Raw genomic sequence first — 114,413 nt, 5'->3', positions numbered from 1 at the left:
AAAAAAAATAGATCCTCCGATACGCTATAAGAATTAGTCGACGTCTAAGTCTCCTAAAAATAGATCCTCCAGGCTCCAATGCACGATCAGAATTAGTCGGCAATCAACATGAGTTGCGGTGTAGTGATGAAGCTGCTCTATCCTTCACTAGAGGTCTCAAATTCGAATCCTAGATATAAAGAAAATCTCGTTGGGAGCGTCACCTTCAAAATAGGTCCTCCAATGTGCGATCTGAATAAGTCGACATCTAAGTCGCCCAAAATATATCTTCCAATGCACGATTAGAATTAGTATGCATCTAAGTCGCCCAAAATAAGTTCTCTAATGCGCGATCCGAATTAATCGACGTCTAAGTCGCCCAAAATAGGTACTTCAATGCGCGATCAGAATTAGTCGGCGTTTAAGTCGGCAGTCGGCCATGAAACAATAATAATAATTATGGATTAATTGGCCCACCTAATACTCAATTATGTTTCCCACTTTTAAAAGAAAACATAATAAGAAAAAGACACTTAATAGATATCTTATCACAATCAAAACTATTAATTAGAGTACATAATCCTTCACATCAATATCAAATTAGGTTTAAACTTAATAAAATCTTAACGATTAGACAAATTGCTTTTCAGTTAAATGATTAATTGTTTAAACTATTTTTTTTTTTATAAAAAAAATGCATTTGTATTGAAAGCCAAAATGGGAATTAAAAGAGTATTTCATTACAATAAAGGTATTAATTAAGTAATGATCATCTTAAACCAGAGGTAGCAGATTCGAGTTCAGGGAATGGAGAAAATCGTACTGAGAGTATTCTCCTCAAATGAACCATGCAACACGCGATTCAGATATCGTTGGATTTCAGTGCGGATACTGAACACTGAATCAAAGACCCAAAAAAAGTAATGTTTAGTCCTTAGGTATTAGGTAATTATGTCTTTTCTTCCTTTTCCTTCGACGATTCATAGTAAAGAAAGCCTAAATTTTTTCGATTTACTAACACAAGGATCTCCTCATAACAATCTTTACTACGATAGAGATTGAAAATAAATTTATAAAGGCTTTGAATAGTGAGAATAGGCTAATCACCACACTGATATGGAATAGGTTATATCGCTGAAGACAAGAATAAGTGAATCTAATTCCGAGAAATTTCACATGCTGAGACTTACTATTTTATCGAATTCCAAGCTTGTGATTCTTCTTTCAGTGTGGGTTCAATTAGTAAATTTCGAGTTGAGTTTATGCAATCGACGATTTATAATTATTTTTATCATCCGATTAAATATATGCAATAATATTAATGTAGCTATTTAGAACAAACATGATTTCAAAACGTGAAACATATAACAAGTCGTACTACACCAGTTGTACGTGACAAATCGCGTGAGATATGCATGCATGGTACGTGTCCAATCGTGTGTAATTTGCTATGTAGAATATGTATATCTATTTATTCAATCTTTTGAAAGTTTAAATATGACAAATTAAAGTACGTATTTATGTAATTTATTATGCAATTTTTACTTATTAACACTTTAGGACTTTAATAAAGTATAGTTGAAAAAGTAGTCTTCTAGCTTGAGTACGTGCAATCATCAAAATTTAGGTAGACATTATACAAAAAGCATAGTTTAAAAAATAATAATTCAAAATAAGACTAAAAAACATATTGAAAAATGCAAGTAGGTTGACATAAGTTGAAATATTAGGAGCAAAAAGAAGTCAATATGAAAAGTTATTACCTAATAAATTAATTTTACTAAAGTTCTACTTTGACAAATGAAAAATATTTTCAAAAAGTTAGTGTGAAAGAAAAATATTCCAATATAAGTGGCATGTAAAATACTCAAACGTTCACATTTTCACATTCATTACATCAAGAAAGTACATCCTATGCTTATTCTTGAATGCATTATTTCCGACTATAAACGAAATTGCTGACGTACACTCGAATTTAAGGAAGGTCCTATTATTCATATGGACTAATTAAAATCATATTTTAGCAATTTTAGTGCCTATGTTGCACATACGTGGCACATCAGTGAATCAACACACTGAAGGTCCATGTAGACACCCGTATGTGCCACGTAGTCACTAAGGTTGCCAAAAATATGATTTTAATTAATCCAGAGGGGGAAGGGGGTAATAGGATCCTCCTAAAGTTCGGGTGTGTCGCAGCAATTTCGTTTATAGTTTAGGGTGAAAACAGTACATTTTCTCTTTATTATTTAATACATCTTATAAATCTAATCTATTTCAAATAATCAAGTAATTAAATATATTGATTCGCTCAAATTCAACTGACCAAAGTATATTAGTCAAGTAAAATTTTGACTCACGCATACGTACTGTTGTATATTATTGTCAACTTACGTAGTCATATCGACTAATAATAAGACGACTACTTTTTGTACGACGTTAAACAATGCTGGTTATTTAATTTTGTAAAAATACAATCGTGCTGATAGAAATATGGTGGGATATTATACTCATTTAATTTTACCATAAGGTGGTTATTAATGCATTCATTTAATTAAAGTAAAGTCAATTGCGTACTAAGACAAATAAATTGAGAAAAGTTACCATAAAATATAGTGTTCAGATTTAGCAGTCAAAATTTTATTTGTACTGTGTACGAATTAGTCAAATAAATTAAATAAATACTTTGTCAATTTTCTTCATAGGTGGATTATTAGGTTGTTTTAATATATGTTGACGAGTGGTTGTTGGATTCTCGAATTTTTAAAAAATAGTGTATTTTTGAAGGATTCGATACAGCTGCAACAACATTTTTAAAGAGTCCGAACAACATAGGTTCTAATGTTTATGTGTTTACATTCTAGTGGTAATTCGGTGCACTGAGTCAGCGGCGGATTCGGAATCTAAAAATCGTGAATACTCGGTATATTCAAATGCATATATTGATGTTAAGGTTCCCGTCTGAAAACTAAAGCATCCAGTTATCTTTTTTATTTATCGGGTACTTTTCTTAATCTTATATTAATTTTTGTACATTTTTTTTATATAAATGTACTTAATTTGTATCGAATTTAATGGGTGCATGAGTTCTAAAAAAATTAGCTATTAAATAAAACAAAGAGGAATTTAATAGTTATTAATCCTCTATAAAGAATTTCATAATTAATTTTTCAATCAATTCAGCTACAAATAAATAATCAGATTCGAATCTTCACAACTAATTGATTTAATAATTAAATAAGAAAAAAGATTCCTTCTTTCAATAGACAAATTCAAAATTTAATTTTGATAAATTAAATTTTTTAAAACTCATACGTATTTATTATACTTTTAAAATAATAAACTTAGAGTATATATTTATTAATATATATTTTAGTATTTTAATATAAAGAATTCAAAATACTGAATTCGGTTGAGCTAGGATTGATGAAACTAACAAAACTTTTTTTGAAACTAATAATTGTTTTTTTTTTTTTTTAAATTTCAATAACTTATATAGTTTTCCAAGATCTTCAAAACTTTTTTTTTTTTTAAAAGTGATCATTTAAAAAAAAAAAAATGGCGTGAACAAAAGTTTGAATGTGAATGTCGAAATTTAGATATATGATCACTCAATTCCCTATCACAATGTTTTTTTAGCTATTCGATATTTACCGCTAATTATTTTGACCAATTTAAATTTACGCGGGATAAGTTAAGTATTTTCTATAATTTTTGTATTATCACGACTCGAACACGTAACCTAATTAGGGCCATGCATCTTATATAAGAAGAAAAAACAGAAAATAATACATAGTAAGTATATATAGAACGAAAACCACAATATTTCAACTAAAAAGACCTAAAATTGACACATAATTATTCATCTAATCATATACTTAATTACCATTTACCAAAAGTCCAACAATTCAAAATTAGAAAAATTAATTTCAAGATGTGGAATTCAATTGGACCAATATATAACAATGTTTCTTTAATTATTTCATCATTCTGATCGAAATTTTTTTATATATATATATTTAGCTAGGAAATTTTTTCCCATTATTATTTGGGAAAATAACAGAAACATACACTTTAACTTATCATATTTACACAAATTCTCACCCCTACAAAGTAATTACAAAAAATCCAACTAATTATGTATCTTCATTAGATGTATCGAAAGCTAATTATGTATCTCGACAGACCCAAAATCAAAATAAAATAAAATATCAAAAGCTAATTAATTATGTATCTCGACAGACCCAAAATCAAAATAAATGTATCGAGAGCTAATCATGTATCTTTACAGAGGAAAAAATATATCTTCGTTGAATGTATTAAGAGCTAATTATGAATCTCGACAAATCCAAAATCAGAATTATCAGTAATTATACAAAACATCGGAATTTTCTATTATTAAGTTTCAAACTGTTGAGATTTATGTTGTTTGCCCTTGTTTTTTTTGTTTCCGATGTCCAGTACCTGTGTTGCATCGATTAATTCAAATTCAGGTCGTGTAAGTTTCATTTGAGAAGAAAGTATTTCCTAACAAGACTTTTTGTAAGAATACTATCTATCCATCACAACTCTTATTAGTGAAATTCTTTATTATTGACTTAAATTGTGACATTATGTTTTTATTATTTCCTAACAACTAGGATTAATTATTCTTTTTAGTTCATTTAATAATCTTGTTTAATATTTTTGATAGATATATCCTAACAATTATTTTCTTAAAGAAAAAAAAAATCTCAACAAACACAAGAGAGTCAAGATAGTTAATTATTTGGAATAATATATTTTCCAATAGCATCTTTGAATTTGTAATCTAACCATATTCTTAGTTGGAAGATATGATTAAGTTATCTAATTATCAATTTAAATATCAAATAATTTGACAATAACAATTGACATGTTCTCGGTCGAGTTCGTTGCACTGGGCTTGTCTAGTGTTATTTATCTCTCTCGTATAGTTTGTTTTTTATTACGTTGTAATTAACATGGTTCGCCTAATTATGCGCGTTTGAAAGATAGAGCTCGACTAACGCAGGATCGTCTTTGGGTGGCGTTTACAACAGAACAAAATTTGTTTTAATACCTAGCTTTCGACGAGACCTATGATTAAGAGTACCGAGATCCCAATCATTCCACCGTAATTCATAATTGATTTTTAGTTATATATCCTCCAATTCTTGGAACAATTTTTATTTTCTAGATTATCATAGACCAAAGTAACCTTTAATTATATATGAATTAATAATTATAATTATATATTCTGTTTATTTTAATTAGCAATATATATGTTCGTCTAATTGTGCTAGGATTACTTCTACTCTTCTAAGTTTGCATTTTGTCAATGATTAATTTTTTTGTATAATTTTTGTTTTTTTAGTTAGCTATTTAATTTTTAAAGATGTGATAGGGGAAGCTTGTAATTTAATTTCCACTTAAAATACGACTTAATTTATAAAAATTAGTAGGAAATGCTCTTGATGATTATTTGACTTTCTTAATTTATATATATATATATATATATATATATATATATATATATATATATATATATATAATTTGTCAATTTCCCATATATAAACTCAAGTTATAATTTGACATTTGAGAAAGTTCATATAGTAACGTGACATCTTTATCAGTTAGGTATAATTATTTCTTTAAAGAAAATAATACGGGATGCCTTGTGCACTGACCGACATATTAGTTCAATATTTTTAATATCGAAAAACAACATTTTAGCTAAATTAATGAAATTTAACATGCACGATGATATTACTAAGCAATTCTATCCACCATAAATTATGAGTAAAATGATTTTTTGAAATATAGTCCATAAAAGATCAAACAACATAAAAGGCAAATAAAACTCACATAACATATCGAGAAATAATATTATCCAGCTTGTAATATCGCGATGCAATTGATATAAAATCAATAAAATAAAGTTTAGAAAAGAGGTGTACACTTTTGTATTAACATCCAAAACATAAAAATGTTTAATGAGGCTTTTTATGTAATTTGTCCCCCCCATAAACATATTTCTCCTTTTATTTTTATAGTCCATAAATTATATCGTAACCAACTCTAACATCTAAACTTTCTATAGCCAAATGAAAAGAAAGAGCTTAATTTTGCTCCCCTTTGAAAAATTAATCACAACAGATATCACTACTAAAAATACGTGAATTTTAACTGTCGACAAACTTTCGTAAAAAATATCATAGTTCCAACGAAATGTTCATAAAAATTCACATTTTTTCAGCAGTGTCTCCCCAAAATGCGTTGAGGCGCAGCAATTGACTGGACATCTAGTTGCTCAAACTTCCAACACTTGTGACCAATCTTGGGAAATGGTGGTGTTGTTCATGTCACTAATATCATCATCATTGAGTAAATAATCCAAAGTGCTACTAAAATCATCATTTGTCCAATTAATTTCCATGTTGAAATCACTTTGCCAATTATCAAAATTTGGCAAAAATTTCAAGTCTTCAAGGATCATATTGGATGATTGTGAGGAAAATGAAGATGTTGATGAAGTTGTTGATTCATAAGGGATTAAAATTTCAGTTGGTGGAATTAAAGGGACTTTTTGACGATCCCAATTTGTCTCAGACTGAGGCATAACTACTGTTGTTGTTGTTGTCGTCGTCTTGATATGTCTTGGACATGTTCCAACGTTCTTATTTTCTTGACGATCCAAATTTGTCTCAGACGAAGGCATAGCTACTGTTGTTGTTGTTGCTATTGTTGTCGTCTTGATATTTTTTGGACATATCCCAGTGTTCTCGTTCCCTTGACGATTCAAATCTGTTTGAGACGGAGGCGTAATTAATATTTGTTTTTCTTGTTGAATGATTGGTTGATCATATGTTGGTTGGTCACTAGTAATTGGCTTGTGAGTGATTGGATCAATCCCCATTTTCTTGAGCTTCTTCTTAATATGTGTATTCCAGTGATTCTTGATTTCATTATCAGTTCTTCCCGGCAGATGAGACGCGATCTTAGACCATCTGAAAATAATTTAAACAGGCAAATGAGCACGTATAAAATAAGAATTTAACTTTTATATATCAATCTCGTACTAAGATTCTTGCAAGGTATATCGATGTAAATTAACATGTTATAGCAAGGTAATGCACGTATTAGGGTAAATAACAACCTATATAACATTCTCTTTGAGCACGATCCTTTCTCAAACTCCACGTAAATGAAAAATACTTTATACATCAAATTATTATTTTTTTTCACTAACCTTTTTCCCAATTGTAATTAATGAGTAACCAAAAAGAAAATTAATTATAAAAAAAATATGAAAGTGAAAGAAAATATAAAGTGGGGAATGGGTGTCCAAAATTGAGTTGAAGTTGTTGTCTCCCACTTTCAACTATCATTTGAAAGTGCTTTATATAAGCTCCACATGTAACAAATATCGAGGCGAATACAGAATTTAAACGTTGCAATTTTACTAAAAATATATATATATATATATTTGTAACTATTTATTTACACACGCACACATACATATCTAGTTCAACACAAAAAAAAAAATTAGATTATGATAATCCGACGGACCTATGACCATTAAACATGTAAAACTGGGAGGCAAGTTATATCAGGAAAGTCAATTGACATTACTTCGTCAGAAAATGACACTCATAAATAAGTCAATTTGAATTCTGTTAGTAAAAAATACTGACTCCGACACTATACGAATAAAAAAAATTACCTATTGCCAAGTTGAGCATGAAGATCAATAACCATTTTTTCTTCATATTCTGATAAAAGTCCCCTTTTTACATCTGGTCTTAGATAATTTGTCCATCTCAATCTACAACTCTTTCCACATCTCAATAAACCTACACCAAATATGAAAACCACCATAATTATTATTAAAAAAAAAATCACCAAAATTAATTATAAAGTAATATATAAATAAATTAAAACAAGATTCCAAGAATCATAGTATATCAAAGTCAATAAATTTAATATAAGTCATTTCAAATTTAATTTTTTTATTTTAAAAAACAATTTTATCAAACAAAATCATATGGTTTCTCCCATGTTTGGATTTCTTTATGAGAATTGGACCAATGGGGTTGGTACAATCATTGAAATTCACAACCCCTTTACTCTGAATTCCTTTTTATAAAAAAAATTATACTGTTTAAATAAAAACACAAAAAAATATTCTCTTTTTGTCGTATATAAACTGTTGAATTCTTCTGACATAACAAAAGATTCTAATACAGAAAATTTTTGACTTTTTCGATACATTGAAATTAACAACCCTTTTACTCTAAATTCCTTTTATCGAAAAATTATACTGTATAAATAGAACAAAAAAGAGTATTCTCTTTTGTCGTATATAAACTGTTGAATTCTTCTAACATAACGAAAGATTCTAATATAGAAAATTTCTGTCTTTTTCGATACATTGGAATTAACAACCCTTTTACTCTAAATTCCTTTTATCAAAAAATAATACTGTTTAAATAGAACAAAAAAGAGTATTCTCTTTTGTCGTATATAAACTGTTGAATTCTTCTGACATAACGAAAGATTCTAATACAAAAAATTTCTGACTCTTTCGATATAAATTTCTGACTCTGACACTGCTCTGTTACAAGTAAAAGAATAAAAACCTGCAAGTTTTGGGAGAGATCTCCAACAACATTGGCCATTGTTAAGGATGAAATTAATGAGTTTCTTGTCTTCTTCACTTGACCATGGACCTTTTTTCACACCATTTTTGTCACAACAAGGTTGTCTTCCCATGTTTTTCAACAAAAAAAATATATATATATATAAAACTTTGGTATAAAATTTTTAACCTATAGTTTTATAAATGATTATATTTTTGAGAGAGAAATAATAAAGAGCTGTTTGTAGAAGGAGAAATGAAAAGAGAAGAGAGGTTGTTATAGAAAAATATTAAGACTAGCACCAAAGGCCACCTACATATATATAAAGCAAGAAAAGTAACCCCTAATATTTTTTTTTTGGTAAAATATTTATGAGTTATAAATGTTTATTGTTTAGAATAGAAATTTAGTTATGGTTATCTAGATTCTAATAAGAAATTATGGAGTATTTATGAGGTAGTTTAATAAATTAATCTATTATGGTAAGTTAAATTACTACTACTTACTATCATGATTATGATGTTTTTGTTTTTTGGTAAAATGTTTATGAGGTTACTTATAAATGTCTATTGTTTTTAATAGAAATTTATTTATGATTATCTAAATTTTTATAAGCAATTATGGAGTTGATTTCAGCAGAATTTAGTATATTTGATGATGAATGTATAAAATTCTGAACGTTATCAGACCAACTGACTATATTTGTACATATCTAATAACTTTTTTAATGAGTGACTAATAGTGACAATATTTTTCAAATTCTCTTCGATTTTTTTTAATTTTTTTTTTTTTGCTTTTTTAGAAATTATTTGATCTATTTACTTAAAAATTATTTAGACTTTCTCGACACGTGTCGATTGTTCATTGCTTACCTTTCGAAAGCTCCACCTCAACATATCCTTTCCTCTCATTACTTTAGCCTTCGGTTTGAAGAAATAGTTTTTTAAAAAATAATTTTTGTGTACATAAAATGTAAGATAATATTTAAAATATTCTTAATTGAAGATAGTATATAAAATATCTAAATACTTAAGTCGCTTATTAGGTAATTACGAATAACTTTATGAAATTTTTACGCAAATAATCAACTGAATTCACTATTTACTTTTCTTAGTCGATATACATAGATTATACACAATTATAAACATATACTTTAGTATATGATATGAAAAATATATTAAGTTAATATAAACCTTAAATCCTATTGCCATTGAGTTCTCATAAAAATTAATATTTTTATTCCTTTTCATTTTTACCTTATTGATGAAGTTGAAAGAAACTGCAAACTTAACTTTATTTCTTGAAGTAAAATTCATCATAAAAGGTAAAATTGAATATATTATTATTTCTTTCCTTAGACATAAATTCAGGAGATATAAAATATTAATAAAATTAAGACTTTTTAAAATATGTATATACAAGAATGATGTACATAATTTATACTCCAAAGTTGGACCCACATTATGACGTAACAACAACAATAATAACACATTGAATGTAATTCTATAAATAAGGTCTGCAAAGATAAAGCGTACGCAGATTTCACCTCTTTCTTTATGAGATAGACCCTCGACTTAACGGGAAAAAAATTCAAAGCTGGTAATAAAAAAATATATAACAAAATAGCACGATACACTTTCTTCTGTTGGTCAAAATTTGTGAATTATACCTTTTTCCACCAAATTCATAAAATACTAATTTAGAATTGAAGATTAATAATAGTAGTAAAAAATACCCAACTTTTGGATATAGAAATTAATTCTTATTTTATACAAATTTTATTCTACAAGTAGGTACTAATTAAAAATATTGTAGACAACCAAATGTTGTTGAATAAATTAAACTACTTTCATAGTGCAAGAAGAAGGATTAAATTAACTTACAAAATTATGATTTGTCCAATTCATTTCAATTTTTTAAATTAGTGATTTGCCTACTTATTAGTTCAATCAATTTTGACCTCTCAAATTCATTCATTAAAAAGGGATTAAAGTGATTGAGTTTTAAATGTTACACGTGTAACTCCATAGTATTTCTTATTAAACTTAACACTATAAAATATATACTCCCTCACTCGTCCAAATTGGGATGACACAGCTATTAAGAAAAATAATAAATAACATGACTAATTTACCATAGTACCCCTATTAAATGATGTTTATATTTTAATTTACAGAAAAAGTAATTAATGCAAAGGGTAAAATATGGGGAAAAAAATTGTCTTGTCATGATAAGTAAAAAAAGACAAGTAAAATGGGACACCAGATTAGGAAATTTGAGACGGATAAAATGGGACGGAGGGAGTATTAAAAAATCATATTTTTATATGCCAAACCTAATGGATGTTTTCTTTTTTTATCTACTAATTAACTGCTTTGAGTTAACATAGAACAGAATTAGTTAAAGACCTTGTATTTTTATTGTTCTTTTGCTGAAAATAATATGAATTACTATATTAATTAAGACAAATTAGGTAAGTTAAACAGCTTCATTAGTCACCTCCATCACCAAATTTGTTTGATTTTATTACTCTCTCTTCCATATGTAATGGTGATCACACTGATGACACGTAGCATGCTCAGACTTAGTGAAATCGATAAGCAAATATCTCATCGTCTTGGAGATTTCTTGGGAGGAATACATAGTATATTCAGATCTAGTGGAATTGATATAGACAAATATTTCATTTTTCTTGAGACCCTTTTGGATGATGACGCACATAGCATGCTCAGATTTTATGGGATCGACAAATATTTCATCTTTCCGGAAACCTTTTAGGACGATGACGAGTAGCATGCTCAGAGCTAGTAAAATCGATAAGCAAATATCTCATCTTCCTGGAATTTCTTGGGAGGAATACGTAGTATGTTCAGATCTAGTGGAATCGATAAAAACAAATATTTTATTTTTTTGAAGACCCTTTGGGATGATGATACACATAGCATGCTCAGATTTTATTGGATCGACAAATATTTCATCTTTCCGGAGACCTCTTAGGACGATGACACGTAGCATGCTCAGATCTAGTGGAATTGATAAGCAAATATCTCATCTTCCTGGAATTTCTTGGGAAGAATACGCAGTATATTCAGATCTAGTGAAATCGATAAAAACAAATATTTAATTTTTTTTGGAGACCCTTTGGGATGATGATACACATAGCATGCTCAGATTTTATTTGATCGACAAATATTTCATCTTCCTGGAGACCTCTTAGGACGACGACACGTAGCATGCTCAGATCTAGTGAAATCGATTAAAACAAATATTTAATTTTTTTGGAGACCCTTTGGGAAGATGATAAATATAGCATGCTCAAATTTTATTGGATCGACAACTATTTCATCTTCCTGGAGACCTCTTAGGACGATAACATGTAGTATGCTCAGATCTAGTGGAATCAATAAAGACAAATATTTCAACTTTGAATATTGTCTGTTTTAGGCCTAAAATGTAAGACATGATCTAGTAAAGTCCAAACAACAGACTTTGGATCTGGGCTTAAGGCCCACAAAAAAATTTGGACATCTCTTTTAGATATGGGCCCATGCTAGATGGCCCAACTATTTATTATGTGACCTTACGTAGGGCGAAGTGCATAAATACCCGCTTATGAGACTTGTCATTTAATTTATATCCAGCGTTAAAATTTTCCGCTTTAGTCACAACTTCAGACATACGCAATTGAAGTTTGGAAATTTACATCTAACTTCGGATATTTTTATCTGAAGTGTCACACTGTGAAGGTCAAATATCGAATATTCTGGCTTGAAGTTTTGAATGGCTTGCCGAGACCAATTTCATAAGGCCATACTTCAAACATAAGACTCGTAATGTATAATTATACTATGTATCATTCTAAACCTCACTTGTGTGATTATTGTTGTTCGTAAATTCCGACCCCTACAAAATAACATGGGATATACATCCTTTGTTTTTCAGCCCAACAAATCCATATGGACCATCACTAATTCAAAGTCCAAGCCCAAACTTTCACAAATTAAAGCCCAATCCAAATTTCAAACTCAAGACCACAATAATTACCATAGGGATCTCCACATATAATCATCACTTACATCATCTTTCAATAATACCAAAATGATAATAAACCTTACAGAACCCTCTAGACCTTCTAGATTTATTTTTTTCTAGAAAAATCATTAAATCTCCATATCTCTTTATATATAAATTAAACAACTCTCCTCCAAAATTTCACAACAAATAAATAAAAATTAGAAAAAGGGAAAAAATTATGTCTATTTTTGGTGATCCATTTAGAAGATTTTTATTGAGTCCAACAATTTATAGAACATCATATGGTTCTAATGCTCTTCTTGATTGGATTGAATCTCCTAATGCTCACATTTTCAAAATTAATGTTCCAGGTTTAATTCTCTTTACTTTCATTTTCTTATTTTTCGTAATCACAGGCGAATTTAGAATTTAAAAGTTAAATTTAACAAAATATTAAAAGGAATAGTTATCATTACTTATTTTGATCCATTGTGTATATACTTTCTCTTGATTTCCGTGCCATCCGTGGCAAAGTCAGAAATTTAGTTATGTATCATTTAAATATGTGTAAATAGAATTAAAGAACGTTATCATGACCAATTGTGATAAATAGATGTTGTGTTTTATATATATATATATATATATATATTTAATTCGATGAAATTGTTTGATTTTTATTGATGTTTGTTCATAGATTTTATCATTCTATGCAAGCAAAAACTAAATAATTAATGAAAGATGTGTTAAAATCTTGAATTTTTTGCCATTTATATTAAGTAAATAAAATGCATTTGAATATAAATATATTGCAAGGTTTATATAATCGATTTTAACTTTTTTGAAATTTGGGATAGAGGAATAATTAAAGTTGCGAGTTCAGCTGAATTCAGTAATCTTGTATCAAAACCATGTAATATATATATATATATATACGCACACTAGCATCTCTTTTTACAAAATTATGTGCAAATATTAAAAGTTGGAACCTAGTACTAATTTACATAAGGAGTGAGTTTAATGGCATACGAAACACATAAAGTTTAAATTCTGAATCCACACGCACTCAAGGTCGAGGTATAATAGGAGTTGGATTACATACAAGGTTTTCTCTTTAAGATATTTTCGGAGGTTTAGCGGAAACAGACTCTCTACTTCACTATAAGGTAGTGGTATGGACTGTGTATATTTACATTTCCGAGGCCCCACTTTGTGGGAATATACTGAGTATGTCGTTGTTGTGGTTGTTGATGTTGATGATGTTTATGCAAAGTTTTGGAATGAATTTGACGGAGACATTAACCTCTCTACTTCATTCTAAGGTAGTGGTATGGATCGTGTATATTTACCTTCCCTTGTACTCACTTTGTGAGAATATATTGCGTATGTTCTTGTTATGGTTGTGGTTGTTGATGATGTTTATGCGAAGTTTTGGAATGAATTTGACGGAAACAACCTCTCCACTTCGTTTTAAGGTAGTGGTATGGACTGCGTGCATTTACCTTTCCAAACTCGCTTTGTGGGAATATATTGAGTATGTTGTTGTTGTTGTGGTTGTTGATGATGTTTATGCGAAGTTTGGGAATGAATTTGTCGGAAACAACCTCTCTACTTCATTCTAAGGTAGTCGTATGGACTGCGTACATTCACCCTCCCCAGACCCCAGTTTGTGTTGTTGTTGTTGTTGTTGTGATTGTTGATGATGTTTATGCAAAGTTTTGAAATAAATTTGATGGAAACAACCTCTGTACTTCATTCTAAGTTAGTGATGTGGACTGCGTACGTTTATCCTCCCCAACTCACTTTGTCAGAATATACTGGGTATGTTATCGTTGTTGATGTTGATGATGTTTATGCAAAGTTTTGGAATGAACTTGACAGGGTACAGCAAGGAGGACATAAAGGTGCAAGTTGAAGATGGCAATGTGTTGGTGGTGAAGGCGGAGGATCGAGGTGGCAAGAAGGACGAATACCACGGTAAGGACAAGGAGATAGTGTGGCACGTGGCGGAGAGAAGCGGAGGAGGAAAAGGCGGCGGGGATTTCTCGAGGGAAATCGAGTTGCCGGAAGATGTGAAGGTTGATCAAATCAAAGCTCAAGTTGAGAATGGTGTTCTTACTATTGTTGTACCAAAAGATGCAACTCCAAAACCATCTAAAGTTAGGAACATAAATATCACTAGCAAGCTATAAAATCTTTTCCGGATCTCGCACGCAGCAGCAAGAACTTTAGTGCACCGAGCTGTCCTTTTGGTTTTTGGAATAGTAAAAGTTAAGGATAGTTTGTTTATGTTGTCACAAAAAATGTGGGATTGGATGGATGTAACAAAAGTACTTGTAGAATAAATTTAAGTGTTTGTATCTGAAACTTTATTACCTGTGCGGATTCTTCTCTGTGTTGGATTCTTCAGAAATACACTAATTTTGGCGAATCTGACACGCACTTATTGACATTTTTGACGAATTCGAACAACATAGTAATCTCAACTAGAGTTCTCTTATTGCCCAGCTGCCACATACCTTCTTCACTCACGCACACACAGAACTAGAGCTGTTGGGGTTCTAGTTTTAATGTATTTTTGTCATCCTTTTAACTGACGTGACGTCTTTTGCCAACTTTTTTAGCTAACGTAGTACCTTTGACGTGTAGTTTATGTAATAAAGGTGTCACGTCATCACAATAGGGTGATAAAAATACGATAAAATTGAGTTCAGGAGGGTAATAGGACCCCTGCGAAGTTGGAGTGTTGTAGCGACTTTAACCATAGTTCGAGGGGATATTGGATGTTTATCTGTATTTTTTTTTTTTAAGGGGTATGTTTAGGTTGAGAATATCACTTATTTTAAAATCGAGAGAGGATAATTTTACAAAGAATAAATACATACGTTTAGCACGTAGCCACTTTTATTTACTTATGGATATTTAATTTATGCACATTAAGTTTTATTTAAATGTTTAAGCACCTTTCTTAATTCTTAAGTATAGACAAAAGATTCTTTTAATTGTCCATGTGTTCACATAGTCAAAGAAGAAGGCTTTATTAGTTAGTTAATTAAACAAATTTGAATGCAAAGGTTGGTGCTTTGCATTTTTCTTCATCTAACTAAAGAATTAAATACCCATAGCCACCACCAATCAGTGGCGGAGCCAGAATATTTATTAAGGGGTTTAAAATTGAAAAAAGTAAGTACACGAACTAGCCAAAAGGGATTCAACATCAATTATATATACATAAAAAATAATTGTTACCACATATAAATAACATAATTTTCCATTGAAGGGGTTCAGACGAACCTCTAACTACAAGGTGACTCCGCCACTGCCACCAACATGGAGTCCATCCTTAATCAGAGATCTCGAGTTCGAGCCTGGGATATGGAGTGCTACCCCCATAATGAGCCCTGCAACGCATGATCCGAATTAATCGAGGTTTAAATGCGGATACCAAACACTGGGTGGAAAGAAAAAAATACCCATAGCCTTGTTCCTAAATTTTTTGATAAGAAGAAGGCTTATGGATTCAAATTTGTTTATCCAATGGATACAAGATACATATGATCATAAGGCATATCAAATACTTATAGAAAATATACAAGACATTAAATATATATACATTTACTAATTTAATTTAAACCTTAGATGCAAATGATAGTCTTTTTCAAACTTTAACTGCGAATTATCTAGAAATGTTTTCTACGTAACATAACATAACACGTAAATAAAGGCAAACAATATAAATTTCGATATTTTTAAGCTTAATTACAGAAAATTTTAATATTCAGCATAATTACTGAAAATCTCAATTTTGAGTATGTTAGATACATAATTAACTTCCAATACATCCAAGTGAGATACGTTTTCTCCTTTGTAAAGATATATAATTAGTTTTGGATACGTTTTTTTAGATTTTGAGTCTGTCGAAATACATAATACATCCAATGAAGATACATTACATAATTAGCTTCTGATAATTTTTTTTCGATTTTGTCTCTGTAGAGATATATAATTAACTCCCAATACATCCAATGAAAATATATAATTAGTTTAATTTTTTGTAATTACTTTGTAAGGGTGAGGATTTGTGTAAATATGATAAATTAAGGTGTATATATATGCTATTTTTTCAGGATTAATTGGAAAACTTACAATATGGGCTTTAATCAACCCGGCCCAAAACAAATCTTCAGCCCAAACCCAATTTCTCCATATTTCCTATTTATACCTTTCTTCTCAATTAATCAATCACTTTTTTCAACTTCACAAATCTCCAAATTCCCCCAAAAAATCCCCATAATTTCAAATCCCTAATTTTACAAATTCACAAAATCATCAATCAATGGCATTAGAATGGGTAGTACTCGGCTACGCTGCAGGTGCAGAAGCAATCATGCTCCTTCTCTTAACTATTCCGGGTCTTAACCCGCTTCGTAACGGGTTAATCACTGTGACCCGGAATCTACTCAAACCGTTTCTCTCAATTATCCCCTTTTGTCTCTTTTTACTTATGGATATTTACTGGAAGTACGAGACCCGACCCGTTTGTGAATCGCCCGAATCTTGTTCCCCATCGGAGCATCTACGTCATCAGAAATCGATCATGAAATCTCAGCGTAACGCGCTGTTGATCGCTTGTGCGATTGTGTTTTACTGGCTGTTGTATTCGGTTACTGGACTGGTTGTGAAAGTGGAGCAGTTGAACAAGCGCGTGGAGAAATTGAAGCAGCAGGATTGAGGAATTGGAAGATTTTGGATCGGGTCGGGTCGGATTGACCCGGTTTTTCTGGCATTCGTATGGTATGGATGTTTAGTGAACTGGGTCTTTTTAATCTTTAATTAATAATGTTGTATGAGTTTTTCGTGAACTGATTAATGAATTAGCTTGTGTTGCTTTTCGGGTTTTCGGATAATTTATATTAGTTAACATTTGTTTTGATGTGATTTTGAACTGCTGGATGCTGGAGTTTGATCGTATTGAAGGATATGTTAAATTTTGTTACTTTCAGCTGAGGGTTTATCAGAAAGTTGTATTTTGTTACTTTGAGCTAAGGATCTATTGGAAACGGTCTCTCTACCTTCACAAGGTAGGGGTAAGGTAAACCCTGTGGGATTATACCGGGTATGATGTTAATGGGCTATGCGTCTTATGTTTTGTTACATTGAGCTGAGGATCTATTGGAAACGGTCTCTCTACCTTCACAAGGTAGGGGAAAGGCAAACCCCGTGGGATTATACCGGGTATGTTGTTAATGGACTATGCGTCTTATGTTTTGTTACATTGAGGTGGGGGTCTATTGGAGCTAGTCTCTCTACCTTCACAAGGTAGGGTTAAGGCTGTGTACAGTGACACGCCACCCTTCCCCGGACCCCGTGGGATTATATGGGGTATGTTGTTAATGGGCAATGCGTCTTATTTGTTACTTTGAGCTGAGGGTCTATTGAAATCAGTCTCTCTACCTTCACAAGGTTGGAGGTAGCGCTGTTTGCATGGCACGCACATCAGACCCCACTTGTGGGGTTACACTAGGTATATTATTGTTGTTGCATCTTATATTTTTATGCATTCTTCATTTTTTTAGGTGTTATACCCATCTTTGGGAACTTAGGATTGTTTGGTAGCTAGTTAGAATTATGTAGATATTAGTTATGTAGTATTAGTTATTTAGGTATTAGCTATTTTATCTTGTACCCCGCATAAGATAATACACCAATTCGTAAACCAAAAGCTACCAAATTTAATACATGGATTAGCTGCCTCTTTACTAGCTACCAAGTGAATTAGATAGTGCAAGGTTTTTAGAAAAAAATACACAAGAATTAGCAAAACCAAAAAAATTATATGTGCCCATAGCAGATACACACACATCATATACTAGGCTTCTTTTGGTGGTCAATTATGCAGTCTTCAACTTTGGGGGTTAAAATTAAACCATTATACATGGTTATTATTATTATTATTATCTTTTAGGCGTATATAGTAGATGTTGAACTCCCTTTCGATAGTTCGTGTGTTTACTTCTTCATATTTTGAACCCCGTTCGTGAAAATCTTGGTTCCGCCACGAGTAGCAGGCGCTACCAGGTGGTTAGCTGATGTGCGTGTAAGTTTGTTTAGATACCATAAGTTGTTGGTACTGAAATTGGAATATCTTCTTGGCTTGTGCACTGCCTTTTAGAATGATGAGGTGTGTCTGGCGACTTGTTCGTCTTGGTTGTTCTCTTGTATTTCTAAATTTTTCTCATGAGTCTTTTCTTTTATTACAAAATAATGAAAGCCTAAGCGGTCACAACATCTTGTTGATATTGATTGAGTTGGACGAACTTTCGCTTACGGAATCCATCCATAAACCTAGACCCCGGTAACCTTAGTAACCAAAGCGTCACGATAACATCCAAAGGTGACCTTTCGGTTCTTAAGTAGGGGAGCAAGGAGGAGCATGTAGGAATGCCGACTTGTCCTGTGTGTCGGCAGATTTAACCAGTTGCCTATTATGTTGAACTTTGTTCTCTTTGGTTTTCGTTGAAGCTTCTTTTGCCCGTGCTTGATCTCTGATTGGGCGTGATGTCTGATATTGAGTATGAAACTATAGTTTACTTCTTATTCTCCCGTCAAGCATAACACGCTAACTAGTGTGTTTTTCATATCTTGCGAGTTGGCCTTTTTCGGTGGAGTTAACCTAGTTAACCAGGAAGTTAAGACAGCCTCACTATAACTTCCCATACATAGCTTTGCCCACCCCCGCATAATCTTACCCAACCTAACTTCCATTCCAATTAGCTGGTCCACCTCTCCGCTCTTTGAGGGAGGCTCTCCGCAATGTCTACTGTGTTCTTTATACAGGCAACGTCGACGCTTTGAAAATCCACTGTATGTAACCTTATGCGAACCACTAGAGTGATCATGACATGGTGTTATTATTTTAGAAATCAGGCTGTAAGACCATGGTGGTTGTCTCTAGCCGATTGCTGAAAATGGCATCTTTCTCTCTGTGTGTGTGTGTGAGTGCAGAATGGTTTGAGATGGAAGTGGCTGATAGTTGGGCAATAAGAGGAAGGTTAGTTGAGTAGAGTTGATGATTGATTATGATAGTCAATAGACATGATATTGAATTCATCAGTTCTTTTTTAACATAGCTTACTTTGTGTTTCTCAAACCTGTTTGAAAATGCTTCTCTCTAGCCGAGGGTCTTGTCAGAAATAACCGCTAGTAGGGGTAAGGTCTGCGACTCCGCATATTATGGGGTCACACTGGGTATGTTGTTGTCGTAGACATGATGAATCTTGATGCCCTTATATTACTAACACACTAATCAAATATTTCAAAATTCATTTTTTTTTCTATATTTTTGCGTATAGTTTGCAACTAGATTCAATGTTATTCTTTCAATTCGTAAAAAGTTCAACAAAGAAACTTATGGGTAAGGCGTTTTCGAGGTCTAAAAACGTGTGTATTTACTCATTTTCGCTCGAAAAGCAAACATATATTTTCATGTGTTTGACTCATGCTTAGAAATCTAACACGCTCGCTACGGAGCATATTGAAACATAATATAATTAAGTAAATAAAAATGTGCTCGACGCAAGAGGAGAATAAAGAGCAGCCATCATAACATACAAAGGTAACATCACTATCCTCAGGCAGTTACTATAACTTAGACCTGTAGAAGAGTAAAGTTCCTAAAAAAGACTGCATCCTACTTAAACAACACTGATTCAACATCCATCTATACAACTCCAATTCTAAGATAACCAAAACAACAAGAAAAAAAGACTTGAAGAGTTCTACGGATATCTTTCTGTTTCTAATTTTCTTGAAAACTGGAGTTGGACAGATTGCTAGATGCTAGTTGTACGACCCCGTCTGCAGTTGCTACGACACTCTTACATCCGGATATAGTGAACCGTACTCCACCAGCCATCATCGACCCTACTTTTGATGACCGAGACAATCCCCGAGGACTAGAAGTGCTTGGTCCGAAACTCAGTGAAGGATCAGCAGCCCACAGTAAACCATGTTTTTGTCTGCAGTGTGCGCCGAATCCACACATCATGTGCTATGCTAGTTTCCTATTTACAAGCTACTTTTACGTTGGCTGATGGAGGAGACTAGGCCTCTTCTGCCGGAGTAGGTGGTGGTGGAGGAGCGAGTACTTGAGCCCTGCATCCTAACCGCAAAATAGTTCCATGGCCAACTGAGCTACGGTTGATTCTTGAAAACAGGTCCATTTTAGTCCGCCTACATTGTGACGTGAGGCGACTAACTAACAACTCCAACGCTTCTTTCATCCACCCCTGTTGGCAGAGCTTTCTTGCTTCTCGCACGCTCATCTGCAATTGAATGTATAGAAATACCAGTAAGCAAAGACGGACATGTAACGTTGTTTATAGCCACATTTACAGAGATCGGAGAGATGCATACCCAAGATCTTTCGCGGATGTCTTTCTCCGGCCACAAATTTAGTTCCTCCCTTACAAATAAGGGAAACATATGCCCTTCGTACGCAGTGTCACCACTTTTGTTCTCGAAGTACCATGTTCCGAGTTTTCCCTGCAATACGGTTTTCAATCCCTCGTTAGAACTACCCTCTAACGACCTATACAAAGAGCGAAAAGTTGTATTCGGCCATAACTAACCTCAATATCACCACAAACACCAGCTTCTTCAATTGTCTCGCGCCTTGCTGCAACTTCAATTGTTTCATCCTTTTCCCAACCTCCCTGATACAACAAAAGCGAGATTTGTAAGCAAAACAGACGAGTCAAATCAAAAACTGGCATTGAGTTCGAAAACCATAGATCTGCCCGCGGCTAGCCACCTTTGGGAACAACAATCCTTTTCCTTTTCTCTGAGGACTTATGAGAAGAACTTCAAATGCATCTTCGTCCCCCATGGATAGGTCGATATTATCTTTATATCTGTAAGGTATACATCTGCAAAAGACACCGCAGAATAAGATATCGTTAGTTAATGTTTAAGCGTAAAGATCAACAACAACAACAACGATATACACCCAGTGTAAGGGGTAAAGTGCATGCAGTCCATATCACTACCTCAACCTCAGATGAAGTAGAGAGGGTGTTTTCGATCGAGACCATCGGCTCATAATAGTAATAACCAACAACAAACAGAAACCATAAAAGCACACAACACAAAATGGGATAACACACCGCTAGATAATAATGAAACAGATCGACTTGGTAAACACTAGTAATGATCAGATCGATATTGTTAAGACAACCGTGAATATACAACAGCTACTTCATTTTAGTTAATGTCCAAGAACAGTACATATCTCTACGAGGTAGGGATAAGGTCTGCGTACACTCTACTGTCCCCTAACCCAACTTCTGAGATTACACGGGGTATATTGTTGTTGTCGTTGTCCAAGAACAGTATATCATGTTTGCACTGTTACAATTTGAAAAGCAATAATGCACCAAGAAAGGGACATTTGAATGAATGTCTCACCTATCCATTCATTTAACAATAAAATAGATTAAATGACGAGAAAAATTGGACCTTTTCAAAGAGAAAAACAAAACATGTGATGAGATGAACACTATGTGCCACAAGCTCATGACAGTATTGACTATGTCAAGCTAATAGAAAAATCCAAAAGAAAAACACTCAAAAATACACAAGAGGGCATCGAAAATGACATAACAAGGTCAGTTGATAAGATAAAAGAAGGGAAAAAATAACCTAACATGTTGTTTATTTCTTTATGAGTGAAGCATCCAATATCCCCTGAATTATGGCCAAATTTGCCACGACACACTCTAACTTCACGAGGGTCCTATTACTCCTTTGAACTCAATTTTAGCGTATCTTTGTCAGTCTTTTGTGCTGACGTGACACCTTTGACGTGAGCATCATTTTATGTAATAAAAGCGTTATGTCAGCACAAAATGGTGCCAAAAGTGCGCTAAAATTGAGTTTAGGGGGGTAATTGGACCCCTGTGAAGTTGGAGTGTGTCGTAGCAACTTTGGTAATAGTTCGAGGTAGTACTGAATGCTTATCTCTCTCTTTATCAATCTTTGGAAAATGTCAAATCTGAAACAGTTCACCTCAAGTTCATTTTCGAAAAATACAGAAACTTTGTTATCGAAAACCAATTGATTGAGAAGCTGCAAGCAAGTAGTGGTTACTCCAAACACTCCACTTGGTAAATCATCCCATTTTCCACACACATAGAAGAACATCAAGACGGAGCCCGTGCAAAATGATCCCAGCATGATGGGCTCGGGTAATTTTCACGCGAATGAACCCGCCCTCCACCCCCGAGATCGGGGAAAACTAGTCCTGATTCCTCATCCAAGTAGTTCTCATTAGAGAGGCTAGTTCCAAATTTGAGTATATTAGGAGAGGCTAGTTCCATATTCACACCGATAACGGATAGTGGACAGCCCGGTGCACTAAAGCTCCCGCTATGGACAAGATCCGAGGAAGGGTCCCACCACAAGGGTTTATTGTACGCAGCCTTATACTGTTTCCAAGGCTTGAACACGTGACCTACTGGTCACATGACGACAACTTTACCAGTTACTCCAAGGCTCCCCTTCTACACAATACATAAGTTAACTTGTCCTAAGTGGTGTACGGAGAGGGCAGTGTGTACACACGCAACCTTTACCTCTGCCTTGAGAAAAGGTAGAGAGGTTGTTTCCCACAAACCCTCAGCTCAAGTAAAGCATAACACAAATCAAATATGTAAACCAAATACAGTAATGAAAAAGCCATACTAAAAACAACGGAGAAGAGAAGAACCATGTCAACAACAAATAATATGATAACTGAAGCCAAGCAGACAACATACAACAACAACATGCCCAGTGTTCCCGCAAAGTGGAGTTTGGGGGTAAAGTGTATGTAGTCCATACCTCAACCTCAGATGAAGTAGAGAGGCTGTTTTCAATAGACCCCTGGTTTAAGACAGATAACAATATAATAAATAAAAAACATAAAAGCAAACAATAAAAAGAAATATCACAACGCTAGATAATAATGAAACAGATCGACTTGGTAAACACTAGTAATGATCAGATCGATATTGTTAAGACAACCGTGAATATACAACAGCTACTTCATTTTAGTTAATGTCCAAGAACAGTACATATCTCTACGAGGTAGGGATAAGGTCTGCGTACACTCTACTGTCCCCTAACCCAACTTCTGAGATTACACGGGGTATATTGTTGTTGTCGTTGTCCAAGAACAGTATATCATGTTTGCACTGTTACAATTTGAAAAGCAATAATGCACCAAGAAAGGGACATTTGAATGAATGTCTCACCTATCCATTCATTTAACAATAAAATAGATTAAATGACGAGAAAAATTGGACCTTTTCAAAGAGAAAAACAAAACATGTGATGAGATGAACACTATGTGCCACAAGCTCATGACAGTATTGACTATGTCAAGCTAATAGAAAAATCCAAAAGAAAAACACTCAAAAATACACAAGAGGGCATCGAAAATGACATAACAAGGTCAGTTGATAAGATAAAAGAAGGGAAAAAATAACCTAACATGTTGTTTATTTCTTTATGAGTGAAGCATCCAATATCCCCTGAATTATGGCCAAATTTGCCACGACACACTCTAACTTCACGAGGGTCCTATTACTCCTTTGAACTCAATTTTAGCGTATCTTTGTCAGTCTTTTGTGCTGACGTGACACCTTTGACGTGAGCATCATTTTATGTAATAAAAGCGTTATGTCAGCACAAAATGGTGCCAAAAGTGCGCTAAAATTGAGTTTAGGGGGGTAATTGGACCCCTGTGAAGTTGGAGTGTGTCGTAGCAACTTTGGTAATAGTTCGAGGTAGTACTGAATGCTTATCTCTCTCTTTATCAATCTTTGGAAAATGTCAAATCTGAAACAGTTCACCTCAAGTTCATTTTCGAAAAATACAGAAACTTTGTTATCGAAAACCAATTGATTGAGAAGCTGCAAGCAAGTAGTGGTTACTCCAAACACTCCACTTGGTAAATCATCCCATTTTCCACACACATAGAAGAACATCAAGACGGAGCCCGTGCAAAATGATCCCAGCATGATGGGCTCGGGTAATTTTCACGCGAATGAACCCGCCCTCCACCCCCGAGATCGGGGAAAACTAGTCCTGATTCCTCATCCAAGTAGTTCTCATTAGAGAGGCTAGTTCCAAATTTGAGTATATTAGGAGAGGCTAGTTCCATATTCACACCGATAACGGATAGTGGACAGCCCGGTGCACTAAAGCTCCCGCTATGGACAAGATCCGAGGAAGGGTCCCACCACAAGGGTTTATTGTACGCAGCCTTATACTGTTTCCAAGGCTTGAACACGTGACCTACTGGTCACATGACGACAACTTTACCAGTTACTCCAAGGCTCCCCTTCTACACAATACATAAGTTAACTTGTCCTAAGTGGTGTACGGAGAGGGCAGTGTGTACACACGCAACCTTTACCTCTGCCTTGAGAAAAGGTAGAGAGGTTGTTTCCCACAAACCCTCAGCTCAAGTAAAGCATAACACAAATCAAATATGTAAACCAAATACAGTAATGAAAAAGCCATACTAAAAACAACGGAGAAGAGAAGAACCATGTCAACAACAAATAATATGATAACTGAAGCCAAGCAGACAACATACAACAACAACATGCCCAGTGTTCCCGCAAAGTGGAGTTTGGGGGTAAAGTGTATGTAGTCCATACCTCAACCTCAGATGAAGTAGAGAGGCTGTTTTCAATAGACCCCTGGTTTAAGACAGATAACAATATAATAAATAAAAAACATAAAAGCAAACAATAAAAAGAAATATCACAACGCTAGATAATAAAGGAAACAAGACACCCACAAGCTAATACTATAAACTAGCTATTCGAAATCACAGACATCACCAAAACACCACGAACAAAAGACTATAACAAACTACAAACACAAATACAAACAAAACACTTTTCCCTACTATTACGGACGTACTTCTGCCTACTAACCCTCTACCCTAATTCACGTCCTTCACAACTTCCTATCAATGGCCATGTCCATAAGCTGTAACTGCTCCATGTCAAGCACACATGATGTAATACTAAAATGAAAGAACAAGCTATTAACCTGCTATAACAAACTAAATCACTACTGTATTTTATTTTTCCTGTCAGTGTATACAAACTTAAACCTGAAATCTACAATGCATACACAAATTTAATAACTCTACAACAACATACTCAGTATACTCGCACAAAGTGGGGTCTGGAGGGAAAAGTATACACAGTCTATACCACTACCTCAGATGAAGTAGAGAGACTGCTTCCGATAGATCCCAGCTCAAGACGTATAACAGTATAACAAACAAAAAAAACATAAAAACAAACATCGCCAAAACACCACGAACAAACAAAGAGACTAAAAGAAATCACAGGCACAGATACAAACATAACACTCCTCCCTACTATTACAAATTTACTAACTCAAAATCTTGAATTTGTTTGTATTAAATATCAACAAACATACCCTACAACTTGTCGACGACCCTTGTTATACCTCTGCAAATGTCTACCAGTACGTGCAACCACAACTTGAACCACCATGCTTTTCAATTCAAGTAAATCTATATAATAAAATAAAAACACTTGAATTGCAAATTATATAAGTTTCAAGAACTCAAAATAAGAAAAACCCAAAAAGGGAAACACCAAAAAAAGGGTGAAACAATGGTGAATTCCAATTTTGAGCAAAAAAATGGAATCTTTATAACTAACAAGAACAAAAAAAAAAAACACTAGAAATGAAACTTATATAAGCTTCAAGAACTGAAAACGAAAAAAAAAAAAATCAGCAAAAGAAGGAGAAAATGGTGAATTACGAAGGATCGGACTACAAGAATCTATTAAACACAAATTACCGCAAATAAAAATGGAGTCTTTATATGAAAATTAGAAAAAAGAAAGTTGAAAATGTGATTTATAAAGGATTCAAGAACTGAAAATGAGAAAAACCCACAAAGGGAAACAGCAAAAAAATGGAGAGTTCTCCAAATTTGGAGTGAAAAATATTTGATTTGTAAGTTTTGTAATAATTTTTTTTCGTGTATAATGCAAAGTGGAAGAAACGTTACTTAATATATACGTATTTTAATAGGTGTGATTTTGAGTCATACGTGTGTGTGACTCAGCACTTGTGACAGTTTCTTTTTCTTTTTTTTTATTTGGGAAAAATGTTATGTTTTCATCCTGAACTATATATGAAATTGCTGAGACACGCCCGAACTTTAGGAGGATTCTATTACCCTTGGATTAATTAAAATCGTATTTTTAACAAAACACCTATTGTCTATGCAGTCACACGTATGTGCCACGTAGGCACTGAGGTTGTCAAAAATTTGATTTTAATTAGTCCAGGGGTAATAGGACCCTTCTAAAGTTCGGGTGTGTCTCAGTAATTTCGTGTATAGTTTAGGGTGAAAACAGTGCATTTTCTCTCTCTCTTTTTTTTTTAGATGTAATTAAAACTGACGTAAAGAACGTAGTGAAATGAGATACTTAAGAGTGAATTACAAAAGGTATAATAGATAAACGTGTTTTTTTTAATTTGGTCTCAATTGATATATACTTTCTTCGTTCAATTTGACTGGTCATTATTTTTTCTAATTGAATTTTCATTTTTACGTGTCACTTTTGACCTATTAAGAAAAGACGAAATATTTTTCTTATTTTACCCTTAGCATTATTCTGAACATTAATGAATAGGGATAGTCGGATAAAATAGTTGTATATCAATAGTTGTTTTCTTAATGGGTGCATCGTGTCAAAAAACGACAAGTAAAAGCGAACAAAGGAAGTATGTTTTCTAATTTTGGATGTATATAAGTAGACGCATCAGTTCCGAGGGCATAAATGTGCTATCCTATGTGACACGTGCATTCGGAAGGCAATATATGTGGTAATTCGCACCCTACGTGATGTTTTGTGTGTATTACGTTATTTAGAACACAGTATCTCCGCTTGTCGAATTTTAAACAAATTTAAGTGTCTGTTTATGCACGTCTAAAGCTGGAGGACATTGATTTCAGCTAAATCCAGGTTAAAGGATATCTTGATGTATGATGCCATTATATTTAATTTTTCATGTGAAATCGAATACAACTTTTTCAAGCATTTCGGAATAAATTTTATATATTTACTTTTTGTTATTTCTTTTATTTTTTTAATTGTTGATGTAACTAAAATTGATAAGAAGAACGCAGCGAAATGTGATACTTAGAGTGAATTATAAAAGATATAATTGATAAACATGTTTTTTAACATAGTCTCAATTGATATATACGTATGTCTTTCAACTTTGAATGTTCAGAGGGCATATATGTGTCATCCCATGCATGCGACACATGCACTCGGAAAGCATTGTGCGGTAATTCACACTCTACGTGGCGTTTTATGTGTATTATTTCATTTAGAACGCATGTATCTATTTGTTTAGTTTTATATAAGTTTAACTGTCTGGTTATGCACACCTATGTAAAAATTATTATAAATTCTAATTATTCACGATTTAAAATACTTAAAAAGTATGGCTTTTTTTTTTTGTTTATATATATGTGCATATACTTTCGACTAATTCTTTACTTTAGTTATTATATTGAATTTTTTTAAAATATCTCCTAATATATGGTATTAAATAATTTTCTATCTCATACTTTTTGAATTAAATTAAATTAAGTAGATACAATGTCTGATTTTTTGTTAAAGATACAATGTCTCCCATGTCATATTAAAGTTATTCACATGCAGGCTGGTTAAATTTCCAATTCTTTTATTAAAGTCCCTAGTTTTTATATTAAGATTTTGGGTTATAATTTCGGAATAAAGTTTTAGAGCAACGATAAAATAAATGCATGCGTTTCTTTGAAGTAATAATGCAAGATGTTTTGTCTATCGGACTATATTTTTGTTATTTGTTTGTTATTGTTCTTAGTATTTGCAATCCACCAATCCAATTAATTCGAATTTATACGGCAAAGGGCTTAAAAACGTAAAAAACACTTCTTATTAGAAATTTCATTATTCTCATAATTTGAATTCGATAAGAGAAATTGTGCCACGCATATGACACATTGAAAAGGAAAAATCTTTTTATTATGAATTTCTTCATTAATTATCGAATTTATAAATCTGAAGCTTCTAATTAAAAATACGATAAGAATATAAAGTAAGTAGAGGGCCAAAGAGAGTGACATAATTGGATTATTGCATCACTAGGAAATTTCCTTCGTCTAAATCAACAATAAAGGTTTATGTCATCAACACAAACCAATAATTCTTGTGGTATATATCAAGTGTAATAACAACAATTTCATGTACTTTCTCGAAGATGTGTTGGCACAGGTCGCGAGGAATCCAGGTGCATTTTGGCGAACGAAGCCAAATATTAGGTATTTCAAAACATAAGGGATGATCGAAATCAATATTTAGGGATAATCTATTTGAGAATTCAGGCTCGTAATAATTTCATGTACTTTCTCGAAGATGGTTGGCATGGGTCCCGAGGAATTCAGGTGCATTTTGGCGAAGAAAGCCAAACATTAGGTATTTCAAAATATAAGGGATGATCTAATTCAATATTTAGGGATAATCTATTTAAGAATTTAGGCTCCTAATTCGAACAATAATTTCATGTACTTTCTCGAAGATGATTGGCACGGATCTCGAGGAACTCAGGTGCATTTTGGCGAACGAAGTCAAATATTAGGTATTTCAAAACATAAGAGATGATCAAAATCAATATTTTAGGGATAAGCTATTTGAAAATTTAAGCTCCTAGTAATTTCATGTACTTTCTCGAAGATGGGTGGCGTGGGTCCCGAGGAACTCAGGTGCATTTTGGCGAAGAAAACCCAATATTAGGTATTTCAAAACATAAGGGATGATCAAAATCAATATTTAGAGATAATCTATTCAAGAACTTAGGCTCCTAATTCGAACAACAATTTCATGTACTTTCTCGAAGATGGGTGGCACGGGTCCCGAGAAACTCAGGTGCATGTGGCGAAGAGAGCGAAATATTAGGTATTTCAAAACGTAAGAGATAATCAAACTCAATATATAGGGACAATGTAATTAAGAATTTAGGCTCCTAATTCGAACAACAATTTCATGTACTTTCTTGAAGATGGGTGGCACGGATTCCGAGAAACTCAGGTGTATTTTGGCGAAGAAAGCCAAATATTAGGTATTTCAAAACATAAGAAATGATCAAACTCAATATTTAATAACGTATTGTAATTATTTTAGGGTAATTAATTAAGATATCTATTCTCAAAATTTAAACTCGGAATTTAGGTTGAGATTGATACTGTCAAACTATAATTTTAATAAATATTTATAATATTTTGATAAATAAAAAGGAATGGAAATAAACAAAACAAGTGAAGAAAATTGGAAGGAGTTGAAATAAATATTAGAGATGAGCTTTGGAGTAACGGTAAAATTGTCTTCGTGTGATTCACAGGTTATGATTAAAAACGTTAAAGTAGTACTTAACATTTATAAAGAGTAGATTATCTAGATCGTACTTCTTAAGGTATTGATAATTTCGGAGAAATTTCGTAGACCCTGTGTGAATGTAAAATATTTCGTACACCAATTTTGTTATTTCTGTAAGTAAATACAAATAAAGTATAAAGTATGAGATCATTTCTTCGAGTATAACATTTAAAAAAGAAATTCATAGAAACTTACTAAATATTTAATAACTCCAAAAAATTGTCACATCATACTGGTATCATCCTCAAGAGAGTCAATTTTTTTCACTAATTTAATTAAAGTTGGACAGAAAAAGAAGCTGTTACTTTTGCTTTTTATATATAATATTTTTTTTTTTGGAAAATGGAAAAAAAGAAAAGAAAGATAAAGTAATATTTTAGGATCAATTTTTAGGATATAGTCAATAATGATACCTAATAGTACTAATTAAAATGGAGAAAATACTTTGTTATCATCCTGAACTATACACGAAATTGCTGAGACGCACCTGAACTTTAGGAGGGTCTTATTACTCCTGGACTAACTAAAACCGTATTTTTAGCAACCTTAGTGCCTACGTGACACATTAGTGAATCAACACACTGAAGGTCTACGTAGGCACACGTACGTGTCACGTATGTGCCACGCAGGCACTAAGGTTATCAAAAATACGTTTTTAATTAGTTCAGGCGGCAATAGGACCCCTCCTAAATCTCAGGTGTGTCTCAGCAATTTCGTGTATAGTTCAGGGTGGAAACAGAATATTTACTCTTTAAAATGTGAGAGTTTAGAAGACCTAATATTTTGATTTCTCACTCGGTGTCAAGTAAACATATTGAAACTCGATAACATTTGAATTCGTATATTGCGGGATAAATTTTTGAAGGCAGGACTTTCAACGAGATTTTGGATCTCAAATCGAAGCTGCAATCACGTTATATCCTGCCTAATCACCTCTCTCTAATATTTCTTTCAAAAATAATTAATGAGGGACAACTTATGCTTCTCAATAACACTTTTGTCACTAATTTTATTTAAGAGTAAAGCATTTGGTATCCCTTTAACTATGACCAAATTTGTTACGACACACTCCAACTTCATGGGAGGCCCTATTACCTTTCCGAACTAAATTTTAGCGTATTTTTATCATTCTTTTTAGTTGACATGACACCTTTTATCAATTTTTTTAGTTGACATGACACCTTTGACGTGGACCCCATTTTATGTAATAAAAGCACTACGCCAACACAAAAAGGTGACAAAAATATGCTAAAATTGAGTTCAGGAGGATAATAAAACTCACATGAAATTGAAGTGTATCGTAGCAAATTTGAATATTTATCTCTTTATTTAACGACGTATAAGTAATGAATTACCTAAAAAATTATGTTAACCACAAGCACCTTAATGATAGCTTAACGATTAATTTCATAACTAATTTCCATTTTTGTCTATTAATATGAGGATAATAATAAAGTTGAAAATGAATTACAAGAGCATCTTTCCTGTTTAATAAAAGGACAATATTAAAGATCCAATTTTATAAAATTTCTTTTCTAAGTAAGTGGGACGTAAATCACTAGAAATTTAGGTTTGTAACATAACAAGTCTAAATAAACAAATTCTTATTAATCTTATATACCTTTCTCAAAATAAATAAATAAATAAATAAATTGAAGTATATGAGAACACATATCACTATAGAACAAAAATTAAACAATCAGAAGTAAGTCATCTTTAATAGAAAGCGCTTGCAATTTCCAATGTAAATGAGTTAGTTAAACCCTAAAGAGGAAATCGAATACCGCGTGAGAAGTCAAAAAAAAAAAAAACTGCGACATAAAAGATATAAGGTTGGATTTTCACCAAACATCTAAAAGTTTCGAACGTGATTATGTCTGGTTTCACATTTATTTATTATTTTCACTTTTTTCGTACTTTATTAGTCTCATCCAACCCTATCCCAATCCTCCCACCCCACCCCCACAAAGAAAAAAAAAAGAAAAATAAACTATATATAACAAAAAGGAGAACATAGAATCTCGTTATATCGTCGAGAAATCTGATGAAATGGTTGAGATCTTACTACTCTAAACATCAAATTTCATGTTCGAGTTTTGTAAATGAAAACTTTTTCAATACAGACCGTTCTACTTTCTTAGTAAATCTAGCATTATTAAACCAGATTAACGTGACTAGAATTCTGAATATCAGGTGATTAAATCAAAATTAAAAAAAAAAGAGAAGTAAAATAAAAGAAGTCCTAATAAAGTTGCCCACCCCCACGTCACCCCCCACAAAGAAGAAATAAAAAATAAACTGTATATAACAAAAAAAAGAACACGAAATCTCGTTATATCGCCAACAGACCTGATGAAACGGTTGAGATCTTACTACTCTAAACATCAGATTTCAAGTTCGAGTTTTACAAATCAAAACCTTTTCAATTCAAATCGCAAATCGCTCTACTTTCTTAATAAACCTAGCATTACACAACCAGATTAACGTGAATAGAATTTTGAATACCAGATCATTAAACCAAATTGAAAAAAGAAAAGTAAAATACAAGAAGTCCTTATAAAGTTGGCCCAATGTTTATTTTTGTGATGACATGACATTACATTACTCCAGTGACGGAATCATCTTTACTCTAGGGATTCATCTGAATTCCTTTAATAAAAATTAATAGTATTTTTATACTATTTTTATATCGTTAAAAATATTTTTTATGCATCTATAGTAAATATTAAATCCTCTTTGATTAGTTCGTATAAATACTTTTAAATCTCTTTAATAAAAATTCTGACTCCGCTACTGATTATCCATGAATGAAAATCATCCACAATTGACTTGCCAAAGTCTTTCATCTTACAATTTGTACAAAAATCAGAAATTCCATGTGAAAACTGAAAAATGTCATAACTATATTATACATCAATTATTGAATTAGCCACTTTTTCCAATTGAAGTGGTCCAAAAAATAACAAACAATTATTTTGTCATTTTTCGCCTCTTGATTTTTAAATTAGGAATAATACTCACAAAAATATTCAAACTTTGATCGAATTTTGAGTTGAGTATACTAAAACTTTGAGGGGATTAATCCCCCTCCCCCAAAATGCTATGTCCAGTTTCGGCGGCTGACAATATAATACATGCGTCAATCTTATTTTTATATGTATATTTTTGGCAGATGGCGGTGTAATATACGCGTCAACCTCATATTTACAGGTGTCCAAGTGGACAGATATATGCCATTAAAATACGAAAAAAAAAATCTAGGGGTAATAGAACCCCCGCAAAATTCAGTATGTTCAACTGAAAATCCGATCAAAGTTCATGTATTTTTGTGAGTATTATCACTTCAAATTATGTAAACTTAAATTAATATTTTAGAATATATTTTTCGTTATATTGATATGAGAAGATCTGCAAATTATTGTTCTTTCTGTCTGATTTTTTGAATATTTAAATTTTAAATTTAAAATATTAATTTAATCTAATTTAATTTAGGTTCAAAAATTAATTTTGAGACATTAAGTTACGTGTATGAAGTATCAAACTTTCTTACCAAAAAGGGCTATGTCTATCTTATCTTTTTAGAGATAAGAATTTATTTATTACGTAATTTATTTTCTCAATAATTTTTTTTTGAGCCAACGTATCGACGATGACCCATCTAGCTAATTTTCGAGCATCCATTATAATATATCCAGTTCTTAAAAAAAAAAAAAAAAAGATAAAAAATTTAGTTAGATTTAGCAAGTTTTAAACCGCTCCTCCTTTATTCAGATTGTCGAGTCTGAAGTTTTGAATTATCGAGAGTTTAACTTCAGACTCGAAGATCTAAAATACGAACTCCAAATCTTCGAGTCTGAAATTAGGCGTTGATTGTTCAAACTTCGAATCCTAAAGTCTAATGTTCAAGACTTCAGATTCGAGGTTTGAAATTTTAGGTTCGAGATTTGAAGTTTGTTTATGTGGCGCTAAACATTAAATACTTTATAAATTTAAATTATGTTTTAAGTAGCACACCTAAAAGTTAGAGCTGTCAATATGGGTCGGCCCAGCCTATTTGAGTTAGCCCACACAGGCTTTGAGTTTGGCGGGTCAGGCCGGGCTGGTCTATCAAAATGATGGGCCAAAAAATACAAAGCCCACACCATTACTCTGTGAGCTGAGAGCCTCACGGGTCAGCCCACTTTTTAAAAAATAATATTTTATAATTTACTTTTAGAATGGTAATAAACATAAATATTATTAGACAATATTACATAGTGTTAATACTTGTTAATCAAGTCTTTAACACCCCAGAAAATACTCCTAATAGCGAGATTAATTAACTTTTGACATGATATCCTTTAAACCAAATAAAAATACTAATAAGTAATCTAAATAGTTGCATGTATTTGACGTACGGGCAAGCCCACGGGCTAGCCCAATCCACATTGTTCAAGCCCCAAGGGCAACGGGCTTATCCGGGCCGAGCTAAAAAGCCATGTTCTTGAACGAGCTCAAAAATTGATGCTCAACTCCATCAAATTATAGATCTGATCAAGTCGGACCGGCCCAACAGACCAGACCCATATTGACGGCTCTACTAAAAGCAACTTTTGTTAGTATAATATTAGTGTATGATATTATGTAACTTACCTTATTTTCTTATTAGTTAACCAACATATTTATATGTAATTAACTTTGAAATCATAGGTTATAGTGTAAAAAATTGACATTGTGATTAGGGTGTAGAAGTTGTAGGAAGTTAAATAATTAAGTTTTAAAGTTTTCATAGACAAGGTCAAAATTGCGCAAACATATCTTCCTTAATCAGAGGTTTCGATTTCGAGTTTTGAATATGAAATAAAAAAAAATTAATCGATAGCGCTTCCCTCGAATATACCCTGCACGATGTGAATTTAGATTAGTCGGACTCCAATATAAATACCGAACGGCCAGTAGAAACAAAAAAATAATATTAATGATTTAGGTTACCAATTTAAGCATTAAAAGTACCAAGACTTTGTCATATTTGGATTTTAGACTTTTTAAAAAATGGCAACGTCTAGTTCTTTGATTCATTGAAATTAATTTCCTCAACTAATTTCACATTTATTAGTCTTCCATTTTTAAGTCATAAATGTAATAGATTCGTATCTGAAAAAGGTTGACAATAATTATTTTAAAAAAAATTGACTTCTCGCAATATCGTTAGTGATGTTTCAAAAAATTTTTACGACCAAGTCAATAGCTCTACGAACGAATGAATCTAATAGATTTAAAAATTATAACTTTTATTGAAGTCTTTAGTTTTACTTTTCACAAGCCACCATTTCAAAATAATTATAATAATCATGTTAGCATTAGTTAAAGAAATTAAGGTGCTAATGTCTTTTTAGAATCATAAAACTTTGATTAAGCACCTTATTTTTTTGTTATTAGTTTCTAGACACGTGCGCGATACCTATACCATTCTAAAAAAAGGGTAGTCTGGTGCACAAAAGCTCGACTATGCATGAAGTTCGTGAAAGAACCAAACCACAAGGGTCTATTGTACGCAGCATTACTATGCACGAAGTTCGAGAAAGAGCCTAACCACAGGGGTCTATTGTACGCAGCGTTACTATGCATGAAGTTCGAGAAAGAGCCTAACCACAAGGGTCTATTGTACGCAGCGTTACTATGCACGAAGTTCGAGAAAGAGCCTAACCACAAGGGTCTATTGTACGCAGCGTTACTATGCACGAAGTTTGAGAAAGAGCCTAACCACAAGGGTCTATTGTATGCAGCGTTACTATGCACAAAGTTCGAGAAAGAGCCTAACCACAAAGGTCTATTGTACGCAGCGTTACTATGCACTTCTGCAATAGGTTGTTTCTATTTCACTCTTGCTCTAGTTTTGTAAAGAATAATATCGTTAGGAATGTGTTTGGTTGGTGAATAAAAAAAATATTTATACTAAACAAAAATAATTTCTTCACAAAAAGAAAATTTTCCAGAATTGCATAACATTAAAGTTAACAATATAGAACAAACTTTTCCTACTTTCATATTTCACCCTGATAGACTTTGGTAAATTAAAAAAAATAAAAAATCAACCAACATGTTCAGTGTACTTTTTTTTCTAGATAATACTCGTGTTCGAATAGCTCGATCGTAAGCTATTACATCATCGGTAATCTGCTACCTTCGACCAACACAAGTACGAGATAACTCTGCCTGACAAAATTGAAGCAAACGGAAAGAGATCACCTAGCATTTTTCAATCTCAGTTAAGATTTGGACCCTGATCTTTGTCGCGATACATGTTCGATGAAAATCTTGATTCCACCAAACTCTTCACTTGGTCCAGTCAATGTGCAGCAACAGCGAAATTTACCATGTTCATACGATACGCGCTCACTCATAATCGATATCTTGAAAATTACATTTGGATTATGAGTTGGGCGACGCCTTTTTTTGTGCAGCGTATTTCCCATATTTCTTCAACACGGAGTCTTCAGACGAAATATCCCATAGCTGTAAATGATAAGCGAAGATAAGTCTCAGCGTAAACGCTGGTTTATCAAGAATAAGCAAGAACAGCACTTGCATGTTCTTTATGTCGCGTTAAAGAGGACCTCGTTTCAAAAAAATGCAAAGCCTGGGGGCTTTACCAAGAGTTTCAAAAGGAACACAACGCACCTGCAAATTCCCTTTAGAGCCACCGATAGCAAGCAAAAAGGGGCAATCATCCGAGAAAGATACAGAGAAGACGGCTCCCTGATAAAAAATTAATCGAAAGGGGTCCTTATGATAGTTAGTATTTCGTCGATCAAAATGTATAAGCAACAGATTCAAGGAGATATATGCATCAAACTTGAATTTTCAAGAACGAAAAAACATTTGCGAACCACATACAGCTTTCGGATTCTTAGACGTGACACAAGAAGGTTGATTGTTGGTCAAATCCCATAATTTAACCTGCAGCACATTCATTAGATTAGTAACCATTGGAGTAGCTTTATAATAAGCAGTGAACAGACGTGAGAGAGTACCGTCTTGTCCGTGGAACCAGTTGCCAGAAGCTGTCAAGAATACACGAGCGAAGTGATTAACGCAAATATTGAGAAGGTAACATCGATTACAGGGAAAGGAAAAAAGCGAGGTTCCGCTTACATTTGGGACTAGGGGATTAAAGGACACCGAAGACGCTGCTTTATCATGAGCATGAATGGTGAAACTTGGCTTTGTCTCGGAAGTCGAATCAGAACTAGCAGCACGGATATCAAAACTACTGACTGTACCGTTCTCCAAGCTAGCCTGAAAATTTGACGGGGGTCAAGGGGAAACAGGATTACATGGCGTTTTGAATTTATCCAGTGTTAATTTTCATTCAAGTACATAGAGACATGGAGGGAGAAAAATACTTTTAATTTTCTGCACTAAATAATACGTTTCAAAAAGTTCAACGAGCAAAAAATAAAGCATGCGCGAGGGGAAAGTAAACTAATTGTCAAACTTATTTCAATATCACTCCACCCCGAACACATAGCATATTTACCTAACCAACGAACACAATCCTCCCATCCTTAGTTCCCACACCAAGGCTAAGCAAAACGTAGACAATCTCCCCACCAACGATTCCCATAACAGAATCAAAAGAATTATACTATCCTGTAGCATGCCAAAACAAACAAAGCCTCAACGTAGATCGAGTTAATCACAAACGCAGTTCAAGCACTGACCACAAATGAATGCTCCGAATGTGGATCCCAAGCCAGGCTTTCAACGTCGGCTCCAACTGAAAACTTATATCCACTGTGAGAGGGTTTCCTCCCATCTTTCTGCAAGACATGTTGCAAGTTGAATTAGCGTCTTAAAGTAAGAAATTAATCCAGTCCTAACTTTCAAGAATAAAAGGGGCAATAAGGAAAACGGAGAAGTGTTTAATCACCAAGCAAACTGTATGATCGAATGAACCGCTCAGAAGAATCTGTGGTGCAAATGGATTCCATGCAACTGCTTGAACCTGTCAAACATAGCAAGATCATGAATCTGCTTCTTTCAATAATTTGTAAGCAAGTTGGTCACTGATGTTCCGTAGGTAATTCAATTTTCATCAGTCAGATCCCCGAAATCTAGCAAAGACGAGATATTTAGACTGTATCTATGATTGAAATGCTTAAAGAACTGCTACATTTTTTTTGACTTCTACCTTGTCTGTATGGTCGTTCATAGTGAGATTACACGCTTCGGTAGTCACATCCCAAACCTTGACTGAATGATCAGCACTAGCACTAGCAAGTATATTCCTGCATAGGATGTTGAATAAGACAAAATCTGAAGTTTGATTAACCTCTCAGAGCGGCACTGGCAAATATCACACACTCATCGATCAAAATTCCATACCTATATTCCTTGTTCCAAGAAAGACCAAGTACTGCATCCGTGTGGCTATCCTTCTTGTATTTGATAGATTTCTGCAAGAGGAAAAATTGCAAAGTCGGTAAATGGCGCACAGAGGTAAGTTTCCTCAGAAGATCATTGAATACTCTGTAAGTTTTCAGCATTGGTATTTGGTGTTTATTAAATACTTCCCACAAAATTGACCATGTTTGCTGCCATTACGGACAAACAAAATGGTAGTTTAGAGTTAGTTTCTCTTCAAACCAAATAATAAGTCTCTCTCTTCATGTCTCTCTCTCACTCAAGAATAGCGTTGTCCACAAGGACAAATCGAAGAGGTTCACATCAAAGCTGGTGCTTGCAGTGCTCTTATTGACCAAAAGGATGTACTTGGATTAGGTATGCTTGCCATGTACGGCGTGCAGTAAAAACAGTAGCGGCATGGAGAGAGTTAACCAACAACATGGCAGTTGATCTGAACCCCAAGCCCTTTAAGGTAGCTGCTCGATTTGTTGGTATAAGCCCCTTTAAGGTACCACCTCAGGTTGCTCAAATGGCCATAAATTAGAGCCTCTCGGACAACTATTGCAGATAGTTCCTAATCCAGAATATCAAGCATCAAGGAACAGACCTATTATTGAAGAGCTGGCATGACGCACATGCATGATGTAAGAGAGACTATCGGAACTAGGCCATCTCCAATTGCCAACCCACTATTTTTTCCATTTTTTAAAATTTATTTATTAAGTGCGCATTAGCTTACTACTATATTCCAAATGCAATTCCCGGGAAACTAGCCCACAGTGACATGGAGAATGACCAACAACAACAACAACAACAAACCCAGTGTATTCCCACCTAGTGGGGTCTGGGGGGGTAAGATGTACGCAGTCCATACCTCTACCTCTAAAGAAGTAGAAAGGCTGTTTCCGATAGACCCCCGGCTCAAGGCACGAGATACCACCACACAAACACATAGTAAAGCACAGAAGCAGATTACATAACATAAATACGGCACCCATAAGTAATATAAAACAGAGGAAAGCAGAGGAAAGCACACAGATTCGTAATAAAACATGGAACACGGAACACGGAATCATAACAGGAATAAAACCCCCACCAAGTAATTCCCTACACTAGCGACCCAAACTGGCCCTAGTCCTCTGCCCTAATTTGCGTCCTCCAGACCTTCCTATCTAGGGTCATGTCCTCGGTGAGCTGTAACTGTTCCATGTCCCGCCTAATCACCTCACCCCAGTACTTCTTCGGCCTACCCCTACCCCGCCTAAAACCATCCAACGCTAGCCTCTCACACCTACGGACCGGGGCATCCATGCCCCTCCTCTTCACGTGTCCGAACCATCTCAATCGGGCTTCCCGCATCTTGCACTCCACTGAAGTCACACCAACCTTCTCCCGGATAGTCTCATTCCGAACTCTATCCCCTCTAGTCAGCCCACACATCCAGCGCAACATCCGCATTTCTGCCACCTTCATTTTTTGGATGTGGGAGTTCTTAACTGGCCAACACTCCGCTCCATACAACAAGGCCGGACGGACTACCACCCTGTAGAATTTGCCTTTAAGCTTGGGCGGCACCTTCTTATCACACAGCACCCCCGACGCGAGCTTCCACTTCATCCATCCCGCCCCAATACGGTGCGAGACATCCTCGTCAATCTCCCCGTTACTCTGGATCACGGACCCAAGATACTTGAAATTATCCTTCTTACATACCTCCTGTGCTTCCAGCTTCACTACTACCTCATTCTCCTGCCTCACGTCATTAAACTTGCATTCCACATACTCTGTCTTGCTTCTGCTCACCCTGAACCCTTTAGACTCAAGAGTTTGCCTCCACACCTCTAATTTGTCATTCACACCCCCTCGAGTCTCATCTATCAGAACTACATCGTCGGCAAAAAGCATACACCACGGCACCTCCCCTTGAATACGCCGCGTCAACACATCCATCACCAACGTAAACAAAAAGGGACTAAGAGTAGATCCCTGGTGCAATCCTGTCAGGACAGTAAAATGCTCTGAGTCTCCTCCCGCCGTCCTCACCTGGGTTTTCGCTCCATCATACATATCCTTAATTGCTCTGATATATGCCAGCGGTACTCCACTCACCTCCAAGCATCTCCAAAGCACCTCCCTGAGGACTTTGTCGTAAGCCTTCTCCAGGTCGATAAATACCATGTGCAGATCCTTCTTCCTTTCCCTATACTGTTCCACCAACCTCCGTACCAGGTGGATTGCCTCCGTCGTCGAGCGGCCGGGCATAAATCCGAACTGATTTTCCGAAATAGACACTATCCGTCTCAGCCTCACCTCGACCACTCTCTCCCAGATCTTCATAGAGTGACTCAATAACTTAATCCCCCTATAGTTATTGCAACTCTGAATGTCCCCCTTATTCTTATAGAGAGGGATCATGGCACTCCACCTCCAAGCCTCGGGCATCTTTGCCGTCCTGAAGATTTCATTAAACAATCCAGTCAACCACCTTACACCAGCCTCTCCAACGAACTTCCAAAACTCCACCGGTATCTCATCCGGCCCCGTCGCCCTACCCCTTCGCATCCTGCGAACAGCCTGTCTAACCTCTTCTACCTTAAAACGTCTACAATAGCTAAAATCCCGACACTCCTCTGAGTGCTCCAATTCTCCTAACACAATAGCTCTATCCCCTTCGTCATTTAAGAGCCTATGAAAGTACGACTGCCATCTATTCTTAATGTGGCCGTCCTCCACCAACACTCTACCATCCTCCCCCTTAATGCACCTCACCTGATCGAGGTCCCGACCCTTCTTCTCCCTAGCCTTAGCGAGTCTAAACAACTTAGCGAGAATGACCAAAGAAAATAATTGACGTATTTTTTATCTTTTAATCTAGAACAAATTTCAACTACTCAAGTTAACCTAGCATCTATGTTGTTCGGAATCTTCAAAAATGTTGACAGGTACGTGTTGGATCCTTCAATAGTAGAGCGTTTTAGAGGATCCGACAGAGGTGCAGTAACATATTGGAGAGTCTTAGCAACATAGCGTAGCATACAAGAGCATTCCAACTGAAAATTGGATCAAAGACAGTAGAAAGGTCAAATTGCTCAAATTACCTTTTTCCCTTTTTTCTTTATCTCATCAATGCCACCTAAAATAACAGATGGTTGCACCTCGTCTATCTACGGAGAAAGAAGATAGTGAGATATGGTGAGTAGTGACCCGGGAGTTCATAAACATCAGTGTGGAGTCACTTACTATGTCAATGTCCCAAATTTCGATTGCTGGTTCCATTGAACCCACAGCTATGAAATTACCTATTAACATATAGTTCGACAATTTGTTTATTAACATGAGTACATGAAAAGTTGCTTTCAAAAGTAACATATGTTCAAAACAAAAAAAAAATATACTTAGGCAGCATAAAGCTCAACTTCAAGCAGAAACATACCTCTCTCCCCGCCTTTAATAGGGCAATCGAGCCATGTTGTGCAAAGAGGAAAGGCAGGTATAATAAGAGCATGGTGAACATACATGCTTATTTCACCATCTGATAAATCTTCCACGATCATTATCTGTTGTCATGGATCAGAGTCGCAAATTAAAGGGTGGCCAAATGAAATTAAAAGGACCATACAGATTAAAGTAATATTAAGTTGTTGAGTCGTGAAGTAAGATTTTTACTTGCCTCGAGTTGACTGACATCATCCTCATTGGTAGCATAAACTATAACAGAATCATCCGGTCTTATTATCATGTCGTCATCATCTTCAGAGTCGTTATCCTGAAAGAAGAATTCTTCCAGTCAGTAGTACTTGAACGGTTACAACATGATGGAAGAACAAATTGATCACACTGTTAACCTTATCCTTGAGATATGGGTCCATGTCATTACTTGCATAGTACACATCTTTGAGTCCTGAACCAAAAAGCTCGATTCCTGACAATATCAAACACATGCCGAGAGAGACACGCAAACTACATTAAAATCCATTTAAATATGACATTAAGATAAAAGTTAGAAAATGTTTCCAAATAAAAATTGATATAAACTAGGTCTCGGAAAAAATTAATACGAAAAAATACTGCCAGTACATTAGATATAAAAATGAAGAGAAAAACTATGTTAACCCAAATCAACATATTAGCCAATGGACTAAACTTACCATCCTCCTCCTCATCATAGTTGTCCATGTCCAATTCCTTTAAACCATCTGTTATGTCATCGGTTCCTACAGACGCAACTTGTGTAGCCTTTCCAAGTGCATCAGCAGCCACTAATGCATGAGCAACTTCATCATCCTCATTTTCCTTGGATTCATCGACATTCATATCATCTTCAGCTTCCTTATCATCGCTATCTTCACTGGAATGGAAATAAAGAAACAGACTTTCAATAGTCGGGCAAAGCAAAGATTACACAGAACGTAAGTATCAAGTTTAATTCCAAAAATTAGACCCCCTCCGTTTCAATTTGTTTGCCTTCTTATGACTTGGCACGGATTTTTGAACGAAAAGAAGACTTTTGAATCCTGTGGTTTTAAATCAAAGATATGCAAATCTTGTGCCTTAAACATGTCATGTGGAAAGTTGGAATTAAGAAGTCGTCAAAAAAGAAAAGAGGCATTCTTTTTTAAAACGGACTAAAAAGGAAAGTGGACAAACAAATTGAAACAGAGGGAGTAGGCCTTAAATCAGTCAATGTTAATTACTTTTACGCACCGAAAAAGCTTTCTCTGTGAATTGTATGAATATGAGAAAAGCATCAGTGCTGCCGAATCAAACCACATGCAATGCACCACCTGGATGGTTTATTAATTCTGCTAAAGCTCACTTACACAAACTGAAACGGAGCCTAGAAGTGTGAACGAGCTTATTTCAGAAAGACATGCACTTAGAAGTGGGATCAAGGGTTTCAATCAAGACTATATATTAAGAAGTCATCAACCAGCCTCAAAGAAGGTTGGTTATAAGGATTACGAATTCTAGCTGAAACAAGTCAGGCCAATTTGGATTCCCGACACTTTCTCCTGGGAGGGGAAAGAGATTGGGGAAAGACAAAATGAAAAATAATACCGTTTATCGAGGAGACCACTCTTCAAAAGCTCCTCAATTTCTTCATTCGAAGGGGGCTCAGCCTCAGCTGGGACTGCCTTTGCAACCCCTTTTGGAACCCATGAAATAGCTGCTATCATTCTTACACTGGTTTATCTACATCAACAAGCAAAGACCCATTATGAGAAGAAGTTAACAAGAATAATCAAGGAAATTCACAAAGGAAATCAAAAGTATTTATGAAAGACAAATACGATAGGTGAAGAAAACATGAAAACAAAACAGAACATTCAAAGAAAAGAAACAATAGAAACAACGAAATAATGCAGCTACTGAAAAGAAAATACTAATACCACAACAGACACAGTGCTCCCACCAAGGCTAAACCCGCCGAAAAGCGAGTCAAAGCTCAACTAGCCACCTCCCACCGGCAACAGGTACCGTAGCACGTAACTGTCCATCAAGGCTAGAACAAATGAAAACTACCTACTAAATTTATACTCTAATCCGCGAGCTCCCAGCTCTCACCAAGCCTAAAAAACAAGTGAAACCCAACTTCCTACTAACCTTCTATACTAATTCGCAAGCTAATAGCTCTAAACAAGCCTAAGCCTGCCAAAAAGCAAGTCAAACCTCAACTACCTACTAACCTTCTACCCTAATCCACGTGCTCACGGCTCTAACAAAGCCTAAACCCACCAAAAACGAGTCAAGTTCAACTACATAAGACTGATACTACAATAAATACAACGCTACCAGACTCCCACCAAGTCTGAACCGCCAAAAAGCAAGTCAAAGCTCAACAACATACTAACATTCTACCCTAATCCGCAAGCGCCCAGCTCTAACCAAGCCAAAACCCGCCGAAAAGCGAGTCAAAGTTCAACTACATAAAACTAGTAGTATAATAAACATAGCACTTCCAGGCTCCAACCAGCTTGAACCCTCCGAAAAGCAAGTAGAAGCTCCACTACCTACTAATCTTCTATCCTAATCCGCGAGCTCTCAGCTCTAACCAAGCCTAAACCCACAAAAGCGAGTCAGAAGCTCAACTACATACTAAACTTCTACCATAATCCGCAACCTCTGACTCTCCTATCTAAGGTCGTCTATACACTTGTGCGATTCCACTACTAAGAAAAGACATGCATAAGACAAATACTACAACAGATACAATGCTCCCAAGCTCCCACCAAGCTTGAACCTGCGAAAAGCGAGAAAAAGCTGAACTAATCTTCTACTCTAATCCGCGAGCTCCCAACGGCCAGCTCAAACAAGCCTAAACCCATCGAAAAAACAAGTCAAAGCTCAACTACCTACTAATCTTCTACCCTACTCTGCAAGCTCCCAGCTCTACCAAGCCTAAACCTACCAAAAAAATCGAGTCAAAAGATCAACTACCTACTCCGCAAGCTCTCATCTCCCACCCAGCCCGAACCCTCCAAAAAGTGAGTCAAAGCTCAACTACCTACTAATCTTCTATCCTAATCCGCAAGCTTCCAGCTCTAACCAAGCCTAAACCCGCCAAAAAAATCGAGTCAACAACTACCTACTAATCTTCTATCCTACTCCGCGAGCTCTCAGCTCCCACGAAGCCCGAATCCGCCAAAAAGTGAGTCAAAGCTCAACTACCTACTAACGTTCTATCCTAATCCGCAAGCTCCAAGCTCTAACCAAGCCTAAACCAGCTGAAAACAAGCCAAAACTCAAATACCCACTAATCTTCTATACTAATCAACGAGCTCCCAGCTCCTAACCAAGCCTAAAACCCACCAAAAAGCAAGCTAAAGCTCAACTACCTGCTAATCTTCTATCCTAATCCACGAGCTGCCAGATCCCACCAAGCCTGAAACCCCCGAATAAAGCGAGTCAAAAGCTCAACTACCCACTAATCTTCTATCCTAATCCGCGAGCTCCCAGCTCTAACCAAGCCTAAACCAACCAAAAAGCAAGTCAAAGCTCAACTACCTACTAATCTTCTACCCTAATCCGCAAGCTCTCAGCTCTCACCAAGCCTAAACCCGCCAAAGAGCGAATCAAAAGCTCAACTACCTACTAATCTTCTATCCTACTCCGCGAGCTCTCATCTCCCACCCAGCCTGAACCCGCCAAAAAGTGAGTCAAAGCTCAACTACCTGCTAATCTTCTACCCTAATCCGCGAGCTCTCAGCTCTCACCATGCCTAAACCCGACTAGAAAGAGCCAGAGCTCAACTAAATACCAACCTTCTACCATAATCGGCAACCTCTATACGCTCCTATCTAAGGTCCTATGTACTCACACTACTTAGAAAGTATTTGTATAATGCCAAATATTACAATATTTTCAACATAAATAAGCAAATAAAAGAAAACACATTTTGCATATAACCTTAAAAGATCAAAATAATCTGAAAAATTACATAAAAATTATTTTTTTATTATATAAAATTATTCAAAAATAAATTTTAGTTGAATTATATTAGAAACAGTAAGAAAAATTATACCGGAGTTTCGTCGGAGAATGGTGGCGGCGGCTGCTATTTTTGGTAGGAATTTTTAAGTTGGAAGACGATGAGTTTTTATATAGAGAGGGTATTTTCGAAATAAAAAGAAGTTTTCAGGGGTATATTTGGTAATCGGGTCGGGATGGATAAAGATTTTGGGCCTATTTATTAATGTCTCAATATGTCTTATATCAGTAAGTTCGTTGTCAAAGTATCATTTCGTTGGAATGCTTGCATATATATATATATATATATATATATATATAACGCTCTTTGGTTACGCATTGGTGCAACATTACATGTTTGACGAAACCTTAAATATCAAATTTAACTTTTAAAGAACACGTGAATTGTATCAATACATATTCGTATAGATATCATGAAAGACCTCATATAATGATATTAAACTCGAAACATGTATACATACATGTATACATGTATCATGGAAGACATATATGACTCTACGAGCAGATAACATGAAAGGCTCGACACAATTTCAATCATATACTTTAAAGGATGCTAGGGTGCAATACTCGAAGAACTATAAGAAACTACATATGTCGATATGAAACCTGAGACATGTAGAAAACATATACAATATGGACACATATGACTTTACAAATAGCTATGCATGAATACTTGAGGCATATAGATTGTATACTCATGAAGAGAATCTAGTTTTTTTTTTTTTATTACCGTGGTGCCCAGGCTAGCTTGCGCGAACTTTGACTAATTTCACGGAATACCTGTCATCTCCCACTAGCAACAGGTACCAAGTGACTCTATAGATTGTATACTCGTGAAGACAATTTTATCTTATACTTAGACTCTTTGTATCCATGGATCTTTGGAGTCGTGAGATAACATAACGCGTAAAAAGACACATGAGCATGACATTTTAAACGCAAACTTGAATTTATAAAGTATATATACATATATATCACTTTTTGTATATCACTTGTATCCCCCTCACCCTTTCAATTCAATCTTGTTCATGAGTAGTCACAATTTTACCTTTTGAAACACTTATTGATATGAAAGTCGCTAGATAACATAACACGTAAGAATACATATGAGCGTGACATTTTAAACGCGAACTTGAACTTGTAAAGTATATATACATATACACATTTTTTGTATATCACTTGTATCCGCCTCACCCATTCAATTCAAATCTCATTCATGAGTAGTCACAATTTTACCTTTTGAAACATTTATTGATATGAAAGTCGCTAGATAACATAACACGTAAGAAGACATATGAGCGTGACATTTTAAACGCGAACTTGAACTTGTAAAGTATATATACATATACACATTTTTTGTATATCACTTGTATCCGCCTCACCCATTCAATTCAAATCTCATTCATGAGTAGTCACAATTTTACCTTTTGAAACATTTATTGATATGAAAGTCGCTAGATAACATGACGCGTAAGAAGACATATGAGCGTGACATTTTAAATGCGAACTTGAACTTGTAAAGTATATACGTATATCATTTTTTGTATATCACTTGTATCACTTTCACCCTTTCAATTCAATCTTGTTCATGACAAGTCACAATTTTACCTTTTGAAATATTTATGATATGAAACCTATCTTGTTCTATTTTCCATGAAATTGCCATTCCCAAATTGACTAGGATTCCCACTTTAATATTCATCCATTAATTTGGTCCCCCAATAAAAGTGACAACAAATGTCATTCCCTATAACTACTTTTTCTTTTTTCTTTTCTTAGTATTATATTCTTTTTACAATGAAAAGTTTGTTTTGGTCGATATGGAAACCCATGTTCTGTCTCAAGAGGAATATTAGATTAAAAAAAACTATTAATTAAGCAATTCAATTATAGCATCAAAGACTGTGGTGGAGTGGAACGATAAGTAATTTTTTATATTTGATCAGAGGTTTCATGTTCGAATTCACGAATTATGTTTTGATAGGAAGTGTTTTACCTCGACGTGAGATTTTTCAACGTGAATCCAAATTATACTTTTTTTACTTTTAATTGTTGATTGATAGTAGCTAATGTGATCAATAGTTTTAATAGAGTAAAGCATCTAGTATTCTTCCGAACTATGATCAAATTTGCTACGACTCACTCCAACTTCACGGGGTCCCTACTACCCTCTTGAACTAAATTTTAGCGAATTTTTGTTATCCTTTTTAGCTGACGTGACACCTTTTTATCAATCTTTTTAGCTGGCATGACACCTTTGACGCGAGCCTCATTTTATAATGAAGATCATAGATAAGATTTGACTAAGACTTTAATGTACTACCTAGAAGTTAAAGCAAGTAGCTAGCAAACTAGCAATAAAAGGATCAAGGTCGTGGTCAGATGGATAAGATTCTTGTTTACCCTAATCGGAATCTCATGAGGTATGAAAATATTGCTAATATAAACTACTTTCTCGTCATACTTAATTTGATATACTTTACTTTAATCGAAACTCTATCAGAATTAGTCGATCTCTACCTTGACAAGATAAACATCTATAAGACGAGACTACACTTAGGAGTACTTCCTCTCTTTAATAAACCTTACACGATGCGAATTCTGATAATTCAAGTCTTAATATAAATATCATATACCGATCGGACCCAGGGGCGGAGCCAGTCTTTGGCTAGGGTTCATCCGAATCCAGTTCGACTAAAAAATATACCATCTATACATGATTAAAATTATTTTTTATATATTTATAGTAGGTTTCGTACCCCTTTTAGCTAGATTTTCTTCAAATATTGAACTCCTTAATTAAAATCCCGACTCAGCCTTCGACCTGACCAAAAGATACAAGAGAAGAGAATATGTGCTCAACATGACTAGTCAGAACATGACATCCAATGAATTTGTTTCATGTAACTATCATCCCCAATTCATCATCCTTCCAAGATTCAATTATAACCATCAATAAAAGTTTGTAAAAATTTTGGTATCTGATTCTTTTTTTTATTTCTTCCTCTTCATCCATAGGCCAATGAATATGTAAAGTGAATAAAATATTAAATTGTTACTACAACCATTCAAATTGATCCATATGTATAAGGTCAAATCTAAGGTCAAATCTAGGGGTGGGCATAAAATATTGAAAATCAAATTATCGAATCGAATAAAAAAATTTGGTAATTGGTATTCGCTATATATATATACATGGGCGGACCGACGTGCAATTTTCGGGTGCTCGAGCACCTACTAAACTCGATGTAGAAGAGGTATAATTATATAAGAAAAAGTGAAAAAATGGTAAAATATATACAAAAACACCTAGAGAACAAAAACATGGTTGGTTGCTCTGGTTTTAGACATAACTTTCATGTTTTTCATGCTGGGATGAATCCCTGCAGCTGTATTGTTTAGTACATTTTTTTTAGCACCCACAACCTAAAAAAGCTGGGTCTGCCACTATATATATATATTACAATATGTCTAACAATCCAATAGACAGTAGTATTAGTCATCCCAAAGAATCTTGTGGACCTTGGTAATATATTCGTAAAAAGCACAAAAAAAAAATACTAGATAGGATTTCTATTAAATATACTCTTTGAATTTTAAACATAGTTTTCACATGTTCAACTTTAATATGGTAATTTACGGATTACTGAATTATCGAACCGATTATAAGTATAGTACATGGTATCTGTTCTTAAATATCGATTACCAAATTATCAAATTGGAACTTTAAAAATATCGTACCAAATACCGAACACCCACCCCTAATCAAATCTACCTTTTTGATAGTAGATGTGATTGCATGCATGCATGCACCTACTATTTTTTACTAATTTGTACAAGATAATTTTTTCTCATAAATCAAGACGTTCTAGTCAATTTTTATTCACCTAGATTAATTTTACGAGGTGTTCTCATCAGTTTTCGTACACCTGAATTAATTTTACAAAGTATTTGTTTTATATCTTCTCATCACCAGCAAAAATAGTGATTAACTTTATTCACCGAGACTTGAACAGATAAAACAAATTACCTAATATATATTTTTTTCTTTGTTGAAATTTTAACCTGAATTGTTATGATTCTCAACTTACGTTTGATAATCAAGATGTTCTGATCAGTTTTCATGTACCTTGATTAATTTTTATGAACTGTTTGTTATATATCTTTTCAGTACCAACAAAAATATCGAGTAACTTTATTTAGCAAGATTTAAACGGATGAAAGAAATTATTTAGTATGTATTTTTATTTTCATTAAAATTTAAACATGAAATGTCATGATTCTCGACTCACGTCATTTTAAGATAATTTGGCATCTAAATAATAGTAATAACAAAAAGTTGTAGTATTTAAAAAGTAACGATTTGCTATTTTTATATATATACCAAACAATGTTGGATTTCTTGTCATTTTTTTATATATATTAATTAGTATTGTTTTTAGTGCTAAGAATCTTTTTTAACTTTTTTTGCTTTGATTACCACTTCGATTAGCCACGAATTTTTGTGTTTATATGCATATAAAATGCATGTAATTTAAGTAACCTTTTGATAATACCAACACCAATCATTTATGCAGTACAATTTTAAAAAAATTATTATTATTATTATTATTATTATTATTGTTGTTGTAATTATTATTATTATTATATAATGGAGCCCCCTAGCTCTGCCTTATCTACAACTAAACAATAGTAAAAATAAATTAACAAATCTGCTATAACATATTAAAATATATTGATAGTTTATCATATACAAATATTACATATGTAATATATAAGTTAAAATATGTTCGTAGAACATATAAGGGAAACGAATTGAAATATATCTGAACTTTGACAAAATTTGTTGTAACATGTCTCAACTTTGCGAGGGTCCAATGGCCCTCTCAACAATTTATTTTCGTATTTCAGTGGCATATATTTGTCCAACTGGATCACTGTGTGAATACACGCACACTTACGTGTAAGAGTCTAAAGTGGTCCAGCTAGATAAATATATGCTACAGAAATACGGTAATAAATAATCGAGGGGGTCATAAAACCCCCACAAAATTGAGACGTGTTATAGTAAATTTCGCAAAAATTTAGGTATATTTGTGATTCTTTTCCCGAACATATAACTTTTTTGGTTTTTTTCACTATTTTTTTGAATTTTTTTTTTTTGCATTTTTGCTTTTAGTTGTGAGAAGTGACCATCATGTGTGGATTTATTGACCATTAAGGCCCTTTTTCTTTTTCAAAATTGAGTAGAATATACATTCTTATTCCTTTTTTTTTTTTTCAAATATTTTTCTTCTTATGTAACTTGCAAAACAAAAATAAATTTCATCTTCACAACCATCATCTACATATTTATTTACTATTTTTTGAAGATTCATTACATATAAATTTGAAAAAATAATTTGGCCAACTTGGATGAAAAATGCGAGGATTAGTAGTAGCAAAATTGTCAACTATTAAATTCTTAATTAAGACATTATTATGATGATTACGAGATTGATTAGTAATAATTAATTTATTTTAATTAAAATTCAACTCTAGTAGTTATCTAATAAATAATATAATATAATAATGTCATTTTCTAATTCATGGTCCATGACCTTTCATTGTTGGCTTTTACCTTTTTAGCTTTTGGTGCCCTTTCTGTTTTTTAAAATATAAATATTTCTCTCGGTGTTCAGTAGTTGCATAAGAATTTAACTAAATTTGAATTCATGCGTTACAGGGTTTATTTTAAGGAACAACGGATTTTATATGATTTTTTTCAATCATAGGTGTTCGAATCCGAAAATCTGTGATAGATGGAGATATTTTGATCATTCCACCACAATCCGTGTTGGTTATATTGCAACTCATATAAAATTTGTATTTGCAATTTTTCTTTTCTTTGAATTAATTATTTAATGCTATCATTGTTATTGGACATTGACTACTTACCTGCTAAAAGGAGGCGGATTCAAGATTTTTATTATTATATAGCGTTTTCAAATTAATATACAATAATAACGTAACCAAATTAATAAATTGGGTTTTGAGTTAAATGTTCACATACATTTAATTAATTTTTTAATAAAAAAACATTATCTAGGCAAAAGTTATTGAGTTCGTATTATTCTTAAACTAAATTTTAGCATATTTTTGTCATCCTTTACGGCTGACGTGACACCTTTGATGTGCGGCCCATGTTATGTAGTAAAAGTGTCATGTCAGCACAAAAAAGTGACAAAAATGCATTAAAATTGAGTTCAGGGAGTAATATGACGCCTGTGAAGTTGGAGTATGTCGGAGCAATTTTGGCCATAGTTCGGGGGGTACTGGATGTTTATCTCTCCGTATGAACCAGTTGCCATTGCACTAGACGATCCGCCCTTGAAACCAACAATTACAGTGAAATAATAAGTACTCCTCGATTCTAAATCAGAAGCTTGAATTCGAGTCCCGAGTACGAAATTGCTTTTAGTAGGGAGCATTGTACTTATTTTTTTGATTTCTCATCCGGTGTTCGGTACCCACATTGGAGCCCGATTAATTCGGATTCGCGTCGGCTAGGGCCCCATTCGGGGGGTACCGCTCCCAACAGAGACTTCTCTATACTCAGGATCGAACCCTCGATCCCTGATTAGGGGTGAAGCAGCCTCATCCACTGCACCACAACTCATGTAGGTGGGAGCATTGTACTTAATTGTAACTTTTAAGATGAATACTTGCACATAATATAATGCAAATTTTCAACTTTTTTTTTTTAATGCTTTTGGAGATTTTGTATAGTTTATTTTAACAAAGTTAGATCTAGATGCAGATAATTTGTAACCATGAAAATGACTAAAGCAAAAACTATACTCTTCATTTAATTAATTAGTAATATTTCCCTATTAGTTGACTTAAACCATTATTAATAACACATATAAATTAAATATTCTTGTAGTTGTTTCTTTTTTGGGTCTATAAGATTCTTGTAGTTGTGCTAATACACATAAGTGTATATTAAACTATGTAAAACTTTGAAGTATTATGTATTAAATTAAAATTTGTCAAAACTAACTTGAGATATTATATGTCTAATGTTTTAAAAAACCAAACAAAAGTTAAATTTAAGAAAATTCTTCCCGTTCAATTTATCGTATAGATTTATGACATCATATCCAATATAATTTCACAAATAAAATTTGAAAATAATAAAATATACATAAACTTTTTCTCGATCTTATAAAGATAGAAAAATCATTGCAAAAAATCTATCGATTCAAGAGCAACAAATTAAAAAATTTATGGAATCAAAGTTATTTTAACTACTATATTAAAATGTAGGAAAGCTATATACCAACTCAAAAAAAAAAAAAAAAAACGATCTAAATTATTCTTTTGTTCGTTTCATTTTACGTGACTCTATTTTATTTTTCGTCCGTTCAAAAAATAATGTCAACTTACTATCATCAGAAATAATTTATCTCTAAAATTCTTATTTATCCTTAATGAAATGATTTACCCTTTTCTTCTTAAATATCGTATAAGTCAAACAGTACCATATAAAATAAGACGAAAAGAATAATTAGAAACGAATAATAGTTAGAAAGGTCAAATTGAATTTGATAATACCTTTTTCTTTTTTTTGTTTTATTTCAGAAAATAGTAATTTCTTTGTTTAATTTTATACGATACTTTATTTATCGTTACGTATTGAATTGAAATTTATCTAAATATGAAACTCTTTTGATTTTAAGTTTTCTTTTGCAACTTATTTAATATAACTAAATGTATACTTTTGGTATAACATATATATAGTTTTAGAATTAGTTAATTCCTCATACCAAATGTGGAATAAATTAAAGTCAATTTTAAACTTTTTCACGGTATTATTGTTTTTATCTGATGTACCAAACGACCCTATAATATTTACAATGTTTTCGTATACATCGTTATCTTTTGTCTGTAATACATCCTTCTCACTAATGATTTTCTGTTGAAAGAAATTAATTCGATTAGATGGATATGATGTTAATTTCTTCGAGATATATACTTCTGAAGTTTGGTCAAACGAGTTATGAACACAATGATTTAGTGATCGAAACCAACCAATAAAAACATGACAAGTGTTAGTTCATTGGTTGTTTCGAGGTTACGTTGGGTCCCACATTTATGAAATTTTGATTTATTTTTAATCTGAAAATTCTGAGATTTATTATTGGAATTTACGAATTCGACGATAAAATCTATGTTTTGCCTCACAATTTTGATCTACCCTACAAGCCATTGCAAGATGAAAAATATGTATTAAAAAATAATTTGGAGAATAAATGATTAATATTAAGAATAAAATATAAAAAAAATTATTTTTTCTTAATTTATCAAGAATAATAAGTAAAAATGAAAATTAAATTAAAAAAATAGTGACAAGTAAAAAATAAATAAAAGAAGAATAAATTAATTTATCATATTATAAGGATTCATTATGAATAAACTAATTTTAATAGGTCGTCATTAATGGACTCACAAAATCTGAAAGCTACAAAGATTTAACGTTTAATATATATATATATATATATATGAGGAAATGTTCTATTTCCACCTTGAACTATACGCGAAAAGGTTGAGACACACCCGAACTTTAGGGGGGTCTTATTACTTCCGGACTAATTAAAACCGTATTTTTGACAATCTTAATGCTTACGTGGTACAACACACTGAAGGGTCCACGTAGGCACACGTATGTGCCACGTAGGTACTAAGGTTGTCAAAAATACAATTTTAATTAGTCCAGGGGTAATAAGATCCTCCTAAAGTGCAGGTGTGTCTTAGCCTTTTCGTATATAGTTCAAAGTGGAAATAGAATATTTTCCATATATATATATGGTGGCGGAGTCAGGATATTCACGAAAGGGGTTCATAAGTGAACATACGAACTAACCGAAGGCAGAGGTAGACCCACATGTGTCAGTGGGTGTGCACGTGCACCTGTTAACGTCGAAAAAATTTATATGTATATTCCTTCAGAAATTGGGATATAGTTAATAGTGCACCCTAAGAATTAAGATGAACGATAGTGCACCTAGGTGAGTTGGTTGAAGCCATCGCTTCCATCCATAGGATTGGGGATTCGAACCCGCGACCATCCCGTAAAATGAATCATCCTTGACCATTGAGCTACCACAATCAATTATTCAATAATGTTAAAAGTAAGCTTCATATTATAAGAAAGTAAAGTTATTAGCTTAGAATTCGTATTTGTTCTATATATTTATATTTTCAGTATTACTCATGTCTTTAGCGACCAATTGAATATGATAATATCCCTTAATTGACACTGAAAGTTTTTCTAACGTCTTAAGATAATATTGTGCATCACAGTATTATCAAAAGTAATAAGCGTAAAAAAGCTTCACCGTCTATTGTGTTTAAGCACCAAAGTATAAATAAAGTGTGAGATTTAGTGAAAAAAAGATATAAAGAGAGAAAAATATAAATATATATCTAATCCAAGACTAGTAATATAAACATGAGTGACAAATATACGAACAAAAAAAATATTTTTTTTTGATAAAGTGAAATCGTCCGTCTCTTTAGAAAGCCTCATTGACAAATGAAAGTATGTATTATAAATTAGAACCTAAGTTGCACATTAAGCGAGACGAACATTCAACACATTTTGAGTCTTGCTTTGAGGATTATGCGCGCTTTTGACAACACCGATGCACCCACAAACTTCAAATCCTAGGTTCGCCCCTGACCAAAGGGGATTCAACATCTAATATATATACATAAAAAATAATTTTAATCATGCATATATAACATATAATTTTACACCGAACTCCCTCGATAAAGGATAGATTCATCACTGTACATATAGTATAATTTTTCAACGACCGAGATAAATATGAATCCATGATGAGTAAGCTTTATGTTAGTTGATGATCATGCAAATATCTTTAAAAATATCTTTGAATTACGTGAATAAAATAAATTGGTTTCTTCAACAGTACACATGTTTGATGATGGCATGTTTCCAAAAATGAATCAAAAAGTTAATCCATAAAACTTTAGACAATAAAATCACCCATCTTATTCCCTTTTTCATATCTCTTTTTTTTTTTTTTTCTCACATGAGGTACAATAATATTCTTATTAGTATCCGACTAAATTTTAATTCGCGTATTACAAGACTGAGGGGTAATACTTTCTATGAAAATTTAAATTTTCAAAGTCGTATTTGAATATGTATTTTTCTTTTTTTAAAAAAACGATAAGTATTCAGTATCACCTCAAACTATGGCTAAAGTTGCTACGACACAACCCAACTTTACATGGGTCGTTCTATTACTCATGAACTCAAATTTAACATATTTTTATCACCCTTTTATGCTGACGGGACACCTTTATTACATAAAATGAAGCCCACATCAAAGGTGTCATGTCAACTAAAAAAGTTGACAAAAGATGCCACATAAGCTAAAAAGGTTCATAAAAATATGCTAAAATTTAGTTCAAGGGGTAATAGGATCCCATGAAGTTGGAATGTGTCGTAACAAATTTGGTCATAGTTAGGGGGTACTAGATGCGTTATTCTAAAAAAAAAATTCAAAGTTTCGTGACTGAAAGTCTCAAAAATTTACTTGAAAAATCATATTACAAACTCTGATCAAATATCATGGTCAAACAAATATTGAAAGAAAAAGTTTTAAAATCTAATCTATAATCTATGGTCAAAGATAGGAAAAACCCTCATTTCAAATTACTATAAAAAAAATAAAGGGTGAATTTGGAAGAAAATTTTGAGTCCGAATACATAGTCGTCTTTGTTAGGGAACACTTTAAATTTAATATGAGATTTCTTGGTGTGTATTTATATTTAGATGAATTCCAATGTACATATCGAACACCGTACGGAAACAAGTAAAATAATAATTGTGAATAGTTTTATACAACCAACACTTTCTCAAGCTGCCTATATAAACAGAACAAACTACTTCTCTTTCTCACATTTAATTTTCTCATTCAACAAATTTTCAACTCTTTCCTATAAGTTAATTTTTGAAAAGTATTTCTATTTCATAATGGCTAATCTTTCTGATCTTGTTAATCTTAATCTTTCTGATTCCACTGAGAAAATTATTGCTGAATATATATGGTTAGTTTTCTTTTTTTCATCCCTTAATATATGTATTTGGTTATGTATTCGGATTTTGAGTTTATGAGTTTTGAATTACGAAAGAAAAGACAGTTTACTGAGTTCTGAATAGATATTTGAAAACATATATAGACTTATAAAGATTTTCATTACACTCAAGTATTATGTACATTGGTATTTTGAACTCGGAAGCGGAGTCTTGGAGTAACCGGTAAACCCTTGTGGTTCGGCTCTTCCCCGGAACCGTACATATAGTGGAAGCTTTATTGCATCGAACGTAAAAAGATTCTTGTTTCTCTTATCAACTAATGATAATTTTGAGAAAAATATTTGAGGTAGAGTTCAGATTTTGAGTTTACGCATTCTGAATTACGAAAGAAAAGACAGTTTACTAGGTTCTGAATAAATATGAGAAAAATATTTGAGGTAGAGTTCAGATTTTAAGTTTACGCATTTTGAATTACAAAAGAAAAGACAGTTTACTGAGTTCTGAATAGATATTTGAATACATATATAGACTTATAAAGATTTTCATTACACTCAAGTATTATGTACATTGGTATTTTGAACTCGGAAATGGAGTCTTGGAGTAACTGGTAAACTCTTGTGGTTCGAATCTTTCCCGAACCGTGTATATAGTGGAAGCTTTAGCGCATCGAACTTAGTGATAATTTTGAGAAAAATATACTTTGTTTACTGTTAATATGATATGTTGTTTTTTGATTAATTGTTTAATTTTGGTTAGTAATATTATTTTTTGTCTGTCATATTGTTTTTTTTTTTTTTTTGAAAAAACAGGATTGGTGGATCAGGAATGGATGTTAGGAGCAAAGCCAGGGTAATAAATCTTTTCAATTTATATATTTATTTTATATAACATAGTTGTATAAATATTTATTTTTGTTTTTGCTAATACATATAGAACTCTAAATTTTTTTATTTTTTTATATATATATATATAAAGACAATTTCTGGTCTTGCTAATGATCCTTCAAAGCTTCCAAAATGGAATTATGATGGTTCTAGTACTGGTCAAGCTCCTGGTGAAGATAGTGAAGTGATACTATAGTAAGTTTCTTTTTAATATTCAAAATTTGTTAAGTGGGACCGGGCGGGGCGTATTGAAAATATACAAAAGTTGTTACGGGTCAGATTGAAATTTTTGCGACTTAAGCCTGACTCGACCTGCCCTGTCTCGCTCCATTTTCATCCCTATATTTACAAAGACAATTATCTGAAATGTCACTTATTGTAATTTGATGATACAGTCCTCAAGCAATTTTCAAGGATCCATTTAGGAGGGGCAACAATATTTTGGTGAGTAAAACAATTTTTTTTTTTTTATAGTTTAACTTTTATATATTGACGGTATATATAAAATAACAAGTCGTATATTACTAAAATTCTCCTAGAATGCGCGGAGTATTTTGTCCGATCCTTCAAAAGTTATACTAGTTCATTTTTAAGAATTCGACACGACTGTATCATCATTTTTGAAGGATCCAAACAACATAGACTGCAACATGTTAAAAGACACAGATAGCATGAAAATTCTTTATGCTATCAGTATATATAAGTTAAATCGTATCTAACATTTTTTAATTCTTTTTTTTTTTTTTATTTAAAGGTTATATGTGATTGTTACACCCCAGCTGGTGAACCAATTCCAACAAACAAGAGGCACAATGCTGCAAAGATTTTCAGCAATCCTAATGTTGTTGCTGAGGAACCTTGGTATTCACAATTTTTTTTTTTTTGTTACGATGGTGTTCGGATTAGCTTACGTAAATATTGATATATTCAATTTATCGTTCAAATTAGAATTTTTTATTCTCGAGATAAGCATCCAGTACCCCCGAACTATGATCAAAGTTGATACGACACACTCCAACTTCGCAGGGCTGTTATTACCCTCCAGAACTTAATTTTAGCATATTTTTGTCACCTTTTGTGCTGACGTAACACTTTTATTACATAAAATGGGGTCCACGTCAAAAGTATCACGTCAGCTAAAAAGGTTGACAAAAGGTGTCTCGTCAGCTCAAAAGGGTGACAAAAATGCGTTAAAATTAAGTTCTGAGAGTAATAAGACCCATGTGAAGTTGGAGTGTGTCGTAGCAAATTTGGTCAGAGTTCAGGGGTACTAGATGTTTTACTCTTTATTCTCGATATCATTTTGGAAAGTCGTGCTTGTCTTGGACCTGGTCGTGCGCTTTTGGGCTAGTCAAGCTCATGCAATGCCAACATTAATGAAAAATGGGATTATACTGAATATATTGTTATTGTTGTTGTATATCATTTTGGAAAGTCGTGCTTGTCTTGGACCTGGTCGTGTGCTTTTGGGCTAATCAGACTCATGCGACGCCGACGTTAATGAGGGATAGGATTACACTGGATATATTGTTATTGTTATTGCTGTAGTATATCATTTTGGAAATTTCTTAATTGTTTGATAAATTGTGTAAATTAGGTATGGTCTTGAGCAAGAATACACCTTACTCCAAAAGGATATTAATTGGCCACTTGGATGGCCTATTGGTGGTTTTCCTGGACCACAGGTAAATTTATTCACCCAACTTTTTTCCCACATTTTTCGAGATATGTTGCTCGGATTTTTCAAAAATTCTTATGTATCCTTATCGGATATCCTCCAATCAGGGTGCGACAGCATTTCTGAAGGTTTCGAACGACATAGTTTTCAAGCATTTGTTGTTAGTACCTAATTTAGATTTATGTTCACATGAAAGAAAAAAAAAATAGAATAAAAGAGGTACTATATTTAATCCGACACGGTTAGACCAACATTTTTGGAGGATCCAAACAACATAAGACTACAACATCTTCTATGTATCGTTCCAATTTTATCAGATGTCCCCTAAGGGACAATTAAGTTGTGTTCGAACATTGTATAAGAAAAATGTGAACAATTTCCCTTTTGTTTTAAGACTACATGATCACTTCATTATACATTTTAACTGTTGTTTGTCATAGGAGAATTCGGATTTTCCCTTGTCCTATGGCGGTTTCTGATGAAGTCGACTAATTTTTATGACCGATTTTAGGGACCATACTACTGTGGAATTGGAGCCGGAAAGGCATTTGGTCGCGATATTGTTGATGCTCATTACAAAGCCTGTCTCTATGCTGGGATTCACATTAGTGGTATCAACGGAGAAGTGATGCCCGGACAGGTAGGCAAATCGAGAATCTAGAGTCAGTGAGTTCAGAACGAGTCTTAACATAATACGTACCAATAGTTCAGAACCTACTTTAGATTCGCCTCTGCCTTAGTTTGAACGATTATTTGAACTTTTGCAGTGGGAATTTCAAGTTGGACCTTCGGTTGGCATTGCATCAGGTGATGAGCTATGGGTAGCGCGTTACATTCTTGAGGTAATGTAGCTCAAGTTATCGATAAATTTAGACTAAATATCAATTCATTTCTCTTAAATGTGTCGATTTTTTGGTTGTTATACAGAGGATTTGTGAGATTGCTGGAGTTGTAGTGTCATTCGACCCCAAACCTATTCCGGTATGATCACAATTTTGTATACTCATTGAAACCAAATACGTATCTTCTTCAGTTTCACCTTCAAATACTCGGTTTTTTACCTTGTCGATTGTCAGGGTGACTGGAATGGAGCGGGCGCTCATACAAACTATAGGTAGAGTAGTACTAATAACTAATGACATTTCATATTCAACTGCGCGATGATTGAAATTAAAATTTCGGATGTTTTTTATTCAGTACTAAGTCGATGAGGAAAGAGGGAGGGTATGAAGTTATCAAGAAGGCTATTGAGAAGCTTGGACTTAGGCACAAAGAGCACATTGAAGCATATGGTGAAGGCAACGAGCGTCGTCTTACTGGAAGACACGAAACAGCTGACATCAACACGTTCAAATGGGTACGATGAAACTACATATAGTCTTTTATACTGTCAGTGTATACGCCCTGGAGTAACTGGTAAAGTTGCTGCCATGTGACCGGAAGGTCACGGGTTCAAGCCTTGAAACAGCCTCTGGCAGAAATACAAGGTAAGACTGCGTATGATACACCCTTGTGGTGGGGCCCTTCCCCAGACACCACGCATAGCAATAGCTTTAGTGCACCGGGTTGCCCTTTTTTAGTGTATACACCCTGTATCTCATTTTTGATGTGTTTGTATTGTCTAGGGCGTTGCTAACCGTGGTGCATCCATTCGTGTGGGAAGAGATACGGAGAAAGAAGGTAAGGGATACTTTGAGGACAGGAGGCCTGCATCGAACATGGATCCATACATAGTGACTTCCATGATCGCCCAGACTACCATCCTCTGGAACCCTTGAACGCGTACTACTTTCTTGAGGATTCGATGAACTATTTTTCGAGGTGCAACATTTGGAGAAAGAATTGAATGTCTTTAACAACCCTTATATAGCTAAGCCATTTTGATATACATTATGTTGTTTTCTAAGTTTCCATTTTGTATTATACTCAGCAAGGCTGAGTTCATTGCCTATATGATTTGGCAATGTTGTTAAAAATAACACTTTTAATCTTATTAATAACAATATGGAAGGGTTTAACTTACAAGTATGTTCCGTTTCTCTTTTAGCTTTGTTTGGTTTTAATTTTTTTTTTTTTTTGTGGTTTCTCACTTGGTGTCCGGTACCACATTGGAGCCCCGACTAATCTGGATCGTGTGTTGCAGGGCCCATTAAGGGGGTAGCGCTCCCAACAGAATTTTCTCCATACCCTAGGCTCGAACCCGAAACCTCTGGTTAAGGGTGGAGTAGTCCCATCACTGCACCACAACCCATGTTGGTGGTTTTAATGTTTCCTTTACATAAGATTAAACGGCAGATCGGTGCACCAAAGTTTTTGCTTTGCATGGGGGCATGGGGAATTGTTGGGGCCGTGAAGGTTCCTATATACGCAATCTTATCTTGAATTTCTACAAGAGGTTGTATTTGCGGATTGTTCATATGTTGTTCGAACTCTTCAAAAACGTCGACGTGTGTGTGTCACCGGATCCTCCAAAACAATGTATTTTTGAAGGACCTGACACAGGTACGGCAACATTTTTGGAGAGTCCGATCAACTTAGCTATTTTCTTTCTTGGGCTACAACTTAGTGTTGTTTGGGCTAAATGAAGGTACAACAACACACTTGGATTTGGACCAAGTTTTGGTTCATGGGCTTTGTGGACTCAAGAGGTTTGCTATATGAAGCCCAACTTAGCAAGGAGATTAGAAAACTTTAGGAAAAATGACATAAATATACACTTTAAATTATCCTATTTACACAAATTTTCACCGTTATAAAGTAATTACAAAAACCTCAACTAACTATATATCTTCATTGGATGTATCATGGAGCTAATTATGTATCTCGACGGACACAAAATCGAAAAAAGATATGTCGATTACACGAAAAAATGTATCTATATTGGATGCATTATGTATCTCGACAGACTCAAAATAAAAAAAAATGTATCGGGAGCTAATTATGTATCTTTATAAAGGAAAAGATGCATCTTCGTTGGATGTATCAGGAGCTAATTATGCATCTCGACAGACCCAAAATCGGAATTTTCAGTAATTATGCGAAATATGAGAATTTTTTATAATTAAGCTCCAAACTGTCGGAATTTATGTTGTTTCCCAAAAGTTAAACTTCTATATTTGACAAATACTTACTAGCATCGGTGTTTACATCAAAATAATGTAAGTAACACACGTGACGGAGGGCAAGTCTTTAAAGAAGGAGTGCATACTACACCTTAGGTAAAGCCCACGTCGAAATGAGAAAAGAAAATTGGGAATGAGTTTAAAATCAACTGTTGAGGCGTCTTTTGGGTTAAAACCCAACGGACAGATACATGCGGGCATAAGTCCAAAATGGATAGCGGCGGACCTAGGTAAAAAATATTGGTGCATTGGCACCCGTTAAATCTGACGCAGAGTAGGTATAAATGCATAAAAATTGATATTAGATGGAAAAAAGCACCCGTGAAACCATAAAGATAGTCGGGTGTTTTTGATTTTCGTACGAAATCTTAAAGCTTTGGATATCAATATATGTGTTTAAACTCCCGAACATCCATGACTCCTAAATTCTGAATTCGCCGCTGAAAATGGACAATACCTAAATAGTTTGACCAGGGCCATCATCACTTGTAAAACTTTCCTATAGTTAAGTGATGATTTATTGAGATGAGAATACATGTTAATAAATCAAGATTAAATATTATAAATTTATGCACAAGTATATTTTCCTAAAATCTTTACTCATCAAAGAAATAAAATTGTGTGGATATGATTATAAAATGACAACACAATGTAATAAAACTTTATTAATTATTACAGATTTATATAGACCATATATAGTGCTATTAATTGAAACAAAAATGTTTGGCACTTGATTGGAATAGTATGTATTTTATTCTTGTCATTTATCTTTTGGCATAATTAATTAAGTTTAATTCAAGATTACACCTAATTAATGGCTTATTATTATACTCTATATACTTTTGTTTAATAACCACTTAGACTAAACAACAGCCGACTGCCACAACAAATTATTTGTTTAATAATCAATATGGATAAATTGGCTAGCTGCAGGTTATCGAGGACATGATTTTATATAGGATAGTATGAAATATACGAATTAAGATAGAAGAATAATAAGTAAGTTAATTGCAGTCGTACTAGTAAGTAGGAGTGTATTATATGATTGTTGATTCCTTAGTCTTAACTTTATTCTTATTTCTTGTTCTTCAACTTCTGTTACTATTTGTTGTTTCGTATAGTTTGATTATAGTAGTATTTCGTTGGAGTATTGTTTAGCTACTTTCTGTTGTGTTTAGAACTGCATGTTGTTTCTTTTATTTTCAGTACTTCTTATATAGACTATTTTTATCTTGAAGCTGAGAATCTATCGGAAACAATTAATCTACCTCTATAAGGTAAGATTAGGTTTGCGTATATCCTACATATGATAAATATATTTTAATTAATACTTTTTCCGTTTAAATTCATACCGTTGTTTAGAAAAAGTACTTATATATTATTTTCAGAATTAAAAAAAAATGTGACACATAAATTGAGATTAAAAAAAAAAAAAACAGTATAAATCACACAATATTCTTCCAATGGACGCTAACAAACAATTAGACAAATAAGACAACATGCCGTACCAATTATTTCAGCACCTTTACATTATTATAAAGTATACAATACATTTCCATCTTAATCAATTAATTCATATTGACATGGAATCTTACGTTATAATTAATAATTTAAGCACATTTTAATATTCAAATTGTCATATTATTTTCTTTGAATAATCAATATGCTTTGTACAGTTTTTATTCATTTAATAAACCACACATCATTTAGAAGACTATATACCTTAAATTATTATTCTTATCAACTTTAATATTAGATATTTTATTCGCATACTCAATAGTTTTTTCGTGTATGAGTTTATATTAAGATTAATGATGTTACCACATACATTATATATTACGCCATTTATTTTGAACCAAACTCACATGATTTATTTCAGAAGAATTCGTACGATTAAACTTCTGATACATGAAATTATATCGACACACTCAATATTTTAGACCTTTCGTCAATCGAATATTCTTAGCTACTCAGGTAACAACAATAATAATTCTGTGCAGTTTCATAAATACGAACTGCAGAGTCTAAAGGAAATGTATGTAGATTTTATTGCTATTTTGCGAGATAAAAAAATTATTTTCGCTACATTCCGACTCAAGGAAGCTTCTCACCTACCAAAGCCATGCAAATTTAGTGTGGACACCATATGATAGAAACCAACTTTCCTTATATAAATTAAACTTAATTAGTACCACATATTCCATTTCTAAAATCCAATATATTTTTTTTTTCTATCAAGAAATGGAGTCTTCATCTCCTTTGTCTTCTCACATAAGAAAACCATCACAAAATATTATTGTTCCAATTCATGATGATGAGAATAATAATATGTCCCTTCTTGATAAGTATGAGATTGAGAGAATATCAAAGGAGTTAAATCACTACATAGAGGCTAGTAGTGAAAAAAGGGCCATGATTTGCAAATTATTAGGGCTAAGAAATCAAAAGGGTGGCTATGGTTTAAACATGGCACAATGATGTGTACCTCAAGACATGATAGTGTGGTGGAGAAGAGTAGGGTTTCCGGTAGAGGCGGATTCAGGATTTGAAGTTTGTGGGTTACGTTTCCTCCGCTGGACCAGCAACACACTTTGTTTATGGATTTACAGCTTATAATTCTTATATACACAAAAGTTACTGGGTTCCCAAGAACCCCACCCCACCCCTAGATCCGCCCCTGGTTCGACAATCCTCGGCGACTGGAGAAATAATGTCACAAATAGGGTCTCGGGAGGGTGGTGTGCATGTAGATCTTACTAGGTAGTTAGCCTTGTGAGGTAGAGAGGTAATTGTTTCCGATAGAGTCTCAACTCAAGTAAACCATGACTAGGCACCAGTGGCGGCAACTCGCGCCTAGTAGAGTAACAAAAACAATGAATACATATTCAGTGTAATTTCATAAGTTTGGTCTGGATCGAAGGTGGTGTGTACATAGATCACTCGCTCAATGAATACATCATGACAATTGTTTGTTTATTAATTAATTCATTATTTTATATGTCTTTCTTTTTGTAGGGCTTGCGGTTTATTACACCAAAGGCTTTCAGTGAACTATTGAAGTTATTGAGAGAGTACCAAAATTCTGACAGTGACAAGGGTTGTCGACTTTTGGTGGACGCGGAGCCAACGAGTTCGGTCGAACAATGTAACGAGTCTAAGGTTGCAGAAGCCTTCGCCAACTTTGATAGGCATAGCATTGCAAGCAAATAACAGAGAGCTTACCCTTTCTTTCTATTAGAGTGGCAAACTTCTTGTAGCCGGTCCTAAGGGGAGAACCTTGCTGCTACTTGCTATATCCCCGCGTCCTTGCACAGCTCGACTTGTTCTTTGAGACTTTAGGATATTTAAAAATGGGCTTATATATCATGGGCTGAATCACCAATTATCTAGAATGAGTTGGGCCAACATTTAAAGTGTTGGACCTCCAAACTAGACTTTAGGATATTCAAAAATGGGCTTATGGGCCAACATTTAAAGTGTTGGACCTCCAAACTAACATAAGTAGAAGTCAACGACATCAACATGTATATTTGAGTGATTATCCTCAGACCGAGGAGCGTCCACATGAGTTCGTTGAAGTGTTTACACAGGACTGTGATCCTGTTTTATATTCTGTCGAGAGTTCAGATTGTTTCCACAACCTAAGTAGAATGAAAAGAAGGAATTGAAAAAAGAAAAGGGGAACAATTTTATATTGAAACTTCTGTATTTTAACAAAAGATAATATGTTTCAAATATATATATATTTGTCAAATATATAGTATGTAGCAGTTTTTACAAGATTCTATTATTTTAAAAAGAATAGAATAGAATAGTCTTCTAGCTCAATTTTGTAGTGAAATATGTACTTGAATTTATATTATTCTACATTTTAGTGATATAAAACTAGTAATTATTTATGCAAGAAGTTCATGGGCCAAATTATGGATAAGGCTTTTAGAATTGGATTAATAATTATGTGTCAATTTTGACTTGGAAAGTTTGATTTTCAAAGCTTTTACTTGATTGGGTCCAACACATTTTTCTTAATCTTACATAAGGACAAGTTTTTTTTTTTTTTTTTTTTTTTGATAAATCGGGGTTTATCGAAAGCAATATCTTTACTTCTCCAAGATAGAGACAAGATTTATGTACGCACTGCATGGCCTCTCTAGATCCCATTTGTAAGATTATACTGGGGAGGCCATCGATTGAAACGTAATTTAGAAATAGTTAGTTTAAATAGAAAAATAAAATCTAGTGAAAAATATTTCTAGTTAAATGTGAAAGCCTCAACACAGTTACTTTAATATGTTGGAGTTTTGACCAACATGAGTTGTGGTGCAGTTGATGGGCTGCTCCACCCTTAACCAGAGGTCGAGGGTTCGACCCTGGGTATGAAAAAAACTCTGTTGGGAGTACTGCCACCTTAATGGGCCCTGCAACGCGCGATATAAATTAGTCGAGACTTCAATATGGATACTGAACATCGGATGGAAAAAAAAATTGGAGTTTTCATATTTAGACATTGTTTTTGAACTCCTACACATTGTATTAGACTTTCACTTATAAAAGTTTGAAACTTCATCACACTATGTTGAAGTGTCACATTTAAAAGTACCAAATTTCATCAAACTTATTTGAGTTTCACATTTAGAAGCCTTCAACTCTATTATCACAATATGTTAGAATTTCACATATCCACTGAAATTCCACAAGTAATGTTCAGAAAGGTTAGACTATACGCAAACCTTATCACTACCTTATAGAGGTGATCAGACTGTTTTCGAAAGATTCTCAACTCAAAATCTCAAATATAGAAATTTCAAGTATAAAGAAGAAGAAATAGTGAAGAAATATATCAACTAACACAGAAGATAGTGTAAGTCTATAAAAAAAAAAAAATACAAATAATGCAATAAGCGAAACGCGAGAAAAGATATATTATGATGGATAAATTGGACAAACAAAAGAGTACTTAATAAAAAGAATTACCGACCTTTTTATTTTTGAGCTAAGTGCTTGCGTATCTAATTTTGGACTAAACAAATCAATTTATAATCTAATTGATAATGATGTCTTTAACTTTTATTAGACTCATTATGTATGAAGTTTATGGAAGGAATGAACTATGAGGGTTCATCGTACAAATTTGTTTCCATCAGGGGTGGGCATTCGGTTTGTTTGGTTTGATTGTTGAATATTGGTTCAGTTTTTTAATTTTCGAATTGACGAAAATGACAATCATAACCAAATCAAAATTATTTCAATTTGGTTCGATTTTTACAAATTCGGTTCGATTATTTCAGATTTTTATTTCAATTTTAAAGATTGAAATAGTGAGCATTTAAAATTGATGATTTTTCTAGAAAAATATTTTTTTTCAAGCCTATTTTTTATTTTCAAATATAATTAATTCAACACGCATGAAATAACCATAAATATCGACCTCGTTGAGTCATCCTTGTTGGTGTGACGGCGGTGGCCGCACTCGGCAACGACTGCCGACTACAGTGAAGAACTGAGCAAACGACTGCCGACAGTCGTTGGCGATGTTAAAATTTCAAATGAACTGACGAACTGAGGATGGTTGAGCGCCGTTGCAGCCTTCACGTTAATGTTAGGGTCTAAAGCAAAGCAGTATATTAGGATTTAGGGTTACTAAATGATTTATAATTTATATATTTATATGTTATATTAGATTATATTATATTTGATTATATTATATAAGGAATTCATTCTAACAAATTACGATCTATCGAGTGAGGGATATAGAAGCTAAGGCAGGCAATCAGTACACGAATCCCTTCTCTAGAAGGAGTGAACCCGACCACTTCGCGCTAACATGGCTGGTGCCTTACCGAACGGCATCACGAGCCACTCGAACGCTCCATACCTTCTTACACACGTGGTCTTAGGCTCATCTCCTTCGGCTATGCGCACTTAGTAATATCCTTTGTGCAAATCTACCTTCGTGAAGAACTTGGCCATAAGTGGAACCTGCACTATGAGCAAACTGTGCGAAAAAACGCTTCTTTTTTGTCGATATATTTACATATATAATAAAATATATAGTTATAAAAATTATAATATATAATTTATATAATTTTGATTATTGGTTTATCTGATTTTTCTTTTTGAAAATCCAAAAACCAAATGATTTAACCAAATTTCTAAAATTTGAAATCGAAACCAATCCGAAAAATCAAAATTAAATTTTGGTTCAGTTTTTCAGTTTTTCAGTTTTTACAGTTTAAACCAAAATATGTCTAGTCCTAGTTTCCACGTATCGAACTCGTAACTTCCTGGTCACAGAACAACAATTTTATTTGTTACGTTAATACCTCCTTCTAGACTAATCACTAATTTAATTCATTTTTAAAAGTCAACAAATTAGTGACTTCACATAAAGTTAATATAATTACACAAGTAAAAATAATTACTAGAAGAATTATTACACGTTGATTATTTCAAGTGCACCAAACTAATCTCACCTATATTGATTTTTCTCAACATTGTAGATTATAGTAATAATGATGTTACTTTATTAATTCTAATTTTGAATAATTGATGTGTTAAAAGTGGATTAAGATTTAAACCAATTAAAAACTTACTCGTATGGTTGTATTTGTTATAGGATGTACACATCAAAGTGCCAAATCATATCAACTCATTATAATTAAAGTGATTTAATGATGGAAAAATAATTAATTATAGTGAAGGATCAAAATTGCTCAAAGATAGAAATTAGGAAAAATACTCAGAATCTTTGATCGAATTTGTAGTTGAGCATACTAAACTTCGCGGGGGTCCTATTACTCATCTAGACTTCTTTTTTCGTATTTTAATGACATGTATCTGTCACTTGGACAAGTGCGTGTAATTCACGCGCATAAGGCTCGTGAGAGTATTAAAAAAGTTTAAAACCTTCTTTTTTTTTTGTCAAATAACCCCTCAATTTTCTGATTTTGTTTTGCATTCTTTCTCTTCTTTCTTTCTTCTTTTCAATGGTGCTCCAATGATGCTTCTTTCTTTTATCTTCAACACACCCAATTCATTTCCATCAATTTGACCCAATTTTAAATTGAAAAAGAAAAATTATCGCAAAATTAAAAAACTAATCAGCTTTTACGTTATCGAGAAAAAATCAAATCTTTATCAAATCTGGAGAGAATTAATTCCACCATTGCCGCTGGCATTTGGGCATAATTAAGAAACTTTGAAAAAGTGTTCCACTCGATTTGAATACAATTATTGAAGAAAGTTTTCTATTTGAATTTGAAATTTGAAAAAAATAAATTGTATGAACTAAATAAAAGTCAAATTTCAAGAATTAGAAATCATTTTTTTGGTGAAAAAATAATGAAAATTGATGAAAAGAATAAGAATGGAGAAGAAAGTAAATAAAATTTATTTAAAAAAAAAACACGTGTAAAAACGAGATTGGCGCGTGTATTACACCGTCAGCCGTCAAAACAAGGTACAATATTTCGGGGAGAATTAAATCCACTTTTAAAAAGTTTACATGGACAATAAGACCCCCACAAAATTCAGTATGCTCAATTGCAAATCCGATCAAAATTCAGATATTTTTTTGAGTATTTTTCGAGAAATTATTTTAAACTTACCCTCTATAATAAAGGATCATATTTGTCATTAACTTTATCTATTTCAAAACACGTCATGTATTTATTATATTTTTTGTTAAATATTTGATGCGACTAATCATAGTCTTTCTCTTTACTAATAGGAAATGATAATCCTAGTATAAAAGTAGGAGAAAAATTAAAATTTAATTAGCAACTATTAGCTTCTAGATTTAGTCATAGTCAAAAAAAAAATTAAAATTAAAACATACATCTTAAGAGCTAGGCAATTCGTCTACGTCCTCTTTATTCCACGTGATTTGAAATATGGGATCATAATTTATTTTATTTTATGATCGCGATGTTTGTATTAACTTTCGCATATGTAAATTAACTTTATGAAATATCTGTCATCTTCTATCTTATTTTATAATTGTGGTGTTAGGATTAGCTTTCGCATATCTAAATTAAATTATGAAATATCTGTCATCTCCTATCATATTTTATACTCGTGATGTTAGGGTTCACTTTCGCCTAAATTAAATTTACGAGTTATCTGTCATCTCCCATCTTATTTTATAATCGTGTTGTTAGGGTTAGCTTTCTCATACCTAGATTAAATTTACGGGGTACCTATCACCTTTCACCAGCAACAAATATTAGATAATTCTGTCTATCAAAATCGACTCGGGAGCGAAGCCACTTTTCATCCATGGGGTTCGAATAAATCCTTTTTTGATGGAAAATTATACGGAGTACTATCTTTATATTATTTTTATATGGTTAATTTTTTTTAGGTATATATTTTAGATGTTGAACTCCTTTTGGTAGTTCGTATGTTTATTTTCGAATCCCTTAATGAAAATTCTGACTCCAACACTGTTCAGTGACCGCTAAGCTAAATCCTTGGATGCAAATATCGAATCATGATTGATACTATGATTTACATAATGTTTTTTTGACATTCGATATTCGATATTTGTAGTTAAGATTTGATTAAATTCGTGTCACACAGTCGAGAATAAAACACTTTCTAATAAAAGCGATTTGATACCCAACCTCAAAAGTCGAAATTTCTAATAAAACACTTGAGTTTATTCTTTATTTTGATTGACTAGGCATATGAAAATGAGAGATATGAAAATGAGCTTGACAATTCCTTTACGTCCTCGTTATTCCACATAATTTGAAATATTGTGCGTTTTAACTAAATTCACGAGATAATTGTCATCTTCTATCATCAATAAATATAATTCTATCAATCAAAGTAAGATAAATAAGGTGAATCACTTAGTATTTTTTTGTCTGTACTTGGATTTAAACTTGAGGACATGAGACCTCAGATTCTCGATTCACCTCATCGACCACTTGGTTGCACCCTTGAATGCAGATATCGGATCATAATTGATACTATAATTTTTCTAATATTTTTTTTTCATTCGGTATTTGTATTTAAGATTCAATTAAATTTGAATCACACAATTGAGAATAAAAATTTTTTCTGACAAAAGTCAAGACAAATGAGAAGAATCACTCACTATTTTTTTTTTGTCTCTATTCGGGTTTAAAACAGAGAACCTGAGACATCAGATTCTCAACTCACCTCATTGACAGGGGCGGAGTCACCTTTCATCAAGGGGTTCATTTGAACTTTTTTCGACGAAAAATTATATTATCGTTATACTATTTCTATATGGTTAAAAATACTTTTTATATATATGTAGTAGATGTTGAATCCTTTCGGTTAGTTCGTATATTTACTTCTAAACTTCTTTAATGAAAATTCTGACTTCAACCGTGCTCATCATTGACCACTAGGCTACAGCGTTGAATGCGAATATTGGATCATAACTGATATTATAATTTTTCTAATGTTTTTTGTCATTCGATATTTACATTTAAGATTCGATTAAATTTGAATCACATACGATTAAATTTGAATCACATACTCAAGAATAATTTTTTTTTTTTTTTTAATAAAAGTGATATCATATTCAAATTCAAACTCGAGATCTCTGATCGAGAAATTATTGATTAGACATATGAAAATGAGATATATGCATTAACGATGGAGAACAACTAATATGTCAAGTCATTACAAATGTTTCACTTACCACGTAATAAATTACAATTGGACCAAAAAACACCCTAACTTTATCAAACAAAAAGTGAATTCAAAATTTAAATTTTATAATTTTCAGTTTTAGGAGAGCAATATAAGTTGTGTTAATAATTGAGTTTTGAAATTAATTTTACATATAATCGTAAATTTCTCAATATAAATATAAAGTTAGGAATAAAATTTAGGAAAAATAACATAAACATACACCTTAATCTATCATATTATACAAACGTCCACTCTTACAAAATAATTACAAAAATTTTAACTAATTATGTATCTTTGTTTGATGTATCGGAAGCTAATTATATATCTCGATGAATCCAAAATCACAAAAAAAAAATATTAAAAGCTAATTATGTATCTTTACAAAAGAAAAAATATATTATGTATCTCGACTGACACAAAATCAAAAAAAAAAATATCAAGAGCTAATTATGTATCTGTACAAAGAAAAGTTATATCTTTATTGAATATTTTTAGAGTTAATTATATATTTCGACAGACTAAAAATTGAGATTTTCAGCGTGAAATGTCTATTTTTGTACCTATTATATGTAGCTTATTTTTTTTTCCTTTTGGGTGCAAGGTGGCAATACCTAATTAATTTACTTGTATAATATAAAATATATATCGTGAGCTAATTATGTATCTATACAAAGAAAAAGTTATGTTTTTATTGATTTTTTTTAAAAATTAATTATATATTTTGACAGACCAAAAATTAAATTTTTCAGCATAAAATGTCTATTTTTGTACCTATTATATGTAGCTTTTTTTTTTCTTTTCTTTTGGGTGCAAGGTGGCAAGATCTAATTAATTCACTTGTATAACATCAAATATATTCAGGAGCTAATTATGTATCTGTACAAAGAAAAAAGTTATGTCTTTGTTGAATATTTTGGAGTTAATTATATATTTCGACAGACTAAAAATTAAGATTTTTAACGTAAAATGTCTATTTTTGTACCTATTATATGTAGCTTTTTTTTTTCTTTTGGGTGCAAGGTGGCAATATTTAATTAATTCACTTGTATAACATAAAATATACATTAGGATCTAATTATGTATGTGTATAAAAAAAAAGTTGTCTTTGTTGAATATTTTGGAGTTAATTATATATTTCGATAGACTAGAAATTGAGATTTTCATCGTGAAATGTCTATTTTTTTACCTATTATATGTAGCTTTTTTTTTCTTTTGGGTGCAAGGTGGCAATATCTAATTAATTTACTTGTATAACATAAAATATATATCAGAAGCTAATTATGTATCTGTACAGAGAAAAATTATGTCTTTGTTGAATATTTTGGAGTTAATTATATATTTCGACAGATCAAAAATTGAGATTTTCACCTTGTAATGCCTATTTTTGTACCTATTATATGTAGTTTTTTTTTTTCCTTTTGGGTTCAAGATGGCAATATCTAATTAATTTACTTTTATAACATGCACTCTCGATTTGCTTCAAATATCATGAATAGAATGAAAGAGACCCATTTGTTTTGGCATATCTTTTCACAAAAGAAACAAAATGCATATAAATAATAAAGAATAAAAATTTATTTACACTCGATATTTTTATTAAAATATATTAATTAATTATATTTTATTGGAAAATCGACACTTGATATTTTTATTAAAATATATTAATTAATTAGATTTTATTGGAAAATCGAACATCAAGTAAGAAATAAAAAAATTAAATTGATGTGAAAATATGTATTAATTAATTATAATTAGTGTTAAAAGTATAAGTGAAGACATGTTAATTAATTTGATATAAATATGGAATACTAATAAATTAATAAAGCATTCAATGTAGACATTTCACGAGACTTCCATATATAAGATGAACATTGAAATGTTGTCACTTAGACAATGTGTCGAATTAGTACAACCAATAATGTGTATTGCTTCTCCTAGGGTTTACACTAGGCCCCTACCCTATATTTAATTATATTAATGGTACTATAAGAATATTTATTACTTATTAATTAATTATAGGTGAATTTCTTGATAAATATAAATTAATAACTCTCTTTATTTTAATCTGATTGTGTGATTTTGATTTGACACATTAAAAAATTAAAAAATATTTTTGAATTTTGTAGCTTTAATAAAAAATATAATATATATATATATATATATCAAAATGTCTTTTAATTCTATGATCTTAAATATGTTAGATAGAAAATTAGGATTAAAGAATTGTCAACTAAGAAAAATTATATCTTTCTTGAAATGAATCAGAAAAAAAGGAAGACAAATAAATTAAAGCTCAAGAATTATGTGATAACAATTATAGCTAGTTAATGTACTATTACTAGTTAAAATTTGTTGATGATATAAAAGAATATTTATATTATTAGTGTGTAGAAGTTAAGAAGTTAAATCCTTGATTATTATGCTTTACAAATGGATGAATATGAAGAAGTTTCTTGTCCATTATTTTACTTGTTACCCCCTCCGTATTAAAAAGAATGGATTTTTTTTAATCTATTTCAAAAAGAATAACTCATTTTTTTTTTTATAATATTTTAATTTTAATTTTTTTCATGTGATATATTTAAGATAAAAGATTAAAAAATATTTTAATATATTTAATATTACTTTAATTTAAGATTATAAAATCTTTTTAAGTTTCTTAAATTTTTCGTATCAGGTTAAAATAAGTCACGGAGAATTTTTTTTTTTACGAAGAAGACTTGAGGTGTTTTGGATCAAGTCAAGTCAAGAGGGGAAGTAGGAAAAGTCTTTGAACAATATTGAAAGTGTCATGTCCACATATATATAATTGTCCATTAATAAATAGCTAGGTTAATCAATTAAGTTCTTACAACAATATGACAAATTCTTATGATATTCTTTCATATCCAATGTACCTTCTATATAAATCTTAGTTAACCAAGAGTTTTTGAGACTCTTTACAACCAAAAAAACAGCAAGAAAAATGTCATGAAAAATATTTATCAAACTCCTTATAATAAAAATGGAATTTCCATCCCCTCAAATTCAATACCCAAATTTTAGTTTCTTTCAAGATCAATTACCATTATCATGGAATGATCAACTTTTCTTAGATGAACATTTTAGTAATTATCCATGGGAAGTTGACTCTGTCGACCAGAGCGACAATCATCAGCTACCAAGAAGTTCTTCATTTTCCGACACTTATTCCTCGAAAGGATGTTATGAATGGAAAGTTGACTCTGTTGACCAGAGCGACGATCGTCAGCTACCAAGAAGTTCTTCATTCCCAGAGACCAATTCTTCAAAAGGATGTTATGCATGGAAAGTTGACTCTGTTGACCAGAGGTCTTCATTCTCAGACACTAATTCCTCGAAAGGATGTTATGCATGGAAAGTTGACTCTGTTGACCAGAGCGACGATCATCAGCTACCAAGAAGTTCTTCATTCTCAGACACTAATTCCTCGAAAGGAAACTATCCATTACAAACTATTGACTCTTCCAGCCAGGAGGACAATGATCATCAACTACTAAGAAGTTCGTCATTCTCAGACACTAATTCCTCAAAAGAAAGCAACAATCATGACATCGAAGAGGTCACATCATCACATGACAGCAACCCCACTAGGTCAAATGAAAAAAAGCACTACATTGGAGTTAGAAAAAGACCATGGGGAAAATATGCAGCAGAAATAAGAGACTCAACAAGAAATGGAATTCGAGTTTGGTTAGGTACATTTAACACTGGTGAAGAAGCTGCTTTAGCATATGATCAAGCTGCACTTACAATGAGAGGTCCATTAGCACTACTTAATTTTCCAATAAATAAAGTTAGAGAATCACTTGAAAATATTAACTATTTTTGTGAAGATGGAATTTCACCAGCCGCTGTTTTAAAAGCAACAAATAAAATGAGATGTGTTAAACATAGGAGAAATAGGAAAAAAGGAATAAAGGAAAATAATAATAATAATAATAATAATAATGTTTTGGTTTTGGAAGATTTGGGTGTTGAGTTGTTAGATGAACTTTTAATGAGTTCATCTTAAAATGATTCTTCTACTTATTTGTAAAAATTGCATCTTTTTATTTCTTTTTTTTTCATGCCTCTATGTGTATAATCGCTTGGTATTCGAAATTTATCGATAACGATAAAAATACTTTCTAACAGGGTTTTTCTTATGTTCCCCCACTACTGACATGCTTTACCGTTTCCATGTTTTTTTCCAAATTTCATTCGTTAATTATTCCTCATTTAAAATGTTCTAAGTTAAAATAATAAGTACCTTTTAAAAAAAAAAAATTAAATAAAATTGATAAAACTAAAATATTACCAAGAATTAATTAATTCTCATATATATATATATATATATATATATATATCAGTCTTGTCCGGTTTCCTCCTTTCCAGGTTGCAAAACAGTGACGTGTCCTTTTTTTCTTTGTTTTTAGCTCAATTAATATTTTCTCCGATTATTTTTACTTGTCATTAATTTTTTAATTAAATATTTATTTTTATCTATCGTTTTTGATTTATCAAGAGAAGATAATTTTTTTTTCTATTTTACCTTTTACTTTAATTTTTTTCTTCAAATTAATTTTAAGACATAATGTAAATAATAACATATTTACTAGGGATACAATGGTATAATAGCTATATATATTAATAGTTATACTTTATGTAGAAGTCGTTTGATAAAATAATTATTTCAATCGTATATTTTTAATAAGCATATTAAGTCCAAATATAACAAGAAAAAGTTAAGAGGGAGTTTTTGCTCATTTTTCTCCATTTTTTAGTTTAGTAGTTTGTCTAATTACCTTATAAAATGCTTATTATAAAATATTTTCAGTCAACCAACTAAAAAATCTGTTGTCTCCTAATTGCAATAGATTTTAGATTCCTTGCTACTTAAAATTTGTATGAAAATAAAATAATATTAGGGTAATATTTTTTGTTGTAGACTTTTGCCTAGTTGTATTTTGCATTGTAAAAGTTTCTTGTATAAGATATTTAATTGTATTTATTGATTCAATTAATTTAGATTTTATTGCCTTTAAGGTTCGTATCATTTGAAAAGAAATGGATCCCAAGATTGGACAACGCGTGAATAATTTAATATGAAGGTTGTACATCGAGAACAGGAAATGAGAGGATCCTGGCGCTCGAATATCATGTAATGATATGAATTTTGGGTCAAATTTGACATCGAAAGGTAAACCAAAAGAGGAGTATTGTCTAAAACGATACATATAAGATGATAATGCTTATATAACTCAAGACTCAAAGTCGATATTTTTTATTAAAGGTGAATAAATCTCGTTCATTCGCCCCATATCCTTTAATAATTTAATTTATTTATGTCATTCTCACGTTGGGGCCATGGTTTATTCATTTGTACTATTTATATTTATTTATTTTGTGTTTCTTCATTATCTAGTTTATAATCATTGTACTATTTTGACATTTCCATGGTAGGCCCACTTGTACGAATTAATAATCTTTAATTGACCTTAATTATTTATCATTATCATCAATATTAATGAATATCCTAATTTGATACCAAAATATTTTAAAAAGCAACTTAACCATGTTATATATCCAATTTTATTTTATAAGTACATGGATGATCTTGATCAAAAAGCAAAAAAAAATCAATTTTAATACAATAAGAATGAGTCTTTCAAAATAATTGAAGCCTTCATCATCTACATAAATTTTTTTTTGAAAAAGAATCTTCTTAGATAATGAAATATATATACTGGAATAATACGTAGAGTATCGTTCAAGAAAAAAATATTTATGATTTGTGGAGGAAAAATATAAAAATTAGCATCAATATTATTAAATATGCAATTTACAAATTACAATTAATTCCTCTACCACTCTTCCTAATAAAATTAAATTTTAAGTTTGGTGCACCGTCGGTGTATTATTTTTTTACACCATCAAGTAACTTTTATTTGCTGTAGCAGATCATTCATTTCTCAAGTAAAATATAAAAATGGATAACCTGCTACAACAGGTAAAAATCACAAGATGATATAAAAAAAAAATACACTAACGGTGCACCAAACTTAAACTCTTCAGTCCACATCATATCGTTTGAGTGACTTGACCTAAATATCTTATGAAAAAAAATCTTAAAATCTTACGAAAAAAGATTTGACATATTATACGTAATCATAATGAAGAGAACTTCTTTTATAAGTTATGTTTGGTCACTAAATAAGTTTTTAGAAAAATAAATAAATTAAAACTTGATAATAATCGGATAAATTGAATTATGGCATATTATTTAGCCTATTTTCACTCGTCCAAATTCAGTTCAATTATATTTTTGACAAATTTGTCGCATAATTATGTTTCTTGGTTCAAGAGTTCATTAAATAGTTTCACTTTCTATTTGATATTCATATTGAATTTCTAACTATTATGAATTTATGTATTGAATTTCTAACTATTATGCATTTATGTAACGTAAGGCGCAAAAAGTGCTCCTTATAAAAATATGTTTTTCTTTTGATTTTTCATGCGGTGTTTGGTGCTCACATTGGAGTTTCGATTAATCCGGATCGCGCGTTATAGAGTCTATTTTGGGGTAGCGCTCCCAACAGTATTTTCTTCATACGCAAGAGCTCGAATCCGAGATCTCTGATTAGGGGTAGAACAGTCTAATCACTACGCCACAACCCATAGGTGACACATTATTTTGTATAATAGAATTTCCAATCGTCAATGGTGAGTTTGACAATGTTGCTCACACATTATTAATTTTTTTTTTTCAATGAAGTTGGTTAGAAAATGTCCAAAAAACACACACAAAAAAAAACTAAAGTTATAAATGAATATCCACATATAAGGACCAAAAAAATAAAAAAGAATATCCACAATAATATACTTTTCTATGGTTTTAAGTCTCAAAAAAGTTATTGAGTTAATTATTAGCCGACGGTAAACGACGAAGTTCACATGTTAGGTTCAAGATGATCCACTCATCGATCTACCCTCTGTCATGAACGTACCTATTTTTTCGAATTCAGTATTGTCGTTGAGGTTTTGACTCATCGATCTACTCTCTGTCATGAGCGTACCTATTTTTTCGAATTCAGTATTCTCGATCGTCCCTCTGTCATGAGCGTACCTATTTTTTCGAATTCAGTATTCTCGATCGACCCTCTATCATGAGCGTACCTATTTTTTCGAATTCAGTATTCTCGTTGAGGTTTTGACTCATCGATCTACCCCTGTCATGAGCGTACCTATTTTTTTGAATTCAGTATTCTCGTTGAGGTTTTGCCTCGTGTTGAGACAATGTCCGATTCTGATATCATATTTATCATGATCCAAACTCATGACGTGCATTGTACACTTCGGCAGCTCGATAGGCCTCATGACTTAGTCTATTGGAATACGTCACGGGCGAAATCAAAAGCGAGTGTACTAGGTCTTGAACTTGTGATATGCCTTAGAAAGTCTTTCACTTTCTTCTGATAATTCCGATGTAAGATCCGTCTAGAGCACCATCAATATCATTTTCTTAGAAGATTGTCAGACTAGAAGCCTCTCAATCCTTCTTTATTATTCGTCGATCCACCTACTATCACCAACGCTACAAATAATGACATGTAAAATGAATCAATGCTTATTTTCATTGCTCGAACTCGTAACAAAAAAAGCAATTCGGTATACTAAATCTCCCGCTACACACGACGTCTGAAGAAGGATCGGACTACAAGGGTCTATTGTATAGAGCATCACCTTGCATTTCGTTCTCACGTCTTATACCTATGACCTCTTAGTCGCATATATATACATAAAAAAATAATTTTAATCATATAAAAATTGCAAAAAATTTCACTGAAAGGCGTTCACCCCCTAGCCATAAGATGGCTCCAGCCCTGTAACAATAACTTTATCGATTACTCCAAAACTCCCCTTTACATAAGTACTACTAAGAAAAAATGACAATATTGTGGACTTGAGACTTGAGTGATAGTAGAAGAGTCAAACCTTGTGCAGTGGCGTGGGAAAAAAAACAGTGTACAAACTTTTAGTTTTGATAGATAAGTTGATGTGCACATTCCGATGGGATCCGGTGCGTTAGTGCACTGACAGTGGAGAAAATTCTGTGATCAGTTTTCTATCGTTTAGTGCATTAATAGTAAAACATAGAATTAGTCTCACGGCTGCCGACCGTAGAGATACCTTAGAAAACCCAAAAAAAAATAAAAAATGTGCACATTACATGTTAAATATGTCCCAAAAGTATACTCAATTCTACAAGTGGAGAAACTGAAAATTTTAAGTCCCTCTCAACTTAATCTTTTGTCATTTTCATATAGGTTAATATGTATCTACATCTTTGTATTGGAGAAAACAACATGTTTTAGGGTGTGTTTGGTATGATCTAAAATGTTTTCCTATCTTTCCTGGAAAATATTTTTCACAACAACTCATTTTTTTCAATTTGAGGGAAAATGACTTCCCTCATGAACCAAAGGAAGTCATTTTCCAGAAAATGATAAATGTGACGTATGACCTCTACCCCCACCCCTCTTCCCTACCCCAACAACACTCGTATTCACATGGCTCAAAAAATTCACATTTCTCAAAAATTTACATTACTAGGAAATATTTTTCACTGTGCTTTGCCTCAATTTTTCACTGTTTAAAATAAAAAATAGTGAAGCCTGATTTTTTTCTATATCCAATGTTCGTTGAATGTATTATTATTTTCATATGCATGGAGGAAGACTTACCTATGTTACTTTTGTCAATTGCATATTTCATTTTGTCATTGATGTAACTTGTTTCACGAGATTAAATAATCATGTCGTTCCGTTATATTTCTATTGATTGTAGTATCTTGAGATTGTCCTGACAAAATATTAAAAAGTGTCTCCTATATTTGCTAATTAATAGTTGCTTAAATTTAGTGATTGTAATATTTTAGTATTTGAAATTGATATTATTTGTTATGCTTAAATTAGTTCTTACAAATTGTTGAGTTACTAGAGACATTGATATACTAGTTAACAGTTAGTAATATTTTCTAAAAAAATATTTTTTCACTCAACAATCAAACACTAGAAAATATTTTTCTAAAAAATAGTTTCAACTCACCAACCAAACACCATAAAATATTTTTCAAAAAATATTTTTCACTCACCAACCAAATATGAGAAAATAAGTAGAAAACCAACTTATTTTCGAGGTAAACATTTTCCATGGAAAATATTTTCCATCATACCAAGCACACCCTTATTGTTGTTTCTATATGTTGGGTGGGACGTAACGTTAACAAATTGTTCACAAGTTCTGTCGGATTAACAAAGCTTACATGTATTGTTCAATTGTTCACGAGTTCTGTCGCACTGATCGAATTTAATAATATTCTATGGGATTTGCGAAACTTAACATGTGTGTACATTAGGATTTTTTTTTTGGTTTCTCATCCGGTATCCGGTGCCTTCATTGGAGCCTCGACTAATTTGGATCGCGCGTTGCAGGATCCATTAAGGTGGCAACACTCTCAACAGAGTTTTCTCCATACCCAGGATCGAACCCTCAACCTTTGATTAAAGATGGAACAGCACCATCCACTGCATCTCAACCCATGTTGGTGTGTATACATTAGGATTGATAAATAATGCAAACCAAAGAATGTCAAAAGCAAAAGGTTATTAGATCCTTATATAATAGTGTAAGTTAATTAGATAACATATCGTTATTGTTAGAGTCAGAATTTTTACTAAAGACATTTAAAATGCAGAGAAACGACTTTAACTTAGGAAAAAACAAGAAAATATAACATCCATAATGTATACATTGAGAAAAATGGCAAACAACATAAATCCCGATATAGTTTGGAGCTTAATTACAGAAAATTTTAATGTTTTACATAATTACTGAAAATTTCGATTTTGGGTCTGTCAAGATACATAATTATCTCTCGATACATCCAACGAAGATAGATTTTTTTCCTTTGTAAAGATACATAATTAGCTCCTAATACATTTTTTTTAAAAATTTGAATCCATCGAGATGCATAATACATCCAACTAAGATACAATTTTTCCTTTGTAAGGATACAAAATTAGCTCCAGATATTTTTTTTTCAATTTTTGGTCTGTCAAGATACATAATTAGCTCTCTGATACATCCAACGAAGATATAGTTAATTAAAATTTTTGTAATTACTTCGCAAGGATAGAGATTTATTTAAATATAATAAGCTAAGGTGTATGTTTATTTTATTTTTTCAAGAAAAACAAGAGAATTTAACATCCATTATGTATGCATTAAGAAAAAAAAATATGAAATTGGACTAAGGCCCAAAAGATATCACGGAAGTGGGCTTGATTATCCATGAGAAGACAAAGCTTATGATTGTGCCTATAATTGGGCTTTGTGAAGAGAATTCATCGTTGAACTAATTGTTCTACACTTCTTACTCGGAGTAGCTTGTTACATGGGTCGTGAGTAGGAGCTTGGTGATGGGCCTCGCCGTTGGATCCACGGACAAGTTCACTTTTCATTTTAGTCTTACCAAAAAGAATGACACTTTTTTTATAATTAAAAACAACTTAAATTTAAAATTTCGCTTTTACCCTTAATGAAATGATTAATAGTCGTACGAAAGTCTAAATTTCATTTTGGAAACACAGATTTCAGAAGTATGCGATCATTTCTTTTCTGAATTTCGAGTCAAGCGAAACAGTACCACATAATTTGATACGAAGGCAATATATGGAGAGAATTAATGCAACCATTTATCTATTAATTCAATTCTATGTTTTATTAATTTAATTTTGAAATTGGAGAATCTAATACCAAAGAGAAGATCCATTAATTACTTCTTGAAAGGCATATACCACTTAGATGTATACAAATATTCCACATGTTTATACATAAACAATTAAGCTAAAGGACAATTAATAAAATCAAAGCATGTGAATATACAAAAGCAAATGCACTACCTTAACTTGGTGAAATTAAGAATGTATACTCAATTAATTAGTAGTTAATTAATTGTATTAAGGGCCTCTAATTATAGTACCATATCTTCATTCTTAACCTAGTATTATAAATTTTGGATCATTGTAAATATTTTTTATCTTAAAAAAATGGGAAATAAAGCTAAGTGGGTGTTTAGCTTTATTAGGTTGGTGGAGAACCAACGAGTGTGTACTATAATAAAATTAATGCTAGTTGACAAAAGCTTCAATTAGGAGATGAGCCTTGAAGTAATCGGTAAAGTTGTTGTCGTATGAGCGAACAGGCAGAGGCGGGTCTAGGATTTTCACGAATGGGGTTCAGAATTAGAAAAAAAAAAAGCTAATTGAAAGGGGTTCGACATATATTATATATGCATAAAATATAATTTTAGTAATGTATAAATAGTATAATTTTTCGCCGAAGGGGGTTCGATGAACCCCCATTACACATGTTGGCTCCACCCCTGCGACCAGGAGGTCAATCACGTGTTCAACCCGTGAAAAAAACTCCTTGCAGAAATGTAAAGCGAGGTTGTCTACAATAGTCCCTTATATCCAACTTTCTCCGAATCCCCCACATAGCGCAGTTAATTTTAGTGCACCGAGCTGTTCTTTTTTAAAAGGTTCAATTAAATTAGTTAATCCTTAAAGGGTACTAAGATTAGTTTAAGGTTAAAGGGTTCTTGAGCCGCGTTAATTAAGCGGCGCTAACGTGCATTTGTCGGTTAATTTTGGGATTAAGCCAAAAAATTAATTTTAATCTATGGTTTATGTTGGATCTAAGGGAGTCACGTGCAAGTTGTGTGATGGACATGGGGAACAAATTATTAAAATAAAATAAAAATGGAATAAAGTGAAAATAATTAAAAAGAGAAAATTTCATAAATAGCTATAGCTAGTTTAAAGCGTAAATACGAAATGTAGATATAGTTTACATGTTTACGAAATATAATTTACAATTAGTGTATCAGCTGGAAGTTTATGTTTCGTAAACATATAAACTGTAGCTATGTTTCGTAATTACTCTCTAAATTATATAGCAAAAGAGTTGTATCAAATGGTATATCAACTAGACAACAAAACTATATTCAGGCGGCAGGTATCAGTTGTATTAATTACATCATAACTATAGTTTAATGGTTACGAAATATAATTTACAATTAGTGTATCAGGCGGAAGCTATGTTTCGTAAACATGTAAAGTTATAAACTGTAACTATGTTTCGTAATTACTTTCCAAATTATATAGCGAAAGAGTTGTATCGGGTGGTATCAACTAGACAACAAAAGAACCATATTCAGGCGGCTGGTATCAGTTGTATTAATCACATCATAACTATAGTTTACATGTTTATGAAACATAGGTACACTTAATTTATCAGGCGGAAGCTATGTTTCATAAACATGTAAATTGTATCTATGTTTCGTAATTACGTTCTAAATCCTATAACAAAAGAGCTGTATCAGGTGGTATCAACTAGACAACAAAATTATATTCAGGCGGCTGGTATCACTTGTGTTAATCACATCATAACTATAGTTTACATGTTTACGAAACATAGTTACACTTAGTGTATCCAACGGAAACTATGTTTCGTAAACATGTAAACTGTAGCTATGTGTCATAATTACATTCTAAATTATACAACAAAAGAGTTGTATCAGGTGGTATTAGCTAGACAACAAAAAAGCCATAGTCAGGCGGCTGATATCAATTATATTAATCACATATCAGCTATGAACAGATAATATATCAACTGAAAACGCATGAAAAAGTTGTATCAACACATATATAAAATATGTATTTGCTACAAAATTCAAATATAACAACATTTCGTAATTTTTTGACATTGTAACTATCTATTAAATAAGAAATAAAAATGGTTTAACATATACAAAATTGAAGTTTAATTTAGTACTAACCTAGGATAATGGTGTTAATTAAGACTAGGGTACTTAACTAAAGAGTACAAGTGTTAGTTGGGATAGTTCTTGAGATTGGTGAAAATGAAATTATGTGATGGGCTAGCTTTCTCAAAGATTATGTTAATTAATTAAAGAAAAGACAATTAATTGTGGATTACGATAAAGTAAATGATATGATCATGGAATAAACAATATAGAAAGGTTTAGATATAAAAAAAAAGGCTCAAATTAACGAGTAAATTTTATTTAGATACTCGAATTATGGTTCATTTATTTTAATTAAGCACATAAACACCTGATAATATGGTCCTATTAGATATTTTCGGTTCAAATTTTAATTATTTTTATGTGTTCTTTATTAAAGATTCATTATGTTGATAAGTTAACCTCGTTAAATATGTCATGTAATAAAATTCATATCTCATAAACTTAAAATTTCAAATTCGTCTCTAATTATATATACGTAAAAAATACTTTACGTATAATAATACCGCACCAAGCATATTGTGGCCTGTTTGTTTTGGTAATAAGGAAGCAAGACTGTATAATAATAAGGAAACATACAAATTAAAAAAAAAAAAAACTTAGTATTATATTTATATATTCAGGTCTGCAATACTGCATGGTGAATTAATGGAACAAAAACTTGAGTGAAATATATTGTTATATTATGAGAGGCATGGTGACAGTGACGGAGTTGAAATTTTCACTAAGGGAGGTCAGAAATAAACATACGCACAAATCGAAGAAGGTTCAACATCTACTACATATATATACAAAATAATTTTAACCATGTATAAATAGTATAACTCTCCGTCGAAGGGGGTTCGGATAAACCCCTGATGGCGGACATGCCCAAAAGAAGTGTAGAAAAATACGTAAAGTGTTTCATATAAAAGGCGTACGGTGTGAGTTCATATATAAGAGATTAAGACTCGAATTCAAGTGTATCTATATGTAATCTAATCAAATATTATAAGGGTGTTATCTTATAATCACAAGACAACGCGCTAATCCAAAGATAAGTTATTTCGAAATAACTTATCTCTCAATTAAACAAACCCTAAACGGCAAACGTGCATACGAAAGATATTTGTTATATATTTTTATTTATTTAAATATCAGATACGAATAAATTTTTATGGAAGAAATGTATAAGAGGTACAATTGTGGGATGTCATATGGTCAGAGAAAAGAAAATTGGATTTTCAAGAAAATCCAAAATATATATCGTATTATGAGAGGCATGGTGATAATGGCGGAGCTAAAATTTTTCCTAAGAGGTTCATAAATAAATACATGAATAAATCGAAGGGGGTTTAATATTTACTATATATACAAAAAATAATTTTAGATATATAAATAGTATAATTTTTTGCTGAATGGGGTTTCCCTGACAAAAGGATAGTTCCGCCCCTGATGGTGGACATGCCCAAAAAAAGTGTATAAAAATATGTAAAGTGTTTCGTATAAAAGGCGTACGGTGTGAGTTCATATATAAGAGACTAAGACTGGAATTCAAGTGTATCTATATGTAATCTAATCAAACATTATAAGGGTGTTATGTTGTAATCCCGAGACAGCATGCTAATCGAAAAATAAGTTATTTCGGAATAACTTATCTCTCAATCAAACAAACCCTAATTAAACGACAAACGTGCATACGAAAGATATATGTTATGTATTTTTATTTATTTAACTATCAAATATGAATAAATTTTTATGAAAAAAAAAATGTATAAGAGGAACAATTGTGGGATGTCATATGGTGAGAGAAAAGAAATTTGGATTTTCAAGAAAATCCAAAATAGATCATATAAGCTAAGGTAAAAAGATGAGATTCTAAGTGGAAAAAAAAAAAGCAAAAAAAAACTGTTATTCATGTTGTTAGTCCCACAAAAGATTCTTTGTCTTCTTCTACTTTATATATTTTTTCTATCAACTTGTGTCCACTTTAAAAGTGATTATAACCAAAAAAATAAAAATAAAAATAAAAATAGTACATCTAAAGTGTTGAGGGGTGGGGTGGGCTGGAGCAGTGGCGGAGCCAGAATTTTTATTGAGAGGTTCAGAAGTAAACATATGAACTAGTCGAAGGGGGTTCAATATCTACTATATTACATAAAAAATATTTTTAACCATATTAAAATCGTATTATTTTTCATCGAAGGGGATTTGGATGAAATCCCTGAATGAAAGGTGGCTTTGCTCCTGGTGGATAGTCATGGAGTCAGAATTTTCATTAAGGAGATTGAAAATGTAATGAACTAAACGTAGAAAGAAGGTGAGAGGATTTAACGTCTATTACATGTAAATAAAAGGCAATTTTAATTATATATATAATATAACTTTTTGACGAAGAATGTTTGAATAAACCTCTTATGATATTCTAGCTCCACCTATGGAGGGTTGGGTAGAGTTACGAGCCCTTTCTAACTAAACTTTTCAAGAAAACGTTGAAGTAATAGTAAAGTTATTTTTTCATGACTTATTTGTCATAGATTTGCGCCGTAAAATCTGGATTGCTGATACTTACATTAGGATATAATAGAACGTCTAGATTTACATCCCTTACGAAGCGATTCTCCTTAGTTAATCTTGTTTGAACGTGAAATGCTTTGTATCCTCACGTGCACAGGTATACCTTACCCCAAGCGATGTCACGAGGTACGAAGGGTGAAGCTAGGGTATCGAAAAGAGGCTCATAAATTACACTATATATATATTGTCAAAATTATTTCTTTTGTATACAAAAAAAATATTGAACCTTCAAATTCTTCGTATATTTACTTCTTTATACTTTGAATTACCTTAGTGAAATTCTTGATTTTGCCGCTCCCTGACACAACTTTATAGATTTTTTTAACTAGTTACGTATGTTAGGATATAAATATAATATTGATGCCGCTTATTAAAAATCATACATACGCCATGACATCTGAACGAGAAAATGAGATCTCTTGCCTAATAAATATATACCATTATTCCACCCACCCACCCAACAAAGTGACCTTAGGTTTCTCATAATTAAACATGAAATAACACCTTCATATATCCCCACTCCTAAAGTTTCTTTTTCTTTGTAACACATTGAAAGTTATTATATGGGCCTATTTTATACAGCACCATATTTTGTCCTTTTAATGTAAAGTATTATTTGGTACCAAAATTTACAACAACTTCCTCTTCAACATGTATATGCTACCACAGGTATATCTTTAAGTTCTTCAATTGTATCTTTTTATGTTTGTTGTTGGTAAAGTTGTTGTCGTGTGACCAGAAGGTCACGGATTCAAGCCTTGGAAACAGCCTCCGGCAGAAATGCAAGGCGAGAGCTTTATAGTGCACCGAACTGTCCATTTTGTGTTTGTTGTTGGTTTTTTCTTCTTGTATATGTTACCACATGTATCTTTTTCTTGTTTGGCTTTGATTTTGGTTGAAATTGATCAAGGGCTGTCGTGGAGTAATAGGTAAAGTTGTCGTCATGTGTGACTAGGAGATCACGGTTCAAGTCGTGGAAACAGTCCCTTGTAGAAATGTAAGATGAGATCGCATACAATAAACTGTTGTGGTCCGGTCCTTCTCTTGACTCTGCGCATAGTGAGAGCTTTAGTGCGGCAGAGTGCGCTTTTATTTTTTTGATTTTGGTTGAAATTGAACAAGGATAACTACCATCTTACTTAGTACTACTACTAATCGATTCTTGTTGGATTGTGTCTTCTTCTTTTTTCATCAATCTTGAACTTTGAGCATAAAATATATTATGTATATATCCAGCTATGTTGCTCGGACTCTTCAAAAATGTCAGCATGTGCGTGTCGGATTCTCCAAAAGTAGTGTATATTTGGAGAATCCAACACGCGTGCGGCATCGAAAGTGAAGAGTCCGTGCAAGAATTTATCATTTCTTGTTGCAAATTTGAAGCTATATAATATGTTCTTTTAAGTATTAAGACTATGGAAGGGATGTCTTGGAGCAACACTAAAGTTATTTTTAGTGTGATCTATACGTCGTGAGTTCGATCCATGGAATCAGTTACTGATGCTTGTATCAGGATAGACTGCCTACGTCACACCCCTTAAGGGTGCGCCTCTTTCTTTGACCCTGCACGAATATGGAATGCTTAGTGCACCGAACTGTCTTTCACAAAAGTGTGAATCTAATTTCAAGTAATGAGATCCTTTTCTTTAACATTTTGTGATGCATAAATAGGATTAGAAGCCTATTATAAATTAATCTTTCTTAATCAAAGGTTCAGGTTACGCTCGAATCTTGAAAAATGAATAAAACATTAGTAGGAAGTGTTTTCCCCTTGAAAAGGGGCCTAAGTATCATCACGAATCTAAATTAGTCGGGCTGTGAATTCCAAGTATAAGATGGTTCGAACGGACTTTTCAAAAGTGTTGAGAGCATGTGTGGGATCCTCCGAAAGTAGTACATGTTTGCCAGAAAATGATAGTTGTTTTTCTTATCATATGCAGGACGACGTTAGTAATGCAGATGTAGTTCATTGCTGTTGTTAGATCTCGTTATTGTTCAACAAATTCTGCGAATTTGTCCCTCCGTTGTAATAAGATGGAAGCGTCAAAATTGGACGTTGATGTACTGCAAGCCTCATCTGGAAATGATTCTGATATCACTAGCCAAGTTGCTTCTAACATTGATCAGTTATCTCAGTTAAGTTCCGAGAATGTGTCACTTGGATTTAAATTGTCTCTCGGCTTTAATTCTGGTGCTAGCCAAGATTCGATAGGTTTTTCAGTATCAAGCACGTGCGAAAGCAGCAATGAACTTGCAACAGTTAGAAGAGTGTTCACTTGCAATTTCTGCAAGCGTAAATTCTATAGTTCACAGGCGTTAGGCGGTCACCAGAATGCTCATAAACGCGAGAGGACATTAGCAAAACGCGCTATGAGACAGGGGATTTTCTCAGAAAGGTATGGTAATTTGGCTTCTTTGCCATTGCACGGCGCTACTATAAGGACTTTAGGGATCAAAGCGCATTCTTCATTGCACCATGGGCTCCCACAAGCAATGGGATCACTTGATTTCAAGACGAGCGCAAGATTTGAGTCTGTACACCTGCAGAGTCCGGCTTTATATGTTCAGGATATCGGTGATGCTGATCACTTACTATGGCCTGGCAGTTTTCGCCAAGTAACTAACGCTGACTTCTCTCATCGTCCTACTATTACATTTACAACAAGTTCGAATGTGGACTCTGCACAGTGGACTCCGTCTGTTGATCATGACGGTATGACACCTGATCTCACACTGAGGCTCTGAGAAGTAACTGCATAGCTTATCGCTTCCACATTTGTCTCTCTTACTTCCTCTTTACCGCGAGGATATATTGGAAAGGCATAAAATGTGTGCATTCTGGTAGTTAGTTGATTGCTGTACAATAGATCCTTGTAGTCCGGCTCTTCCCCGGACTCTGCATAGCGGGAGCTCAGTGCACCGGGCTGCGTTTTTTTTAGTTGATTGATGTACAATCTGTATTGTATTGATTATGACTTGTAACAGTGGTCTGATTTGAGTATTTATTTTCACAAAAGATTGTTGTTTTTATTAATAGGGAAACGGAATGATTGTACTAATGTTTTGACAGTTTATGGTCCTCATAAAATTTACTGAATTTGGTCTACTGATTGCAGAATTCCGATAAAATTGGAACGATACTGAGAAAATTTCCATGGCTTCTGGCCAAGGACGACATACAAAAATCGAGAAATTACATGTATAGTTCTATCGAATATGTATATGTATAAAATATATAAAAATATATATATAGAAAGTGTATGAGAATTATATAATTACTGTATAAAACGTGTAAAAAAAAATATATAGTTATTGTATAAATTATGTATTAAAACTGTATAATTTTTGAATAAAATATTTATATGTATAAGATATGTATAGAAACTGTATAGAAGGTGTGTAGAAACGGTATAGAACAAATCAGTAAATTGGAAAGGCTAGAAAGTGAAATTTAAATTCTATGGTCATTTTCATGGAAATAGTCTAATTTGAAGTGTCGTTTCTTTCCTTTCCCCTCATCTTTCTTACATAGTATAATTTTGCGACGAAACATTCAATTGAATCTCCTGGACCATGCATTGGGCCACTGACACTGTTGGGCCTGCAAAGAGCTTCAATCTAGGGGTAGGTATAGTTTGGGCCAACCCAAAATCCGAATATTTTGGATTATCCGATTTGGAATGGATTTCGGAGTTTACTTTTAGAATGTTTGAATTTTGGATTGGATATCGAATTTTGTACTTCGAATTCAAACATGCGTGTGCGATACTCCTTAAAAAAGTGAATTTTCGACGAACGTTCTGGCCCAGACGCTATCGGAAGTATGAAATTTCTATCTCGAAAATGTTTCCGACAAGCCAATTTAGTAATCAATATGCAATTACATTAAAGTCTTTTTTTAAAAAAAATAAAATAAAATTTGTTTTTAGTCCAATCTTTTTTGTCCAAGTGATTATGAACACTATGTTATAAATGAATAAAGTTGTAATAAGTAGTAACAATCTTGAAACATAAGCATTTCAAAAATTAGTTTGGTTGATTTTCCATTTCATGACCTAACTATGTGACATGCTCAATTTAATTTATTTATCCCCTTTGATAAGATACCAACAAACTGCCCAAGATATGAAAGATTACCTAATTCCATCTTTGTTTTATTTAACTGTTTTACTAATTGAATATAATAATTAAGTGTGAGCTCGTTTACATTATCGGTCACAAGTTCAGATAAAAAAGAAGGTTATCAAAGGTTAGTCGATAGCAGTTTCTCGATTTTCCCCAATAATCACAGGGTTACGATTGCCTAGATCTTATCATCCACACAGGGGCGGAGCCACCTTATGGCTAGGGAGGGGTTCATCCGAATAAAGGTGGAGCCAGCCTAGTACTTCAATGGAAAATTATACTATTAATACATGATTAAAATGATTTATATATACATATATATGTGTGTGTATTGTAGATGTTGAACCCCGTTCGGTGAGTTTTTCATCAGATTTTGAATCCCCTCGGCTAAAATCTTGGCTCGGCCTCTACATCCGAACGCCCTTCGGTGAATAACTTTACTACTTATACATGGTTAAAATTATTTTTTATGTATATATAGTTGATGTTGAACCCCCTTCGGCTAGTTCGTGTGCCTACTTCTTTCGATTTTGAACCCTCTTAGTGAAAATACTGGCTCCGTCACTGCCTCCACAAACCCTACTTATGAAAGTACACTAGGTTGGTTGTTGCTGTTGTTTTGCTAATTAGTTAAATAATTGAATGTGATTAGTCTAAACAAAATCTTAATCACTAAGTTGATCTCTTTAGTCTTTTCACTACAATGACATAAACTCAGAACTCCATCAAGTTTGTTAAACAGTTTATATGCTTAATTAAAACATGGATTATGACTTCTTTATTCTTGTAATACACAATTCTTAATTAATTAAGATTTAATTATGGGAAGATATTTTTAAATATTTTTAGGTGGAGCAGTAAGTACTCCTCCAAACATTCTTAACGAGAGATCGATCTCGGATTCGAGCTTTAAAAATTGAATCGCCTTTGGGTAGCTCGTTGCCACCATAGTGAAACTTCTCGGTGCGTATCCTACTAGTCGAGTCCTAAGAGAGTACTGGAGACCGGGTGAAAAAAACATGACGAATAGGAAAATAATTAGACAAAAGTACATATATATATCATATATAATGTGGGCTTACAAAAAAAAATATTTCTCACTCGATATTTGATATCAGTATTGAAATCTTGACTAATTCAGATATGCGTTACTCAAGGCGCATTAAAGCAGAAAGCGCTCTGATCATGAATTTCATACAATATTCGAACTCGAGACGTCTGGTTAAAAACGAAAGGGGTGGGATTTGTTGTAAACATTTTTAGTGAATATAATTGTCATCATTACCAGAATTGAAAAATGTAATCTATTAATTATTTATTAATTTTAAAGGAACTTATCATTTAACTTAAGCTACAAGATATATATGCATGAATAATTAATTAACCAGAAGTGAATATTCATCATATGAAGAATTATGCATGAACTTTTTAAATTAATTATACATGTATGTGCAATTACAAAGTTTAAATAATTATGTTATGAGAGGGAGATTTAATCAGAAAGTTTGGTAGAAAAGAGAAATCATAAATTTCTAAAAAAATAAATAATTCTTGTGATTGAGCAACAACAAGTGATTCTGATTCCAAAGACAAATGCAAATCTCCAAACTTTTTTTATTTAATTATTTTAATTAACACATGGTGTGTTTATGTTAATATAAATAATAGGTTTAGTTAGAATTAATCATATGTACTTTTGTTAAACCACATGGAGAGCCCAAACACTAAATCTTCTCAAAGGGTGAGAATTATGATTTTTACCTATTTTTCACACATGTTTTACTCTTAGTATGTGAGTTATTTCAGGTTTTCATTCGGTATTTGATGTCCGTATTAGTGTTTTAATCGACTAATTCGACTCATACTACATGTTTTTCTCTTTAGTATGTGAGTTTTTCTAGGTTTTCATCTGATATTTTGTGTCTGCATTGATGTTTCGATCGACTAATTCAACTCATACTACGTGTTTTACTACTCGCTTTGAGTTTTTCTGTCGATTTCCACCTGATATTTGATATCTGTTTTAGAATTTGACTAATTCTGAATTGCACCCTGCAAGATTTCAACACTAGATATATCATGATTTTTTCATATTCAGAGTTTCAACACGAGATTTTTAACTAAGAATTGATTCATCCCGCCATAACTCTTGGTGATACTCTTTGTTATGAGTTAAATTTACGTACACGAAAACTTTTTAAAAATTAGACTATCAGGTCATTTGTATATATTGTAACGGGACAAGTGAGATATGCTCAAGTGATTGAGCACCTCTGCTATCAATATAATCGATAGGTTGGAGATTCGAGTTACGCTGGAGGGTAAGTGAAAACCCTATTGAATCTCCTACGAGATGGGGAGGGAAAAAATATATATTGTAACAGATAGGTTTTCTTTTTCTTATTATCAAGATTATAAATCCAACTTTTATAAAGTCACATAAAAATATTTCTTTCAATGATCTATGAATGATGATAGTGTAATCTTTTTTTTATAATATTATCAGTGTATACGAGTTAAACTCATTTAATTTACAATTTTCTTTTACAATATCAACTTTTTTTTTTTTTTAATTAAATTTCAGCTTGTGAAGAGCAATTCACAATCTCCAAGTAGATCTCCAGGAAGAATAATAACATCAAGTTCTCCTCAACATCAATTTATGAAGAACAATAATGTGGTAATTAATATTATTTAGATTTTAAGCTACTTTAAAAAAAATGAATTTCTGATCAAGTTCATCGAAAATGTTTTTCGACGAACTTTCCATCGAAAATATTTGACATTCTGATGAGAACGTCCTTCAGAAATTCACGTTTTTTTTAGTAGTGACATTTACTACATACTATAAAAGACACTGGTGTCAATTTTTGTATGTAATTTCTTTTTACTTCATAAATCTTGATTTTATTTTTTCATATATGAAAAATAGTAATATGTTATGTCTAGACTAGACTTTTATGATGCTTCAACATTAATATACATATAAAATAAATTAAATGTTTTTTGCAGTTGAGAGATGAGCCAAAAGAGAAATCATCAGTTGACAAAAACAAGGTACAATATTAATGAGTAAAATTAATTAATTTACAAAATTTAATTTGAGAGATTATTAATTAAAAATTAAACTTAATTATATATGTATTAGGTTCAACAAAAGTCATTAGCAAAGGATAATACAAAGCCTGTGGAGATCAAACTTCATACTCAACAAAGAGCAAGGAGACGTGCTTTATTTAATTACTCAGTAAGTGTTTAAATACAACAAAAACATACCGGGTAGAGTCTGGGAAGGATAGAGTGTATACAGTCTACACTACATAACCTCAAGGTGAGTTTAGTGCAGACGGGAAGGATAAAGTGTATGCGGTCTGCACTAGGTCAAGGTAGAGGCGAACCCAGGATTTGAAGTCTGTGGGTGCACCGGTGTTGTCAAAGGCACGCATAAGCCCCGAAGCAAGACTCAAAATGTGTTGAGCGCTCGCCTCGCTTAATGTGCAGCTTAGGTTCTAATTTATAATACATACTTTCCTTGTCAATGAAGCTTTCTAAAGAGACGAACTATTTCACTTATCAAAAAAAAATAAAAATTGTTCATATATTTGTCATTCATACTTTTATTATTAGTTTTGGACTAGACATATATTTATGTTTTCTCTCTTTATGCCTTTTTTCGTTAAATCTCACATTTTATTTGTACTTTGTGCTTAAATACAATAGACCATGAAGCTTTTTTACGCTTATTGCTTTTGATAATACTGTGGTGCACAATATTATCTTAAGACATTAGAAAAACTTTCAGTGTCGATGAAGGGATATTATCATATTCAATTGGTCGCCAAAGACATGCACAATACTGAAAAAATAAATATATAGAACAAATATGAGTCCTAAGCTAATAACTTTACTTTCTTATAATATGAAGCTTACTTTTAACATTATTGAAATTGGTTGTGGTAGCTCAATGGTCAAGGATGATTTGTTATACGGAATGGTTGCAGGTTCGAATCCCCAACCCAGCAATTTTGTTGTTATCAATTTAGCAATAAGCCAAGTATTGAAAATAAAAGCAAAAAAGTATTGTGTGACTCAAGGATTGATCCCTAGTTGTGTGGATGGAAGCAATGGCTTTAACCAGCTTCACCTAGGTACACTACCATTCATCTTGGGGTGCACTATTAGTTATATCCCAATTTCTAAAGATATATACACATAATTTTTTTCGACGTTAACGGGTGCACGTGCACCCCCACTGACACATGTAGGTCCGCCTTTGGCTCAAGGTGAGGTAAAGAGGTTGTTTTTGGTAGACCATCGATCAGTAAATCTTTAATTACAACAACAACGTACCTGGTGGAGTCTGGGAAGGACAGAGTATAGACGAGAAGGAAAGAATGTATCCAATTTGTACTACCTGAAAGTGAGGTAGAGAAGTTATTTTCGGTAGATCCTCGGTCAGTAAGTGTTTCATTACAACAACAATGTACTCGGTCGAGTCTAAAAAGGGTAGAGTGTAGTGCAAACAGGAAGGATAGGGTGTATGCAGTCTGCACTACCTCAAGGTGAGGTAGAAAGGTTGTTTTCAATTGATCCTCGGTCAATAAGTGTTTAATTACAACAATGTACCTGGTCGAGTCTGGGAAGAATAGAGTGTAGTGCAGACGAGAAGGATAGAGTGTATTCAGTCTATACTGCCTAACCTCAAGGTGAGGTAGAGAAATGTTGTTTTCTGTAGACCCTCGGTCAGTAAGTGTTTAATTACAACAACAACAACGTACTTGATCGAGTCTGGGAAGTATAGAGTGTAGTGCAGACGAGAAGGATAGAGCGCATGCCGTCTGCACTACCTCAAGGTGAGATAGAGAGATTGTTTTCGATAGACCCTCGGTCAGTAAGTGTTTAATTAATTGGTGTTTATTCATGTTATTAGAAGTGGCTAATCTACATTTAATGTGTATAGTTAATAATACGATTATTAACTATTTATACTGATTATTCAAGAGCCATATATTGAATACTCTTACTAAAAATACTACTCTAACCAAAATAAATTTACAGATGGAAACCAAATCTTACTTCATTCAGCTACAGAAGAAAACAGTAGAAAAAGTACAAAAGGTAAGAATATATATATATATATATTTATTCAAAATAATTAACTATTTTATAAAATTCACATTTTTATTAATCAGAGTTAATGATCAAAAATACATATTTGAATTAATATTTTTGTCATGAGTTTTCACATCTGAACTATCAATCGTTCCCTTTTTCTACATAATAGTTCAGGTAGAAAAATGAAATAACTAATAGTTGGTGTGAAACACGCGAAAAAATGATAATTCAAATGTATTTTGAACATTATAATATCTTATTATTATATATTACCTTTCCTTTTGTGTAATAAATTAAATATTTTTATTTTTTTTAACAGATGATAGAAGAAGAAGAAGTTCGTTTGTTAAGAAAAGAAATGATACCAAGAGCTCAATTAATGCCATTATTTGATAAGCCCTTCCTTCCACAAAGGTATAATAATAATTAAATCTGAATTCTGTCGAATCTGTAAGCGAATCAGTAAATTCGGATAAATAGACAAAGTTAAATCCGAATTTTTTTTATGTACCGGATTATAATACTTTTTTATTTATTGTAATTATGGACATATTATCTATACGTGTAAAATAGATTTATACAGGATTTGAGTCAAAGTCACTGAATTCTACCGAATTATTAACTATAACGATGGCTTCGCCCTGAGCCCTTGGGATAGTAACCAGAAAGATGACACGGTTGAACAATCACCTAACTTTTTAATATTATACTCTTTTATATATAAGGATAGAAGGGGAGCCTTGGAGTAACTGGTAAAGTTGCTGTCATGTGACCAGGAGGTCATGGGTTTAAGCCTTGGAAACAGCCTCTGGCGGAAATGCAAGGTAAGGCTGCTTACGATACACCCTTGTGGTGGGGCCCTTCCCCGGACACCGCGCATAGCGATAGTTTTAGTACATTGGGCTGCCCTTTTTTATATATAAGGATAGATTCTAGAATTTAAACTTAATGAATTGAAAGATTCTGATCGAGTTCTTGGATTTTTCACACACACATATGTAACAATATAGGTGGGGTTATATCGACGACATAGCCACATAGAGTGAAGGTTGGTCAATCGAACATTAATTGTTAATCGAAAATCTATATTGCGTAGAATGTATATTGGTCAAAACTTTCATTATATATTCATATACTCTTGATGAAATTTCTGGATTTGTCACACTCTGCATATAACTAAGACCAGGGGCGAACCTAGGTGGGTATCAACGGGTTCGACCGAATCCACTCGACAAAAAATTACTTTGGATATATAAAATAAATTTCCTATATTTCTACACATATATTACTTTTGAATCCCCTAAATCAAAGACGAGCGATAGTATACTGGTTCTGGATGTGCTACTTGGGCCCTGATATAGACCCCTCTGTTTCACGTTCGATTTTTGCTGACCATGCAGGTTCTTTAGTTTTTTCTTTAAAACATTTAAATTTAAGTCTCTGCTGGTCAATGGCTATTAGGGGCAGTTCTTTTCAAACCCCTGGATAAAAATTCTGGATACGTCACTAATTAAGAATTTATGTTGTTTTACCTCAGATCAACAAGGCCATTGACTATTCCAAAAGAACCAAGTTTCATGTTGAATGGCAAATGTTCTAGCTCCATGGACTTCTCAATTTTCAACACAATGAAGCAAGTCAAGTAAATAATTGTCATTGTTGTCCATTGTAGATATATGTTTCGTACAATTAGTTTTTTTTTTTTTTTTTTTTTTTTTTTACATATTCTAATTGCTATTGTTGAATAAAAAGTACTAAAGGGTTTGTTTTGTGAATTTTGAAAATTTGTAATTTTGATTAGGTTTAGTAGATTCTAGCTAGTGTGAATTTTAAATCTTTTGTCATTGTATTTGAATAAAGAAATGCAATCCATGTATAGTTCCTTTGCATAGAAAATGAACTCTTTTTTTTTTTTATCATTCCATATTCGATATCTGTATTGAGATTCGACTAATTAAACATATAAAGCGATCATTAAACAAGGGAAAGTGTTGTACCAGTTTTTATTTTTCATATCCAAAGCTTAAAATCACAATTTTAGAAAAACAAATGTAAGGTCCTAACTATCCATCAACTAAAAATTGGTCGAAAATTGAGAGTCAACACCAATGGATGTTCTCTATTTATTTATTTTTATTAAAAATGACGGACTAGACTACATAGGAAAATGGGGTACGTCAATTTTCTTAAATTTATAAATATCGATTTTTACTTTTAAAAATACAAAATTTTAGAAAAAATTCGTTCGACTCTGTCGATTTCCACAAAAAATCTAAAAAAAAGAAATATGGTGACTTGGAAACGAATTATTTAACACGACATTAAACAATGATAACATAGTCAATGTAATCTCACATGTGGAGTTTAGAAAGGATATAGTGTACGCAAATCTCACTCATATCTTGAAAGGTAGAGAAACTATTTCCGATAGATCCTCAGCTACCGTAACATTGAACAATTCTCTAAATTGGGCTCTCTACTTAATAATAAGGAAAAACAATATAAATCCCGACTGTTTGGAGCTTAATTGCAAAGGATTCTGATATTTTGTATAATTATTGAAATTTCGATTTGAGGTCTATCGAGATACATAATTAACTCCCGGTACATCCAACCAAGAGACATTATTTTTTTCTTTGTATATATACATAATTAGCTCCCAATACATTTTTCAATTTTGTGTCTATCGAGATACATAATAGATCAAACCAAGATACATTTTTTTCTTTGTAAATATACATAATTAGCCCCGATTTTTTTTTTTCGATTTTGGATCTTTTGAGGTATATAATTAGCTTTCGATACATCCAACAAGATATATAATTAGTTAAGATTTTTGTAATTACTTTGTAAGGTGGATATTTATGTTATTTTTTTCTAAAAATTACACAAACCCACAACTTATATTTCACTTATTACAAAAAATCTCATCTTCCTAAACATATTACATAAATCCCACTTTTTTAGTTTCTCTCTCTTAAAGTACACATCTCCTTTTTTTCTCAAGATTTTTTCCCCTAAAAAAAAAAGCTACAATCAAGGGTCCGTTTCCATGTTTGACTCCAACTCAATGGCATTCAATTTTAACATAATCTCTTTTTATCATTCTGATTTTTTCGATTTTGAGGTTAATAATTTATTTTTTTACATTATCAAAATTTGGTGATTTCGAATGAACAAATTGTTGCATGTTGTGATAAGTAATTTTTTGGGTTTCTACTTTACCAAAATATAGTTTGTATATCTGGATTTTCCTTTTTTCTTTTCAAAAATCTCTATTTCAAGTACTAATTACATAGTACTTAGTAAATAGATGATTTTCCTTCTTTTATTTTAGGATTAACTCAGTTGGAGTATAATGAACCAACAAATTCGATAGTTGGATTCGTTCCTAGAGTATTTGATTACGAGGAACCTAATTTTGTTGAAAACAGATAAAAAAATCAGAACGATATTAAGAAAATACTTAAAAAAATAATATATATATGTATGTGGTACGAGACTTTTTGTTAAATGATGGATAGCGTATAATACTTACATATGTTGTTTATACATAGTTGTAGGTAGTGATGTATATGTTTATATATACATTATTCTATTATGTATATATTGGTATAAATAATTACAATACATAACAAACTATTTTATATATATTTTCTTATACATAATAAATATGGCTGTTAACGTTGTCCTATGATATCCCAGTATATTGAATTTGTGTTGGTTTTGTTGACAACAACATATACAACAAAATAAAATTGAAAATACATCAAACAAAAATGATAAAGTGAAGAAACTAATATTTATGCCTTCACAACAATATTCAACTTAAATTGTTCAACCAAATATTATATAAAAGTAGAAAATGATAATCCAGTGATTAATCAACATAAGCAGAGGAAAATTTTAAGTTACTACTCCTTCGTAAAAAAGTTATAGGACTGCCTATTGTGACTCTCACGCCCGCATCGTCTACAACGATTTGGACTTGATGAAAGACTTTCGCTTGATTTCTTCTTCCTCCCTTCTCTAGGCTTTCCGATTGTCTTTTATATATCGGTGTATCATCGAAGGACATAGCTGAAATAGAAAAACTAAATATAATTAGTATATCTAATATTTTAGAATTTTTTTACTACACATATATGTTTGTATATACATAGTTCAGTTATGTATATATTGGTATAAATATTTACAATACATAACAAGCTTTTTTTTTATGTGTTTTCATAGACATAATAGCTCTATATTGTTAACGTTGTCATATGTTTTGTATATCAACATATACTAATGATATGTATATGTTGTCCCTGAATAAAAATTGTTCAACAATAAGATTGTTCCTGAATAATTATGTATATGATGTATTGAAAAAAATCAGACAAATATATACATAGCTGAATTTTGCAAATACACATCTCTGACTACAATTTTTTATCACCTTTTACAAAACAAGAACAAAAAAATAAAAATATAAATATACATAAACAAAGTCAAGAAAAAGAAAGCAACCATTAAGGAGAGAAATACACAGTAATGACTGGGAGATAAACTAGAAAATAGAGGAAAAACAAAAGAGAATTAAGGATTAACACATTTTTTTCCTTCAAAATTCAAGTAACAATAATAATAGAGAGAGTGGACAATAATAATAATAGAGAGAGTGGACAATCATTAATAAAGAAGAAACTACAACAAGAAGAAACTATACACAAAAAAATCATACATAAATTTTTTTTTTTTTAAAACAACGAACAGAAAGATTCTTTTTCCTTTTTTCTTCGTCATGGATAGTGTTGACACCTAATTTTTGTCCTCCACAACCAAGTTTAATTTCGAACTTCTTCGATTTTTAATAAAATCAAAATATTTATTTCGTCTGAATAGAAACTTTTCAAAAAATATTCATCTAGGCAAGTTTGTCATTTTAAGTAGCGATTATATATTGTCGTAGTCAATTATACGAAATTTATAATTTTGCTACTTAAATATTTATTTTACAAAATATCAAATTTTAATCAAGGCTAATCTTGAAAATAAATTCAAAAGATTGAAATCTTGATTTAAATATGTCTTTATTTCTCAAAATAATTTATTTGGATAAATATTTGTTTGATTTTTTTTAAATTAAAAAGACGGGATTAAACAAATATTTAATTCGTATCGAATTTCAATTTAATTTAGCAAAATTATTAAATATGACCATAATTGAAATCAAGTTGACCACAATTGCAATGCAATTAATCAAATTGATATTCATTATGGTTAATATTTAAATAAAATTCTCTAATTTAATTTGGCTACCTTTTAAAGACCCTTCCTATTTCTAATCTTCCAACAACAACAACAATTTTGAGCCTAGCCCAGTCAACAACAATTAGCCAAAAATGGCCCAACAGAATAACCTCCCCAAGCCCAATCCACACAATCCGATCCGGGCCCATTCCTTTTCTTCTTCAAACAACCAACACTCCAATCTCAGCCTTAAACACTAGCAGCAACATCACGCGAATCCACCAACCCGATTCCCCTCTTTTATGACCTGCACCTGTCAACCCGCGACTCGGCATCAGAACTCGCCGACCCAAGCTCCAACCCATCTGTTTCTTCTTCGTCACGTGCCTTTCTACGCGAATTCGTACAAGGAAAATTCAAGAACCCTCTAGAAACATGCTTAGGTGTCTCCCTCTAACGGATAACTCTGGGAATCGTGGATTACTTGTATGAATTCGTACGTATTTGACAAATTTTTGTTGGTTCTTGGCGAAAGAATCTATTTTCCCCCAATTTCTATTGTCTTTTCTTGGAGAATCTGTGGAGGATAAGGGGAAAAGAGTACATTTGTTGGTGAAACCCTAAGCGAGAGGGAAAAAATTCGAATTTCAAATTCAAAGATATCCTCTCTTTCAAGTCCCCAAAAGACCCCTAATTCGGGTTCTATATAAAGACCCTTGGGGTCACTGTTTTGAAGGGTCTTTTCTCTTCTTTCAGGGAATTTTTGGTTCAATAGAGGGGGAAAAGAAGAAATCTGGGGTCGGAAAAAATTTTGGTTGGGAGAAAAGAGGAGAGGCCGAAAATTCTGAAAGCAAAATAGTTTATTTTTAATGAAAAATTTCTCTTTTGTTCTTCTTTCTGAAGTTGGTCGATTAATCGGAGGCCCTTAAGTTGATAACGTGGATTTTCAGTGGTGGCGGATTCCGGCAACTAGCTCGTTCTCCCGTTTTACTGCCCCGAGAGAGCTTACGATGATGTATGATTAGTTATACCAAGTCCAAACGGTCTAGTGCAGAGTCTTAATCCTTTTCTCTTTATTTTTGGATGCATATGAATGTGTTACGTCTGAGTTCACCTTGAACTCTCGATTGCATTTTACTCATCGAGTCAATCCCTAGCGGAAGACCAAATATCAACCTCATGGCATACCGAAACCAAGGAGTCGAAAGAAGAAGAAATGGGTTAAAGTCCACATTTGAAGCGGCCAAGAGACTTGAAAGTCTCGGTTTCCATTTCATTCATTTATTTAGTCATTTATTATTGTTGTCTTTATTTATTTAGTTATTTATTTTTATTCATTCATTTGGGCCTCGAAGTCAAAGTTGTAAATTTAATACAGGTGGAGCGAGACTTGAGCCAACGACTCGAAAACTAGATTAGGACAGGTGAAATGGGTCGAAGGCCCAATTAGACTAGGACAGGTTTTGTTGGTTTGGGCCAATGGCCTAAATCCCTTACTTCCTCCCCTTCCCCTTGTTCTTTATGTTTGTTTTCCTTATGTGCTTTGAAAACCTAGTTAAATCCTTAGTTAAGTCACTAAAAAACTAATTTTGCATAAACACCAAAATATTTCCAAAATCGCTTTCTTTCCAAAAAACCAATCACTTTTTGACAAAATTAATCTTTTCGAAGTTAATCAAAAGACGATTTTCAAACAGTCTGGATAACCGCAAGTTAGAGGACGTTTTAGGTGCCTAACACCTTCCTAAAACGTTAATAGGACCACTTACTTAGAATCTCTACCTTAAACGATTTTCCTGTTTTGGATCGTTTAAAGTTTTTATAAAGGTTTCTTAATTCCTTTTAAAAATTAAGTGGCGAATCTCATAAAGTAAATTTTTTTCATCAAAACAGAAATGGCGACTCTGCTGGGGATTTGAAACTAGGTTCTAACCAAATGTTTGATTTCGTCTTTTGATTAACTATTTATGTGTTTATATGTTTCGATTCTGTAAAGTTTAACTATCGCATCTCATGGCATATTCCTGCATTATTTAAACTGTTTTGGGGTTTTGTGGATGTCCCGGCCCCTATTGTCCAATTCCAATAATGTGTTGGAAATACGAATGGCTTATTAGCACGTGAGTTGTCTAATGATTGTTCGTATTTTCAAACTCAAGTTGTCCACTTGAGAACCAGTGTTCAAACCCACTCTAGACACCTAGGATAGAACGAAACCAAAATCTTATTGTAGGCATGAGCCTAGGATGACCCAATACCCGAGCGGGGTATTGAGCCCATTAGAAAACTTGTCCTGTGTCTATTGACCCCGAGTTAATTATAGACGAACCATATTGATGTGTTGAAGAAAATATATGCCTGTCTAATTCAATCCATTATCCTTTGGGGATCGGGAAAAAGCTTGATTTGCTTACTTCCGTAAGAAGGAATTGAAACAAGTCAAGCAAGACATTGATTGATTTGGACAGTTGCATAGCATCTATGGCACAGTTATACGACAATCACTTGATCATTAACGGATGTCGCCAATAACAAAGAGTGGACAAATCTAAGAGGGCGAAGACCGATAGAAGAAGCATTCAGGAATTAGTATTTTCTATCCCCTGCGTGGGACATCATTCCTTTTCTCATGTTATTTTTCTTTCCCTAGAGGTTGTATCCCCTTTGTGCGACTTTTGTAGGAATTTATGTCGTCTGTGTATATTGGAGGCTAATAGATTGGCTTTAAAAGGGGCATATATTTTCTTCAAAGTTCGTCAGGCCTAAACCCTTGGATCAAAAGGGTCACCCCAGTTAGGATACGCACTATTATAATATTTATGTGATATAACTGTCTTCTGTGTTTAGGTGTGTTTGTTTGAATCAAAGACAAGTTTATCCACTATGCTTATGTGGATCAATTTGGCTATAACACAAACAACTCCACGTGGTTATTTCTTGTCAAATATCTTGCATTACTTATCACATATGGAAACTAACACATCTGCCTTTGAGTTATTTTACTTCACAGATAATAGAAAACTATTCCATGTTGAAATAAGCTGGCAGAACATCCTTACTTCACCTGGTCCAAAGTGCATAAAATCTCATCCTCTGACTATCATTCAAATATGACTGGAAACAATGAAGAAAATACATTGACTATCAGGGACAATGTGATAGCAGAACAGAGCGAGATGATTGCTGAACTTGCGAGAAAATTGGAAATGCTTCAGGAGGAGATGACTCGTACTTGAGATTTGGCTAACCTGGCCATCACTGTAAATGATCCCGCTCCAGGAGGGCACAGGTCTCCACTCCAGATCCCTCCTTTTAGTACGCCTATTCTCGGGGACTATCCAAGTAGCATATTGTCTGCTTCTCCACTTTTCCAAAACACCAATCACAAAAATAACCCAGATGCTTACCAACCACAAAATCCATCCCTAAATCTACAAAACCAGTCTCCGAATCCATAAAATTAGCTCCCAAATCCACAGAATCTACCCGCAAATCTACCAAATCCACCAAATCTATCTCCGAAACCACAAAATTCATTTCCAAATTCACAAAATCCTTCTCAAATACCACCAAAATACTCGCAAATTCCACAAAACCTTTCTAAATTTCAAAATGTCCTCCCCACCTACCAACCAACTTCCTTTCATCTGCAAAATCAAGACTTCCTTCCAAATCCTCCTCATGCCATCATATCTCCCGATATCTATAATACCCTTCCTAATCCTGAGATGGACCATTACGAAGAGAAGGAGAAAGAGTGGAGGACCGAGCATGAAATAAAGTTGCTAGCTATGAATAAAGAGATCATGAGGATCAAAGAATCTCATGGAGCGAGGGACCACAACAGTTTAGGGTACGATGACTTATGTGTTCACCCTGGAGTAGATCTATCAGAAGGGTACAAGGTCCCTAAGTTTGAAGTGTTCAATGGTACCGGAAACCCAATGGCCCATCTAAGAAGATATTGTGATCAAATGGTGGGGTAAGGGAAAATTGAAGCATTATTGATGCATTTGTTCAGCCGGAGTTTAAGTGGCGAAGCCTTAGAATGGTTCATGTATCAAGAACTGAAAAGATGGACTGGTTGGAGAGCATTGGCCAAGGGTTTCCTTGACAGGTTCACGTTTAACATTGAAATAGTCCTTGACTGATATTCACTAGATCGGATCAAACAGAGAAGTGATGAGTGTTTTCGAGACAATGCTTTCCATTGAAGGAAAGAAGCTGCCATAATGCAACCCCCCATGTCTGAGAAAGAAATGGTATCTGTGTTCTCTTACGCTCAAGAAGGAGAATGTTATACCAGGATGGTGTCCGCTGTCAAGGAGACTTTTACAGATTTGGTAAAAATAAGAGAATCGCTAGAAGAAGGTATTTGGACAGGAAAAATTGCCAAGACCCCAACATCGTCCGGGACTGCTATGTTCTCGAAGAAAAAAGGAGGATGTAGGCACGGTTTCTGTTGCAAAAAAAAAAGAGGTTCAACTCTAGGAATATTTTCTCTTCTCCGCCATCACCAATCTTTTAGCATGTATTCTACACTCAACCCCAATACCAAGCTCCACTCCCAAATCTCCAACCTCAGTACCAAACTCCACTCCCAAATGTCCAACCCCAATACCAAACTCCACTCCCAAATATCCAACCCCAGTACCAAGCTCCACTCCCAAATGTCCAATCCCAATGCCAAGCTCCACATCCAAATATTTTTCCCCAATACCAAGTTCCACCACCGAATTATCAGCCTCATGTCCAATCCACTCTTCCAAACAACCGAACAAACATCCAAGCACCTCTAAATTATCATCAAGTGCCTCCTCATGCAAACCAGAACCATTATGACCCTCCGCGTCCAAACATCGAAAAGAAACCTCCTCGAAACTTCACGCCGCTGGCTGAAAGTCGCACCTAACTATTTGAAAGATTGAAGAATGCCGATCATTTGCAACCGATAACTCTCAATTTTACCATTTGGATCAAAATTGTGCCTATTATTCAGGAGCAGCAGGGCACAGTACCGAGGACTGTATTATCTTGAAACATAAGATACAAGATCTAATTGATCAAAAGGTCATCACGTTTCAGTCGCCAACGCCAAATGTCAACAGTAACCCATTTCCTAATCATGGGGGACCTACAGTTAACATAATTGAAATAGAAGGAGAATGAGCATCTGGCAAGACTATTATTAAGCTGAATTCAGAAAAGTGCAAAAGAGCGAAATAGGTAGAAAAGATAGAGAGAGTTGTGGCTGCCTTAAGTGTCAATGAGAAAGCACTATTTATAGTGATGACGTCCCCGACTCAAGTATACACTCCCCCGCCAAGGAAGGAATTTATTGTACAGACCGCTGCTGCCAAAGAGATGACACGATCGGGACGATGCTACATTCCTGAAGAATTGACCAACAAAAAAGATTCATAGAAAAGGCCAATCACTGAAGGGAAGGCTGAGGAATTTTAGAGGCGTATGCAACCAAAGGACTATTCAATTGTCAAATATTTAGAGAAGACTCCAGCTCAAAATTCTATTTTGGCATTATTAATGAGTTCGCAATACCACCGACAGGCTTTATCGAAGGTCTTGGATGAAGCGTATGTTCCCACAGGGATGAGTGTTGAGAACCTGGCTGCGATGATAGGAAATATTATGGGAAGTCATCGCATATCATTCAATGATGAAGAGTTGTCGTTTGAAGGAGCGATGCATAACAAGGACTTGCATGTCACTGTCATTTATCGAGACTACGTGATTAATCAGGTATTGATAAATGACGGATCTAGTGTGAACATTTGTCCTCTCTCTCCATGTTGGTTCAAATGGGATATAACTTGGGAAAAATTCGCTAAAACCACGTAAATGTGAGAGCATTTGATGGAAAGCAGAGAGATACCATAGGTGAAATTGATTTTCATATCCAAATAAGACTTGCTGAATTCAAGACTAAGTTTCATGTTATGGATATTCATCCTAGTTACAACCTTCTCTTGGGAAGACCATGGATACATGGTGCAAAGGCAGTTTCATCACCTCTTCATCAGTTATTGAAGTTCATTTGAGAGGATCATGAAATAGTCATCTAAGGGGAAGGAAACCGAGCGAATCATCCCAATGGTTATGTGACGGTGATTGAAGATGTTCCAAAGAGTAGTAGCTTCTATATAGTGGAAATTATAAATATTGTGGTAAAGGATCTGACGCTCAAAGCTCCAATGCCTTCTATCTATAAAATAATTGCGACTGTGATGTTGAGAAATGGGTTTGATCCTGTTCGATGTTTGGGTAAGAATCTGCAAAAAATTATTGAGCCCATTATGATCCCAGAGAAAGCCTTTAAGTATGGGTTAGGATATCGGCCTACCAAGGAGGATGAGTTTGAGAATAATTCAGAGGCGAGTCTGTTTAGGCCCTTATCACTCCTGTACCATTCATTTCCTGTGCGTGAGATGTCGAATGATGAAGGGCTTGCGGATGGGATAGGATATCTGTTCGAAGGATGCAATGCTCAACCAGATGATTTCCCAAAGTCCGGTGGGGTGAAGAAGATTGCACCAGGGGAGGCCTTACATAACTGGACCTCCACCCCATTCATAACCAGTCACCCATCGTGGTAGATGAAAGGGTAATTACTAATAGTTTTTAAAATCGGTGATAATCTGGAGGAGGCCCCGCGATCCACCCTTTATATCTCAAATTTCCTTTTCATATTTTTACTGCTTTCAAATGGCATGGGCTTGTGTTTGCACGAGTCATGAGCCATAGTTTGTAATTATCTCTCAAATTTCGATGAATGACTTTCCTTTATTTAAAAAAAAAAATTCGAAACACCACTATTCATATATTTTATTATTATCTTGTTATCATCTAAATTGGTTTGTTTGTTTATTACAGTAACAATAACTCAAAACCTGCCAATGTCATGTCATGTCAAAGCTTAGATGAAAAAAATAAAGGAAATGATGATGATTGGAAGGAAGGTGATGAGAAATGATTAGTTGAAGATATAGAGGATTTTGAGAACCGAGAGAAGCCCAACCTAGAGAAAAATAAAACAGTCAACCTGGGAGATTATGATGAAATCAAAGAAACAAGTGTCAGTGTCCACCTAGCGGAAGCACAAAAGAGAGAGCTCATTCACCTATTGCGGGAATACATTGATGTGTTTGTCTGGTCCTATGATGATATGCTGGGATCGAGCACCAGCATTGTGTCGCATAAGTTGCCGATAAATCTGAGTTTGATCCAGTCAAGCAAAAAATACAGAAATTCAAGCCAGATTTAAGTCTAAAGATCAAGGAAAAAGTGACAAAATAAATCCAGTCTAAGGTTGTGGAGGTTACAAAATATTCGACATGGCTAGCAATATTGTCCCGATGCCAAAGAAGATGGCAAGATTTGAATTTGTGTTGACTATAGAGACTTGAATAGAGCCAGTCCTAAAGATAATTTTCCGCTGCCCAACATCCACATCCTCATTGATAATTGTGCAAAACATGAAATGCAGTCTTTCATTGATTGTTTTGTCGGGTTTCATCAGATATTGATGGATGAGGAAGACACAAAAAAGACGGTTTTTATTACGCCCTGGGGTGTTTATCATTACAGGGTAATGGATTTTGGTCTCAAGAATGCGAGTGCAACATATATGAGGGATATGATGATAATTTTCATGATATGATTCATAAAGAGATTGAGGTGTACGTGGATGATGTAATTATCAAATCCCGTGAGAGTTCGGATCATCTAACCCATCTGGAGAAATTCTTCAATAGATTAAAAAAGTATAATTTGAAATTAAATCCTGCTAAGTGTGCTTTTGGTGTGCTATCAGGGAAGTTACTGGGATTCAGAGTCAGCAGGAGAGGCATCGAGCTAAACCCATCCAAAATTAAGACAATTCAGGATTTTCCACCGCCGAAGACCAAGAAGGAGGTTATGAGTTTCATAGGCCGTTTGAATTATATTAGCAGGTTCATTGCTCAGTCAACAGTCATATGCGATCCAATTCTCAAGATGTTGAAGAAAAATGCATTGAATGAGTGGACAGAAAAATATCAGAGATCTTTCGACCGCATCAAGGAATATTTGTCTGCACCACCGGTTTTGGTTCCGCCCATAGAAGAAATTCCATTGTTGCTTTACTTATCAGTCTCAAAAAATACTTTTGGATGTGTCCTCGGGAAACAAGATGAGACCGGTATGAAAGAGAAAGCCATCTGCTACTTGAGTAAAAAGTTTACACCATATGAAGCCTGTTACACTCTCGTAGAAAGGACATGTTGTGCCTTGACTTGGGCTGCACAAAAGTTGAGGCATTATCTGTCGTCATACACAACATACCTCATCTCGAGAATGGATCCATTGAAGTATATATTCCAGAAATCCATGCCCACGGGAAAGCTAGCCAAATGGCAAATGTTGCTGAGTGAGTTTGACATTGTGTATGTAACTCAAAAGGCAATCAAGGGGCAAGCTTTAGTAGATAATTTGGCAGAGAATCTAGTTGATGATGAATATGATCCACTTCAAACTTATTTCCCAGATGAGGAAATTTTATTCGTAGGAGAAAACATTATAGAAATTTACCCTGGATGAAGGCTATTCTTTGATGGGGCGGTCAACTTCAAAGGTTCAGGAATCGAAGCAGTTTTGGTGTCAGAAACGAGTCAACACTATCCGGTAACCACTAAGTTGCGTTTCCCATGCACCAACAACATGAATGAATATGAAGCTTGCATCTTAGGTCTCAAATCGGCACTTGATATGGGAGTTTGTGAATTGCTAGTCATCGGGGATTTAGACTTACTGATTCATCAGGTACGGGGAGAATGGGCGCTAAAAAATTCCAAGATTACTCCTTATGTGGACTGGTGCAGGAATTATGTGGAAAATTCAAAGAAGTTGATTTTAGACATATCCCAAGGATGCAAAATGAGTTTGTTGACGCTTTGGCCACTATATCTTACATGATTCAGCACCCAAATTAAAGTTATATTGATCCTTTGGAAATAAGCTTGAAGGAGCAACCCGCTCATTGTGCACACGTTAAAGAGGAGCCTGATGGAAAACTATGGTATTATGACATCAAAAGGTATTTAGAATCTGGAATATATCCTGAAGAGGCCAGTAAAAACCAAAAGAAGACAATCCGGCGTTTGGCGAAGAACTATTTTCCAAGTGGGGAAATCCTTTTTAGGAAGACTCCAGATTTGGGATTCTTAAGATACATCGACGCTGCAGAAGCCAATAAATTGATAAAAGAAGTACACACTGGAGTTTATGGGCCCTACATGAACGGGTTCTCCCTTGCTAGAAAGATCCTGAGAACCGGTTACTTCTGGATGACTATGGAAAATGATTGTAGCAGGTATGTGCAGAAGTGTCCAAAATGTCAGATGCACGTAGATTTGATTCGAATGCCTCCACATGAGCTTCATGCAATGAATTTATCTTGGCCTTTTGTAGCTTGGGGCATGGATGTAATCGGACCAATAGAGCCACCGGCATCGAATGGGCATAGATTTATTTTGGTTACTATTGACTACTTTACTAAGTGGGTCGAAGTTGCTTCATATAGAGTCGTCACTAAGAAAGTAGTTGCAAATTTTGTTAGGAATAACTTGATTTGCCAATTTGGAGTGCCAAAATCGATCATTACTGATAATGGGGCAAACTTGAACAGTCACTTGATTAATGAGATTTGTGATCATTTTAAAATAGTGCATCGCAACTCGACCACATATCGTCCATAGATGAATGGAGTCGTGGAAGCTGCCAATAAGAACATCAAGAAGATCTTGATAAAGATGATCGAAAATAATAGATCATGGCATGAGATGTTGCCTTACGCTTTTCTAGGGTATCGCACGACAGTTCGAACCTCCACCGGGGCGACTCCTTATCTATTAGTTTATGGGAATGAAGCTGTGATACCTGCTGAGGTTGAAATACCTTCCCTAAGAATTATTCAGGAAGCCGAACTAAGCAACGATGAATGGGTTCGCGCTTGCTATGAACAACTCATGTTGATTGATGAAAAAAGAATGGTTGTCGTGTGTCATGGTCAGTTATATCAGCACAAGATGATTCATACCTTCAACAAAAAAGTAAGAGCTCGAACATTTGAGGTTGGGCAATTAGTTATCAAATGCATACTCCCTCACCAAGAAGAGTACAAGGGAAAGTTTGCTCTAAATTAGCAAGGGTCATACATAGTTCGCAAGGTACTATCTGGAGGGGCTCTAATTTTTTCTGAGATGGATGGTCAAGAGTGGACCAAACCAATCAATTATGATGCAGTAAAAAGATATTATGTTTGAACGACATTCTAGTTTTTGTGTTTCCTTAGTTTACTTGTAATCGCCTTTGTAGTAATGTTGTTTTCTATTACGTAACTGCCTAGAATCCCTTTCCTTTATGTATGAACTACGTTTGACCTGAATTCCCAAAGAGGGATACGTAGGCGGCCTATATCGGGTTCGGTCAACCCCTTAGGAAAATTTATCCTTCCTTTTTGATATGAACTACGTTTGACCTGAATTCCCAAGAAAGGGATACGTAGGCAGCCCATGTCAGCTTCGGTCAACCCATTAATTTCTTTCTGTATATCCCTAGCATAGTCTTGAACTACGTTTGACCTGATTCCTATTTTAATGGGATAAGTAGGCTCCCCAATGGCTCGGTTATATGACCCAAGGAAATGGAAACTGGGGCAGAATTTTTGAGAAGGAATCTCAAAAATTCACAAGAAAAGATAAACATCCAACAAAGAGAATGAAGGTCAGCAAAAACTTTAGATCCACTCGAGATGATATCATCTCAGACTACTTTAAACTGGGGCAGAAATTTTGAGGAAGGTCTCAAAATTTTCAGCAAATACTGGAATATATTTCAAATTCCTCGGCACCAGAGGTTAAAGCCAGGCTCTTAAAGTCATCAGCTACGACAAAGTCTAGGTAGACTCAATTCCTAGCTATGACAGAACTATTTGAAGAACCCTCCAACAATGGTCATGAGTTCTAAAAATCATCTGTCGGATATAGTCAAAGCCACGAGAAAGAAATTCGTTGAGCTAGTACATGACATGACTAACAGAGATTTTCGAAAACTTTTTCAGAAACTTTCGAAACTATTTGCTAAAAATAAAGACTACTTTCAAAAATCTATACAAATATTTTATTTTGTGACTGCCTAGACATCAATTAGGACGGGGAGTCAAAGGTGGAAAATCCAACATGACGGAGTACCTAAAAGATGGCGTGGAGAGAACGGAGAATCGACGAAGGTCAATACGGAGTAGTTTCACTCAAACTGATCATTTTTTCTGTGGATGTAGGGATCAATACACAAAAATGAGAGTCTTTTTCAAAAATCCCCAAGCAAATTAGGAGTCATGTCAGAGCATATAATTCTTAAGAACGGTATTTTTGGGTAGCCCAAAAATAGGTTTAATACCCATTTATCGAGGACCATTTAAATTGTCCATCTCGTTTCTTAGGATCATGAAGGACAGACAAAGGTGTCTTCTTTTCTTTACGAACATTGTACTTAGAATTTTTCTAAAAATAGTCGCTAGCAAAGGTGACTTTGTGTCTACTAATTATTTACTGTGAGTACAGGTACATTCAAGGGAGTTGACACAATAAATACAGCAATCAAAGGATCACTCAATAGGAGGAAGAACAAAAAGTCATCCTCAAAATTTGCCTTAAGCGAAACGGTACATGTAGAAAGCAAGACACAGACAAACAAACTCAGGTGAAACTGTTTTCAAATTGCCAAGAGCGCCATCTCATATCATTGCCAAGAAAGTCATTGCATATCATTGCCAGGAGGGCCACTTCATATTATTGCTAAGTGGGTTATTGCATATCACTGCCAAGAGGTCCATTGCATATCATTGCCAAGAGGGTCATTGCATATCATTGTCAAGAGGGTCATTTCATATCATTGCCAAGAGGGCCATTGCATATCATTGCCAAGAG

General features: G+C 33.3%; 10 protein-coding genes and 1 non-coding gene across 16 annotated transcripts; 8 read left to right on the top strand and 3 right to left on the bottom strand.

Moving 5' to 3' along the window:
* Positions 1 to 5,979: 5,979 nt before the first annotated feature.
* Positions 5,980 to 8,901, bottom strand: LOC107872269 (transcription factor MYB20). The gene is made up of 3 exons (XM_016719028.2): positions 8,619 to 8,901; positions 7,703 to 7,832; positions 5,980 to 6,986 (listed from the first exon to the last, which is right to left on the bottom strand). The coding sequence occupies exons 1-3, from the start codon at positions 8,749 to 8,751 to the stop codon at positions 6,290 to 6,292; spliced, it is 960 nt and encodes a 319-aa protein (XP_016574514.2). The 5' UTR covers positions 8,752 to 8,901; the 3' UTR covers positions 5,980 to 6,289.
* A 3,812-nt stretch (positions 8,902 to 12,713) lies between these two features.
* On the top strand, positions 12,714 to 14,996 carry LOC107870139 (15.7 kDa heat shock protein, peroxisomal). The gene is made up of 2 exons (XM_016716569.2): positions 12,714 to 13,003; positions 14,511 to 14,996. Exons 1-2 carry the CDS (start codon positions 12,871 to 12,873, stop codon positions 14,819 to 14,821), a joined length of 444 nt encoding a protein of 147 aa, XP_016572055.1. The 5' UTR covers positions 12,714 to 12,870; the 3' UTR covers positions 14,822 to 14,996.
* Positions 14,997 to 16,805: 1,809 nt separating this feature from the next.
* On the top strand, positions 16,806 to 17,631 carry LOC107870138. The gene has a single exon (XM_016716568.2). It carries the CDS (start codon positions 16,966 to 16,968, stop codon positions 17,359 to 17,361), a length of 396 nt encoding a protein of 131 aa, XP_016572054.1. The 5' UTR covers positions 16,806 to 16,965; the 3' UTR covers positions 17,362 to 17,631.
* Positions 17,632 to 20,212: 2,581 nt separating this feature from the next.
* LOC107870137 (nudix hydrolase 18, mitochondrial) lies at positions 20,213 to 26,816 on the bottom strand. 2 transcript variants are annotated; one of them, XM_047412413.1, is made up of 6 exons: positions 26,133 to 26,717; positions 25,334 to 25,375; positions 21,442 to 21,556; positions 21,260 to 21,343; positions 21,045 to 21,173; positions 20,213 to 20,953 (listed from the first exon to the last, which is right to left on the bottom strand). In XM_047412413.1, exons 1-6 carry the CDS (start codon positions 26,207 to 26,209, stop codon positions 20,732 to 20,734), a joined length of 669 nt encoding a protein of 222 aa, XP_047268369.1. In that variant the 5' UTR covers positions 26,210 to 26,717; the 3' UTR covers positions 20,213 to 20,731. The 2 variants fall into 2 exon arrangements, with proteins under 2 accessions (XP_047268369.1, XP_016572052.2); XM_016716566.2 differs by lacking the exon at positions 25,334 to 25,375 and having other exon boundaries at positions 26,133 to 26,816.
* A 9,292-nt stretch (positions 26,817 to 36,108) lies between these two features.
* On the bottom strand, positions 36,109 to 46,227 carry LOC107870136 (periodic tryptophan protein 1 homolog). Of its 4 annotated transcripts, none has more exons than XM_047412409.1 (17): positions 46,071 to 46,227; positions 43,607 to 43,741; positions 42,697 to 42,896; positions 42,394 to 42,470; positions 42,219 to 42,314; positions 41,982 to 42,105; positions 41,789 to 41,847; positions 41,647 to 41,712; positions 38,528 to 38,598; positions 38,334 to 38,430; positions 38,073 to 38,147; positions 37,864 to 37,962; positions 37,295 to 37,438; positions 37,174 to 37,203; positions 37,037 to 37,099; positions 36,821 to 36,898; positions 36,109 to 36,655 (listed from the first exon to the last, which is right to left on the bottom strand). In XM_047412409.1, the coding sequence occupies exons 2-17, from the start codon at positions 43,723 to 43,725 to the stop codon at positions 36,572 to 36,574; spliced, it is 1,482 nt and encodes a 493-aa protein (XP_047268365.1). In that variant the 5' UTR covers positions 43,726 to 43,741; positions 46,071 to 46,227; the 3' UTR covers positions 36,109 to 36,571. The 4 variants fall into 4 exon arrangements, with proteins under 4 accessions (XP_047268365.1, XP_047268366.1, XP_047268367.1 ...); XM_047412410.1 differs by lacking the exon at positions 46,071 to 46,227 and adding an exon at positions 43,939 to 44,992; XM_047412411.1 differs by lacking the exon at positions 46,071 to 46,227 and adding an exon at positions 43,253 to 43,385 and having other exon boundaries at positions 43,607 to 43,743.
* Positions 46,228 to 56,886: 10,659 nt separating this feature from the next.
* LOC107870135 (glutamine synthetase cytosolic isozyme 1-1) lies at positions 56,887 to 61,734 on the top strand. The gene is made up of 12 exons (XM_016716564.2): positions 56,887 to 57,158; positions 57,957 to 57,996; positions 58,123 to 58,226; positions 58,427 to 58,475; positions 58,786 to 58,892; positions 59,629 to 59,716; positions 60,221 to 60,349; positions 60,477 to 60,551; positions 60,637 to 60,690; positions 60,786 to 60,823; positions 60,907 to 61,066; positions 61,335 to 61,734. The coding sequence occupies exons 1-12, from the start codon at positions 57,085 to 57,087 to the stop codon at positions 61,485 to 61,487; spliced, it is 1,071 nt and encodes a 356-aa protein (XP_016572050.2). The 5' UTR covers positions 56,887 to 57,084; the 3' UTR covers positions 61,488 to 61,734.
* Positions 61,735 to 75,295: 13,561 nt separating this feature from the next.
* On the top strand, positions 75,296 to 76,563 carry LOC107872267 (ethylene-responsive transcription factor 1B). The gene has a single exon (XM_016719027.2). It carries the CDS (start codon positions 75,508 to 75,510, stop codon positions 76,534 to 76,536), a length of 1,029 nt encoding a protein of 342 aa, XP_016574513.1. The 5' UTR covers positions 75,296 to 75,507; the 3' UTR covers positions 76,537 to 76,563.
* An 11,897-nt stretch (positions 76,564 to 88,460) lies between these two features.
* Positions 88,461 to 90,987, top strand: LOC107870133 (zinc finger protein 4). 2 transcript variants are annotated; one of them, XM_016716563.2, is made up of 2 exons: positions 88,461 to 88,623; positions 89,895 to 90,987. In XM_016716563.2, exon 2 carries the CDS (start codon positions 89,989 to 89,991, stop codon positions 90,697 to 90,699), a length of 711 nt encoding a protein of 236 aa, XP_016572049.1. In that variant the 5' UTR covers positions 88,461 to 88,623; positions 89,895 to 89,988; the 3' UTR covers positions 90,700 to 90,987. The 2 variants fall into 2 exon arrangements, with proteins under 2 accessions (XP_016572049.1, XP_047268364.1); XM_047412408.1 differs by lacking the exon at positions 88,461 to 88,623 and adding an exon at positions 88,658 to 88,951.
* Positions 90,988 to 91,058: 71 nt separating this feature from the next.
* Positions 91,059 to 91,161, top strand: LOC124898994. The gene has a single exon (XR_007056134.1). It is a non-coding gene; the product is annotated as a U6 spliceosomal RNA (small nuclear RNA).
* Positions 91,162 to 93,736: 2,575 nt separating this feature from the next.
* LOC107872265 (protein TPX2) lies at positions 93,737 to 99,110 on the top strand. Its single transcript, XM_016719026.2, has 7 exons — positions 93,737 to 93,820; positions 94,664 to 94,759; positions 95,092 to 95,136; positions 95,228 to 95,326; positions 97,138 to 97,197; positions 97,514 to 97,608; positions 98,732 to 99,110. The coding sequence occupies exons 1-7, from the start codon at positions 93,788 to 93,790 to the stop codon at positions 98,838 to 98,840; spliced, it is 537 nt and encodes a 178-aa protein (XP_016574512.1). The 5' UTR covers positions 93,737 to 93,787; the 3' UTR covers positions 98,841 to 99,110.
* A 13,071-nt stretch (positions 99,111 to 112,181) lies between these two features.
* Positions 112,182 to 112,628, top strand: LOC124898858. The gene has a single exon (XM_047412919.1). It carries the CDS (start codon positions 112,182 to 112,184, stop codon positions 112,626 to 112,628), a length of 447 nt encoding a protein of 148 aa, XP_047268875.1.
* The last annotated feature ends 1,785 nt before the right edge of the window (positions 112,629 to 114,413 follow it).

This window comes from Capsicum annuum, chromosome 5 (assembly GCF_002878395.1).
Source record: "Capsicum annuum cultivar UCD-10X-F1 chromosome 5, UCD10Xv1.1, whole genome shotgun sequence".
Taxonomy (NCBI): domain Eukaryota; kingdom Viridiplantae; phylum Streptophyta; class Magnoliopsida; order Solanales; family Solanaceae; genus Capsicum; species Capsicum annuum.
This window is presented reverse-complemented; position numbering and strand designations above follow the sequence as displayed.

Bases quoted from the DNA above. Each gene is read 5' to 3' on its own strand.
- LOC124898858 (XM_047412919.1), top strand. From the start codon at position 112,182: ATGAATGGAGTCGTGGAAGCTGCCAATAAGAACATCAAGAAGATCTTG.
- LOC107870137 (XM_047412413.1), bottom strand. From the start codon at position 26,209: ATGGTGGTTCAAGTTGTGGTTGCACGTACTGGTAGACATTTGCAGAGG. The intron at 25,376-26,132 runs GTATGTTTGTTG...GTCTTAAACCAG, and splicing joins GGTCGTCGACAAGTTGTAGG to GGGTCTATTGAAAACAGCCT. The intron at 20,954-21,044 runs GTATGCATCTCT...ATTCAATTGCAG, and splicing joins ACATCCGCGAAAGATCTTGG to ATGAGCGTGCGAGAAGCAAG.
- LOC107872265 (XM_016719026.2), top strand. From the start codon at position 93,788: ATGGAGAGCCCAAACACTAAATCTTCTCAAAGG. The intron at 93,821-94,663 runs GTGAGAATTATG...ATTAAATTTCAG, and splicing joins ACACTAAATCTTCTCAAAGG to CTTGTGAAGAGCAATTCACA. The intron at 97,609-98,731 runs GTATAATAATAA...GTTTTACCTCAG, and splicing joins AAGCCCTTCCTTCCACAAAG to ATCAACAAGGCCATTGACTA.
- LOC107870136 (XM_047412409.1), bottom strand. From the start codon at position 43,725: ATGATAGCAGCTATTTCATGGGTTCCAAAAGGGGTTGCAAAGGCAGTC. The intron at 42,897-43,606 runs GTATTATTTTTC...TTTCCATTCCAG, and splicing joins AGTGGTCTCCTCGATAAACG to TGAAGATAGCGATGATAAGG. The intron at 38,148-38,333 runs GTAGAAGTCAAA...TATGTTTGACAG, and splicing joins TGAACGACCATACAGACAAG to GTTCAAGCAGTTGCATGGAA.
- LOC107870135 (XM_016716564.2), top strand. From the start codon at position 57,085: ATGGCTAATCTTTCTGATCTTGTTAATCTTAATCTTTCTGATTCCACT. The intron at 57,997-58,122 runs GTAATAAATCTT...ATATATATAAAG, and splicing joins ATGTTAGGAGCAAAGCCAGG to ACAATTTCTGGTCTTGCTAA. The intron at 60,350-60,476 runs GTAGGCAAATCG...GAACTTTTGCAG, and splicing joins GAGAAGTGATGCCCGGACAG to TGGGAATTTCAAGTTGGACC.
- LOC107870133 (XM_016716563.2), top strand. From the start codon at position 89,989: ATGGAAGCGTCAAAATTGGACGTTGATGTACTGCAAGCCTCATCTGGA.
- LOC107870139 (XM_016716569.2), top strand. From the start codon at position 12,871: ATGTCTATTTTTGGTGATCCATTTAGAAGATTTTTATTGAGTCCAACA. The intron at 13,004-14,510 runs GTTTAATTCTCT...TGAACTTGACAG, and splicing joins TTTCAAAATTAATGTTCCAG to GGTACAGCAAGGAGGACATA.
- LOC107872267 (XM_016719027.2), top strand. From the start codon at position 75,508: ATGGAATTTCCATCCCCTCAAATTCAATACCCAAATTTTAGTTTCTTT.
- LOC107872269 (XM_016719028.2), bottom strand. From the start codon at position 8,751: ATGGGAAGACAACCTTGTTGTGACAAAAATGGTGTGAAAAAAGGTCCA. The intron at 7,833-8,618 runs GTTTTTATTCTT...TATTTGGTGTAG, and splicing joins ATCTCTCCCAAAACTTGCAG to GTTTATTGAGATGTGGAAAG. The intron at 6,987-7,702 runs GTAATTTTTTTT...AATTATTTTCAG, and splicing joins CATGCTCAACTTGGCAATAG to ATGGTCTAAGATCGCGTCTC.
- LOC107870138 (XM_016716568.2), top strand. From the start codon at position 16,966: ATGGCATTAGAATGGGTAGTACTCGGCTACGCTGCAGGTGCAGAAGCA.